Source organism: Rana temporaria, chromosome 4 (assembly GCF_905171775.1).
Source record: "Rana temporaria chromosome 4, aRanTem1.1, whole genome shotgun sequence".
Lineage (NCBI taxonomy): Eukaryota > Metazoa > Chordata > Amphibia > Anura > Ranidae > Rana > Rana temporaria.
Window position 1 is genome coordinate 36,842,158 of NC_053492.1, and position 144,179 is coordinate 36,986,336.

At 44.0% G+C, this 144,179-nt stretch overlaps 26 non-coding genes across 26 annotated transcripts; 23 read left to right on the top strand and 3 right to left on the bottom strand.

Annotated features, from left to right (window-relative positions):
* Positions 1–16,731: 16,731 nt before the first annotated feature.
* TRNAY-GUA lies at positions 16,732–16,821 on the bottom strand. Its single transcript is given in 2 exon segments — positions 16,732–16,767; positions 16,785–16,821. It is a non-coding gene; the product is annotated as a tRNA-Tyr (tRNA).
* Positions 16,822–24,211: 7,390 nt separating this feature from the next.
* Positions 24,212–24,283, bottom strand: TRNAQ-CUG. Its single transcript has one exon. It is a non-coding gene; the product is annotated as a tRNA-Gln (tRNA).
* Positions 24,284–26,010: 1,727 nt separating this feature from the next.
* Positions 26,011–26,082, bottom strand: TRNAQ-UUG. The gene has a single exon. It is a non-coding gene; the product is annotated as a tRNA-Gln (tRNA).
* A 6,584-nt stretch (positions 26,083–32,666) lies between these two features.
* On the top strand, positions 32,667–32,738 carry TRNAQ-CUG. The gene has a single exon. It is a non-coding gene; the product is annotated as a tRNA-Gln (tRNA).
* A 3,062-nt stretch (positions 32,739–35,800) lies between these two features.
* Positions 35,801–35,889, top strand: TRNAY-GUA. The gene is given in 2 exon segments: positions 35,801–35,837; positions 35,854–35,889. It is a non-coding gene; the product is annotated as a tRNA-Tyr (tRNA).
* A 2,873-nt stretch (positions 35,890–38,762) lies between these two features.
* On the top strand, positions 38,763–38,834 carry TRNAG-UCC. The gene has a single exon. It is a non-coding gene; the product is annotated as a tRNA-Gly (tRNA).
* Positions 38,835–45,575: 6,741 nt separating this feature from the next.
* TRNAD-GUC lies at positions 45,576–45,647 on the top strand. Its single transcript has one exon. It is a non-coding gene; the product is annotated as a tRNA-Asp (tRNA).
* Positions 45,648–47,216: 1,569 nt separating this feature from the next.
* On the top strand, positions 47,217–47,288 carry TRNAD-GUC. Its single transcript has one exon. It is a non-coding gene; the product is annotated as a tRNA-Asp (tRNA).
* A 1,674-nt stretch (positions 47,289–48,962) lies between these two features.
* On the top strand, positions 48,963–49,034 carry TRNAD-GUC. Its single transcript has one exon. It is a non-coding gene; the product is annotated as a tRNA-Asp (tRNA).
* Positions 49,035–51,002: 1,968 nt separating this feature from the next.
* TRNAQ-CUG lies at positions 51,003–51,074 on the top strand. The gene has a single exon. It is a non-coding gene; the product is annotated as a tRNA-Gln (tRNA).
* Positions 51,075–55,176: 4,102 nt separating this feature from the next.
* TRNAG-UCC lies at positions 55,177–55,248 on the top strand. The gene has a single exon. It is a non-coding gene; the product is annotated as a tRNA-Gly (tRNA).
* Positions 55,249–56,197: 949 nt separating this feature from the next.
* TRNAY-GUA lies at positions 56,198–56,287 on the top strand. Its single transcript is given in 2 exon segments — positions 56,198–56,234; positions 56,252–56,287. It is a non-coding gene; the product is annotated as a tRNA-Tyr (tRNA).
* Positions 56,288–59,061: 2,774 nt separating this feature from the next.
* Positions 59,062–59,133, top strand: TRNAQ-CUG. The gene has a single exon. It is a non-coding gene; the product is annotated as a tRNA-Gln (tRNA).
* A 13,849-nt stretch (positions 59,134–72,982) lies between these two features.
* On the top strand, positions 72,983–73,054 carry TRNAG-UCC. Its single transcript has one exon. It is a non-coding gene; the product is annotated as a tRNA-Gly (tRNA).
* A 2,688-nt stretch (positions 73,055–75,742) lies between these two features.
* Positions 75,743–75,832, top strand: TRNAY-GUA. Its single transcript is given in 2 exon segments — positions 75,743–75,779; positions 75,797–75,832. It is a non-coding gene; the product is annotated as a tRNA-Tyr (tRNA).
* A 9,556-nt stretch (positions 75,833–85,388) lies between these two features.
* Positions 85,389–85,460, top strand: TRNAG-UCC. Its single transcript has one exon. It is a non-coding gene; the product is annotated as a tRNA-Gly (tRNA).
* A 155-nt stretch (positions 85,461–85,615) lies between these two features.
* Positions 85,616–85,706, top strand: TRNAY-GUA. The gene is given in 2 exon segments: positions 85,616–85,652; positions 85,671–85,706. It is a non-coding gene; the product is annotated as a tRNA-Tyr (tRNA).
* Positions 85,707–90,581: 4,875 nt separating this feature from the next.
* On the top strand, positions 90,582–90,671 carry TRNAY-GUA. The gene is given in 2 exon segments: positions 90,582–90,618; positions 90,636–90,671. It is a non-coding gene; the product is annotated as a tRNA-Tyr (tRNA).
* An 11,301-nt stretch (positions 90,672–101,972) lies between these two features.
* On the top strand, positions 101,973–102,044 carry TRNAG-UCC. The gene has a single exon. It is a non-coding gene; the product is annotated as a tRNA-Gly (tRNA).
* Positions 102,045–102,199: 155 nt separating this feature from the next.
* Positions 102,200–102,290, top strand: TRNAY-GUA. The gene is given in 2 exon segments: positions 102,200–102,236; positions 102,255–102,290. It is a non-coding gene; the product is annotated as a tRNA-Tyr (tRNA).
* A 3,061-nt stretch (positions 102,291–105,351) lies between these two features.
* TRNAQ-CUG lies at positions 105,352–105,423 on the top strand. Its single transcript has one exon. It is a non-coding gene; the product is annotated as a tRNA-Gln (tRNA).
* Positions 105,424–109,580: 4,157 nt separating this feature from the next.
* TRNAQ-CUG lies at positions 109,581–109,652 on the top strand. The gene has a single exon. It is a non-coding gene; the product is annotated as a tRNA-Gln (tRNA).
* A 7,546-nt stretch (positions 109,653–117,198) lies between these two features.
* Positions 117,199–117,288, top strand: TRNAY-GUA. Its single transcript is given in 2 exon segments — positions 117,199–117,235; positions 117,253–117,288. It is a non-coding gene; the product is annotated as a tRNA-Tyr (tRNA).
* Positions 117,289–119,540: 2,252 nt separating this feature from the next.
* On the top strand, positions 119,541–119,612 carry TRNAG-UCC. The gene has a single exon. It is a non-coding gene; the product is annotated as a tRNA-Gly (tRNA).
* A 5,201-nt stretch (positions 119,613–124,813) lies between these two features.
* Positions 124,814–124,902, top strand: TRNAY-GUA. The gene is given in 2 exon segments: positions 124,814–124,850; positions 124,867–124,902. It is a non-coding gene; the product is annotated as a tRNA-Tyr (tRNA).
* Positions 124,903–128,318: 3,416 nt separating this feature from the next.
* Positions 128,319–128,390, top strand: TRNAG-UCC. The gene has a single exon. It is a non-coding gene; the product is annotated as a tRNA-Gly (tRNA).
* Positions 128,391–144,179: the final 15,789 nt, after the last annotated feature.

Genomic DNA, 144,179 nt, shown 5'->3' on the forward strand with positions numbered 1-144,179 from the left:
TCTTCAGCTCTGTGTATACAATGGAGCATGGGGGAGCTCATGTCCAAAATGGGGGTGGGAGTGACACAGCCCCAAATCCACAATGGCTCAAAAGTGATATGGTCCAGAAATATTTAGACAGAATAAAGGTGGATAAAGCACCTGGACCAGATGGCATCCACCCACGGATCCTAGGTGAGTTGAGCTCTGTCATTTCAAAGCCACTGTATCTAATATTTAGGGACTCATTAATGACAGGAATAGTACCACTGGATTGGCGTAGAGCCAATGTGGTGCCTATATTTAAAAAGGGAACAAAGTCTTTACCAAGTAACTATAGACCTGTTAGTCTAACTTCTATAGTTGGGAAGATACTGGAACGTTTAATAAAAGACCACATGGATGAGTTCTTGCAGGAAAAAAACTATTTAAGCAGCAGACAACATGGATTCATGAAAGACAGAAGTTGTCAGACAAACCTGATTTCCTTTTATGAAGAGGTAAGTAAAACCCTGGACAGAGGCGTGGCTGTGGACGTGATATATTTGGATTTTGCAAAAGCGTTCGATACAGTTCCGCACACACGGCTCATGTGTAAGGTAAGGTCTACAGGATTGGATATATCAGTTTGTAAATGGATAGAAAACTGGCTGAAAGACAGAATTCAGAGAGTCGTGGTTAATGATTCTTACTCCGAATGGTCCAATGTTATCAGTGGTGTACCCCAAGGTTCAGTGCTGGGACCCTTACTTTTCAATATATTTATAAATGATATTGGATCTGGGATCAAAAGTAACATTTCTGTCTTTGCAGATGACACCAAGCTATGCAGTGGAATAACGTCCTTGCAGGATGTCTCCAATTTACAAGCCGACCTCAATGCTCTGTCTAATTGGGCGACTGAGTGGCAGACGAGGTTTAATGTTGATAAATGTAAAGTTATGCACTTGGGGGCTAAGAATATGCATGCATCATACATACTAGGGGGAGTACAACTGGGGGGATCTGTAGTGGAGAAGGATCTGGGGGTTTTAGTTGATCATAAGCTCAATAATGGCATGCAATGCCAAGCTGCGGTTTCCAAAGCGAGCAAAGTCCTTTCTTGTATTAAGAGAGGTATGGACTCCAGAGACAGAGATATAATTTTGCCCCTGTACAAATCATTAGTAAGACCTCATCTGGAATATGCAGTTCAGTTTTGGGCACCAGTTCTCAAAAAGGATATCGGAGAACTGGAGAAAGTGCAGAGAAGAGCAACCAAACTGATAAGAGGCATGGAGGAGCTCAGCTATGAGGAAAGATTAGAAGAACTAAATCTATTCACTCTTGAGAAGAGGAGAATTAGGGGGGATATGATCAACATGTACAAATATATAAGAGGTCCATACAGTGTACTTGGTGTTGAGTTATTCACTTTACGGTCAACACTGAGGACAAGGGGGCACTCTTTACGTCTAGAGGAAAAGAGATTTCACCTCCAAATACGGAAAGGTTTTTTCACAGTAAGAGCTGTGAAAATGTGGAACAGACTCCCTCCAGAGGTGGTTCTGGCCAGCTCAGTAGATTGCTTTAAGAAAGGCCTGGATTCTTTCCTAAATGTACATAAAATAACTGAGTACTAAGATTTGTAGGTAAAGTTGATCCAGGGTAAATCCGATTGCCTCTCGGGGATCAGGAAGGAATTTTTTTCCCCTGCTGTAGCAAATTGGATCATGCTCTGCTGGGGTTTTTTGCCTTCCTCTGGATCAACTGTGGGTATGGAGTTGGGTGTATGGGATTGTATTGTGTTTTTTATTTTGTTTGTTTATTTTTTTTGAGGTTGAACTGGATGGACTTGTGTCTTTTTTCAACCTGACTAACTATGTAACTATGTAACTATGTAACTATATCGGTCGACTTCTACATTTAGACAGCCTAGGTGACTCAGAGACATGACCTTTAGGACAGACAGCAAGGGCCAGATTCAGAGAGAATTATGTTACGCTGCGGCGGCGTAACGTATCCCATTTACGTTACACCGCCGCAGGTTTACAGCGTAAGTGCCTGATTCACAAAGCTCTTACCTGTAAACTTGCGGCGGTGTAACGTAAATCCGCTCGCGCAAGCCCGCCTAATTCAAATGGGGCGTTCCCCAGCCGAACGTTCTGCGCATGCTCCGTTAGGAAATTTCCCGACGTGCTTTGCGCGAAATTACGGCGCCCCAATGTTTTTTTTTGAACGGCGACGTGCGTTACAGCGTTTCGTATTCCCGGACGTCTTACGCAAAAAAAAAAAATTTGAAATTCGACGCGGGAACGACAGCCATACTTTAACATGGCTGTTCTAAAGATAAGACATGTTAAAGCAGGCCTAACTTTGCGACGGGAAAAAACGACTAGCGACGACATAAGAGATTGCGACGAACGCGCGTATCTTCGTGGATCGCCGTAAGTAGTCATTTGCATATTCTACGCCGACCGCAATGGAATCGCCACCTAGCGGCCGGCCTAGAATTGCATCCTAAGATCCGACGGTGTAAGTCAATTACACCTGTCGGATCTTAGGGCTATCTATGCGTAACTGATTCTATGAATCAGCCGCATAGTTAGGACGGGCGGATCACAGAGATACGACGGCGTATCAGGAGATACGCCGTCGTATCTCTTTTGTGAATCTGACCCCAAGTCTTTTAGCTCAGAAGACACAATCTACATTGTCATAAATAGAAACACAGAAAACCTTCACACAATAGCAGAGTTAATTAACACAAACAACAATGGTTGAAATACTCTTAGATCCCACACTGGCCTTATTTACAATAAACACATTATAGCAGACAACAGGCAGACGGGCCCAACATTATGAAGCAGTCGCTATTTATAATATGGCATATACAGGGTTCCCAGAGTTTTGTGTTTTGGGGGGACGTGGACTGGAATCCAAAGTAACATTACTTCAAGGTCCCCAGGCATCAGTGGCGTCTCCAGCTTTCATATTTAGGGGGGGGCACATGGGGGGACAGGGACAAAAGTAGGGGGGCCAACTATAAAATGCTATTATATATATATATGTATATATATATATATATATATATATATCCTGGGGGCCTTTACTACGATCCCACTATGGGCCCTTTCACATGTTCTGCAGTGAGCTCCCTTCCTACTATACTAGGGCCCCCCAGGGTGGCAGAAAACAAGAGATATATGTCACCAGCACACCAAGAAAATATAAGGGTACAAAGCAGTGGGAGAACTATCAGGGTTGCAAAGGTTGTCTTGCCACCGGGCCCTGGTGTTCTGCCACTCTAGGGTTCCCCAGCTGTCCTGTCCCTGCTATTTACAGCGCTGGTCTGGCGTCTGTCTCCTTGGCAGCGGCGGCAGTCTATTAGGACCTAGTGCTGGTGACATTATGGGTGCATGCAGGGGAAGGCTGGCACTATTAGTTATAGAGTGCCGAGCCCCCAGCTGGTCACCTAGCAGCAGTAATGCTGTATAACCTTCTCTGTTGACATGCTGATCGGCATGTGATCCAGGTGATGCTCCCAGTCAGATCTAATAAACACAGTATTTATTAGCATCAAGAGTACAACCACGTAAATATAATCAACTGTATGATCAGCAGCCATGTGGGCTCTATGCCTGTAAAGTGTGGGCTTTGATCAATAAGATCTCTGATATTTATGACTAGGATTTGACTAAGAGCATCACCTGGATTGCATCCCGATCAGCTTGTCAGAGAAGGGTCCACTGCTGCTAAGCAACCTGCAGGGAGCTCAACTGTCTACAACCAATAGAGATGGGCTCGGATGTGTTTGAAATCCCACATGCCCGATCACGCCAGGAAGCCGACACTCCACAGTGCTAATCAATGTATGGGCTGCCTAAGAGCTAAGACCAGCCATAGACAGTTTAAATCTCAGCTGGTTCAGCAGAAACTGGCTGAGATTTGAACCATTAATGAGCAGATTCTCTTATAATTATCACTAGTGGTTGCTGTATAGTCACTAGTGATAATCACTGTTTGTCGGGAGAATACAATTGCTGGGCAGGAGGGATATTCCCGTCAGCAGTGTCTGTGTTGATGGGGGAATCGTGCAAGTTTCTTTCCTGCAATCTGTGGATGCAGGAAAGAAATTTGCACCATATGTTACCTGCCTAACTGAAAGTGAAAGTAAATTGTGAATGTTTTGAAAGAACAGGAGAGGGGGAGGGAGACAGATGGGGGAGAGAAGGGATGGAGATAATGTAGTTCAGTGATTACAGTGTACTGCAGTCTGCAGTGCACACACTTAAACACGGCCCAGGCTAGAATATCTGGTTGTGTGAGCGCTCGCATTATGCAGTGTCGGCGAGCACAGGGAGGGGGAGGAATCCCCCGCAGAGCTGACTGGGGACGCTCTCCCTCTCGGGGAGCAAAATACAAAAATTGCAAAAAATTTTTTTTTTTTGGGGGGGGCACATGGTGGGGCACAGCATGATGTTGGGGGGGTCAGGGCCCCCTCTGGCCCCCCCTAGGGACGCCTCTGCCAGGCATACACCTTGCAAAGAGTATTGGGGGTTATCCACAAAAGGGATACGCCGGCGTATCTACTGATACGCCGTCGTATCCCTGTTTCTATCTATGGAACTGATAGATAGGCAGAAGATCCGACATGTGTAATTGAATTACACTGTCGGATCTTAAGGATGCAATTCTAGGCTGGCCGCTAGGTGGCGAGGCCATTGCGGCCGGCCTAGAATATGCAAATGAACACTTACGGCGATCCACGAACGTTCCGACGGGCCCGTTGCGCTAAATCTACGTCGTTTACGTCGAGTTACGCCACGTAAAAATAGGGCTGAGTCCTATTTGACTAAGCCCTATTAAGTATGGCCGTCGTTCCCACGTCGAAATTTTCAACTCTACGTCGTTTGCGTAAGACGTTCGTGAATGGCGCTGGACGCCATTTACGTTAACGTCTAAGCAAATGACGTCGGAGCGACGTCAGTTAGCGCAATGCACGTCGGGTAAGTTACCCGACGGAGCATGCGCAGTACGTCCGGCGCGAGAGCGCGCCTAATTTAAATGGGAATCGCCCATTTGTATTAGGAACGCCTTGCGCCGGACGGAGTTAAGTTACACCGCCGCAAATTTCCCGGTAAGTGCTTTGTGGATCGGCACCTAACTTGGGAGATTTGCGGCAGTGTAACTTAACTCTGAAAAGTTAAGTTGCGCTCGGCGGCTGTGGATCTGGCCCATTGTTCCCTTAAAATCCAGGGCCCATAATCAGAAGCCAAGAGGCTAGCATTGAGAACTCTCCAAAAGCCTCTGTCCCAGCTACGTCTGTCACAGTTGGTCTTAACCATAACATGTTAGATACTGAATTCAATAGACTCAATTGTTACCCATAAAGGAATTTCTTTGTAAGCAGAAATATTTGGGAGGCCTAAACCTCTGCAGCATTGTGGGAGACAGAGAGTGGATTTATAGGTTTGAGGTTTCGATTTACAACAGATGGGAGATAATTCTGCACTGTATAAGCTGTAAAAATTAGATGGAACTGGGATGGGCAAGACTCTAAAAAGATAAAAAAAAACTTGGTCAATATAGCCATCTTAACCACTTAAGGACCGGACCTATATGCTGCTAAATGACCCAAGGGGTTTTTACAATTCGGCACTGCGTCGCTTTAACAGACAATTGCGCGGTCGTGCGACGTGGCACCCAAACAAAATTGACGTCCTTTTTTCCCCACAAATAGAGCTTTCTTTTGGTGGTATTTGATCACCTCTGTGTTTTTTTTTTTGCGCTATAAACAAAAATAGAGCGCCAATTTTGAAAAAAATGCAATATTTTTTACTTTTTGCTATAATAAATATCCCCCAAAAACATATATAAAAATTTTTTTTTTTTCCTCAGTTTAGGCCGATACGTATTCTTCTACCTATTTTTGGTAAAAAAAACGCAATAAGCGTTTATCGATTGGTTTGCGCAAAATTTATAGCGTTTACAAAATAGGGGATAGTTTTATTATTTTATTTTTTTTACTACTAATGGCGGCGATCAGCGATTTTTTTCGTGACTGCGACATTATGGCGGACACTTCGGACAATTTTGACACATTTTTGGGACCATTGTCATTTTAACAGCAAAAAATGCATTTAAATTGCATTGTTTATTGTGAAAATTACAGTTGCCGTTTGGGAGTTAACCACAGGGGGCGCTGTAGGAGTTAGGGTTCACCTAGTGTGTGTTTACAACTGTAGGGGGGTGTGGCTGTAGGTCTGACGTCATCGATCGAGTTTCTCTATAAAAGGGATCACTCGATCGATGCAGCCGCCACAGAGAAGCATGGGGAAGCCGTGTTTACATACGGCTCTCCCCGTTCTTCATCTCCGGGGAGTGATCGCGAGGGGGCGGCTATAAACGAATAGCCGTGCCGTCGTCCCGGATTGCTCCCCGCGGGAATCCGACCGCCGCATGTAGTGGGGGGGGTCCCGATCGGACCCCCGACCCACGTCTAGGCAGGGACGTACAGGTACGCCAATGTGCCTGTACGTGCCATTCTGCTGACGTAAATGTACATGCGGCGGTCGGGAAGTGGTTAATTACAATACTTTTGCCTATCAAGGATAGAGGGATAGAGGAGCATTGTAATAATAATTCAGTAACCTGTTTTAGTAATGGAGGGAATGGAGCTGAGTATAAGTCAGTTATTTTAGGAGTGAGTTGTATTCCTAGGTATGGAGGTGTCCAAGAGAAGGGAAGTGATTCCTTAGCAAGTTGAAGGTCTGAAGGAGACAAGAAAATGTTGAGTGCAGTTGATTTTTTATAGTTAACTGTTAAGCCCGAAATGTGTGAAAAATGGTTTAGGACAGAGGAGATTAGGTGCTGTGATATGGGGAGATTGCATGAAGAGTAAGATGTCATCTGCAAAAAGACATACTTTATGATAACACACATCTAATTCAATACCTTTTATGTTTGGATCAGATCTAATTAAATGGGCCAAGGGTTCAATGAGGAGTGCAAATAGGAGGGGGGAGAGAGGACATCATTGACGGGTGCTTCCTCCAATAGGGAAAGGGTCTGATTTAAAACCAGCATATTTGATAACTGCATTCGGTTTGTTGTATAAGGATAAAATTCACTTAAAAAAATGCGGTGCAAACCCCCATTTTTGAAGAATATATTGTAAGTATTGCCATGAGACAGTGTCAAATGCTTTTTTTATATTGGTCGATAAAAAACATGCAGGTAGACGTCTGGATTTAACGACATGGATGATTAAAGAAGCTCTACAAATATTATCACTTGCTTGGCGCGAGGGGATAAACCCAACTTGATCGCGATGAACAAGTTCGCCTATTACTTGATTCAAGTGGGTTGCAAGTATTTTAGCTAAAAGTTCAATGTCAATATAAAGAAATAGGACGGTAATTTGTCCAAGAGGTTGTATCAGATTTAGATTTGGGAAGCATGGAAATGATGTCCATTGAGGATTCTGAATCAAAAGATATTGAAGGCCTCAGTTAGCATAGGAGATTATATATCAGAACAATTATTGTAGTAGGAAGCAGAAAATCCCTCTAGGCCGGGATGTTAAGTTTTAAAGCCTTAATAGCCGCGATGACTTCTGTTGCAGAGATGGGACACTCGCGTCGTTCACGGTGGGCTTGTGAGAGTGTTGGAAAGGTAATTTGTGAAAAAAGGCAATCAGCAGCAGCATGGTCAAAATTATGGTTGGGCGAATATAATTTAGCAAGATTTAAGCGGAATGTGTTTAACATTTTGACAGGGTTACTTGTGTATGAATCAGGGTTTGTTTGAGTCGCACAGATGTCGTAGGTGAACGTAAGGTTCGAGCTAAGAGGGTATCTGGCTTGTTTGCTTTGAGGTAATAAAGGTGTTGTGATTTACATATTAATTTATCTGAGTCAGTGAGAAACAGGTCGAATTCTAAGCAGGCATTATCAAGCTCAGCTTTAGTAGAAGGGGAGGGAGAATTTTGTACCTTGAATTACAGGTTTATGGGCTTCCCAAAGAGTGAGAAGGGAAATACCTGCAGAAGTGTTATTAATGAGATAGTCATTGAGGGCATGTTTAATATCTGAACAATGGGACGGGTGAGTTAGAATGGAATCATTATGCACCAAGATGAATCCTCTGATCTCGGGAGAGGGGAGGAGATGGTAGTACAAACTGCACTATGATCGGACCAAGTAAAGGGTGTAATAACTGATGATAGGATCTCTGGGGCCATGCCAACACTTAGGAAGATATGATCAATCTTAAAAACTTATTTGTGTGGACGGGAGTAATATGTAAAGCATTTATGAGCTGGTCTGAGCTTACACCAAGAGTCTAAAGCCTCGTACACATGATCAGTCCATCCAATGAGAACGGTCTGAAGGTCAATTGTCATAGGTTAACCGATGAAGCTGACTGATGGTCCGTCGCGCCTACACACCATCGATTAAAAAAGCTTTCGTGTCAGAACGCGGTGACGTAAAACACAACGACGTGCTGAAAAAAACAAAGTTCAATGCTTCCAAGCATGCGTTGACTTGATTCTGAGCATGCGTGGATTTTTAACCGATGGTTGTGCCTACTAACGATCGGTTTTGACCTATCTGTTACCAATCCATAGGTTAAATTTTAAAGCAAGTTAGGTTATTTAATCATAGGTTAAAAAAAAGCAATGGGGCCCACACACGATTGGTTTTTACCGATGAAAACGGTCCTTCAGACCGTTGTCCTCTGGTTAATCAATCGTGTGTACGAGGCCTAACATGTTATGCTTAGAGAAAAGTTGCTGAAATGAAAGTGTAGGGCAGGGGTAGGCAACCTCGGCCATCAAGCTGTGGTGAAATTACAAATCCCATTATGCCTCTGTGTCTGGGAGTCATGTTTATTATTGTCAGGGTCTTGCAATGTCTCATGGGACTTGTAGTTTCAAAACAGCTGGAGGGCCGAGGTTGCCTACCCCTGGCTTAGGGGAACAGGAGGAGGGAGAAGGGGGAGATCCATCCAAGAAGGTAAAAAGAACTTGGTTTGAGTCTCCACATAATTTCAATGTACCTAACTTGTGTGAATCAATTACATGAAAAAGATGGGAAAGAAATAATAATGGATGTTTATTAGGAGCATAATATGATACAATGGTTACCGCAACATCGAAAATGTGCCCAATAAGAATGAGGTAGCGGCCTTCAGAATCTTTAATATCAGATGAAAGCACAAAAGGGGCTGTACTGTGAATAGCTATACTGCAGGGATATGCAATTAGCGGACCTCCAACTGTTGCAAAACTACAAATCCCATCATGCCTCTGCCTCTGGGTGTCACATGCTTGCGGCTGTCAGAGTCTTGCTATGCCTCATGGGACTTGTAGTTCTGCAACAGCTGGAGGTCCGCTAATTGCATACCCCTGAGCTATAGGAACACTTAGTTGTTTAGTAGCCGTCGAGGCTATATATACATGTGGATAAGAGGAGCTTAGGAGTAGATTGTTTCCGTAAAATGGGTCTCCTGCAGGCAAAGAATGTGGATTTAGCTGTGGCAAATGAACGGAATGCTTTAGTGCAGGCGTCTCAAACTGGCGGCCCTCCAGCTGTTGCAAAACTACAAGTCCAATGAGGCATTGCAAGAATGACAGTTACCATCATGACTCCGACAGGCAGAGGCATGATGGGACTTGTAGTTTTACAACAGCTGGAGGGCCACCAGTTTGAGACCCTTGCTTTAGTGCATTATTGTGGTGTATTAAAGGGGTTGTAAAGGTTCATGTTCTTTCACCTTAATGCATCATATGCATTAAGGTAAAAAAAATCCAATGATTGGCAGCCCCCCAGCCCCCTGGTTTACTGACCTGAGCCCTTGAAAGTCCCGCATCGAGAATGCGCTAGATCTCGGCCTGGTCTTCTTGGCTTTTCAGTGGATAGATTGATAGCAGGGCAGCCATTGGCTTGCGCTGCTGTCAATAAACTCCAATGACACGAGGGCCGGGGGTGAGTCCTGTACCCAGCAGCTATGGACGCCAACTACAGGACATGGAAGCGCACCCACAAGGTAACCCCCTTGGGAGAGCGCTTCCCAGGAGGGGGGTTATTAGAAGTGTGGGGGAGCCGAGACAGCCGCCGAGCGACCCCAGAAGATGAGCATCGGGGCCACTCTGTGCAAAATGAGTTGCACAGTGAAGTTAAGTATGACATGTTTATTATTTTAAAAAAAATATATATATATACTTGTCTTGGAAATGTGGTGCCACAGCTCCATGGTTTCCTTCCACTTCTTGGGATGCAGGCTCCAGACAAGAGGATTACTTCTGAGGAAAATAGTCCTGGCTGCACTGCTGAATGTGGGGCTAGTTAGCATCAAAAATGTCACCCCAAAAGATCCACAGAAGGGGTTCCCTGCCTTATTTGAGCCTTTAGCATTCCAAGGCAAGGGCTGCGCTGCAGGCGAGTCTGAACCTGGGTGTAAAACCACCAAAAGTGTCAGGTAAGGGTTTCTTCTCTTTGAGTTCTATGAAGACAAAAAAGGAATGGGCTGTTGTGTGGGTGTTAACACTTTATAGCTTTGCACTGGACCTATGGGTGAAAGCAGACGGGGCTACTACCACATGTATGTTGGCAGCAGGAAAAATAATTATGGATTGTATAATGAACCTTTTTTATTACTCCATTTTAAGATCAAAAACAACAGATACATTGTATGACTAGCCAGTTTGTATTTTTGTTTTACTTAGCCTGTCTCAAAGCCTCTCCTGTCAGCAGGTGTTTCTTTTAGCTATCCACTCCTAAAGGTGACACGTATGTGCTCTCCAGGCCGAGGCTGTGTACATCTACTGAAACACACAGCACCTTGTAAGCCATGCCCCTGCTTCCTCCTCCCTCATTCTGACAGACAGCTGCTGGAGCCAATCAATCCCTTCCCACATAGAAAGCTATTGGGCTGAAAGTTTGAAAATGACTTGCTAAGCTACAGTAGGGCTAGACTTGCCAGACTTCCCAAATTTCATGTACAATTGCTGGAAGTCCACATTGCATGACTTGAGATCAACTTTCTTTGTAAACATTCTGCAAGTGTGCTGCAAGTTCAGGTTCAGTCATGTTGTGCAATAGTCATCCCACCACAGGGGTCACTGTGGCTGAATTTAGAAAAGTGACTGTCAACTAGAACTTGTGCTTCAAGTGTTCTGCAAGTGTACAACTTGTCAGTGAAAATGTGCAGCAAATTAACAAGACTTACAATTCAACACTGCCACAAATTTGTGCCAAGTTTTCCTTGCTATCTGGGTTATACTTACCTCCTATCTGCAAGCAGGAAGGTCAGGAATGGATTAGAGAGTGGAGGACCCAGTGGAAGTGGCAAGGACAGCAGGTAAGCTTTTGGGTACAGGGGGTGATGCATGTACTGGCGGTGTTTTTGCCTTAATGCTTTGAATTCATTAAGCTTACCGATGTATAGCCATTAGCCCTTGTTCACACTGAACACAGCTTTGAAATTTCATCTGAAGCCGCATTTCAGTGCGACTTCGTGGGGACTTGAAAGACATCTGTGCGGGTTCATGCACAGATGTCTATTGAAATCACCCCCAAAGTTTCCAAAAGTAATGCAGGAACTATTTTTGGAAATCGGTGCAGCGCTGCACCAATTGGGGCGCTTATATTGCCGGCAATAGGCTCCGATTTGACACATGATTTGACCTGTCAGCAAGTGGTTTAAAATGCTTTCCCCCCTTCCTAAAACCCACATGGAAACCTGTGTAAAATATATGTGTAGCGCCTGGTTACTTTCCAGTACCGGTGCTATGTTAAATTTAGAGGGGGTCAGAGAGTTAGTCCACTCTGACCATGTTGATTTGTTTACATTTGGGTCTCTGTCTCAGCTTTGGCTGTGCTGTGGGTCCATTCTGTTGTTTCTGGGGTACTGATCACACCCCAGGTCGGCAGATGGCAGCAGTGGAGTCAAGGATTGGGTGCTCTTGCCCAGCAGCCTATCAGGAGGGTTTGGCCTCGCTGTGCATGCTGGGAGAGAGTATTTATGAGGCAGACGCCATCTTCCTGGGTCTCTCCTTGTGTGGCGCCCACCTTTAGGGTAGCCACTTCATGCTTCTCTGGCGAATGGCCTTCCGGTCCGGGTTGCGCGTGCAACGCAAGGATCCTGGCTTTGGGACCACGTTGGCCCGGAGCAATTGATCTGCCGCTTGGGGTCTCAGTAATCGACTGAGTCCCACCTAAGAAGGTCCTGGGTCGTCCGTCCAGTTGGAGGAGGTCGTAAGGTGGAGAGTCTGCCTAAGGAGTACCATGAGAGGCTGGTGTTCCAATAGGGGCTTGACTATCCATTGGGAACCAGGGGAACCGGACACTGAAAGTCTGGATGTTAGCCGCCTGTCAGTCGGTACCCTAATTCAAATCTACCTGAAGGAGATCCAGGTGCCAAGTCTGCTAAGGAGGATTATCTCCGCTGTTCAATTACCAGGAGGGTCTGTGGCAGAGACTTTTTCCTGAGGTTCGAGTGACATTCTGGCTGCCAGGCTAGTGAGAGAGGCCTTTCCAGGTGCACTATGCCCACTCAGGCTGGAGTGGTGAAAGAGACATTACATGTGGGAGCAGGACTGTTATCCTATTTCTGACATCTGGATCTGCTCTTCATTTCTTCTGAACCTCTACTCTTCACCAAGTTTATTGTTTTTACCCGGCTGGGTAATAAAGAGCACAGAAAATGACACCTGTCATGGACATTCCATTACTACAACTTTCACCAAACACCCCTAGACATCAGAGAAACATGAGGTAACATGCCGCCCAAAACAAACCAGCTCCTTCAGGGGTAGTGCTACATATGTATTTACTTTGGTCCAGTCACATGATTAAGCCTTGTGTCAGCCAGTGGCAGCTGCAGGGGGGAGGAGGAAGCACCAACAACAAAAACAAACAGTCCTGAACAGCCTTTGGGTGGAATCACTCCAGGTTTTTACTGGCTGTTGTTGGGTGCTCTCTCTTCTCACTTGCAGCCACTTTTGGTTGACACAGGTGATCATGTGACCTGACCAAGGCAGGCTGAAAATAGGCAATTTATATACATAGTTTAGCCAGCATAGTTATTAGGGGGGGTTGACACTAGACAGATTTATGTTGGAATTCTACATTAACCACTTAAGGACCCCTTTGCGCTGATATACGTCAGCAGAATGGCATGGCTGGGCACTATCACGTACATGTACGTGTCTCCTTAAGCCCACCCGGTCCGAAGCTCCGTGACTGCGCCCGCGGGACCCGCGGACCCGATCGCGGACCCGATCGCAGGTCACCGGAGCTGAAGAACGGGGAGAGGTGTGTGTAAACACACCTTCCCCGTTCTTCATTGTGGCAGTGGCAGTGATCGTCTGTTCCCTGATATAGGGAAAGACAATCACTGATGTCACACATCCAGCCCTGCCCCCCTACAGTTAGAAACACATATGAGGTCACACTTAAACCCTACAGTGCCCCCTAGTGGTTAACTCCTAAACTGCAATTGTCATTTTCACAGTAAACGGTGCATTTTTATAGCACTTTTTGCTATGAAAATGACAATGGTCCCAAAAATGTGTCAAAATTGTCCGATGTGTCCACCATAATGTCGCAGTCACGAAAAAAATCGCTGATCGCCGTCATTAAAAATAAAAATGCAATAAAACTATCCCCTTTTTTGTACGCTTAAATTGCGATTTTTTTTTTTTTTTTTAGCAAAAATAGGTAGAAGAATACGTATCGGCCCTAAACTGAGGAAATAAAAAAGATTTTTTTATATATTTTTGGGGGATATTTATTATAACAAAAAGTAAAAAATATTGCATTTTGTTTTCAAAATTGTCGCTCTATTTTTGTTTATAGCGCAAAAAATAAAAACCGCAGAGATGATCAAATACCACCAAAAGAAAGCTCTATTTGTGGGAAAAAAAGGACGCCAATTTTGTTTGGAAGCCACGTTGCACGACCGCGCAATTGTCAGTTAAAGCGACGCAGTGCCGAATCGCAAAAAGGGTTTAAGGTCCTTAACCTGCATAATGGTCCGGGTCTTATGTGGTTAAGACATAAAAACATTTTTGACCTTAATGCATTTTGTAGCGCCCTGCTACTTTTATAGCTGGTGCTGCCTTAAATTTAGAGGGTGGTCAGAGATTTAGTTGCCTCTGACCTTGTTATTTTTGCCAAATTCGGGCCTCTGTTCCAGCCATGGCTGTGCTGTGAGTGACCACTATTGTTGCCTGGGGTGCCTGTACCACCCAGGCCAAGGGTGGCAGCAGTCAAGTCAAGGTGCATTGGGTGTTTTTCCTCAGCAGCCAATCAGTGGGGGTTGGTCGTCTCGCTGGGCATGCTGGGGGAGAGTACTTAAGGGACAGACATCATTAGTTCTGGGTCGAGGTCGTTGTGAGGCCGTCCCTGGCTGTCGTCCCACCACCCCCGTGTGTGGCCCTCATGGCTGGGGGTGCGTGTTCAAGTGTTCCTGACTCCGGGACCATGTTGGTCCGGGGTTGTGATCTACTATGTAGGCCTGGTAGTCAGACTGGGTCTACGCTTGTAGAGTGGTCCTGTGCTGTCCATCCTGAGGGAGGAAGCCACCCGATGAAGAACCTGTCTGGGGGAGTACCGAACATGAGGCTGGTATCTCAGGAGAGGCCTTGAACTTCATCGAAGGACGCACAATTACTGAAGGGCTGAATGATGGTCGCCTGTCAGTTTTGAATTACCAAACTGTATTCAAGAGAGATCCGGGTGCTTAATCCTGTGTTGAGAAGGATTCTGGACGGAATACGTCTCCATCTTTGGGAAGGTCTGTGGCAGAGACTTTGCTAAAGTTCAGTGTGACACTCTGGCTGCTAGGTTGGTGAGAGAGGCCTATCCAGGTGCACAATACCCGCTCTGGCTAGAGTGGCGACGAAAGTTTATTGCTGGAAGCAGGAGTGTTTCCGAACAAAGTTATACACCTGAACCTGTTACCTATTATCCCTTCTACCTCTTCAACTACTATTACTTCTACTATTTTACCCCGTTGGGTAATAAAGCACAGGAAAAGACATCTAAAGTGTGGACATTGCAGTTCTTCTCAGCTCTCATCGTGTACCCTAGACGGAGGAGGAATAGAGGTAACATGTCACCCAAAACAAACCAGCAGCTCCTTCGGGGGTAGTGCTACAATTGTTTGCATTAAGGTAAAAAACATTTTGAAGAATTTTTCTGTGCCCCCTTCCCCTGTATGAAGAGTAAGAGAGGGGAGAAGAGATCAGTGCTGTTCACGGCTGCATCTATTCTCCCCTTACTTCCTCTTCACGCAGCATTCGAGCAGCGGCAGGAGCCATTGGCTCTTTCTGCTGTCAATCAAATGCAGTGAAGAGGAAGTGGGGGGCGGGCCTAAGTCTCGCTGTGAAAGTCTATGGAGCGCGGCTCCATAGACACACAGGTCGGGAGCGCGCAGACCGTGTTTCTCCCCATAGCAAGCACCTGGCTATGGTGGACATGAAAAAAGAGCAGGAGCCAAGATTTCCACTGGGGACCCCAGAAGAGGAGGATCGGGGCCACTTTGTGCAATACCACTGCAGAGAGCAGGTAAGTATAACATGTTTGTTATTTTAATTAAAAAAATATGACTTGAGTAACACTTTAACCACTTAAGCCCCGGACCTTTAGGCAGCTAAATGCCCAGGCCAGGTTTTGCGATTTGGCACTGCGTCGCTTTAACAGACAATTGCGTGGTCGTGCGACGTGGCTCCCAAACAAAATTGGGGTCCTTTTTTCCCCACAAATAGAGCTTTCTTTTGGTGGTATTTGATCACCTCTGCGGTTTTTATTTTTTGCGCTATAAACAAAAATAAAGCGACAATTTTGAAAAAAATTCAATATTTTTTACTTTTTGCTATAATAAATATCCCCCAAAAAATATATATATAAAAAAATTCCTCAGTTTAGGCCGATACGTATTCTTCTACTTATTTTTGGTAAAAAAAATCGCAATAAGCGTTTATCGATTGGTTTGCGCAAAATTTATACCGTTTACAAAATAGGGGATAGTTTTATTTTTTTTTACTACTAATGGCGGCGATCAGTGATTTTTTTCGTGACTGCGACATTATGGCGGACACTTCGGACAATTTTGACACATTTTTGGGACCATATTTTTGGCAAAAAATGCATTTAAATGGCATTGTTTATTGTGAAAATGACAGTTGCAGTTTGGGAGTTAACCACAGGGGGCGCTGTAGGAGTTATGTTTCACCTAGTGTGTGTTTACAACTGTAGGGGGGTGTGGCTGTAGGACTGACGTCATCGATCGAGTCTCCCTATAAAAGGGATCACTTGATCGATGCAGCCGCCACAGTGAAGCACAGGGAAGCCGTGTTTACATACGGCTCTCTCCGTTCTTCAGCTCCGGGGAGCGATCGCGAGGGGGCGGCTAGAAACGAATAGCCGCGCCCTCGTCCCCGATCGCTCCCCGCGGGTTACCGACCACCGCATGTACCGGGGGGGGTCCCGATCGGACCCCCGACCCGCGGAAAGGCGGGGACGTACATGTACGCCCATATGCCTGTACGTGCCATTCTGTGGACGTATATGTACATGCGGCGGGCGTTAACCGGTTAAGCAAACAAGTTTACAGGTATGAAAAATCCCATTATAGTGCCCGTGTTTTTGTGAGCTTTTTCTTTCACGTGTTTACTTACGATTAAAAAAGCAATAGAACAAAATGTAACAAGTAAACATGTTTAAATTGTACTGGTTTCTAGTTATGTTGATAAAAATAATGTCCTTCGAGCCGGAATTGAACCAGCGACCTAAGGATTCCTGTGTGATTTTCCTCTACAGTCCTCCGCTCTACCAACTGAGCTATCGAAGGAGGTGAATGGTTGCCAGGTAATACTGCTTACACACCTAAATTAATATAAATAAATGTATTAACTGCTTATGGACCGCCCCACGCAGATGTACTGCGGTGGGGCAGCCCTCCTTGGCGAAATCACAAACAGGTATGTGATTCCATGCAGAGGGCCGCTGGCGACCTCCCGCTTGGACACAGCGGAAGCCAATCGTCGGGTATGGCGGACGCGATTTTTTTTCTTGGATGTGTTTTATAGCATAAGGTAAAAAATACTGTTTGTTTTTTTTTAAAAAGTATTTTTTCATTTATAGTGCAAAAAATAAAAACTGCAGAGGTGACCAAATATCCCCAAAGAAAGCCCTGCTTGTGGGAAAAAAGGACATTCATTTTATTTGTGTACAGTGTCGCGCGACTACGCAATTGTCAGTTAAAGTTTGGAAGGGCCGTATTTCAAAAAATAGCCTGGTCATAAAGGGGGGTAAACCTTCCCAGACTGAAGTGGTTAAAGTGTATTGTTAGATAAGGATAACTTTCATAGATTTAATCATTTGAAAATAAACCATAAAACGTTATCAATAAAGGAAAAATCATATTTTGCATTGGCCTGGGAATCAAACATTAGAGGAATTGTAAACCCTCAAGGTTTTTCACCTTAATGCATGTAGTGCAGCAGCCCCCCAGGGCCCTCTTGTACTTACCTGAACCCAATCTATCCAGCGACGGGGACGAGCACAGCAGCACAGTTCACCTGCCCCTGTCTATCCATTAAAATGCATGTGCCTCCACTGTGGGGACGCTCATTGTTTAGTGTTAGGACCACAGATATTACAGGGTGCCTTGGCGCGGCTCTGTGGCTCACGCATGCGTTTGCAAATGCGTGCGGACTGAACCCCTGTTTTTAACACATACTGTAGACAGGTTAATTGGTTTTCTGCAAGCTGGTCGGTAAGTAGGCTTGGTTTTTTCCCTGGGCATTCCCCAGGTTTTTGTTGTTATCTGCTTTAGCCTTACAATGCTACTTACTGTTATGGCCAGCTATAGACGGGGGCAGTGGACATGTTTATGCTTCACCTGTGGTGTTTATATTGGTCCATTAGTGCACCAACACCTTTGCAGCCATTGTGCTATATGCTGGGTGCTTGGTGTGCTCTTGTACCTTTAAAGGAGGGGTGGCTTCCCTTCAGTTCACCTGCCCCTGTCTATCCATTAAAATGCATGTGCCTCCACTGTGGGGACGCTCATTGTTTAGTGTTAGGACCACAGATATTACAGGGTGCCTTGGCGCGGCTCTGTGGCTCACGCATGCGTTTGCAAATGCGTGCGGACTGAACCCCTGTTTTTAACGCATACTGTAGACAGGTTAATTGGTTTTCTGCAAGCTGGTCGGTAAGTAGGCTTGGTTTCTCCCTGGGCATTCCCCAGGTTTTTGTTGTTATCAGGTCCTCATTGGATAGATTGATAGCAGCAGGAGCCATTGGTTCTCTGTGGGGCACTTGAGAAGAGGAGGAGCCAGGAGGTAAGTATAACATGTTTGTTGTTTAATATAAAAAAAATAAAAAAGGGGGGGTTGCCATCTGGGCCCCTGGGGACCTCCGGGCCCCTTACAGGTGTACTGCCTGTACCCCCCTGATGGCGGCCCTGCCCAAGGATATTTCAACTCACCATCTGATTATACAGAGAAAGTAGTCCACTCTCTGCTCTTCACTCAGATGACTCTGGTTCTCGGCACCCCCAAACTCAGTTCTCTCTTTATGTCGCTGTTATGCAGCATTGGTGGCGAACACTGCAGAGTGATGTTAAAGCGGTTCTCCACCCTAAAGTGGAGTCCCGCTGATCGGAACCCTCCCCCCCTCCGGTGTCACATTTGACACCTTTCAGGGGGGAGGGGGGTGCAGATACCTGTCTAAAGACAGGTATTTGCACCCACTTCCGGCCAGACGCTACGGGCAAAAGACGGGCATTCCGTCACATCCCGTCTGTCGCCCGTTGTGTGCTGGGAACACTCGGCTCCCAGCACACAGCGGGAGCCAATTGGCTGGCGCGGCGCGACTCGCGCATGCGCCGGAGGGAACCGGGCAGTGAAGCCGCAGCGCTTCACTTCCTGGTTCCCTGAGTGTGGATGGCGGGGGGAGCAGCAGAGAGACGAGCGATCGCTCGTGCTCTGCTGCGATCGGCGCTGGACTCCAGGACAGGTAAGTGTCCTAATATTAAAAGTCAGCAGCTGCAGTATTTGTAGCTGCTGGCTTTTAATATTATTTTCCCGTGGCACATCCGCTTTAACTCTTCAGGCTCCCTTATGATAAGAGAGATGTGTCCTGTACAGACTAGGAAAATGCAGCTCTTTACCCTCTTAATTCAACAGGGTCTGGTGGTTAGGTCGAATTACTTTCAGGGAGCAGCACTCCCAAGGGGACTATATATCCCATGATCCTCTTCCAGCCTTTTCTGATTGGTCCCTCTGCTCTTTGCCTGGAGGGGGAGGGAAGAAGTGGGTGATAACTAGGGTTGCCACCTGTCCAGTTTTGACCCGGACAGTCTGAGTTTTGACACATGTGCCTGGGTTTCCACCCGCCGGAAACCCGGGCACACATTCCACTGTCATGTGGCCAGTGGCAGTGGATCTCTGGCCCCAGCCGCAACATCTGGAGGGGCGTGCGCATCCTGTGCCTGCTATCACTGTCACACAGTGCCGGAACATTGGTGCACTCTGAGCTCAGCAGGTGTCCTGTGATTGGCTGAATGGGTCATGACATGAGGGTCTGTGATTGGCCCGGCGGAGGCTGCTGGTCACATGCGGAAGCGGGGCTGGACTGTGGATAATCGCGCCTGCTTGTTCCCGGAGTCCTGCATCATGCTGTGTGTCTGCACGAGGTCGCTCTCATCTGCTCTGTCAGATCCCCTCTATCAGCACCCCCTCCTCTCTGTCAGCACCCCCTTCTCTCTGTCAGCACCCCCTTCTCTCTGTCAGCACCCCCTCCTCTCTATCAGCACCCCCTCCTCTCTATCAGCACCCCCTTCTCTCTGTCAGCACCCCCTCCTCTCTGTCAGCACCCCCTCCTCTCTATCAGCACCCCCTCCTCTCTGTCAGCACCCCCTTCTCTCTGTCAGCACCCCCTTCTCTCTGTCAGCACCCCCTCCTCTCTATCAGCACCCCCTCCTCTCTATCAGCACCCCCTTCTCTCTGTCAGCACCCCCTTCTCTCGCTCACTCTCTCCTGCCTCCTCCCCCCTTTATCTCACCCCCTCACCTCACCACCGCCTCTCTCACCTCACACCCCCACCTCTTTCTCTCCTCAGGGGGTGGGGGCCCTATGAGGTAGGCTGTATGGAGCCCCAATAATTGCCAACAGCTGCCCTGTGAGTGAGTGCACTAGTTCGGATGTGTCTTACCGACACACTTCTCCCCAAGGCCCCCCACACAACGGAAGGAAGGAAAATAGCACTACAGTAGAGGAGCTCCACCCCCAAACTCTGGCTCCCATACTTCCTGGCTCAAAGCGGCTCTTGGTAAGGCAGTCTAATGGGGGACTTTCTGGGCAGGGGACACTGAGGGGTGGGTTCCCTGATCGAATCAAGGGAAGGACCGATGTAAAGGAAGGGATAGTCTGTGGGGAGGGGGTGCTGACTGCTGGTGACCAATTCGATCAGCAGTCAGCACCCCCTTAGAGACCCCCCCCCCCCATTGTATTAAACCCCCCCCCCCCCCAGTTAAAGACCTCTATTTGATATGGGGAACTCTCCTTATTTCAGGACCCCCTTAGAGGCAAAAGGCTGGTCTCTAAAGATAATCAGATATAGGGGACTCTGATCTAAAAATATATATATATATATAAAAATTCAGTGCAACCTCCCCTATAATTATATTAATTCAAGTGTGAAAAACTAATTGTGAATGATGGTGGAAAAACAAAGGATAATCCAAGTATTAATATACTCCAATCTTATTTAAAAATACAGTATATACTGTGCAATCTCCATACGCATATAATACTGTATGAATAGTGGTGTAAATCCATTCTAAAATGTGTTGTGCTAATATCCAACGTATCTAACTCAAAAGGAATTTATAAATTAGATATTGGCACAACACATTTTGGAGTGGATTTATACCACTATTCATACAGAATTATATGTGTGTGGAGATTGAACAGTATATATGTTTAAATAAGATTGGAGTGTATAATTTCTTGGATTATCCTTGGGGGTTTCCACCATCATTCACAATTATTTTTTCACATCTGAATTAATATAATTATAGCGGGAGGTTGTGCTGCATTTGTTTATTTTTTATTTGTTGGGTCTCTAAGTGAAAGCACTAATATAAAGGGGATTCTGATCTAATGGGGGGGGGGGGGGTCCTCTATTGGGGCCCCTGTATTATGGAGGGCCTAACGCTAACCCCTATATTATGAAGGGGGGTGACACTAACCCCTGTGTTATGGGGGGTAACACTGACCCCGACCCTGTATTACAAATGGGAGTGACACTGACCCCTGTATTATGACACCTAGGATTGCCACCTGTCTGGATTCACCTGAACAGCTCGGGTTTTGAATCATGTGTCCGGGTTTCAGTCTGCCTAAAACCCAGACACATTATTCAGACCGGACTGTGGCTCCCCAAGTAACCGATAGTCACACAAATCTGTTGCCACCTGTTAACGCAAATTGACCACACCCACTGTTTGCCACCGCTCGCTAAGCGTGATCTATTATTGCTCTCGTCCAGGTCTTTAAAATCCTATAGTGTATAGCACATTTTTTTGCATGCGCTGCTAAAGTGTTTGTGTTTGGCTTGAAGAAATGGTGGCAACCCTAGTGATAACTCACAGAAGTGCTCTGAAGCTGCACAGCAGGTAAGCTCAGGGTGAGAGGAGGGCGCTGCCCACACAGCCTGTTGCTTACACAGATTCCAGCAGCAGGGGGGAGCGGTGGAATTAACACAGCCAGCAAGGCACCTGGCTACACAAGTAACAGACTTTACAACAGGTTCACAAAAAATGATTTGTTTGAGAAAACTGTATGCAGTAAGGCATGATCCCAAACATACCAAAAAAATGATTTAGGGTTTACTTACATATTATCCATAGCAACCAGAATGTTGGTACAAGTCTTGTTTTTTATCTATTTTCTTTGTTTCTTCTTTTGTCTTTCACATCAATGAACTGCTGTCTTTAAAGCGGAGTTCCACCCAAAAGTGGAACTTCCGCTTTAAGCTCTCTTTGCCCCCTTACATGCCACATTTGGCATGTAATTTTTTGGGGGGGTAGTGGGGGCTTCGGTAGGAGTGGGACTTGCTGTCCTACTTCCACCCAGGGACCGCCTAGGCAGCTCCTCCTCTCGCCTTAGGTGGCCCCTCCCTCTAGAGCGCAGCGTGATTTGCGCATTTGCATTGAGTGCCGGGCCGTGAAGCCGAAAGCTGTCATGGCCGGGTGCCCACACTGTGAATGGAGGCATCGGCGGAGAGGGGGAGAGGAGCGGAGCTCCGGATGGCCGTGTGTCGCTGGACCGTGGAGCAGGTAAGTGTCTGTTTATTAAAAGTCAGCAGCTATACTTTTTGTAGCTGCTGACTTTTTTTTTTTTTTTTTTGACAGAAATTATGAACTCTTTAATAGCCATATGATACAAAAAAAAAGGAAAAGCACAGGCAAAGAAATGAATCTGATCTGGAAGATAATATTCTGGTACGTTCGGTGGAAGCTTTAGCGATATAACTGATAATTATACAACATTGAAATGTATCCCAAAAATGATTATATCTTCTGGGCCTCTCCACATTGTGCGGTCACTGCTGGTTGGAGTTGAGTTGAGTTGGGTTGGGAGTTGAGTTGGGTTGGGAGTTGAGTTGGGTTGGGAGTTGAGTTGGGTTGGGAGTTGAGTTGGGTTGGGAGTTGAGTTGGGTTGGGTTGGAGGTTGAGTTGGGTTGGAGGTTGAGTTGGGTTGGAGGTTGAGTTGGGTTGGAAGTTGAGTTGGGTTGGAAGTTGAGTTGGGTTAGGTTGGGTTGGAAGTTGAGTTGGGTTGGGTTGGGAGTTGGGTTGGGAATTGGAGGAAGCTCTATTGTCCTTCTGCCGGACGCTCATCCTGGGACCCCAACTCCAAAAGGGGCTTACAGAGGATTCTGGATGACCCCAGTCGTATCGTTGACGTTTTTTTATTCCAGCTCCATAGAAAAAAAAGAGCAGACCGCCAGAATGTACACCAAAGCCATACAAGGGAGGACAATCTTCAGAATTTCCGGACGGTAAGCAGAATTTCTAGATTGGTCACAATGATCAAGCACAGGGCCTGGTGATTGCCTTCTTTGGCGCATGGAGGGGGATATTAACAGAACTGATTCTACTGAGGTGAAAAGTATAATCAGTATAATATAATGAGGAACAATTAGTAAGGTCGGACACCCAGTGATGGGGAAGGGAAGTGGGGAATAGTGGGGATGGGGTGTGGTGGAGTGAGGATTGGGAGTGGGGGAGGGGTGAGGAAGAGAGCAAAAGTGATAGGAAGAGGTGTGTGTATGGTGTGGCAGCTGCTGACTTTTAATAAACTGTAAAAGGCTGGAACTCCGCTTTAAGCGGAACTTTACTCTCTCAATCAACATTGACTATTTTTAATCTTCATGCTGCAAGCATTGGCAAATAGATAAGAAAGTAAATCATATTAAGGGCTCTTTCACACGGAGCGGACCGTTTCTGGGTCCGCTCCGTGTGTCTCCGTCGGCTCAGCGGGGATCCCTGCTCAGCTGTCGGCGGATAGGGCGGTCCCCGCACACAGTGCAGGGACCGCCCTGTCTCAGCTCCGCTCTGCCCTATGGGGAACCGGATGCAGACGGACCGTCTGTCCGTCTGCATCAGTTCCGTTCCGCCAGACGGAAGAAAAATAGGGTTTTCTTCCGTCCGAAAACCGGATCCCGACGGACGCAGACGCTAGCGGATGCTCCATCCGCTAACGGCGCGATCCCATAGGGATGTATTACAAGTCCGTTAACGGACTTGTAATAACGGACAGGCGGAGCGGACGTCTGAAAGGGGCCTAATTTGCTTAGAATATTTTTTTACATTTCTTTTGTTATTTCCTGGTTTTAATGCCTAGGCAAATGGTATCATACATCCCAAGATTCCAGTCTTCAGGAAGAGAGGATGGGTTTTCTGAGATAAGCACACCTTCCAGCCTGCATGGCTGAACTAAGGGCAGATGGATTCCAGGAAGTAAATGTTACTTGAACCATCTGCCCTTACTTGAGATGGCCATGGCCAAAAATTCTACGGGTTGTTTTTCAAAGTGATTTTCCAGCAAAATAAAGCATGGAGACCTGGATGGATGGGGAAGGGGGGGGGGGGTGGGTTTGTTTTGAATATTAAAAATTTATTAAAAATAGTGTTTTTAGTTAAAAAAAAAATAAAAACATGAATAGGAAGGTCCCACCGAGATTTGAACTCGGATCGCTGGATTCAGAGTCCAGAGTGCTAACCATTACACCATGGAACCGCTTAGTTTTTTCTTTTCTGGTGGACTATATAGACTTCTATGAGGTTGTGGAGAGAGTGTAAGTAAGTCAACATTGTTCTAGTAGATTTTATAGAACAGTTTGAGATTCCTAAAAAACAAAACAAAAGGTGGCAGCTATTTGGTGAATATACAGGATTAACTGCAGAGTATACCAACTCCAGTGATGGTCACTTCTGTTACATACTTAAACCTTTCATCTGATTCCTAAATTAGCGCATTTGTAAATTCCAAAAGCCAATATAAAGAAAAAGTAGTGGTAAAAAAAAGCACTTGTGGGTTTTACCAATCTTGTTTTCTGTACAATTCTCCTTTAAGGGGGCGTGGTGAGGGGTGTGTCCTATGCCTGCATACTTTTTCTGATAGGTGTCCCTCATTCCCATCTCAAAAAGTTGGGAGGTATGTGCCAGTTCTATTAAAAGACTGCATCATATATGGAACTTTTTATTTTGTATATATAGGGGCAGATCCACATACATACACATACATACACTGCGCCTGGCGCAGATGTGAGATACGCTACGCCGCTGTGACTTACTTGGCTTTGGTTTGAATCCTCAACGAATTTGCGCTGTAAGCGTAGTGTATCTCTCGCGGCGTAAGGGCGCGGAATTCAAATTGGGCTGGTAGGGGGCGTGTTTCATTTAAATGAAGCGCGTCCCCGCGCCGAACAAACTGCGCATGCGCCGTCCCTAAAATTTCCCGCCGTGCATTGCGCTAAATGACGTCGCAAGGACGTCATTGGTTTTGACGTGAACGTAAATGGCGTCCAGCCCCATTCACGGACGAGTTACGCAAACGACGTAAAATTTTCAAAATTATCCGCGGGAACGACGGCCATACTTAACATTGAGTTAAGTATGGCAGCTTTAACTATACGCCGGAAAAAGCCGAAACGGAAACGACGTAAAAAAATGCGACGGCCGCTCGTACGTTCGTGGATCGTCGGAAATAGCTAATTTGCATACTCGACGCGGATTACGATGGGAACGCCACCTAGCGGACGCCGAAAAATTGCATCTAAGATCCGACGGCGTACAAAGACGTACGCCTGTCGGATCTAACACAGATGCCGTCGTAGCTTGTTTTGGGATACCAAAACAAAGATATGACGCGCAAAATTTTTAATTACGCGGTGTATCAAGTGATACGCCGGCGTAATTTCTTTGAGGATCTGCCCCATAGTAGATACACTTTAAGACTTAAAAGGTTAGTTCATTTTTTTTTGCAAAACAGCTGCATGGACTTTATATGTCTCTCATCCTCTGCCACCCTCTCCAGCCAGTATAACAGTCAGACACTTTAAAATATCACTACAAAGCACCGGGGGCATGGAAATTAGTGTTAGATGCCAGTCCAACAACCAAATGAAGGATCATAAACAGCAGCCTGACAACTCTGTTATTTCTGAGACAGTATTTTATTGTTGTCAGACTGCAACATGAAGTGTTGTTACTGGCAGGATCTTTAAGTAATTGACTTTGCAACATTACCACCAAAAACAAGTATTTGCTTTAGAAAGCTGTATGCTGTGAGTCATGATCCCAAACATACTGAAAAACAGCTTTAGGGTTTACTTACACATCAACAACTCAGCCATAGCAATCAGAGAGTTTATGCATGCCTTTTCTTGTTCTTTTGGTTTTTACAACACAAAACTGCTCTCTTTAGTAGTATGTGCAGAGCTTTAGCATAAAAAGTAAGACAACAGGTTCCACCGAGATTTGAACTCGGATCGCTGGATTCAAAGTCCAGAGTGCTAACCATTACACCATGGAACCCTTACATTGCGTTGCATTGCATTACATTACAAAGTTTTTTTTGCATTGGTACATGTCCCCCCGGAGCAATTTTTTTTCTCACATATGGTAAAATAATGATTTGTTTCTTAGAACATTATTCAAAATCCCCAAATATTTTATATTTTACTCATCAAATTAGTTTATAATTTTTTTAAATATAACATAGATTGACAAATTGAGTACATACAAGGATGGTGGTACAATATTTAAATAGCAATAAAGCAAAACATATACATTTCTAAACAGGATGAGTACATAACAATGTAAAAAATGTAACGAGTAGTGCAATGAATAACCCAATAAAATATTAAAACGAAAGCATTAGAAAATTCCATCAGAAGGAAAAAAGTAAGCCAGTGACTATTGGTACATTTTGCAAGAGCAGTAATAAGGAGTATAATAATAGGTATATATTAACAACAGAAGAGATTGTGGCCCGGATTCACAAAACACTTACGCCGACGTATCTACAGATACGCTGCGTAAGTGTAAATGTGTGCCGTCGTATCTATGCGCCGTGCCCATAGAACTGAAAATAGGCTTCCTCCAACCGACGTAACTTTCCTACGCCGGCGTATCTTGGGTGCATATTTACGTTGGCCGCAAGGGGCGCTCCCATTGATTTACGCGTCGAATATGTAAATGACTGAGATATGCCGATTCACGAACGTACTTGCGCCTGTCGCAGTAATATACGCCGTTTACGTAAGGCGTACGTCCGGCGTAAAGTTATTCCACATATAGGAGGCGCATCCCGTGCAAAGGTATGGACCACAGAACAGCCGTCGTATTTTACGTCGTTTACGTAGTACTACGTGAATAGGGCTGGGCGTAGGGTACGTTCAGTGATTCGACGTGTCTTAGGCGTTCGTTCCGACGTGATTCTGAGCATGCGCACTGGAAAGCGTCTACATTCCATTCGTTTGGCCCATCATTTGCATGGGGTCACGGTTCATTTTATTGTATCACGCCCACTTCCACCTACTTTGAATTAGGCCGGCTTACGCCTAGGAATTTACGTTACGCCGGCGCAACGTTGGGAGCAAGTGCTTTGTGAATACTGGCCTTGCCTCTCTGTGTTACGTCGGTGTATCGCATATGAGATGCGCTACGCCGGCATAAAGATGCGCTCAGGTATGTGAATCCGGGCCAATTTGTTTATTACTACCACACAATAGTAAAAGAAAAGTAGAAAACAAAAAATAGGAGTAGATAGAGAGAAGAGAGGAAAAGGGAATGAGAAGGGGGTTTACAAGTGGTGACGTGATCCCAAATAAATAGAAAGTATAGTCAATGCAAATAGAGTAAAATTACCAAGGCAATAATAGCGTGTCATCAAAGTCCGGAGGCAAACAATGCTTAACCCAAGGAAACCAGAGTTTCTCAAATTGACTGAATCTCTTTCGATTGCTTTCATTTTAGCATTAATAGGAGCTTTATATGTTCTGTGCATGGTTTCAGCTAGAATTAAATATTGAGTTTTCCATGCCCTAGCAATGGTTTGTTTTGCGGTTTTTAGGAGCTGTAAAAAAAGGCGAAAATTGGTTCTGTGTGACCCCATCAGGTTTCAGGTTTAATAAGGCTGTAGCAGGATTGGGCTGTATAGGTGTAGCAAAGATTTTGGAGGCCAAGTCAAAAACTACCTTCAAGAATTTTTGGGCAATTGGGCAATCCCACCACATATGAAGTTGTTGGCAATGACACTGTCCTAATCGGTGCGACGCCGCACCGATTTCAAAAAGTAGTTCCTGTACTACTTTTTGCGATTTCTGGCCGCGATTTACATTGACATCTGTGCAGAAACCTGCACAGATGTCTCTTAAATCGTGGCTGAAATCGGGACTGCCGGCGGGAGTGAAATCGCGTGAGTTCAGCTGAACTCGCACAGCTTCACTCCCACAGCCCAGTGTGAACCAGGGCTCAAGGTCTAGTTGCCATTTGGAGACATATGAGAGGGGATAAGTTTTAGTACTAGCTAAAATTTGCTTATTGAGAAAGTAAACAAGCATAAGGGGCAGAAATACATATGCATTCAAAAATGTGACATCTGGGATAGTTGGGAGTTGGAATTGAGATAAAGTTGGAAAAAGTTATTGATTTGCAAATATCTGCAAATATCGGAACAGTTACAATTGAGGAAGTCCAAATGTAACACATAAAGTAGGAAAATAATGTATGGAGGAGGCAGATACCAAATTATATAAATGGGATAAATTAGCTGTATTCCATGCTTTGAAAAAATTAGACATCCAGACAGGCTAAAAAGTGGTATTTTTAACAAAAGAAATGAGCGGTAAATGAGGAGATTGAAGGCCAAGTGAAGTTTTGAATCTGTCCCAGTTGGATAAAGAATGTTTTGTGATAGGATTGCGAATAAGAGTACAATCAGTTGGTCTTAACCATATCATGTTAGATACTGAAATAGGGTCACAGTCAATAGACTCAATTGTTACCCATAAAGGAATTTCTTTGATCGTATGATAATGTGCAAGGTGTGCAGCATGATAGTAAGCAGAAATATGTGGGAGACATAGAGTGGATTTAGAGGTTTGAGATTTCGATTTTCAACAGATAGGAGATAATTCTGCACTGTATAAGCTGTAAAAATTAGATGGAACTGGGATGGGCAAGACTTGGTCAATATAGCCATCTTAATTACAATAATTTTGCCTATCAAGGATAGAGCGATAGAAGAGCATTGTGATAATAATTCAGCAACCTGTTTTAGTAATGGAGGGAATGGAGCTGAGTATAAGTTAGTTATTTTAGGAGTGAGTTGTATTCCTAGGTATGGAAGTCTATGAGGTATCCAAGAGAAGGGAAGTGAATCTTTAGCAAACTGACGGTCTGAAGGAGGCAAGGAAATGCAGTTTTTTTTATAGTTAACTGTTATGCCCCGAAATGTATGCAAAATGGTTTAGGACAGAGGAGATTAGGTGCTGTGATATGGGGAGATGGCATGAAGTCATCTGCAAAAAGACATAGGCCCAGATTCAGGTAGGAGATACGACGGCGTATCTCCAGATACGTCGTCGTATCTCTGAGTTTGAGGCGTCGTATTTTGGCGCCTGATTCAAAGAATCAGATACGCCAGAATTTGTCTAAGATACGACCAGCGTAAGTCACCTACGCCGTCGTATCTTAACTGCATATTTACCCTGGCCGCTAGGGGCGTGTACGCTGATTTTCGCCTAGAATATGTAAATCAGCTAGATACGTAAAAAGCGTAATTTACGTGGGGTCACAATAAATTAACATAAAACACGCCCACATGTTCCACATTTGAATTAGGCGGGCTTACGCTGGCCTATTTACGCTACGCCGCCGCAACTTTGCTTTGTGAAAACTGCACTTGCCTGTCAAAGTTGCGGAGCCGTAGCGTAAATAGGATACGTTACGCCTGCTCACAAATACGCGCTCCCTACGTGAATCTGGGCCATACTTTATGATCACATCCATCTAATTCAATACATTTTATGTTTGGATCAGATCTAATTAAATGGGCCAAGGGTTCAATGAGGAGTGCAAATAGGTGGGGGGAGAGAGGACATCCTTGGCGGGTGCTTCTTCCAATAGGGAAAGAATCTGATTTAAAACCAGCATATTTGATAAATGCATTCAGTTTGTTATATAAGGATACAATCTACTTAAAAAAATGCGGTCTAAACCCCCATTTTTGAAGAATATATTGTAAGTATTGCCATGAGACAGTGTCAAATGCTTTTCTTATATTGGTCGATAAAAAACATGCAGGTAGACGTCTGGATTTAGCGACATGGATGATTAAAGAAGCTCTACAAATATTATCACTTGCTTGGCGTGAGGGGATAAACCCAATGTGATCTCGATGAACAAGTTTGCCTATTACTTGATTCAAGTGGGTTGCAAGTATTTTAGCTAAAAGTTCAATGTCAATATTAGAGCGGGGGTTCTGCGGGAAATCGTTTTTTTTTTAACATGTGCATCTACTGCTTTTAAGGTTGTTAAGCGTGTATCCACTTGTCTGCATTTTCTATGCATCCGCAATGACATTCGGCTGAAATAATGATTTATAAAATTTAGTGGAGGAAAGTTCCATCTTGCTTGTAGGCATTCTGTGTTATGAATCGTCTCCTTGGAAGCGTGACACTGTGCACCCAGGAGACATTGCGAACTAGTCCCATCAAACACTGGGGCGCTGAGACATGGAAGAGACACGCCAACTCCCACTGGAGGGATACCAGGAAGTGCCTGCTATTGTCTCCAGATTCAAGGTATTTCAAAGCTATAAAAAATGATGCATAGCAAAATGTCTATGTACATACTGAGCTTGTCTGAATAAGCTGTAGTTTAGATTTAGGGTGAACCTCCGCTTTAAAGATCCTGCCAGTAACTTCCTGTTGCAGTCTGTCAACAATAAACCACTGTCTCAGAAATAACAGAGTTGTCAGGCTGCTGTTTATGATCCTTCATTTGGTTGTTGGACTGGCATCTAACACTAATTTCCATGCCCCCATTGCTTTGTAGTGATATTTTAAGGTGCCAGATTGTTATACTGGCTGGAGGGTGAGAAACATATAAAGTCCATGCAGCTGGAACCAGAGGGGTGCTGTAAGTTTGTTCTCCTAATGTTTTGGAAAAAAATGGACTAACCTTTTAGTTCTTAACCACTTCCAGACCTTAGGTGTTTTTTTTAGATTTGGTGTTTGCAAGACTAAAACATTTTTTTCTGCTAGAAAATTACTTAAAACCCCCAAACATTATATATATTTTTTTCTAACACCCTAGAGAATAAAATAGTGGTCATTCCAATACTTTTTGTCACACAGTATTTGCGCAGCGGTCTTACAAGTGCACTTTTTTTGGAAAAAATTCACTTTTTTTAATTAAAAAATAAGACAACAATAAATTTGGCCCAATTTTTTTATATATTGTGAAAGATAATGTTACGCCGAGTAAAATGATACCCAACATGTCACGCTTAAAAATTGCGCCCGCTCGTGGCATGGCGTCAAACTTTTACCCTTAAAAATCTCGATAGGCGATGTTTAAAAAATTCTAGAGATTGCATTTTTTGAGCTACAGAGTAGGCCTAGAGCTAGAATTATTGCTCTCGCTCTAACGATCGCGGCGATACCTCACTTGTGTGATTTGAACACCATTTTCATATGTGGGCGCTACTCGCGTATGCGTTCACTTCTGCGCGCAAGCTCGTCGGGACGGGGCGCTTTAAAAAATTTTTTTTTTGTTTTCTTATTTATTTTTATTTATTTTATTACTTTTTACACTGAAAAAAAAAATTAATCACTTTTATTCCTATTATAAGGAATGTAAACATCCCTTGTAATAGAAAAAAGCATGACAGGTCCTCTTAAATATGAGATCTGGGGTCAAAAAGACCTCAGATCTCATATTTAGACTAAAATGCAAAAATAAAATTTGAAACTGTAATTTTTTCAAATGACAAAAAAAAAAATTGTCTCTTTAAGAGGCTGGGCCGGACTGACGTTTTGACGTCACTTCCACCCAGCAGAGCTATGGGGACGGGCGAAGGAGATTTTTCCTTCAGTCTCGTCCCCGTTCAGCTGCCGAACAGTCCCAATCTCCTCCGCCGCTACCGACGGCTCCAGTAAGCGGCGGAGGGCGCGGGAGAGCGGCGGGAGGGGGGGGGCCCCTCTCCCGCCACCGATAACGGCGATCTCGCGGTGAATCCGCCGCGGAGACCGCCGTTATCGTGTACCAGACCACGCACACTAAAGATCGATACCTCGGTTGTGGCAGCAGCTGCTGCCGTTACCGAGATATCAATCTTTAAAAAAAGGACGTACATCGTCGTGCGCAGGTCTGGAAGTGGTTAAAGTGTATCTACTATATATACAAAATAAAAAGTTCCATATATGATGCAGTTTTTCAATAGAACTGGCACAGTTTTACATACCTCCCAACTTTTTGAGATGGGAATTAGGGACACCTATCAGCAAAAGTATGCATGCATAGGACACAGCCCTTGCCACGCCTCCTTAAAGGAGAATTGTACAAAAAACAAGATTGGTTAAACCCACAAGTGCTTTTCTTACCACAACTATTCCTTTATATTGGCTTTTGGAATTTACAAATGCAGCAATTTAGAAATCAGATGAAAGGTTAAGGGCTGGAAAACACTTTATGATAGCTAAAAAGTGCATTTTATATACAACTCAAATGAGCGACAAATGAGGAGGAAAGAGGGACAGAGGGACATTGCTTGAAATCAGGGACAGTCCCTCGAAAATCAGGGACAGTTGGGAGCAATTGTTTTATTACCTGTTGATTCTGCCAGTAGGTGCTTAATTTTTCCTCTTCCTGTAACAGAAATGACCATCACTGGAGTTGGTATAGTCCGCAGTTAACCCTGTATATACACCAAATAGCTGCCACCATTTGTTTTTTTTTAAGGAATCTCGCACTGTTCTATATAATCTACTAGAACAATGTTGACTTACTTACACTCCCTCCACAACCTCATAGAAGTCTCTATAGTCCTCCAGTCCTCCTGTCCTCCTGTCCTCCTGTCCTCCTGTCCTTCAGAGACTAGAAGAGTAAGAGGTTCCATGGTGTAATGGTTAGCACTCTGGACTCTGAATCCAGCGATCCGAGTTCAAATCTCGGTGGGACCTTCCTATTCATGAACTCTCATGTTTTAATTTTTTTAACTGAAATCTTTGTGCAGATTACAAAAGTGGAACTACACTGTATCTGAGCACCACAAACTAAAAACACTATTTAATTAATTTGTAATATTGAAAGCTAACTCCCCCATCCATCCAGTTCTCTATGCTTTATTTTGTTGGGAAATTCACTTTGAAAAAAAAACCTAGAATTTCTGGTCATGGCCATCTCAAGTGAGGGCGTAGATGGTTCATGTAACATTTACTTCCTGGAATCCTTCCTCCCTTAGCTCAGCCATGCAGGCAGAAAGGCGTGCTTAGCTGAGAAAACTCATCCTCTCCTCCTGAAGACTCTTGGAATGTATGATACCATTTGCCTAGGCATTAAAACTAGGAAATAACTAAAGAAATGTAAAAAAAAGTTCTAAGCAAATAAATACGATTTACTTTCTTATCTATTTGTCAATGCTTGAAGCATGAAGTTTAAAAATACTCAATGTTGATTGAGAGGGTGAAGTTTCGCTCTACCACTTCAGCCCCGGAGGATTTTGGCTGCCCAATGACCGGGCCATTTTTTGCGATTCGGCACTGCGTTGCTTTAACTGACAATTGCGTGGTCATGCAACGTTGCACCCAAACAAAATTGACGTCATTTTTTCCCCCACGAATAAAGTATTTGATCATCTCTGAGGTTTTTATTTTTTGCACTATAAACAAAAATTTGAAAAAAGCTATATTTTTTACTTTTTGCTATAAAATTATGCCCAAAAAATGTATATAAAAAAATAATTTCTCTCTCAGTTTAGGCCGATATGTATTCTTCTACATATTTTTGGTAAAAAATTGCAATAAGCGTAGATTGATAAAGTTTTAGCGTCCACAAAATAGGGGATAGATTTATGGCATTTTTTTTTTACTAGTAATGGTGGCGATCTGCGATTTTTGGCATGATTGCGACATTATGGCAGACACATCGGACACTTTTGATGCTATTTTGGGACCATTGTCATTTCTACAGCGATCAGTGCTATAAAAATGCACTGATTACTGTGTAAATGACACTGGAAGGAAAGGGGTTAACCACTAGGGGGCAAGGAAGGGGTTAAGTGTGTCCTAGGGAGTGATTCTAACTGTGGGGGGGAGGCTGGGCTACGAGTGACATGACAGCAATCACTGCTCCCGATGTCAGTAGATCAGTGTCGTGTCAAGGAAATTCCTTGTTTACATAGGCATCTCCCTGTTCTGCAGCTCTGTGACACGATCGTGGGACACTGGCGGACATTGAGTTTGTTGGTAATCGGCACATGTCATTGCTTCAGTGAGTGTGCCATTACCGGTGGCTTCCACACGCATGCACAGGAGTGACGTCATTGCGGCTCTGGCCAATCACAGCGCCAGAGCTGTGATACCCAGAAGTAACTCCGGGAGCGATGTCGCCGGTAGGGTGACCATATTTCTAAACTACCATCCCTTCCCAAAAGTCAGCTTGTGCTGTAATGAATCACAGCACAGTGGTTGGACACAAGAGGCAGGATTTATGATTTCTCCAATCACAAGCAGGGGGTGGGGATTGTGCTCCTCCAGGCATTCCCAGCCAGGACAAGTACTGTCAGTGAGTAAAGCAGTGATGTGGCGGCCTTTTTTGGGGGCATCAGATTGGCCCGGGGGGTGACTGTCAGTTTCATTCCGGGAGACTGTATTATCCTGGAATGAATGTGCCCGGGACAGACCTGCAAAATGCGGGACTGTCCCGCGCAATCCAGGACATGTGGTCACCCTAGTCGCCGGCTGGTGCTGTGTACAAGCCCCGCAGCGGGGGCTTCGATCTCAGGTGAGTATTATATAATCAGCTAGTATGTTATGCTCAGTATGCCTTTGTCTTTCAGGTCTTTGTTTTTCCGATGTGGGTTTACAACCACTTTAAAAACAGCAGTTCATTGATGTGAAAGCCAAAGGAAGAAATAAAAAAAAAATTAAAAAAACACATGTACCGAATTCAGCATGCAATGTAATAAGAACTCTACATGTCCGCCAACTTCAGGTGGGAGTAGTTGGGAAAATAGGATCTTAATTTTAGAAATGCATGAAGCTTACATTTGGAGAGTGTGAACTGATCACTGCACTATCCATCTATATAAAATTGAAGAAATCGTTTTTAAAAGGCGCAGAGAGATTGTTTTGTATGATAGAAGACAGTGAACTAGAGGCAGTGTTACATATTTTTTAAATCTAGATCATGCTGTACAGCATAAAACACTAGTCTGAACTCCCTTCTATGCTTCTGGATAGGCTGATTATACTTATCTTGAAAATGAGAAATTCCTTGGGATGAAGGAAAACCGGATGGAGGCAATATAGACAATCATCATGATTATTCATCTCAATCATCATCATCATTCATCTCAATCACCATCCATCATGATAAGGTAGGCTGGGTTCACACTACGGTTTTCCCGTCCGTCAGCCGCATACGATTTATATGAAAAACCGTATGCGGCTGAAACGGACGGGAACGTATGGAACCGCACACATGTGCGTTTTCCATTGACATTAATGTTAAAGGAAAACGTATGCGTTTGCCATACTGTTTTAAAAACGACCGCAAAACCGTGGTTGAACACGGTTTTGCGTACGTTTAAAAAACGTTTTGCCAGCAAATCGTACACACCCGGATGCATCTGAGTGCATACGATTTGCAATGCATTCTCTATCTATACGTTTTCCCGTCCGGGCCCGTACGTTTTCAATACTGAAATCGTATGCGGCTGACGGACGGGAAAACCGTAGTGTGAACCCAGCCGTATATATACAATGAATCTGATACAGCATTGGTGGTATAATGGTGAGCACAATATGTATGGTAGTGGCTATAGCTGTCCTTCCAAGTAGTTGACCGGGGTTCGATTCCCAGCCAATGCAACAAATGATTTTTCCTTTATTGATAATGTTTTATAGCTTCTTTTCAAATGATTAAATCTATTAAAGTTATCCTTATTATCCAAGAATACACTATATTGGTTATTTAGAACAATTTAGGTGTGTAAACAGTGACACCTACTTGTTAATCAGCTCCTTCGATAGCTCAGTTGGTAGAGCGGAGGACTGTAGAGGAAATTACTCAGGAATCCTTAGGTCGCTGGTTCAATTCCGGCTCGAAGGACATTTTCTTTTTTAATCTTCTTAACTAGAAACCAGTCAAATTGTATCCATGTTCACTTGTTTAGTATTTAGTATTTTTTTTTTCCTTTTTTAATGGTATTAAAAGTTATAAAAAAAAATTATGAATTTATGAACAAAGATTATTTTCTTGCAAAATTTTGTAACAGAAACTAAGAAAAATGTGGGATTTTGTTTCAAACTTTTTGGTATTTTTGGTTACATAGCAAAAAAAAGTGGTGATTAAATACCACCAACAGAAAGCTCTGATGATATAAATTGCATTTGGGCATAGTGTTGCATGATCAAACAATTGTCATTTAAAGCGGGGGTTCACCCTAAAAAAAAATTCTAACATTACATCCAGCATACTAACGACATTTACAATACAGTATACAGGTCTTTTTTTTTTTCTGCCGTACATACAGATAAAGTGTGATTTTTCTCTCCGGGTTCTGATTCCCGCGGGACTGGGCGTTCCTATCCCTGGGTTAGATGATTGACGTCTGGTGAAAACGTTCCCATGTCGCACAAGGCGCGTCACCAGTTTTCCGTAAATAGCCGAGCTGCGAGTCGGCGCTATACATCGCCTGCGCAGTCAGCTCTACACGGCAGGCGCCGTATAGCGCCGACTCGCAGCTCGGCTATTTACGGAAAACTGGTGACGTGCCTTGTGCGACATGGGAACTTTTTCACAACACGTCAATCATCTAACCCAGGGATAGGAGCGCCCAGTCCCGCTGGAATCAGAACCCGGAAGCCGGGGAGAAAATCACACTATATCGGTATGTACGGCGAAAAAAAAAAAAGACCTGCATACTGTAAATGTCGTTCGTATGCTGGATGTAATGTTAGAATTTTTTTTTAGGGTGAACCCCCGCTTTTTAAGTAGCGCCATGCTAACCAGGCTCCGCTTGCCCATCGGCGGGCCCGGGACAGTAATGGCGGGTATAGGGGAATGAGAAGAGCGGATACACGTCCGCTTTCCTCCCCTTCTTGCAGTGACCTGGAAAGCGACGTCTCTGAAGTCACTTCCAGGTCACGTTCTCGGTGTCCCCGTCTCGTTTTACAGAAAAGGATGCTCTGCAGTGCAATCTGCATTGCAAAACATTCAGTGAAATACAGGGGAGACATGCAGGGTCTTTTAGACCTCGCATATCTAAAAAAAAATCACCTAAAAATCATCACATAGGGGACGGTTTTCTATGTTGGTTATAAAATTATGCAAACAGGTAATCTTTCTCCTTTATTGATGTGCGCTCATGAGGCAGCACTGATGGGCACTGATAGGTTGCACTGATGAGGCTGCATTCAGCTTTCAGTGCTGTCCCACTTTGAATGACAATTGCACGGTCATGCTACACTGTACCCATATATGTGATTAATGTATACATCACCACCATACTAAAGTGAGTATGACTTTTTTTCTTGTTCTTGTTCTATTTTATTAAATATTATCAGAAAACATTGAAGAGAACATTTTTACATCATAACATTAAGATAATCTTATTACAGGAAAGTGTATCTCTAGTCGCATATGACATCATATACCGGTAATTGTTTAAATTAAGGCAGTTCAATGCAGTAAATTAATAGTTATCTATCTAAACAAGAATCTACCATTATATACACTACAGACCAAAAGTTTGGACACACCTTCTCAATCAAAGAGTTTTCTTTATTTTCATGACTATGAAAATTGTAGATTCACACGGAAGGCATCAAAACTATGAATTAACACATGTGGAATTATACATAACAAAAAAGTGTGAAACAACTGAAAATATATTTCATATTCTAGGTTCTTCCACCTTTTGCAGCAGACACATCTCTAGGACTGGTAAGAGGAGACTGTGTGAATCAGGCCTTCATGGTAGAATATCTGCTAGGAAACCACTGCTAAAGAAAGGCAACAAGCAGAAGAGACTTGTTTGGGCTAAAGAACACAAGGGATGGACATTAGACCAGTGGAAATCTGTGCTTTGGTCTGATGAGTCCAAACTTGAGATCTTTGGTTTCAACCCCCGTGTCTTTGTGCGACGCAGAAAAGGTGAACGGATGGACTCTACATGCCTGGTTCCCACCGTGAAGCATGGAGGAAGAGGTGTGATGGTGTGGGGGTGCTTTGCTGGTGACACTGTTGGGGATTTAATCAAAATTGAAGGCATACTGAACTAGCATGGCTACCACAGCATCTTGCAGCGGCATGCTATTCCATCCGGTTTGCGTTTAGTTGGACCATCATTTATTTTTCAACAGGACAATGACCCCAAACACACCTCCAGGCTGTGTAAGGGCTATTTGACCAAGAAGGAGAGTGATGGGGTGCTGTGCCAGGTGACTACCTCTTGAGAATGCCAAGAGTGTGCCAAGCAGTAATCAAAGCAAAAGGTGGCTACTATGAAGAACCTAGAATATGAAATATATTTTCAGTTGTTTCACACTTTTTTGTTATGTATAATTCCACATGTGTTACTTCATAGTTTTGATGCCTTCAGTGTGAATCTACAATTTTCATAGTCATGAAAATAAAGAAAACTCTTTGAATGAGAAGGTGTGTCCAAACTTTTGGTCTGTACTGTACTGTGTGTGTGTGTGTGTGTGTGTGTGTGTGTATGTATGTATATATATATATTTTTTATATATATATATATATATATATATATATATATATATATATATACACACACATTTATGTAGAGTCGCTAGTCTTTTCAATAGTGGAACATTATGGTTAATCTACAGCTGATTTGGGGCCTAACATCAGCATAATATTATGGTATGTCAACCAACTATAGTGGAGTTTACCTGAGTTAAAAAGGTAATATAACAAATAAGTAGGGAAAGGTGTTCACAAAAACACAGCACTAATATCTAGCGTTGGTGGTATAGTGGTGAGCATAGCTGCCTTCCAAGCAGTTGACCCGGGTTCGATTCCCGGCCAACGCAATTACATTTTTTTTCTTTATTGATGACATTTATATTCAAATGATGAAATCTATTACCCTTTCACACTGTGGTGTTTTTCAGGTGCTTTAGCTCTAAAATAGCGCTTGAAAAATTCCTCATCTGCAGTCCCAGTGTGAAAGCCCAAGTGCTTTCATATTGGGGCAGTGTGCTTGCAAGATGTTCGAAAATAATATTTGGGGTGGTTTGTGAGCGGTGTAAGCACCGCTCCTACAATGCCCCTGCCCATTGGAATTCAGCGGCACTATACGGGCGCTTCTGACCCTTTTTAACCCCTTCTAGGGTGTTAAAAGCGCCCACTTAAGCCCGACTAGCAGTACAACACCGCTAACAATAGTGGCGCTTTACCGCTGATGCCCCAGTGTGAAAGGGCTCTTAACCACTTGTCGACCACTTTACGAACTTATACGTCGTCAGAATGGCACATGTGGGCAAAGCAACGTACCTGTACGTTGCTTTGAAAATCCAGCCGCGCAGGCACGCGCGCAAGCTCCGTGACCGTGCCTGTGGACCCAATGTCTGCCGGTGTCCAGCGATTGTGTCATGGAGCTGCAGAAAGGGGGATGCCTATGTAAACAAGGCATTTCCCTGTTCTGCCTTGTGACAGGACACTGATCTATTGCTCCCTGTCATCAGGAGCAGTGATTAATGTTGTGTCACTGGTAGCCCAGCCCCCTTGCAGTTAGAACCACTCCCTAGGACACACTTAACCCCTTCCTCGCCCCCTAATGGTTAACCCCTTTCCCTGCCAGTGTCATTCATATAGTAATCAGTGAATTTTATAGCACTGATCGCTGTATAAATGACAATGTTCCCAAAATAGTGTCAAAAGTGTCCGATGTGTCCGCCATAATGTCGCAGTCACGATAAAAAAATAAATTGCAGATCGCCGCCATTACTAGTAAAAAAAAATATTAGTAAAAATGCCATAAAACTATTCCCTATTTTGTAGACGCTATAACCAGGGGCTTCAGGAGGGGGTGGCTAGGGGGGGCTGAAGCACCAATGTGACCTGAAAAGCCCAGAGTCTATGGAATGTTGCATTTCATTGTTAGCCCTGATCGCCGGCCGCCAGCTCCAATCTGGTCACGAGTGAGGCCGAAAGTGGCCGAGTACCATAGCGGCCAAAAGTGGCCGAGTGCACCCGAAATTGTCCGAGTGCGGCCGAGTGCCACAGGTCCCGCCTTCTGGAGCCTGCAGCACCAAAGCTAGGACCGCAGGACGTGTGATGTGACGACGGTGACGTCCATCTTAGCCTGCAGGCTCCAGAGGGTGGGAAAGGCTAAATCCCCACTCGGATGGGCAGCTCTCCTCTCCTCCTCAGCTCGGCTCCTCTCCAATGCTGACGATTGATTGACTGACTACCTGCACACCATGGCTGACTGAGGTAGGTCAGACACACATTGTATGTATGTCATTGTCAGTAGGTCACAGTGTGTGTAGGTCAGGCAGGTCACTGGTCAGTGTGTGTAGGTCAGGCAGGTCACTGGTCAGTGTGTGTAGGTCAGGCAGGTCACTGGTCAGTGTGTGTAGGTAAGGAAGGTCAGTGGTCAGTGTACGTAGGTCAGTGGTCAGTGTATGTAGGTCAGGCAGGTCACTGTACGTAGGCCAGGCAGGTCAGTGTGTGTAGGTCAGGCAGGTCAGTGGTCAGTGTATGTAGGTCAGGCAGGTCAGTTTACGTAGGTCAGGCAGGTCACTGGTCAGTGTACATAGGTCGGGCAGGTCACTGGTCAGTGTATGTAGGTCAGGCAGGTCAGCGTGTGTAGGTCAGGCAGGTCAGTGTACATAGTTCTAGCAGGTCAGTGGTCTGTGTAAGTAGGTCAGGTAGGTCACTGGTCAGTGTGTGTAGGTCAGGCAGGTCACTGGTTAGTGTGTGTAGGTCAGGCAGGTCACTGGTCAGTGTATGTAGGTCAGTGGTCAGTGTACGTAGGTCAGGCAGGTCAGTGTATGTAGGTCAGGCAGGTCACTGGTCAGTGTACATTGGTCAGGCAGGTCACTGGTCAGTGTGTAAACAAGAAGCTGGTTCCAGATTAAAAAACGCCGCCGCGCCAACCCAGAACCCGGAACTTTAAGAAGGCACCAGGTGACCCTGCCCTCTCCCACTGTTCTTGCCGCGGAAATGACGCACGCCGACCCGGAAATTCTGCCACTTCCTGCATGCACAGGACACGGCCGAGGGCTCTCCTTGGCCACCAGAGTAATGGCAGCTACCCGGTCCCACCATCACCGTGCGATGCGGAAGTCCAGCGGTACACACAGCACTCCGCCCTCTGCAAAGACAAAAACCGGACCGCATTTCCAAGCCGTACAGGCTCTCCCCGAGCACAGAAGGGGGAGAAGGAGGCCACGGGACCATTCCACTAGGAGGCAAGTGGGAGAATCACACTCCTTTAGAAAAAAATGTGAGAACCTTTCGTCTCCCAGGATAAGCCCTGAGAGATCATGGCTCCCACCAGAGGTGTTCCTCTGGCTGGAGGAAACACAAAAAACTGATGGAAGCAAAGTGGAGGCCTCCTATTAAAGACTTAATTGATGAGGTGTTTCCTGTGGGAGGAGGAGCCATGATCTCTCAGGTGCTGTCCTGAAAGCTGTTTTGGAAATATAGCTTTTTTAAAAAATTGGCGCTGTTTTTTTGTTTATAGCGCAAAAAATAAAAACCGCAGAGGTCAATTTTTTTTGGGAGCCACGTCGCACAACCGCGCAATTGTCAGTTAAAGTAACGCAGTGTGCTCTGGTCTTTGGCCAGCCAAATGGTCTGGGGCTTTAATGGTTAAGATAAAAAACAAAATATAGAAGAAATAGTGCAGCGCAAAATATAAATTCAAATGCAGAAATTCCAAAATAAATAATGCTGAATATTAAATAATAAACCAACATAAGTCCAAAATTGTGTAACAACAAATTCCAGAAATCTTCACCGGTGACTTTTAACTTCAAAATATAAGTGATCCCTCCACCATTAAGAATGGCTACTCTCACCTTAAGGTATGGACTCCTGTGTTACCAGGCAGTCATACGAGCAAAGATCAAAACGTAAGATGCACCAATTGACAAGATGTATTAAATTCCTCAGGGGTCAGCAACATAAGGACCATGAATGAGAAAAAAAGATCTAAGTGCTCTCTGTATGGTAAAGCTAAAATGTATTAAAAAGGTAATACATGCTACTCACATTAGCCATAAAGAAAACAGCAGCATATACAGACAAACAGCGTGTGTTTGTTTCCAAAGGATGGCAGCGAGCGACGTCCAAACAGGCTCCTCCCCATACGCGTTACGTTATCACGGACTTCCTCAGTGGGGCGGGGAAGATAAAGATAAAAAACACCAGTACATTCACATCCCACAAATTCTTAGTTTTCTATCCATGTACTAGATTAGGGGTGGGCGCATTGATTAGGGGGGCAGCGCCCCTGTGCCCCATATGGATGAGTCGCCACTGGCAATATGAACATAACCATGACTATGCATTACATTATATTCTCATACAAAGGGTGTAACAGCACATTTATTACCTGTTGATTCTGCCAGTAGGTCCTTTATTCTTCCTCTTTCTGTAACAGAAGTGACAATCACTGGGCTCGGTTTACTCCACAGTTAACCTTGTCTACACACCAAATAGCTGCTACCATTTGTTTTTTTTAAAAGGAAACACACACTGTTCTGAATATCTGCTATAACAATTTTGACTGCTAAGAGACATCTGTAAAACACTGTATATTTATTTAATTGATCTAGACCAGTGGTTCTCAACCTAGGGGTCGAATGATGATTTGCCAGGGGTCACCAAATCCTGGGCTGTCTCCCAGACTTTTTGCAGCTGCCCAGCAGAGCTGAACCTGGAGCCTGTGGCTGCCCAGCTGGGGTGTTCCTGCAGCCAGGCGCCCACTCAGCCTCTTTGCAGCCGCCCATTCAGTTCACGGCATGACCGGGGGACAGAGACTAGAGGTTAGCTCACTGGTGAGGAATCTGAAGTGGGAGGGGCTGGAGGAGACCCTATCTCCTGATTTCGACATAGGTGTCACTGCTATGAGACACCACAAAGCCAGAGACTCAGAGAAGCCGGAGACACAGTGAGTAACACTACCTGTGATTATAGTTGCCATTAAAAGTCCCCACTACGGTTCTCAGATCAGCAGATGACTTTGATCAAGAGCACCTAAGTTGGCTGATCAGAACTCCCCACAGCATTGCCACGAATCCCAACTCCCCGCCAGCTTTGCCACTCATCCCATTCCCCCCACTCCCCACCAAGGAGTAAGAGAAGGAATACAATAGAGGATACATTGAAGGGAGAGGAAAAGAGGGGGAGGAACAAAGAAAAAAGGAAAGAAAGAATAAGAGAAAGAACAAGAATAAGGGCTAGAGAGAGGGATGGGGGGAAAAACTAAAAATTAGGATAGAGAAAGAAAGGAAAACAAAGAGAAAGAGCGGTACATCCTACAATTTACCATAAGGGGTTTCATTACTGTATGAGTGGAAGGGACTCGGGGAGCGCTAAATGTCCATTAGGGGTGCAAATTTCTTGTCTTGCCTTGGGTGCTGACAACCCACGCTACGAAAATATTTTTACTGTTAGGGGTCCCCACAACTTAGGTAATTTTATCAAGGGATCAAGGCACTAGCAAGGCTGAGAACCACTGATCTAGACCCTGTTCATAATCTTATAGAAGTTTCCATAGTCCCCCTAAGCCAGTGGTTCTCAACCTATTAGTGCCGTGACCCCTGGATAAAATTTCCCAAGTTGTGGGGACCCCTAACAGTAAAATTATTTTCATAGCGTGGGTTGTTAGCACCCACGGTAAGACAAGAAATTTGCGCCCCTAACCCACGGAAATTTAGCGCTCCCGGAGTCCCCTCCACTCGTACCGTATTAAAACCCCTTATGGTCAGGGCTGGACTGGGACAAAAATTTGGCCCTGGACTTCATCCAGACTGGCCCACTTTGACAGGTCTCTCCCATGGCGGCCAGACAACTCCTGCCCCCCCCCCCCCCCCCTTCGGCCACCCAAGCCCCCTCTCCTCCTTCACTAGCCATTCTACTTTATTAGAGTAGAATGGCTGGTACTGGTACTCTTATAGGCAGTACCAGTGGGGAAGCTAGACATTATTTCACACGGGACAAAGAATCAGTTCGGTGCCCACCCCTTATGGGACAAGATTAGGCAGAAGTGAGAAACTCACCCAGGCCATAGCTGTTGAGTCAGCTGTCTGTCCCCTCCCCCATACTCCTCTGTTGTCCCCCCTGCTCCTCCTCCTGCTTCTCTGCTCCCCCAGTTGAGCGCTGCGGGGAGGGACAGAAGGTGAGCGCTGCGGGAAGGGAGTGACAGAGGAGCGGAGGGGGGCGGCGGTCTGCTATCACTGAAGCCGGCCCACTGAGCCATCGGCCCACCGGGAAACTCCCTGTGATCCCAATGGTCAGTCCATCCCTGCTTATGGTACATTTTAGGATGTACCACTCTTTCTCTTTGTTCTCCTCTTTTTCCCTTTTATCTCTCTCTATCCTAATTTCTTTTGAATAGAGAGAGCAGACTGCGCAAAGGACAAAACAATAACAAAGCTGCTGAACACTGAGGGTCAATAAGTCCTTGGTCAGAGTATGTAAAAAAAGCAGTGCAGCGCTACTAACAAAATGATGAAAGTCCAAAAAACAAAAATGGAAGCCCCCCGCACGCGTATCGTCCCAAGGTACAGGACTGCTGACGAAGTCCTGTACCTTGGGACGATACGCGTGCGGGGGGCTTCCATTTTTGATGTCAGGACAGCCACCTACTTGGTATTTTATCGATATATGCTCATATTCTATGCACTAGGATATAGTGCCTCTTTTGTGAGTACTTTTATTTTAAATAAATTTATTGCATTTTGGTTACTATACAGAGATCACTATGTGTCTACTTTATACTTTTTCATGCCATTCAACTACATGAGAATATACCAGATGACCATCCGCCACTGAAAGTCGGTTTGGAGAAAAGGATCGACCGAGGAGGCACCGTTATCATCTTATAATACCCCCTTATTAGAGGGACAGCGCATTTGACCTGCTGCTCACCCACAGGTCCATCTGCTAAGGTGAGCGGTTTGTACTTCCATCTAAGGATACTTGACTGTTTTATAAGGAGTCTTCATCCGATCACCTTATTGAGGTTCCAGAAGTCACCCTTATCCTCTCTTGATTTTGATTAATTATTTGTTTTTTGGACTTTCATCATTTTGTTAGTAGCGCTGCACTGCTTTTTTTACATATCCTAATTTCTTGTTTTTTTTTCCCCATCCTTCTCTCTAGCCGTCTTTCTTGTTTTTTCTCTTTTTTGTTTCTCTCCCTTTTTCTTTCTTCCGTCCCCTCTTTTCCAACTACTATTACAATGTTGAATATCGTTGAAACTCCCAACGATTGCACCAAAAGACTGTACATTGGGACATGGCCCTAGGCCCAGTTTAGCGTACAATGGCTAAAAGAAGTAATGCAAAGTGAACCTAGGTAGCCAGTTATTCAGTCACTATTGCTACTGTATACATTGTTAGGATGACTGAAATAAGTGACTTTTGCAATGTACAATGACTATGTTTGTTTGTTAAAGAGTTTCTTCTCCTTGTAACTTGTTCTCTTCACTATGCTTGTACAATTCTTTATCAACTCAATAAAGATACTTTGACAAGGAAATATAACACTGTTCTCTTAAAGAGACGGAGCAGGAGCACACAAAACTTTTTATGTGGTCCTCGTTAGTATAGTGGTCAGTATCCCCGCCTGTCACGCGGGAGACCGGGCTTCAATTCCCCGACGGGGAGGCTATTTTTTTTTTGCACAGGCTGCCTTCTTGAGTTACAGACCTGGAAAAAGGATTAGCAATTCAAAGTCGTAGAAAGCAGAAACGTCAAGGGTCTGTGGCTAAAATTATAAGGCAATATAGTTGCTGGTTGGGGTGCTATAGGGCAGGTTGGGGTGGTATAGGACAGGTTAGGATGGCATGTGGAAGGTTAGGTTGGTATATGGAAGCTTAGGGTGGTATAGAATCAGGTTAGGGTGATATAGGAGCAGGTTGGGGTGGTATAGGGAAGGTAGAGGCAGGTTGGGCTGGTGTAGGGGCAGGTTGGGGTGGGGGCAGGTTGGAATGGTATATAGAGGTAGGTTGGGGTGGTATATAGAGGCAGGTTGGGATGGTAAATAATCTTCCATCTTTGAATTTTTACCTATAGTTATTGTACATATCTCCTAAACATGCACCATTTAGGAGATATTTACTGTACATGCAGGCAGTGACAAAACTGGCGCATGCATAGAAAGGAAAAAAAAGGTCAAAGGTTTACAACCGCTCTAAGAAAGCTTCATTGTCATTTTCTTTCAACAATCAATATTATTTTGATCCTTTGTCGTGGGCCCTTTAAACTGCCTTGGGCCAATGCCTACCCTGCTTATTTGGTAATCCAGCACTGGGCTTGACATGTTTGGTATGTATTTACTCGATGTAAGCCAAGCTTAAACGTTTTACAAAAAAAATGGTTGGTTTGAGCTAAGATTCATTTTAGAAGGCTCTGGCAGATTTGCCTTTCCAGGGCGGGAGGCTATTTGGTGCCTCCTTGGACGACATCATAAAGAATACCACAGGGGTAAGAGTATGCTCCTCCCCCAGTCCAGAAAAGGAAAAGAGCCACGCTACAGGCCGGGACCCTCTTTTCCCACGCAAAAGCGGTATTTTCGTCTGTCAGGTCCCACAGGTAGGCATCCTCAGACCGACAAAGGGCCTGCTGGGGGACAGTTTGCCCTTTGCCCCGCCCAACTCTCGGGTGGGGGGACGTCTGCATGAGTTTGCGGCTCGGTGGACCTCCCTGATTTCTGACCAGTGGGTCTGCGAAATGTTTTCATCAGACAGTTTATTTCTCATCCACCAAACAGATTCTTTCCCTCAAGCCTTCCTCTCCTTCCAGCTCGTCGGGATGCCCTATTTGGGGGCAGTGGGTGGGGGGGTGGGGGGGTCGGAGCCTGTACCCAGCTGTGCTGACATGGAGCCGTCAGGAAAGTAAACTTACACCTTTAAATTTTTACCTATAGGTAATAAAATATGGCTTACCTATTGGTAGTGTAAATATCTCCTAAATTACAAAAAAACTGTGTAATATATTGTTGGTATGAGCTAAGATTCATTTTAGTGTATATTTCCTAAAAATATGTGTTTGATAAATAGCTGTGCAGATATTGTGCGAAATAAAAAATTGAAACTGCTACCACTTTATTCTCTAGGGTCTCTGCTTTCAGAAAATAGATGATATTTTTTTGAAAATTAACTGTAATTTCTTGAAATATAACACTGTTCTCTTAACGAGATGGAGTGGGAGGAGCACACAAAACTGTTTATGTGTTCCTCGTTAGTATAGTGGTCAGTATCCCCGCCTGTCACGCGGGAGACCGGGGTTCAATTCCCCGACGGGGAGGCTAATTTTTTTTCCACAGGCTGCCTTCTTGAGTTACAGACTTGGAAAAGGGATTAGAAATTCAAAGTCGTAGAAAGCAGAAATGTCAAGGGTCTGTGGCTAAAATTATAAGGCAATATAGTTGCTGGTTGGGGTGCTATAGGACAGGTTAGGGTGGTATAGGGCAGGTTGGGGTGGTATAGGACAGGTTAGGATGGCATGTGGAAGGTTAGGTTGGTATATGGAAGCTTAGGGTGGTATAGAATCAGGTTAGGATGGTATAGGGCAGGTTAGGGTGATATAGGAGCAGGTTGGGGTGGTATAGGGAAGGTAGAGGGAGGTTGGGGTGGTAGAGGAGCAGGTTGGGCTGATATATAATGGCAGGTTGGGGTGGTATATAGAGGTAGGTTGGGGTGGTATATAGAGGCAGGTTGGGATGGTAAATAATCTTCCATCTTTGAATTTTTACCTATAGTTATTGTACATATCTCCTAAACATGCACCATTTAGGAGATATTTACTGTACATGCAGGCAGTGACAAAACTGGCGCATGCATAGAAAGGAAAAAAAAAGGTCAAAGGTTGACAACCGCCCTAAGAAAGCTTCATTGTCATTTTCTTTCAACAATCAATATTATTTTGATCCTTTGTCGTGGGCCCTTTAAACTGCCTTGGGCCAATTTCTACCCTGCTTATTTGGTAATCCAGCACTGGGCTTGACATGTTTGGTATGTATTCACTCGATGTAAGCCAAGCTTAAACATTTTACCAAAAAAAATGGTTGGTTTGAGCTAAGATTCATTTTAGAAGGCTCTGGCAGATTTGCCTTTCCAGGGCGGGAGGCTATTTGGTGCCTCCTTGGACGACATCATAAAGGATGCCACGGGGGTAAGAGCATGCTCCTCCCCCAGTCCAGAAAAGGAAAAGAGCCACGCTAAAGGCCGGGACCCTCTTTTCCCACGCAAAAGCGGTATTTTCGTCTGTCAGGTCCCACAGGCATCCTCAGACCGACAAAGGGCCTGCTGGGGAACAAAAACGTCCCTGGGTTCGCAAGCCAAACAAGCCTGCGAACAAATCTGTGACAGCATGAAGGTTTGCCCCGCCCAACTCTCGGGTGGGGGGACGTCTGCATGAGTTTGCGGCTCGGTGGACCTCCCTGATTTCTGACCAGTGGGTCTGCGAAATGGTTTCATCAGGGTACAAGACAGTTTATTTCTCGTCCACCAAACAGATCCTTTCCCTCAAGCCTTCCTCTCCTTCCAGCTCGTCGGGATGCCCTATTTGGGGGCAGTGGGTGGGGGGGGGGGTTTGGGGGTCGGAGCCTATACCCAGCTGTGCTGACATGGAGCCGTCAGGAAAGTAAACTTACACCTTTAAATTTTTACCTATAGGTAATAAAATATGGCTTACCTATTGGTAGTGTAAATATCTCCTAAATTACAAAAAAATTGTGTAATATATTGTTGGTATGAGCTAAGATTCATTTTAGTGTATATTTCCTAAAAATATGTGTTTGATAAATAGCTGTGCGGATATTGTGCGAAATAAAAAATTGAAACTGCTCCACTTTATTCTCTAGGGTCTCTGCTTTCAGAAAATAGATGATATTTTTTTGAAAATCAACTGTAATTTCTTGAAATATAACACTGTTTTCTTAAAGAGACGGAGCAGGAGCACACAAAACTGTTTATGTGATCCTCGTTAGTATAGTGGTCAGTATCCCCGCCTGTCACGCGGGAGACCGGGGTTCAATTCCCCGACGGGGAGGCTATTTTTTTTTTGCACAGGCTGCCTTCTTGAGTTACACACCTGGAAAAGGGATTAGAAATTCCAAGTCGTATAAAGCAGAAACGTCAAGGGTCTGTGGCTAAAATTATAAGGCAATATAGTTGCTGGTTGGGGTGCTATAGGGCAGGTTGGGGTGGTATAGGACAGGTTAGGATGGCATGTGGAAGGTTAGGTTGGTATATGGAAGCTTAGGGTGGTATAGAATCAGGTTAGGATGGTATAGGGCAGGTTAGGGTGATATAGGAGCAGGTTGGGGTGGTATAGGGAAGGTAGAGGGAGGTTGGGGTGGTAGAGGAGCAGGTTGGGCTGATATATAATGGCAGGTTGGGGTGGTATATAGAGGTAGGTTGGGGTGGTATATAGAGGAAGGTTGGGATGGTAAATAATCTTCCATCTTTGAATTTTTACCTATAGTTATTGTACATATCTCCTAAACATGCACCATTTAGGAGATATTTACTGTACATGCAGGCAGTGACAAAACTGGCGCATGCATAGAAAGAAAAAAAAAAGGTCAAAGGTTGACAACCGCTCTAAGAAAGCTTCATTGTCATTTTCTTTCAACAATCAATATTATTTTGATCCTTTGTCGTGGGCCCTTTAAACTGCCTTGGGCCAATGCCTACCCTGCTTATTTGGTAATCCAGCACTGGGCTTGACATGTTTGGTATGTATTTACTCGATGTAAGCTAAGCTTAAACATTTTACAAAAAAAATGGTTGGTTTGAGCTAAGATTCATTTTAGAAGGCTATACCCAGCTGTGCTGACATGGAGCCGTCAGGAAAGTAAACTTCCACCTTTAAATTTTTACCTATAGGTAATAAAATATGGCTTACCTATTGGTAGTGTAAATATCTCCTAAATTACAAAAGAATGGTGTAATATATTGTTGGTATGAGCTAAGATTCATTTTAGTGTATATTTCCTAAAAATATGTATTTGATAAATAGCTGTGCAGATATTGTGCGAAATGAAAAATTGAAACTGCTACCACTTTATTCTCTAGGGCAGTGGTTCTCAACCTATTAGTGCCGTGACCCCTGGATAAAATTTCCCAAGTTGTGGGGACCCCTAACAGTAAAATTATTTTCGTAGTGTGGGTTGTCAGCACCCACGGCAAGACAAGTAATTTGCGCCCCTAACCCACGGAAATTTAGCGCTCCCTGAGTCCCCTCCTCTTGTACCGTACTAAAACCCCTTATGGTACATTTTAGGATGTACCACTCTTTCTCTTTGTTCTCCTCTTTTTCCCTTTTATCTCTTGCTATCCTAATTTCTTGTTTTATTCCCCCATCCTTCTCTCTAGCCGTCTTTCTTGTTTTTTCTCTTTTTTTTTTCTCTCCCTTTTTCTTTCTTCCGCCCTCTCTTTTCCTCTTCCTTCCATGTATTCTCTATTTTAATTCCTTCTCTTACTCCTTGGTGGAGGGGGAATGGGATGAGTGGCAATGCTGAGGGGAGTTCTGATCAGCCAACTTGGGTGCTCTTGATTAAGGTCATCTGCTGATCTGAGAACTGTAGTGGGGACTTTTAATGGCAACTATAATCACAGGTAGTGTTACTCATTGTATCTCTGACTTTGTGGTGTCTCATAGCAGTGACACCTATGCTGAAATCAGGAGATAGGGTCTCCTCCAGCCCCTCCCACCTCACAATCCTCGCCAGTCAGCGGACCTCTACTCTAGTCTCCGCCCCCCAGCTATGCCGTGAACTGAATGGGCGGCTGCGAAGAGGCTGAGTGGGCGGCCGTGTGCTCCAGGAACAGCCCAGCTGGGTGGTCACCGGCTCCAGAGACAGCCCTGCTGAGGAGCCGCAAGGAGGCTGGGAGAGCAGTGCGGGCTTCAGGAACAGCCCAGCATTTGGTGACCCCTGGCAAATCATCATTTGACCCCCAAGGGGGTCCCGACCCCCAGGTTGAGAACCACTGCCCTAAGCACATAAGAGCAAGAGGTTCCATGGTGTAATGGTTAGCACTCTGGACTCTGAATCCAGCGATCCGAGTTCAAATCTCGGTGGGACCTTATTTTTATTTAATTTTTTATAAATCTTTTTATTTTTTTGTAATTAAACAAACAACACAGCACAGCCAAAACCTGGCTTTAGTACCACAGAGAGGGTCCACGCAGGGGTCCCTAAGAAGTAGTAAATCACATAGGAATGTCAGACATGTTAGATGTACAATAAGCAACCAACATCAAATAGCCAGTAGGGCCTATACTTCAGGGTTGAACCAACACGAAGATCGCTCAGGAAACCTTATACTATGAAGAGCTAATTACTTGGATCTGCAAGGGAGGACGTCAAGTGTCCGAGGAGCAACTTAGTCAGCCGCAGCTGTAGAGGTTTCAGCCAACCACACTCTGTCATACTTTTTTGGGCAACCTCTATGTATATAGGTGTCTTTGTATAAGGGTATCACAATATTTACAAGCGTTTTCCATAAATCAATAGACGGGGAGCATATCGCTTCCAGCATAGAACGATGGATTTCCTGGCATAGAATAGTAAGAGACCCAACAAGGTCCTCTCAGCCACCCTGGGCACCAGTTCCTCCACCAACCCAAGCAGGCACACTCTTGAGAGATTAACCACTTGCTTACTTGGCACTTAAACCCCCCTCCTGCCCAGACCAATTTTCAGCTTTCAGTGCTGATGCATTTTGAATGACAATTGCGCGGTCATACAACACTGTACCCAAATGTACCCTCTGCGGTTTAAAATTTTTGTTAAAAAATTAAAAAGACAGAATTTTTTAACAAAATCATTATTTTTTTATATTTTGTTATAAAATTTTGCAAACAGGTAATTTGTCTCTAATGAGGCTGCACTGATGGGCTGTACTGATGTTCATCGATGGGCTGCACTAATGAGCACCGATAAGGCGGCACTGGTGGACACTGATAGGCATCACTGGTGGGCACTGATAAGCGGCACTGGTGGGCACTGAGAGGTGACACTGAGAGGTGGCACTGAAGGGCATTGATAGGTGGCACTGGTGGGCACTGAGAAGTGGCACTAATAGGTGGCACTGATAGGTGGCAGTGATGGGCACTGATAGGTGGCAGTGATGGGCACTGATGGGTGGCAGTGATGGGCACTGATCGGCACTGGCAGGTTACACTGATAGGCAGCACTGCTAGGTGGCACTGATGAGGCACTGATAGGTGGCACTTGTGGCCATTGATAGGTGGCATTGTGGACACTGGCAGTGGCACCGGCAGGGGGTACAGATTGGCACAGATGAGGCAGATGTGTCTCCTTCCTCTTCGGGACAGATGTCCCTTGCACATGAGCGGGTGATCGCCTTTTTTTTCTCCTCACACTGTCAGCGTGAGGAGAAGAAAACGATTACCGATCTTTGTTTATATCACGTAATCAGCTGTCATTGGCTGACAGCTGATTACGTGGTAAGGGGCCGGGATCTGTGATCACCCGTGTCTCAGTGAGTGAGTGAGAAATTATATAGCGTAACACATGCGAACTGAATCGCCTCAGTGACTCGGGTGATCACAGCGCGAAGGGGAAGAAGTCTATTGACGGCCTCCCGGCAATTGGGGTCCACGATGTGGCCGTCATTTGGCATTAGCGCGGACCCCTGGTGGTTAAGTAGTTTATTCAATTTAACAACAACACTCTCTTGTTTTTATTTTTCCATTGAAAGCTTTGTGCATATTACTGAAGACAACGGTTTTCTGATGTGGAATCCAAAGAAAAACAAAAAGTAAGACATGTAGGTTGCTGTGGTTGAGTGGAAAATATTTTTTAGTATGTTTGGGATCACGCCTCACCGTCTTTTTTGTGAACCTCTTGCAAAATTTGTTACACGGACATCCTGTCTGTAATAACAGAAGCCATGGCTGTGAAGGTTCCAAATTTAGCGTGCAATTTATAACTCTGAATGTCTGACAGCTTCTGGTGGAATAGTTAGGAAAATACGACTCTAATTTTAGAAATGCATGCAGCTTGCATTTGGAGAGTGTTAACGGACCACTGCACTATGCCTAAATGTAAAATAGAGGAAAAGGTTTGAAAGATTAATCTATTGATCTCTCAAAAAATGAAATGGTGTACTTACTCACAACACCCTCCCCACCCTTCTGGGCCCGGTCCCTGGGATCTTATATGATACTCATCTTCTGACCCTCTTTCCAGTTGGTATAATGGTCTGGCAATTTAAAGTGGTTGTAAACCCTTACAGACCACTCAGATCTACCTGTAGGTGCAAAAAATATCTCCTAAACCTACACAGTTTAGGAGATATTTGCAAAAGAAATGCGCCTTAGACAATGGCGCGCAGGCGCACTGAGCGTGACGTTATTAATGGCGATCATGCCATTAGTGGCGGCACCAGCGCACATGCGCGGGAGTGATGTCATCACAGCTCCAGTCAGTCACAGTGCCAGAGCCGCGATACGAGGAAGACACTCGGGGAATGGATTCAGAGAGAAACCTCTGCCACAGGCCCTCCTGATTGTGGTTACGGAAATAAACCTCCTTGATAGAATTACGCCTGGATCACCTTCAATTTACTTTCAAGTACCGAATGACAGGTGACCAGCCTCCCAGTGTCCAGATACCTCGATCCCCTGTGGTTTGTCGAGACCCTATTGGATCGCCAGCCTCTCATTGGCTCTCCTCAGATGGACTCCCCACCGAACAGCTATACCGCTTGCGATCTTCAGGAATGGGAACCCAGTCAACCACTGGGCTCCCTGCCACAGCTCAATTGTTCCGGACCAACATGGTCCCGGAAACAGGAACACCGCGTGGCATGCCCCCCCCCAGGAGGCCATAACGTCGGGGTGCGGTGGTGCAGACACCCTAAAGGTGGATGCCACATTCCGAGAAGAAGACCCAGAACTAATGGCATCTGCCCCATAAATACCCTCCCCCAGCATGCACAGCGAGGCCCAACCCTCCTGATTGGCTGCTGGGGAAGAGCACCCAAGCCTTGACTCCACTGCTGCCACCTACTGTCCTTGGGTGGGAAGAGCACCCCAATAAGCCCACAGCACAGTCAAGCTGAGACAGAGACCCAAGTTTGAACACATTAACTAGATTAGAGTTCAATTAACACTCTGATCTCCCTCTAAATTTAAATAGCACCAGTACTTTGAAGTAACCAAGCGCTACATAACATTTAAAGACATATCACAAAACATGTGAAACATGACAGTCCCACTGTGAGCTCAATCAGTACTGTATACATAGAAAGAGGTGATGAGAGCACTGGCAGGTAGAAGGTCTTGGAAGGTGTGGAGAGGGTATTTAGAGTAACAGAACACAGTGGACTAGGAGCTGGGTTACATATGTTATCCAGATCATGCTGCAAGACAAAACGTAGCGAGGCGACGCTCTGACGTCACCGCGCTTTGTGATCTGACCCGGAAGATACGGGCTGTTTGTTTTGAGAGCCGGCCGGCTTATTTTTACTGGATGCTTTATATCTGCTGATTTGATGTAAGTGCAACTCCTTTTATTATCGATTAAGCCTGAGGATTTTACACTATGTAAGTCCCTTCTTCCTTTCCATATACAATTTGTGTTGGCATACTGAGTGAGACCATCCATTACCCCGATCGTCCTGGGCTGGAAACACGTTCCGAGGATACTATTGTGCACACTGTATTTGATCTCCTATAATTTAGAGATCATTTAATTTCGGTAAGAGGCGGTGTGTGATCTTTGTGGAAGTGCCTTTCTCATGACTTGTTTCCCTTGGATGTTTTGGTGACCATTCACACTGGGGAGGCCATTTTTTATCAACTTTCTTTCCTATTTGGTGGACTTTTTATTGGATCACGGTTCAGTCGTGATTGTACACTGATTCTTTACATATTCACTGTTTATGAATTTTTTATATGTACTCAATGCACTATATTTTGATTCTTAATACTGTTTAGTTTATTTACTCACAGTCACTATATTAATTTGTTCAACTTTTTGGTGTGGTTTTAGCACATAGCGCCAACAGGCTAAATTAGCGCAACTTTTTTCTGTTCATTACAGCATAAGACGTGCTTGATCTCACTTACATACTTCTGGCAAGGTGGATACGTATCTTGAAAATTATGAACAACTTAGGATAAAAAAAAGTGTGTGTGTGTGCCTTTAAGACATGTAGCGTTGGTGGTATAGTGGTGAGCATAGCTGCCTTCCAAGCAGTTGACCCGGGTTCGATTCCCGGCCAACGCAAAGTATTTTTTTTTCTTTCTTTACTGATAACATTTTATAGTACATTTTCAAACAGTTAAATCTCTATGGGCTCTTTCGGACTGTTCAGGTCCGCCTGTAAAACCTGAATGGACACTCCATGTACCTCTATGGAGCGACGGATGTCAGTGCTGACATGTCCACTGACATCCGATCTGTTCCAATCCGCTAAATCCAGACAGATTGAAGCCATGTTTTCCATCCGTCGGATCGCATGAAAATGGACAAGCGGATTCGTTTTCATCCAATCCCCCATAGAGGAGAGTGGGGCACTGACAGGTCCGTCCCTGCACAGTGAGCAAAGATGGACCTGTCATCTGCCAGCTCAGCAGGGATCAACAGATCAATCCCTGCTGAGCAAAACATACATCAATGTGTCAAAGGGGCCTAAAAGTTATCAATATTTTGCAACAGTGTCGTTTAATACATAGATATTTATAATAACTTAAAGATGGAGGTCCAGCTGTAATTTTTTTTTTAAAAGTCAGCAGCTACAAACACTGTAGCTGCTGACTTTTAAGAAAAGCACACTTACCTGTCCAGGGTGCCCGCGATGTCGGCCGCCCGAGGCCGATTCATTGATAGGATCGGGTCCCGGCACCGCCATTCGAAGTAAGGGAAACAGGCAGTGGAGCCTTGCGCAAGTTACGCGTCGTTTTGTGAATGGTCGGCTGTCTTCTGGGACACACACAGGTCCCTGAAGATAGAGCGCCCAAATGTCCCAGAAGACAAACCAAGGAGAAGAATGAAGACTGCCGTGGAATAGGAAGTGGCAGATTAGGACGATCTGCCTAGTAACAGCCATTTCTGATAAGTATAAAAGTATTTTATTCACATTTTTTGGAGCCTTTTTTCTCAAAAAATATTTTTCTTTTTAGGGTGGACCTCCGCTTTAACTGTGTAAGCAGTGACATCTAGCAACCATTCAGCTCCTTCGATAGCTCAGTTGGTAGAGCGGAGGACTGTAGAGGAAAATCACACAGGAATCCTTAGGTCGCTGGTTCAATTCCGGCTCGAAGGACATTTTCATTATCCCAACTGGAAACCAGTATGATTTTCTCCATGTTCACTTGTTGCATTTTGATACATAATATTGGTAAACCATGATTACCTGAATAAATAAATATCAAGCAAAAAACTAGTGAAAGAAATAGTATTATTCTGCCACCCAACTAGTGTATGACACTACATGAAAAAATGGAATATAGAGGATGCTGATAATAAAGATTTTAATCCGCTTTAATATAGGCTTACCCATAGGTAAAAGGTACATGGTTTACAACCACTTTAAGGTAAAAAAACACTGAGACTTTACAACCCCTGTAAACATTCAATTACCAATGCAACAAATATAAGCAATGTAGTGACACCACACCAATAAGTCCATAAAATATCCACGCCACCTAAAAGTCCATAAGCCACTTTCAGTTTGTGGATTCACTCCACACCATATAGTGACACCCAGTGAGCCATGAAGATGCTAAACACCCACCAGACCACCAGTGACACTTTGTTTAAAGGGGTCAATAAGCTCTTGATAATCATTTCTCAGCCAAGAACACCCAACTTAGGCTGGTGGAACACTTCTCTTTCAATTGATTACTCACATATAGCAAAGGCAGCACAAAGAGAAAATGATACTCATAGTATCAGCAGTAAGTTTATTTCATAATTAGGGACTAAACCAATAAAACAAGTGATTGGCCTCTTACATAAAAAGTGCCGATCGGCACCAATATAGCCTGCAATTGTAAAGGGAACTTACACTGCCACTCCGCCATAACCAGGAGCCAGCATGCGTTCCAATTACTGAAAGTCACATGGCTGGAAATTGCATGTCGGAAGCTCTGCCTTATGCGTTTCGTCACAATTACATGTTCTGCTTCCTGTAGACGTCATTGTGTGCCAGCCAATGAGTGTCCACCAGCACCCGCTGATAGGCGAGGAGAGACACAGAGCAGAGCTCTGTTTATCCACTTGACCACTGGGCCTATTTTGGCACTTCTCTCCTTCATGTAAAAATCACACTTTTTTTGCTAGAAAATGAATCAGAACCCCCAAACATTATATATATATTTTTTAGCAGACACCCTAGGGAATAAAATGGCAGTCATTTCAACTTTTTTTCTCACACGGAATTTGCGCAATCATTTTTCAAACGCCTTTTTTTGGGGGGGAAAAAAACGGTTTCATGAATTAAAAAAAATAACAAAACAGTGAAGTTTGGCCTTTTTTTTTAATAATGTGAAAGATGATGTTACGCCGAGTAAATAGATACCTAACATGTCACGCTTTAAAATTGCGCACACATGGAATGGCGCCAAACTTCGGTACTTAAAATTCTCTATAGGCAACGCTTAATTTTTTTTTTACAGGTTACTATTTTTGAGTTACAGAGGAGGTCTAGAGCTAGAATTGTTGCACACGATCGAACACACGCGACGATACCTCACAGGTGGGGTTCGAACGGCGTTTACATATATGGGCGGGACTTGCATGCGTGTTCGCTTCTGCGCGCGAGCTACTGAGGACAGGGGCGTTTTAAAAAAAAAATTTAGATTTATTTTATTTTTATTTTAGTTCATTTTTTATTTTTTTTACACTTTTTTTTTTTATCACTTTTATTTCTTTTACAAGGAATGTAAACATCCCTTGTAATAGGAAATAGTGTGACAGGTCCTCTTTATGGAGAGATGTGGGGTCAATAAGACCCCACATCTCTCCTCCAGGCTTACAAGCATGAGATTGTGAAAAAAAATTCACCGATCTCATGCTGACAGCCGCGATTGCGGCTTTGTTTACTTCCGGGTACCGGGCGTGACGTCATAACGTCGCGCCCGGGCCTCCGACGGTCATAGAGATGACTGGTGACCATCTGGTCACCAGTCATCTCTATGCTTCCCAGCAAGCGCCGGCCGATTCGCTCTCTGGGCCCCGATGGCACGGGAGAGCCCGGAGAAGCACCGGATGGCGGTGAGAGGGGGGACGTCCCCTCCCGCTGCCTATAAGAACGATCAAGTGGTGGAACTGCCGCTTTGATCATTCTTATCGTGCAGAGAATCGGTGGCTGAAGACTGATATCTGAATGATGCCTGTAGCTGCAGGTATCATTCAGATATCACCGCACAATGTCGAGGATGTCATCCTCGGTTGTTAAGTGGTTAAGTAAACAAAGCAGTTCTCTGTTCTGTCAGCGGGGATGTGTTTAATTTTGTTTCCCTGAAAAGCAATAATAAAATCTACCACATCCATTAGTAAAAACAGCACACAGTAAACACACAAACACTGGTTAGGCACACAGTTAACCCTTTGATCACCCTGGGTGTTTAACCCCTTCCCAGCCAATGTCATTAGTACAGTGCATATTTTTAGCAATGATCACTGTATTAGCGTCACTGGTTCGCACAAAGTGTGAAAAGTGTCAGACTGTTCACCTCAATATCACAGTCCCACTGATCGCCGCCATTACAGTTACATTATTGCAGTCTGTCAATAGTGTTAACACAGTTTTATTACCTGTTAATTGTGCCAATAGGTCCTTTATTATTCCTCTTTCTGTAACAGAAATGACCATCATTGGGGTCGGTTTACACCACAGTTAAACCTGTATAAACACCAAATAGTTGTCAACATTTATTTTTTCTAAATGAAACTAGCTCTGTTCTGAATATCTGCTGTTATATTGTGAACACTAAGAAACACCTGTAATACACCATATAATTACGTTATTTGCATACAGTCCCTCCGCAACCTCATAGAAGTCCCCATAGTCCCCCTGACTGCTAACAAGTGAAGGGTTCCATGGTGTAATGGTTAGCACTCTGGACTCTGAATCCAGCGATCCGAGTTCAAATCTCGGTGGGACCTTATTTTACATCAACTCTCTTGTTATTCTTACGTTAAAAGCTTTGCGCTTATTACTAAAGATATTCTAATGTGAAATCCAAAGTAAGACATGCACCAACTTGTTTGGTTGCTGTGGCCGAGTGGATAATATGTAAGTAAACCCTAAATATGTTTTTGGGGTATATACACAAAGTGAGTACACCCCTCACATTTTTGAAAATATTTTATCCTATCTTTTCATGTGACAACACTGAAAAAACGACACTTTGCTGCAATGTAAAGTAGTGAGTGTACAGCTTGTATAACAGTGTACATTTGCTGTCCCCTCAAAATAACTCAACACACAGCCAATAATGTCTAAACCGCTGGTAACAAGAGTGAGTACACCCCTAGTGAAAATGTCCAAATTGGGCCCAAAGTGTCAATATTTTGTGTGGCCACCTTTATTTTCCAGCACTGCCTTAACCCTCTTGGGCATGGAGTTCACCAGAGCTTCACAGGTTGCCACTGGAGTCCTCTTCCCCTCCTCCATTATGACATCACAGAGCTGGTGGATGTTGGAGACCTTGCGCTCCTCCACCTTCTGTTTGAGGATGTCCCACAGATGCTCAATGGGGTTTAGGTCTGGAGACATGCTTGGCCAGTCCATCACCTTTACCCTCAGCTTCTTTAGATGAGGGTTTATTGATATCCCTATTGTAAGTAAATCCAACCAATATTCGAAGAATTGTTTTTTTGTTTATTTGTGAGTTGTAAGAGCTAAAGGCATTTTAGTTTGGTTTGTTGCTCAGTGCAGTGTTGGAACGTTAGTACTAATAGAGTTGTGTATTGTGTGGATTGTATGGTTGTGAAATGGAACTTGTGTATACATATATTAAAAAATACGCCTCTGCCAGTTATCATTCATGTGCAGATGAACCTCTTACTCTTAGAAGCCAATGTAATGTACTATTGTCTCAGTGTCAGTAACATAATAGCAGATTGTTGAGTAAACTGCTACAAAAGAAAGAGAACAAAGAGAGGTGGGCAAATTAAATTTTAGTGTTGCTCAGAATTAACCACTTAAGACCCGGACCAATATGCAGGTAAAGGACCAGGCCCTTTTTTGCGTTTCGGTACTGCGTTGCTTTAACTGACAATTGCGCGGTCGTGCGGCATGGCTCCCAAACAAAATTGGTGTCCTTTTTCTCCCACAAATAGAGCTTTCTTTTGGTGGTATTTAATCACCTCTGCGGTTTTTATTTTTTGCGCTATAAACAAAAATAGAGCGACCATTTTGAAAAAAATTCAATATTTTTTACTTTTTGCTAAAATAAATATCCCCCAAAAATATATACCAAAAACTTTTTTTTCCTTAGTTTAGGCCGATACGAATTCTTCGACCTATTTTTGGTAAAAAAAAAATCGCAATAAGCGTTTATCGATTGGTTTGCGCAAAATTTATAGCGTTTACAAAATAGGGGATAGTTTTATTGCATTTTTATTAATAATTTTTTTTTACTACTAATGGCGGTGATCAGCGATTTTTTTCGTGACTGCGACATTATGGCGGACACTTCGGACAATTTTGACACATTTTTGGGACCATTGTCATTTTCACAGCAAAAAGTGCTATAAAAATGCATTGTTTACTGTGAAAATGACAATTGCAGTTTAGGAGTTAACCACTAGGGGGCGCTGAAGGGGTTAAGTGTGACCTAACTGTAGGGGGGCGGGGCTGGACGTGTGAGATCATTGATCGCCTTTCCCTATATCAGGGAACAGATGATCAATAACAGCGCCACTGTGAAGAACGGGGAAGGTGTGTTTACACACACCTCTCCCTGTTCTTCAGCTCCTATGTCACAAAGTACTTGTGCAGCGGTCTTTCAAATGCAATTTTTGGGGAATTTTTTTTTGAGGAAAAAAATGTAAAATTAGCCCAATTTGTTTGTACAATGTGAAAGATGATATTACGCTGAGTAATTAGATACCAAACATGTCACACTTTGAAATTGTGCACACTAGTGGAATGGCGACAAAATACGGTACATAAAAATCTCCATAGGCGATGCTTTAAAAAATGTTTACGGTTACCAGGTTAGAGTTACAGAGAAGAATTATTGCTCTCGCTCTGACGATCGCGGTGATACCTCACATGTGTGATTTGAACACCGTTTACATATGCAAGCGTGACTTTCGTATGCATTTTCTTTGTTGCGCAAGCTCCCGGGGAAAGGGGCTCTTTAATTTTTATTTTACATTGTGTTTTTACAAAAAAAAAAAATGTGATCACTTTTATTGCTGTAACAAGGAATGTAAACACAATTTATGGAGGGATTGAAGGTCTAAAAGACCTCCGCAGCCTCCTTTGAATTTCATTGAATTTCATTTCAATTGAAAGTATTCAGATCGCTAAAAACTGTGATTCTGAATACTGTATTTTTTTTGTTGTGATGTCGCTTCCGTGTTTATATGCAAGAGAATGAAACAAAGCTGTTTCCAGCTTTGTGCCAGTCTGTCTCCAGGCGTCAGAAGTGGCGCATCGTGGATCGGGTCTCCCGGTGGGACGGGAGGCCTGGTAAGAGTGGAGGAAGGGAGCGGGAGATGCATATATGTGTACGCTTGGCGCCAAAGGAATATTGAGATGGATGAATTGCGGGCTACTACATGCAATTTGTCAGAAAGAAACAGTGAGCTCCAAGAACAGCTTCAGAGGTGCAGCATTGCCTGTGACATGAAGAGCAAACTTTTAGGCCCCATACACACGGGAGGATTTATCCGCGGATACGGTCCAGCGGACCGTTTCCACGGATAAATCCTCTCGAGGATTTCCGCGGATTTCCATCCGATGGAGTGTACTCACCATCGAATTGAAATCCGTGCCGAAATCCTCTGGCGATGACGTGTCGCGCCGTCACCGCGATTATGACGCGGCGACGTGCGCGACGCTGTCATATAAGGAATTCCACGCATGCGTCGAATCATTACGACGCATGCGGGGGATCCCTTCGGACGGATGGATCCGGTGAGTCTGTACAGACCAGCGGATCCATCCGTTGGGATGGATTCCAGCGGATAGATTTGATAGCATGTCATCAAATATTTATCCGCTGGAAATCCATCCCAGGGGATAAATATCAGCGGAAACAGATCCGCTGGAGTGTACACACCATAGGATCTATCCGCTGAAACCCATTCGCTGGGATTTTTCACCGGATGGATTCTATCGTGTGTATGGGGCCTAAGAGTCATCGCGAATAAAGTTGTCAGAGATGGAAGAGTTGGTTATGTCTTTAGAAAGAAAATGAACAAATGCAGACTCCCAGCTTCTTACTAAAGAGCAATGTATCGCTCAATGAGCACAATGGAACATGTCAATTGGCCAATATCTGCAGTCAATGAGGGGGAGGGCCGTGATGAAAGAAAGTCACCTATAGCTTCGAATCAGAATAACAGTTTGATTACAATCCAAGAGAGACTTATTTTGTGCCAGATTCTGGGTGAATATAATACCCTGGAATCACCAGTGAGTATGTCCAATAAATGTGAGGCTCTGTCTAGTGCTTAAAGTGGAGTTTCCATCCCAATTTTTTTTTCCATTATTGTGCTTATTAGACCTAAAAAATAAAAAAATAAAAAAAATGTACTCATCCGGAAATACCTGTTGCTATGCAGTCCCACGAAATCTGCCTTTGGAATCACCTAGGATTCTGACATCATATCCCTCTAATGCTCCTGGGAAATGTGTGTCATCATCTCCCAGGATGCAGTGCGCTACCCAATTATCACTCCCCATCCAAGACTTCCAGGAAGTAAGTGCTTGTGGGCTTCACAATGCCCACAAGCAAAATGACAACGGTGTGGACATAGTTTTATAAATCGTTTTTGAATAACTATGCGGAGCGGCGGCGAATTGTAAGATAGTAAGTGACTAGATTTATATTATAAAAACGCATGATGAAAGGACATACTTGAAAAAAAAATGCTAATTGTGGTTGGAACCCCGCTTTAAGTTCCATTTGAGTAATGGGGATGCATGCTCTCTTCTAAAAGCATGGTTACCGGGACATTTAGCAGGCCAGTTATCTGCACAGGTTAATGATAACTTAGCAGATGCAGAGGTGCGGAGGAAAGAGTTCAGCGTATTGTGGACAGTCGTGATAGCGGTATGAGTGATTTACAACAAATTACATTTAGGAGAGGAGATGATCCAATATTGTTCTGCAGTGAGTATCTTGCATTGTATAAGAACGTGTTCAACTGTCCTGACTTATTGGAGGATCATGCAAGTTTCATACTCATTCAATGGCCAATGAGTGTTATGTAAGCTATACCAATAGAATAACTCTGAGGAATGCTAGATCCTACCAAAATGTTGTCAATATCCTGCAAGACTTCTGTCTAGAGTCCAGTGATGGGGAGTACGGGTCAAAGGCAGATGTATCTGTAATAAGCCAAGGTACAGGAAGACAGAGGCCTAGATTCACGTAGGGCGGCTTTACGTTGTGCGGGCGTAGCGTATCTTATTTACGCTATGTAGCGCTGACATTCTTGTATATTGATGTGTGTTTGCATACTTTAATACAACGTCTATGGACATTGCTATATTTAAGTATTTGGAGCCATCTAGTGACCAAATACTGGTAATGCAGAGAGATGTTTTGTTTAGTATTTTGGTTGCCTTGGAGACGAGGAGAGACCCAAATACTGGTAATGCAGAGAGATGTTTTGGGTTGAGGATTTTGGTTGCCTTGGAGACTAGGGGAGACAGGAGTGTAAACAAAAGCATTCTGGAGGTGGATGCCGAGCTGCTGGGGAGCGAAAGGCTGAGCTCGGAGAGCTAGAGGACAGTGGCCGGATTGCAGAGACCGAGAGACACTCATCCGAGCATCAGAGAACCGGATCCATCCAGCGGAGCTAAACAGAGCTGACGGAGAAGCAAGTTGCAGTCACAGGACCCTGAACAAAAGTTACTACCCGGAGCTCCGATCCAGTGGGTGAGCGGGTCACGACCCACAGTTTGCTAAGTTTACACACAGTTAGACTCATATACAGGCCTCACTGAGATTTATAGTTCCACAGAGGAGCAGAGGAACTGAAACGGAGAAAGCTTGAGGCCTATTTAATTTGACATTTCAAGCGATTTTAAAATAGTTGTTGCAGTTACACCAGGAGCATTTTCACTTCAATTTGACTCATCAAAACTGTGGATTACAAATCACTTTAGCTAGCGAAGAAAAGAAGATCCAAGACCAAGTACTTTAAGTGAGATCTCACGCATAGCTAATAAAGTAGGGGGAGCTCCCAGGTATAAAATGTTTATGTATACTGTTTTCAAATAGCTTATGTTTAAATCAATTGTGCTGTCGTCTTATGTTGGGATGACAGCACAATTACTGTAATCACTTATTTGCATATTTCACAGTAAAATATATCTCTGGTTAAGTATCCAGTTGTTGTAGCGTACTGTTTTTCTCACTCCAAATGCAGTCAGTGGATCCTGGGGTTATAATACAGGTATTTTGTATTGTCTTACATTGTATTGTATTGCATTGCATCACAGCTGTGCCAAGGGGATTGAGCCAAGTTAGTGGGGTTTATTAGTAGAGTGCAGGCCCAAATTAAACCAGCAGCTCCTTCAGGGGTCAGTGCTACACGTGGGGGCTCGTCCGGGATTCCTGTCACTCTACAAGCAAGCCCGCCCCTTCACGCTATCATGGACCCCATCAAAGTAGTCCAATGGTGCGAAGCAGAAGGGACACGCTCAGAAGTGAGCGTGGTCATTGAACTTCCAGGGAGCGACTGGGGAAAGAAACAAATTAAAGAGGTGGTCCCCGGACAGAAAGGCTTACGTGGTCGCAGTGAAACCCGATCCTGGGACCGACTGCACCTATGCACTGATAGAGTGGGAACGGGATGTCCCTGAAAACTTCCACTGTGCCAGTATAAAATTGTCCGAAAAGACAGAGTTCCATCTGACACACCCCAGCAAACATGAAGGGCGCTCTCCCAGTCAAAAGCAGTTAGAACCTTTAGACAGGAAAGCAGAGGCTGCTGTTAAATCACTGGCAGAACGACAGCTGGCTGATCTGAAGCGACAGTACTGTAACATACAGGAGAGGTTTCAGGAGACCTCCAGTATGATAGCTGAACGCATTAATGGGTTACGTGTCGTTTTGGAGGACCAGAAAGATGGCCAGATAACGCCCAACACTGGGAAGGTACTGAAGAAACGCACCCAGGGCCGCTTGCAGGAAGTAACCATCCGGAAGGATTTCCACATTGACGGCCAGATAGGAGAAAGAGGGCAGAAGGACAAACTGTCCTACACCAGCCTCCTACACCAAATAGAGTTGGGGCTACAGAAAGGATATCTGGAATTGGAAATTAGAGAGGCTGTAATCCATGCCATCAGCCCAGGTTCAAGTGTTAGGAGCATGTTGGAGAGGAAGAGTGGATTGACCTTGAACCAGCTAAAGAGGATACTGAAAAGCTATTATGAGGAGGAAGATGCCACTGAGCTGTTTCATCGACTGATAAATATGACACAGGATAATAGAGAGACTCCTCAGAACTTCCTATTTCGGGCTATTGAGCTCAAGGACCGCCTGCTGTTCACATCAAAGGAAGAAGGAAATGGAGAGCATTTTGGAGCCGAGCTAGTTAAGAGGAAATTTAGGAGATCTGTGACTACGGGATTGAGGAGTGACTATATCAAGCTACAACTGAAGCAGTATTTGGAAGATCCCTCAACTCCGGATGAGGTCCTCATTGAGAAAGTGAATGAAGCGGATAAAATGGAGATTGAGAGGGACCAAAAACAGGGGAAACTTCAACCTCCTAGCACCACAAGTGCTAAAATACAGCAGATAGGTGTCCCCTCAGACACTCAGGAACTTAATGTATTGGCAACAAGCGCTGAACAGGGATCATGGCTTTCACCTATTCACCACCTACCCGTAGGTCAGACTGAACTGGAGAAGCTGTTCCAAACCCAGAAAGAAATACTGGAGATGATGACCATGTTGATGATTCGTCTGGTGAAACCCCAGACAGAAGAAGTCCTGCCACTCAAGGCTCCAGAGACTCCTACCATTAATCATCCTATGAAACAAACACAGAGAGTCTGCTTCAAATGTGGAGGAGTAGGACATCTCAGGCGAGTGTGCCCAAGCCCAGTAACTGAAACAAAATCCAAACAACTGGGGGAAAAACTTCAGAGGGCCCCAGTGAAGGAGTCAACTGGGCGCCCGGTCGCAATAGCGAACTCCACACCGACTCATATACCCCTGACCACTGAGGTCACCAACAAGCCAGGAGGGAAAAGAGAGAGACCCCCAAAACCAAAGGCGAAGGTGCAAGCCACCAGGCAGGTCAAAGGTACTGCAATCAGTGGATTTCCCCCCAAGCTAGTGGGACCCTCCCCAATTGTTCCCATCCAAGTAGAGGAGATTTATACGAAAGCCCTGCTGGACACTGGAGCCCAAGTAACCTTGCTCTACAGGGATTTCTATGACAGACATCTCAAGCACCTGCCGTTACAGAAATTGGAGGAACTAGAGATATGGGGATTAGGCACCCAGAACTTCCCATATGATGGTTACCTGCCGGTCAGACTCACCTTCGACCCAAGTACAGCAGGAGAGGCTGAGACTTTTGACACCTTGGCCATAGTGTGCCCTCGTCCCCCAGGGGCTGACAAAAATTCCCTCATCATTGGGACGAACACTGACTTGGTGAGGAGGCTACTTGCACCGCTTGTGCTGCAGAAGGGGACCCTCCCCACTAAAATACATCCAATGTTGGCCCAGACATACCGAGACCTTAGACAGGAGGAAGAGGCTCCTGAAGAGGGAGTGGGAAAAATCTGGCTCCTGGATAGGGAAAAGAGGTTAGTCCAGCCAGGTGAAGTAGTCTGCCTGAGAGCCTCCGTCAAGTTTAGCTGGAAAAAAACAGGTCCTTTCATTGTCCTTGAAAATACAAGCCAGGAAGAAAAAAAGGGGTTAGAACTTATCCCTGAAGTATTGCCCACCAGGGCATTGAAGAGGACTCACGGCAAAGTTCCAGTCAGTGTCCGCAACACAGCAGCTGTGCCAGTTAGGGTGCCAGCCAGACTACTGTTAGGACAGGTCAGCCCAGCAACTCCAGTCGCAGCATGTGGTTCGACGGAAGGACCAGCAGCAGAAATCCCTGTAGAAGAATTCTGCCCAAAGAATACGCCTCTTACTCCTGCATGGAGAGAAAGAGCTAAAGCCCAACTTCTGAGATGGAGGGCAGCTTTCTCAAAAAGTGAATTTGATGTGGGTTTGGCAAAGAGTGCCACCCACCGAATTCGACTGGAGGAAGACAAGCCGTTTCGTGAAAGGGTTAGGCGAATCCCATTGGGAGATCTGGAAGATTTGAGGGAACAACTGGCTGAACTCAAGAGGACTGGCATTATCCGGGAGTCCAGGAGTCCTTATGCCTCCCCAATAGTGGTGGTCAGGAAGAAGAACGGGTCCCTACGCCTATGTATCGATTACAGGACCCTGAACCGGAGGACCATTGCTGACCAGTACACCACACCTCGGATAGAGGATGCTCTGCAGAGCCTGTCGGGAGCAAAGTGGTTCAGTGTGCTGGACTTAAAGAGTGGGTATTATCAGATCCCCATGTGCCCTGAAGACAAAGAGAAGACCGCTTTTATCACCCCAGTCGGATTCTTTGAGTTCAACCGAATGCCGCAAGGCCTGTCTGGGGCCCCAGCAACGTTCCAGAGGTTGATGGAAAAAACAGTGGGTGACATGAACCTACTTGAAGTACTAGTTTACCTGGATGACGTCATAGTATTTGGAAGAACATTGGAAGAGCACGAAGAACGCCTGGAGAAGGTCCTGAAGAGACTTCATGATGAAGGTCTGAAGCTCTCTATGGAAAAATGCCAGTTCTACCAGCCCTCAGTGAATTACCTGGGACACATTGTGTCTGAAGAGGGAGTGGCAACCGATCCCAAGAAGTTAGAAGCTGTCACTTCTTGGCCAAGGCCCACCAACGTGACTGAACTCAGGTCATTCTTAGGTTTCTGTTCGTACTACAGAAGGTTCGTGGAGGGGTTCGCTAAAATAGCCCACCCACTCACTGAGCTCCTGAAGAAACAGGAAGAAGTTAGTGTAAGCCCAGATCAGTCAAGGAAGCCAAAAGAAGGGCCCAGAAGGAAGAAAGAGTCCATCCAGGACCAGTGGACTCCAGGATGTGAGGAAGCCTTCAGACAATTGAAGTGGAGCCTTACCACTGCTCCGGTTTTGGCCTATGCAGACCCTGCCAAACCATACGAGTTGCATGTGGATGCCAGCCATGACGGACTGGGAGGAGTGCTCTATCAAGAGCATGAAGGGCATCTGCAGCCGATCGCCTATGTGAGCAGAAGTTTGATTCCTGCCGAAAGAAACTATCCGACTCACAAGCTTGAATTTCTGGCTCTGAAGTGGGCAGTGGTAGACAAGTTGAAGGATTACCTTTATGGGGCTGAATTTGTGGTAAAGACGGACAACAACCCCCTCACATACCTGCTCACCACTGCAAAGCTGGACGCCACCGGTCACAGGTGGCTAGCTGCTCTCTTGGCATTTACCTTCAGCCTGAAGTACAGACCAGGGGTTGGTAATCGAGATGCGGATGCTCTATCAAGAAGGCCTCATGACTCCCGAAATCCATCAGAAGACTGGACTCAACTTACTCCAGAGGGGGTAAGAGCCCTTTGTGAAGGGACAAGTCTACATGGTAGAGGTGGGGCCAGAGCTGAAGAAGTGGGAGTATCCTCAGCGGGAGTACCCAGGTGCTATTGCAATGTCTCCCAGGTTGTACAAGAGGGTCTCCCCAAGCTATCCAGAAAGGATCTCAGGAGAGATCAGGAGGAAGATCCACTGTGTGGGCTGGTGCTGAAGGCATTGGAACATCAACAGTCTGATGTGCTGCAGAAGAGCCCCAAGAAGGAAGCCCAGCTGATACTGAAAGAATGGGATCGGTTGCAGTTGCAACAAGGGGTGGTCTACCGAAGGGGCCCCTCTGATGATCCAGAAGCAAAGTGGCAGCTGCTCCTGCCGGAAAAGCACAGAGAGAGGGTACTGATTGCTTTACACGATCATCATGGTCATTTGGGAGCCGAGAGGACTTTCCAACTAGTAAGGGACAGGTTCTACTGGCCTCACATGAGGAAAGAAGTGGAGAGTTACTGTCATTCCTGCCTCAGGTGTATACAACGAAAGACATTTCCCCAGAGGGCTGCCCCAATGGGCCATTTGGAGAGCCAGGGACCAATGGACCTGGTCTGCATAGACTTTCTTTGTTTGGAATCCGATCTGAGTGGGCAGGGGGACATCTTGGTGGTAACAGATCACTTTACCCGTTATGCCCAAGCATTTCCTACTAGAGACCAGCAAGCAACCACAGTAGCAAAGACTCTCGTGGAAAAGTTCTTCGTCCATTATGGCTTACCTCAATGGATACATTCGGACCAAGGAAGGGACTTTGAGAGCAAATTAATAAAAAGACTGTTGGATCTACTAGGCATACAAAAGTCCAGGACTACTCCTTATCACCCACAAGGAGACCCTCAACCGGAAAGGTTCAACAGGACTCTCCTGAATATGTTGGGGACGTTGACTGCGGAACAGAAACCCCATTGGAGTAAACACATTACTGCACTGGTTCATGCCTACAACAGTACCAAAAGTGACGCCACTGGGTATTCACCTTACAGATTGATGTTCGGCAGTGAAGCCCGATTACCAGTCGACCTGGCTTTTGGTTCCTCCTTGGATCACACATCAGAGACCTCCCATAGAGGGTATGTGGATAGGCTGCGGAGGAGCCTGAAGATAGCTTACGAGCAGGCTCAAGCCACCTCGAACTCCAGAGTCAACAGGAACAAGAAAAACTTTGACCTGAAAGTAAGAGTTCAGGATCTTCAACCAGGTGACCGGGTTTTGCTGAGGAATCTAGGCATCCCAGGCAAGCATAAGTTGGCTGATCGTTGGAGATCACAGCCTTATGTTGTGTGTAGGAAGCTTCCAGGGCTCCCAGTGTATGAAATCAAGCCAGAAGGAAACACTGGGCCAATAAAAACCTGGCATCGGAATCACCTTTTACCTCTCACTGAGGCAGTCAGGATAAGCACAGAGGAGGAATTCCCATCCACATCCACCGATGTGTGTAGGCCAATAACCAGATCTCAGCCTGCACCCTCTACAGATGAAGATGAGGAAGTGGAGATGAGTTGGCTGTGGCCTCCGGAAACTTCAGAAACAGATGCTGATATCTCTTCAGAAGTAGAGGAGGATAATAACGGAACTCTCAGGGCAGAGGCCCCAGAATTTGTGCTGGCAACTCATCTTGCAGAAGAGCCCAGTACTCTTATTTACTCTCCATTTTTAGTCACTGAGAGGAGGGATGACGACATTTGTCAAAAAGGAATGGATACCCCGAAAGTGCAAAGAGCAAAGAGAGACATTCGCCCACCACGCAGACTGACTTATGATACATTGGGCGAATGCTCTGAAGCATCTCAGTTTGTCAGCAAAAGAAACCTTGAACTGTCTGGTCCCTCTACTTTTGATTCAGTAAGGGACAACCCCACCTCACCCCTTGGCACATCTGTACCAGACACAGTAGTATCAGCTGTGAGTGCACAGGATAGCTCCCCATCATATGACAATTGGTGGGAAGCTCCTCTGTCTGTATTGTATAACCGTATAGAGGCTAAAATGCAGAATAGAGTTAGCAATTTGAACCTCTTTGGAGGACCAAAGAGATAAAGTAGGGGGAGTGTGTAGCGCTGACATTCTTGTATATTGATGTGTGTTTGCATACTTTAATACAACGTCTATGGACATTGCTATATTTAAGTATTTGGAGCCATCTAGTGACCAAATACTGGTAATGCAGAGAGATGTTTTGTTTAGTATTTTGGTTGCCTTGGAGACGAGGAGAGACCCAAATACTGGTAATGCAGAGAGATGTTTTGGGTTGAGGATTTTGGTTGCCTTGGAGACTAGGGGAGACAGGAGTGTAAACAAAAGCATTCTGGAGGTGGATGCCGAGCTGCTGGGGAGCGAAAGGCTGAGCTTGGAGAGCTAGAGGACAGTGGCCGGATTGCAGAGACCGAGAGACACTCATCCGAGCATCAGAGAACCGGATCCATCCAGCGGAGCTAAACAGAGCTGACGGAGAAGCAAGTTGCAGTCACAGGACCCTGAACAAAAGTTACTACCCGGAGCTCCGATCCAGTGGGTGAGCGGGTCACGACCCACAGTTTGCTAAGTTTACACACAGTTAGACTCATATACAGGCCTCACTGAGATTTATAGTTCCACAGAGGAGCAGAGGAACTGAAACGGAGAAAGCTTGAGGCCTATTTAATTTGACATTTCAAGCGATTTTAAAATAGTTGTTGCAGTTACACCAGGAGCATTTTCACTTCAATTTGACTCATCAAAACTGTGGATTACAAATCACTTTAGCTAGCGAAGAAAAGAAGATCCAAGACCAAGTACTTTAAGTGAGATCTCACGCATAGCTAATAAAGTAGGGGGAGCTCCCAGGTATAAAATGTTTATGTATACTGTTTTCAAATAGCTTATGTTTAAATCAATTGTGCTGTCGTCTTACGTTGGGATGACAGCACAATTACTGTAATCACTTATTTGCATATTTCACAGTAAAATATATCTCTGGTTAAGTATCCAGTTGTTGTGGCGTACTGTTTTTCTCACTCCAAATGCAGTCAGTGGATCCTGGGGTTATAATACAGGTATTTTGTATTGTATTGTATTGCATTGCATCACAGCTGTGCCAAGGGGATTGAGCCAAGTTAGTGGGGTTTATTAGTAGAGTGCAGGCCCAAATTAAACCAGCAGCTCCTTCGGGGGTCAGTGCTACAGCTACGCCGTCGCAACTTTGAGAGGCAAGTGCTGTATTCACAAAGCACTTGCGTCCTAAGTTACGGCGGCGTAGCGTAAATGGGCCGGCATAATCGCGCGTATTTCAAAGTAGGCCGGTCGTGGGCGTGTTCTATTTAAATGAGGCTTGACCCCATGTAGATGCATGGCCGAACGAACGGCGCATGCGCGTGCATGCTCAGTATCACGTCGTATATACACCCCAAAGATACGCCGGCTCAATGCCTGTGACGTGAACGTGAACGTAACTTACGCACAGCCCTATTCGCGTACGACTTACGCAAACGACGTAAAAAGATACGTTTGTTCCGACGTCCATACTTTGCATGGGCTGCGCCACCTAGAGACCTACTTTATCTTTACGCCGGCGTAACTAATTGCGACGGGCGTACGTACGTTTGTGAATCGGCGTATCTTGCTCATTTACATATTCAACGCGGAAAACAATGGAAGCGCCACCTAGCGGCCAGCGTAAATATGCACCCCAAGATACGACGGCATAGGAGACTTACGCCGCTCGTATCTTGGCCAAATCTATGCGTAACTGATTCTATGAATCAGGCGTATAGATAAGAGGGCGGCCATTCGGACTTACGACGCCGTATCTGGAGATACGCCGTCGTAAGTCTTTAAGAATCTGGCCCAGAGAGTTCAGACATTATAAATGGAATAGACATCAAGAGGGATTTTGTAAAGCTCCTAACATTGCTAGCAAAGTCAATTGTTGTGATAATTATGTGTAATAACCGTCCTTGTGTTCTTTTTCCAGGGACAATTGAAGAAGTTAAACTAGTTTAGATACACATTTTTGTGTTTTGTTTGCAGGTCCTTCAAAGTGAGAACAACAGTGGCAACATTTAAGTTAATATGAACGGCATCTTGAAAAGTATGAACAATTTAGGATGAAAAAACTCTACAAACAAATTGTGGTGTGTGTTCCTTTAAGTTACATAGCGTTGGTGGTATAGTGGTGAGCATAGCTGCCTTCCAAGCAGTTGACCCGGGTTCGATTCCCGGCCAACGCAAAGAATATTTTATAGTATATTTTCAAGCGGTTAAAGCGGAGGTTCACCCTAAAAACATGTATATACCATTACATTCAGCTTACTTCCGACATGTACAGTATGCTGTTTTTTTTATCTGTACATACCGTATTATTGTTCTTTTCCACCCGGCTTCCAGGTTCTCACTCCTGCGGGAGTAGGCGTTCCTATGCAGTGGCACAATGCCACCTGGGACTTAGCCTAGATGATTGACGTGCTTGATAAAAACTTTCCCCCGGTGGATAAGGCGCGTCACGAGTTTCCGAAAATAGCCGAACTGGGAGTCAGCTCTATACGGCGCTATACGGCACCTGCGCATAGACTAGGAGCCGTGTAGAGCTGACTACGCAGGCGCCGTATAGAGCCGACTCTCCCAGTTCGGCTATTTTCGGAACTCGTGACGTGCCTTATCCGCCGGGGGAACGTTTTTATCAAGCACGTCAATCATCTAGGCTAAGTCCCAGGTGACATTGCGCCGCTGCATAGAAACGCCTACACCCGCGGGAGCGAGTACCCGAAAACCGGGTGGAAAAGAACAATAATACGGTATGTACAGGGTTGGACTGGGACAAAAATTTGGCCCTGGACTTCATCCAGACCGGCCCACTTTAATTTTGCAAACACGCACAAAAACATTATTTCATCAGTGACCATGACCAGCAGTGGCAGTACATAAATTAATTCATGCTTGTGCTCTCCTTTATTGCAGAAATACTACAGGAGAGGGTCAGAGACTGCAAAACGTACTACAGGCAAGGGTCAGAGACTGCAGACATAGTACAGGAGAGGGTCAGAGACTGCAAAACGTACTACAGGCAAGGGTTAGAGACTGCAAAACGTACTACAGGCAAGGGTCAGAGACTGCAAAACGTACTACAAGCAAGGGTCAGAGACTGCAAAACGTACTACAGGCAAGGGTCAGAGACTGCAAAACGTACTACAGGCAAGGGTCAGAGACTGCAGACATAGTACAGGAGAGGGTCAGAGACTGCAAAATGTACTACAGGCAAGGGTCAGAGACTGCAAAACATACTACAGGCAAGGGTCAGAGATTGCAAAACGTACTACAGGTGAGGGTCAAAGACTGCAAAACGTACTACAGGCAAGGGTCAGAGACTGCAGACATAGTACAGGAGAGGGTCAGAGACTGCAAAATGTACTACAGGCAAGGGTCAGAGACTGCAAAACATACTACAGGCAAGGGTCAGAGATTGCAAAACGTACTACAGGTGAGGGTCAGAGACTGCAAAACATACTACAGGCAAGGGTCAGAGACTGCAGACACAGTACAGGAGAAGGTCAGAGACTGCAAAACATACTACAGGCGAGGGTCAGAGACTGCAAAACATACTACAGGCAAGGGTCAGAGACTGCAGACATGCTACAGGAGATGGTCAGAGACTGCAGACATGCTGCAGGAGATGGTCAGAGACTGCAGACATGCTGCAGGAGATGGTCAGAGACTGCAGACATGCTACAGGAGAGGGTCAGAGACTGAAAACATACTATAGGAGAGGGTCAGAGACTGCAAACATACTATAGGAGAGGGTCAGAGACTGCAAACATACTACAGGAGAGGGTCAGAGACTGCAAACATGCTACAGGAGAGGGTCAGAGACTGCAAACATGCTACAGGAGAGGGTCAGAGACTGCAAACATACTACAGAAGAGGGTCAGAGAGTGTGCGGACATAATTGGGCTGAAATTGCACCCGGGTTGCATGTGCATTGCACAGATCGCACAACGTGTTCCTGTGTTTTTCACTTTGCTGCACTAACTTGGCTGGAAGGGGGGCATTAGTTTGGGCACCTGGAGCATTTGTGCACATCACTTGTGGGGTGCCAAGGTCCACCCCCCTCTGTGGCAGACAGTATCTCTTTGATTTGAGGGGGGAAGGAGAGGATATGTGCTAAGGGGAGTGGATTTCATATACAAGCCCCCTTTTAGCACAAGTCCTAAAGTGCCCTAAAACATATCCTCTCCCCCCAAATCACTCAAAGTGAACTGTAGGCTTGTTCTCCCCACCTCTGGAAAACTTACTTTGCAGTTGTTCAGGCAGTCTCAGACGAGCAGCTTTGACTCGGCAGCGTGGTGAGCCTCCTCCTCCTCCTCTGTGTACACAGGAAACATCACACAACAGGAGAAGGAGGGGGCGGGCGCCGGGCTCAGTTCTCTCCACTGCACTCTGCAATGTGTGTGTATCAGGACCAGGCAGCCGGGGACTGCAGGGAGAGATTGTCGGCTGACTCGGCTCTCTCTGCAGTAAAAAGTGTAGCTTGTGGCAGCGTGCGGGAACGAAAATAGCCCGCACAAGCTGCGGCTCAGCAAGCCCTCGCTTATACAGTACTCTGACTCTGATAAGCAGCGGTCAGCAGAGTGCAGAGACTCGGAGCTGTCACTGAAAATTGGCCCACTGAGGGACCAGCCCACCGGGAATCTCCCGGTCCTCCCGATGGCCAGTCCATCCCTGGGTATGTACAGCGAAAAAAACAAACAGCATACTGTACATGTCGGAAGTATGCTAAATGTAATGGTATATACATGTTTTTAGGGTGAACCTCCGCTTTAAACCTCTAAAACGTATCAATACTATTCAAAAATGTTGTTTAATACATAGATATTTATAATAACTTAACTGTGTAAGCAGTGACATCTGGTGGTCACTCAGCTCCTTCGATAGCTCAGTTGGTAGAGCGGAGGACTGTAGAGGAAAATAACACAGGAATCCTTAGGTCGCTGGTTCAATTCCGGCTCGAAGGACATTTTCATCATCTTAACTAGAAACCAGTACCATTTTCTCCATGTTGTTCACTTGTTAAATTTTGATATACAATATTGATAAACCTATGCGCCACAACATCTGAATAAATAAATAGCAAGCAAAAAAATTGTAAAAGAAATAGTAGTATGCTGCCACCCAACTAGTGTATGACACTAAATAAAAAAATTGAATATAGAGGATGCTGATAATAAGCCTAAAACATCCAACCAATACAGGTTAAAAATATGTGTAAAATCAATTGATAGTCCGACCCTTAACCAAATACAGAAATATGTATAAAATGTCATAAATAATAGTGAATACATTCATTCAAAATAGTGACAATTCATATACCATGTGGTATAAATAAATAAACATGTGCCAAAAAATGAAACATCTAATGGCAAAAATGAATGATCAATAACATATTAATGATTAAAGTGATACTAAAGTTTTTTTTGTTTTTTTTAAACTAACATGTTATACTTACCTCCTCTGTGCAAGGGTTTTGCACAGAGCGGCCCTGATCCTCCTCTTCTGGGGTCCTCCAGCAGCGCTCCTGGCTCCTCCGCCCATTGAGTGCTCCCACAGAGAGCCACATTCCCTGGGGGCACTTGAGCGGGCACGCAACAGAGACCTGCTGCTGCGTCCATTGACACAGACTGCAAGACTCCGCCCCCCCCGTCTCCCGTGCCAATGGCTCCTGCTGCTACCAATCTATCCAATGAGGACCCAAGACAGCGGCTGAAAAGATCGGGTTCAGGTAAGTAAAAGGGGGGCTCTGTGGGGTTGCTGCAGCACAAAAGGTTTTTCACCTTAATGCATTGAATGCATTAAGGTGAAAAACACTGAGACTTAACAACCCTTGTAAACAACAACAACAACCAATGCAACAAATATAAGCAATTAGACGTGTATGTAATGACACCACACCAATAAGTCCATAAAATATCCATGCCACCTAAAAGTCCATAAGCCACTTTCAGTTTGAAGATTCACTCCACACCATATAGTGACACCCAGTGAGCCGTGAAGATGCTAAACACCCACCAGACCACCAGTGACACTTTGTTTAAAGTGGTCAATAAGCGCTTGATAATCATTCCTCATATAGCCAGGAACACCCAACTTAGGCTGGTGGAACACTTCTCTTTCAATTGATTTTTCTCATATAGCAAAGGCAGCATAAAGAGAAAATGATACTCATAGTATCAGCAGTAGATTTATTTCATAATTAGGGACTAAACCAATAAAACAAGTGATTGGCCTCTTACATTAATCTTTGGCCAATTAGTGGTGGGAACAATAATCAACTCCAGACTCGACTGTGCAAATGCCCTTTACCTCGGACTCCCAAAACACCAAATTGCTCGTCTACAAGTCGTCCAGAATACGGCGGCACGACTTGTAACAGGGAAAAAACCCTGGGAATCAATCTCTCCCTCCCTGAGATCCCTTCACTGGTTGCCTGTAAAGGACCGAATTACCTTTAAGGCACTATGCCTGACGCACAAATGTGTACAAGGAAGTGCGCCCCAATATCTATGTGAAAAAATAAAAAGTCACCACCCCAATTGCGTTCTCCGCTCTACTAACCAAAATCTACTCCAGATACCCAAGGCCAGATACAAGTCCAAAGGAGAACGAAGATTTGCAGTTCAAGGACCTAGACCAGTGATGGCGAACCTCGGCACCCCAGATGTTTTGGAACTACATTTCCCATGATGCTTCACTACACTGCAGAGTGCATAAGCATCATGGGAAATGTAGTTCAAAAACATCTGGGGTGCCGAGGTTCGCCATCACTGACCTAGACTGTGGAACGATTTACCAACCAGCATCAGAAAGTAAGTGAATCACCAGGCCTTCAGAATTTTTTTTAAAACCCATCTATTCTGAAGGCAAAATATAGTAGGAAATGGATACCAAGCGCCCCGAGGCGATTCAGTTCGCATGTGTCGCGCTATACAAGTTTCTCACTCACTCAACCCCTATTCTAAGAATTGGTCATCCTTTTATTGGAAGCCAGACAGTCCAAATAGAGCACATTTTACATTTGGCATCCCAGAAAGTGTGTGGTAATCCTAAAAGCCGCATAGAACCTACAGGACAGAAGTGCTCAGATTCACGGTTCCATAAGAACAAACAGGACTTCTAGGAATCTCTCATTGTAAAGTCAGCTGATAACGCCACTGAAACCAGAAGGGCTGCAAGTGTGGTGAGTCTTTTCTATGGATATGCAAAAGTTTTAATTGTTTTAAATGATATCTGGTAAAAGTGGTTATGAATGAAGAATATTGAAGGCTAGAAGAGTGATGACTGTAGATTTATTGGTTATTTGTGAGAGCTAAAAACAATTGAATTTGGTTTGTTGCTCAGTGCAGTGTTGGAACAGTACTAATAGAGTTGTGTACTGTGTGGATCGTATGGTTGTGAAACGGAACTTGTGTATACATATGTTAAAATTACGACTCTGCCAGTTATCATTCATGTGCAGATGAACCTCTTAAAACCTCTTAAAAGGCAATGTAATGAGACTATTGTCTCAGTGTCAGCAACATAATAGTAGATTGTTGGGTAAACAGCTAACAAAGAAAGAGAACAAATAGTGGTTGGCAAATTACATTTTAGTGTTGCTCAGAATTAAGGTTAAATCTGAGCAAATGGGGGGGGGGGGGGGTGGAAAAGCAGAGAGGAGACATCTCTGGGAGGACATAGAGAAAATTAGTGAAAACCTTCTAAAGGTTGCAACAGCCTCCAATATCCCTTTCATGACTATGCCTATTTCTGACATTGTTGCTTACAAGTTAAAATCTGTATTTTTTTGCTATAAAATTACTTAGAACCCCAAACATTATATATTGTATTTTAGCAGAGAATCTAGAAAATAAAATGGTGATTGTTGCAATATATGTCACTCAGTATTTGTGCAGCTGTCTTTTAAATGCAATTTTTTGGGGAAAAATACACTTTCATGAATTAAAAAAAAAAGAAACCGTTTTGATAAAATGTGAAAGATAATGTTAAGCCGAGTAGATAGATACCAAACATGTCAAACTTTGAAATTGTGCACACTCGTGGAATGGCGAAAAACGACGGTACCTAAAAATCTCCATAAAAAACATTACCAGGTTAGAGTTACAGAGGAAGTCTAGTACTAGAATTGTTGGTCTTGGCTCTGACGATTGCGGAAATACCTCACATGTGTGATTTGAACACCATTTACATATGCGAGTGTGACTTGCGTATGTGTTTTCTTTGCTTCGCAAGCTCACAGGGACAGGGGCGCTTAATTTTTTTTTTTACATTGTGTTTTAAAAAAAATTGATCACTTTTATTGCTGTCACAAGGAATGTAAACATCCCTTGTGACAGTAACAGGTGGTGACAGGTACTCTTTATGGAGGGATCCCATCTGTGGACGTCATTTGACTATGAGTAAGCACTGATTGTAGTGCGAAACGTCAGCTGTATGCCCCTGTCTTTGCTGTGATGTATGGTGTTTGATAACTTTTATCAATAAAAGGCAACCGAGAAGGTTTTTCCAGAGTGCAGCTGTCCAAACATTTCTTTCTACAGTCATTTGACTATGGCTGGATATTGAAGTGGTTAAGGTAGATATTAAGGTAAAAAAACATATTTTTGTTATTTTCTATATAATAAGGGCACATTATTTAGTCACATCACCCCCTGCCTCCACCCCCCTCTGCCACCAACACCCCCTGCCTTTACCTCCCTCTGCAGTGCCACAATCTCCCCCTGCCTCCAATCTCCCCCAGGCTCCCTGCCTCCAATCACCCCCTGCCTCCATCATCCCCTGCCTCCACCCCCCTCTGCAGTGCTACCAACAACCCCTGTCTCCATCCTCACCCTCTGCAATGCCACAATCCCCCTCTGCGGTGCCACCAACAATCCCTGTCTCCATCCCCACCCTCTACGGTGCCTTCAATCACCCCCTGCCACTAACACCCCCTGCCTCCATCGTCCCCTGCCTCCATCCCCCTCAGCGATGCCACCAACAACCCATGTCTCCATCCCCCACCCTCTGCGGTGCCACCATCCCCCTCTGCGGTGCCTCCAATCACCCCCTGCGACTAACACTAGGGTGACCAGACATCCCTGGTTTCAGGGGACAGTCCCCAGATTGAGGACACTGTCCCCGGACCAAGTCTATCCCTGATTTTGTCCCTGGATTGGATTTGAACATGAGCTGGGGCAATTTCAAAGGCAGTCATTGCAGAAAATAAAAATAAAAAATTCTGAATTACAGGGCATGGGGTGTATTTTTTTCCATTATTTGTGCCCCTTTCTGATGATCATGTGCTGGTCAGAGTGGAGGAAATATTTCTCAGTTTCGGGTGCATGCTCATTCTGCACCGCTCGCATGTTCTTCTGCCTTGGCTCAAGTCCCGGCCAGCCGCCTGCCTATCGCCTTGCCTTCCCTGGAGTGATCTTCCTCCGCTCCCCACCCAGTAGTAGCCGGGGGCCTGGAGAGTTGACAGGCTGTGAGGGGGGCGGCGACGGGCAGAGAGTCGCTGATTGTGGCCATTACTAATAAAAATAAATATGTCCCCAGATTTTACTGGCACATTCCCGCAACCACGGACATTTACGAACGGGGGAAAAAAGTGCCCATTTTTACGGACTGTAAAAATACGGACGATTGGCAACACTGGATGAAAGATAGTCATCTATAGCTTTGAATCAGAATAACAGTTTGATTACAATCCAAGAGAGACTTACCTTTTGCCAGATTCTGGGTGAATATAATACCCTGGAATCACCAGTGAGTCTGTCCATTTGAGGAATGGGGATGCATGCTCTCTTCTAAAAGCATGGTTACCAGGACATTTAGCAGGCCAGTTATCTGCACAGGTTAATGATAACTTAGCAGATGCAGAGGTGTGGAGGAAAGAGTTCAGCGTATTGTGGACAGTCGTGATAGCGGTATGAGTGATTTACAACAAATTACATTTAGGAGAGGAGATAAACCAATATTGTTCTGCAGTATCTTGCATTTTATAAGAATGTGTTCAACAGTCCTGACTTATTGGAGGATCATGCAAGTTTCATACTCATTCAATGGCCAATGAGTGTTATGTAAGCTATCCCAATAGAATGAAGAAGAGGGGGTGTAGTGGCACTTGCCAATAGGAGATTAATAAATGGTCAAAGTATATAAACACACATAATGAAATCCAAAATAAGTAAATGACTAGAAATAATTTTTCATTCATCAAAAATAGTTACAATAATAAATATAAAATGTGGAAAAAAAAAACTATGACTAAGTGGCGGCGATCTGCCACGCAACGCGTCAGGAGGAGAAGAGCCATCAGTGACGTCATCTCCACTCGCGGCCGAGAGCAGAGAAATGCTGAAAACATAATCTTGATACTGTCATCATCTGCATGCTGATCACAGCTACGGTATTTTAAATGTGAGTGCTATATTATTTTTCTATTAAAACGTATTTGCCTACTACACTATGGGGATTCCATTGTGCTTTCATCTGCACAAATCTGCGGTCGGATGATTGGAGCAAGCTGGGCTGACCTGGAGAAACAGATCCGCAGTTGAACCTGCTGGGCATCATTATAGGCTCAATTTAGCCTTATTTAAAGTGGAGTTCCGGCCACAATTTCACTCTTTTTTTTTCAAATAACTTTTTTTTTTATTGAAGACAAAACAAAAAGAAGGAGTACATTTCTTACAGAATACAAAGCCACAAGGTACACCATTAGGAGGTATAAAGAGACAAGGCACAAATCCGCTTTCTGTTTGTTTTCCTGCTGCATTAGTGCAGATAGTAACAAGTATGGACCGTCTAAACGATCCTATTCAATAACAGGCTCATAACTTGGGTCAAGAAGGTGACAGCACATCGACATATGTTAACATGTTGTAAAACTTTGAACACAAAAGAGTCAAGAAGGTACCCCCAATAGAAGGGAAAGAAAAAATATAAAATGGTTAAAGAAAGTAAGAAAAGGAAAAGAAAAGAGAGAGAAAGAGAAAAAGCAGAGAGGGAGAGGGAAGAGAGGGGGGGGATCATCGGATTAGTCCAGCTCACAATTTCACTTTTTAAATATAAATACCCCTGTAATACACAAGCTTAATGTATTCTAGTAAAGTAAGTCTGTAAACTAAGGTCCGTTTTGTTAGGTTGTTACAGCATTTAGACACTTTATAAAATAGAAATTGACTGGGGCCATCTTAAGTGTGGGCATCATGAAGCCAGACTGTATGACTTCCTGGATTTAAGCCTTGCAGATCTCGCACATGCTCAGTGCTGCACAAGCAGTGTAATAGGTTTCAGATCAGGTTTCAGCACCTGTACTGTCCAAGTCACATGATTCTTCGAGACTGGGGAGTGCACAGACTCCTGGAAAGTTACACCCACTACATTCCCAGTCTGTGCGGTGTAGGTTAGGGAGCTTAATCACCTAGGTGCAGGAAGAGGGAAGATTAACTATTCTGCCTAGCAACAACACTTTGAAGGCATCTAAAAAAAAATGTGTTTTTCTTAAAGGACTAATGACATTTTTTTAAAACTACTGATGTAATGATATATTTATGGGTGGAACTCCACTTTAAGGTGAGAGGCTAGTATTACCTTTTAATAAGGCTTGATCTGCACAACTACGCTGAATGATCGTGCAGTGGATTGCAGCATCATTTTTAAAGGCACTATTGCACTTTGGGGATTATTCAATCAAGCACTTGATTACCGGACTATAGTATATAGTATATATTTTTTTGAACACTATTTATTTATTTTAGCACGTTATTGTGTACATATAGACTCTTTTGCAATTATTTATTATTTAAAGTCATTTTATTATTGATTATATATTCTGGACTTTACCTTTTCACTATTTATTATATTTATATATAATATTTTTTTGCACTGGACTTTTCACCTATTAAGGAGTTTTTTTTTCACATTTTATATTTATTGAAGAAAATTTATCAGAAAAAACCTGCGGATTATTCTGATCCCAGCGCTCAATGGAAAGTGCGTTAAATATATAAATGTTTTATGCAGTGGAAAAGCAGCTATTATAAAAATATTGACATGAAAACGATGTATTATTAAAAAAATATTAACAAAACATTAACAGCGCTAAAAATGGCCTAAAAAAGGCTGATGAGCCTAATACTCATATACTGCAATGGTGCATTAAGAAAAAGGATTTCTGAGATTATGTATATATCACATAAACAATATTATGAAACATATGTGCCCACTCTTTGTGAGTCCATTGCTAATGATCCTTGTAATTTCTCAAATGTACAGTTCTTTGTTTAGGAGTAATCTTCACAGTATAGCTATTTGTCTGCTCAAATGCTGGTGGTGATTCTCTTTGATTTCCCCTATGGTTTTGTACTCACCAAAATGTAGTACTTTAAAAGCATTGGATATATCCACTTATACGCATCGGTTCTCCTCCTCTGGTGTGTGGTGATGATCCGTTTGCTCTTCCGTCTGTAAAGCTTGGCAGTCATGCAGGGAGGCAAAAGAGACTTTCCATAGTGTAAATCTTTTTTATTTAAACAATAAAAACCCCTGCTACCCGCTCATGCTTACAGAAAGTTAAAATAAGTAGCGCTTGTCATAAAGGCTGCTGCCTCTGCTCACTCAGGAATATGGCTCCAAATTACTCAGGCTCAAAAATCCCTTCGTAAGTCCCGGGTAAGGCAGTCTAGCTTCTACCCGGGACTTACGAAGGGATTTTTGAGCCTGAGTAATTTGGAGCCATATTCCTGAGTGAGCAGAGGCAGCAGCCTTTATGACAAGCGCTACTTATTTTAACTTTCTGTAAGCATGAGCGGGTAGCAGGGGTTTTTATTGTTTAAATAAAAAAGATTTACACTATGGAAAGTCTCTTTTGCCTCCCTGCATGACTGCCAAGCTTTACAGACGGAAGAGCAAACGGATCATCACCACACACCAGAGGAGGAGAACCGATGCGTATAAGTGGATATATCCAATGCTTTTAAAGTACTACATTTTGGTGAGTACAAAACCATAGGGGAAATCAAAGAGAATCACCACCAGCATTTGAGCAGACAAATAGCTATACTGTGAAGATTACTCCTAAACAAAGAACTGTACATTTGAGAAATTACAAGGATCATTAGCAATGGACTCACAAAGAGTGGGCACATATGTTTCATAATATTGTTTATGTGATATATACATAATCTCAGAAATCCTTTTTCTTAATGCACCATTGCAGTATATGAGTATTAGGCTCATCAGCCTTTTTTAGGCCATTTTTAGCGCTGTTAATGTTTTGTTAATATTTTTTTAATAATACATCGTTTTCATTTTATATTTATTATTGCAACTATTTTTGATGACTGAAAAATTATTTCTAGTCATTTACTTATTTTGGATTTCATTATCTTCACGTCATTTATCCCTCGCATCATGGTTGTTGATGTATGGTGGGATATAAGGAAATAGGAGTGGAACACGTATAAATTGGATACACTGGTCAGGCATTTACGTTGATGTGCGTTTACGTTTATGTGTGTTTATATACATTGACCATTTATTAATTTCCTATTGGCAAGCGCCACTACACCCCCTCTTCTTCATATGATCTTCGGTGTGTGAGCAACTTTTAGTAGTGGCTGCTGCTTGTAATTTTAATTTTATCACGTTTTAATATTCAGATTTATTGCCCTTGGTTAGAGTGGTTTTGCGCATTAGTTCCCCCCCCTTTTACATATCCCAATAGAATAACTCTGAGGAAAGCTAGATCCTACCAAAATGTTGTCAATATCCTGAAAGACTTCTGTCTAGAGTCCAGTGATGGGGAGTACGGGTCAAAGGCAGATGTATCTGTAATAAGCAAAGGTATAGGAAGACAGAGAGTTCAGACGTTATAAATGGAATAGACATCAAGAGAAATTTTGTAAAGCTCCTAACATTGCTAGCATAGAGCAAGAAAACACAGAAATACAGGTATCTAAAATTAACCCCCCCCCCCAGGACAGGGACAGCATAGCACATGGGCCTGATATGAAAGATAGCAACCAGGACAGATCACACAGTTCTGAAAAAGATAATAAATGACAACCCACACCCTAAACACAGCCAGCAACAAGACTGCATGAACATTCCATTATTTGCCCGCTGGGCTGATCTACCATTCTGGCTTGTATGTAGTTGGACGCAAATTGCATTGGCAGTTTTCCTAAATAATATGGCAAAGTTTACCAATACTGCCTGCTTATGGCAATTGTTCCCCTAGCAATACAATTAATGGGAAAAGACTTGGGCGGACTTAAAAAGTAAATTGTTCTGATAATTGTGTGTAATAACGATCTTTTTGTTCTTTTTCCAGGGACAATGGAAGAAGTTAAACTAGTTTGGATACTAATGTTTGTGTTTTGTTTGCAGGTCCTTCAAAGTGAGAACAACAGTGGCCAAATTTAGGTTATTGTAAACGCAGTGGGTGAACGGCGTCTTGAAAATTATGAACACCTTGGAATGAAAAAACTCTACAAACAAATTGTGGTGTGTGTTCCTTTAAGATGCATAGCGTTGGTGGTATAGTGGTGAGCATAGCTGCCTTCCAAGCAGTTGACCCGGGTTCGATTCCCGGCCAACGCAAAGAATGTTTTTTCTTTACTGACAACATTTTAGAGTATATTTTCAAGTGGTTAAACCTCTAAAACTTATCAATACTATTCAAAAATGTTGTTTAATACATAGATATTTATAATAACTGAACTGTGTAAGCAGTGACATCTGGTGGTCACTCGGCTCCTTCGATAGCTCAGTTGGTAGAGCGGAGGACTGTAGAGGAAAAATCACACAGGAATCCTTAGGTCGCTGGTTCAATTCCGGCTCGAAGGACATTTTCATTATCTTAACTAGAAACCAGTATGATTTTATCCACGTTCTCTTGTTAAATTTTGATATATAATATTGATAAACCTATGCGACACGACATCTGAATAGATAAATATCAAGAAAGATGTATATAGAGCCTGCACTTAAACAATAAATAGTAGCCAAATGCATTACCGTCCCTGGTAGAAAAATGTATATAAATTCCTAGTAACGGGATGTGGCGTGGGAGTTTACAAATGCATATTGGATGTTTCAAGGTATATAGATTCAACTAAAAGTCATGTTGATAACTTTGAAACCACAAAAATCATTCAAAAATCGTGATATTATAAAAATATATATAAATGTTTAATATTGCAATCTAATTAATACAAAAGAACATGATCACAAAAGGGAGACTAATGACATAGTTACATAGTTACATAGTTACATAGTTAGTCAGGTTGAAAAAAGACACAAGTCCATCCAGTTCAACCACAAAAAAATAAACAAACAAAATAAAAAACACAATACAATCCCATACACCCAACTCCATACCCACAGTTGATCCAGAGGAAGGCAAAAACCCCAGCAGAGCATGATCCAATTTGCTACAGCAGGGGAAAAAATTCCTTCCTGATCCCCCGAGAGGCAATCGGATTTACCCTGGATCAACTTTACCTACAAATCTTAGTACTCAGTTATTTTATGTACATTTAGGAAAGAATCCAGGCCTTTCTTAAAGCAATCTACTGATCTGACCAGAACCACCTCTGGAGGGAGTCTGTTCCACATTTTCACAGCTCTTACTGTGAAAAAACCTTTCCGTATTTGGAGGTGAAATCTCTTTTCCTCTAGACGTAAAGAGTGCCCCCTTGTCCTCAGTGTTGACCGTAAAGTGAATAACTCAACACCAAGTACACTGTATGGACCTCTTATATATTTGTACATGTTGATCATATCCCCCCTAATTCTCCTCTTCTCAAGAGTGAATAGATTTAGTTCTTCTAATCTTTCCTCATAGCTGAGCTCCTCCATGCCTCTTATCAGTTTGGTTGCTCTTCTCTGCACTTTCTCCAGTTCTCCGATATCCTTTTTGAGAACTGGTGCCCAAAACTGAACTGCATGTTCCAGATGAGGTCTTACTAATGATTTGTACAGGGGCAAAATGATATCTCTGTCTCTGGAGTCCATACCTCTCTTAATACAAGAAAGGACTTTGCTCGCTTTGGAAACCGCAGCTTGGCATTGCATGCCATTATTGAGCTTATGATCAACTAAAACCCCCAGATCCTTCTCCACTACAGATCCCCCCAGTTGTACTCCCCCCTAGTATGTATGATGCATGCATATTCTTAGCCCCCAAGTGCATAACTTTACATTTATCAACATTAAACCTCATCTGCCACTCAGTCGCCCAATTAGACAGAGCATTGAGGTCGGCTTGTAAATTGGAGACATCCTGCAAGGACGTTATTCCACTGCATAGCTTGGTGTCATCTGCAAAGACAGAAATGTTACTTTTGATCCCAGACCCAATATCATTTATAAATATATTGAAAAGTAAGGGTCCCAGCACTGAACCTTGGGGTACACCACTGATAACATTGGACCATTCAGAGTAAGAATCATTAACCACGACTCTCTGAATTCTGTCTTTCAGCCAATTTTCTATCCATTTACAAACTGATATATCCAATCCTGTAGACCTTACCTTACACATGAGCCGTGTGTGCGGAACTGTATCGAACGCTTTTGCAAAATCCAAATATATCACGTCCACAGCCACGCCTCTGTCCAGGGTTTTACTTACCTCTTCATAAAAGGAAATCAGGTTTGTCTGACAACTTCTGTCTTTCATGAATCCATGTTGTCTGCTGCTTAAATAGTTTTTTTCCTGCAAGAACTCATCCATGTGGTCTTTTATTAAACGTTCCAGTATCTTCCCAACTATAGAAGTTAGACTAACAGGTCTATATTTACTTGGTAAAGACTTTGTTCCCTTTTTAAATATAGGCACCACATTGGCCCTGCGCCAATCCAGTGGTACTATTCCTGTCATTAATGAGTCCCTAAATATTAGATACAGTGGCTTTGAAATGACAGAGCTCAACTCACCTAGGATCCGTGGGTGGATGCCATCAGGTCCAGGTGCTTTATCCACCTTTATTCTGTCTAAATATTTCTGGACCATATCACTTTTGAGCTATTGTGGATTTGGGGCTGTGTCACTCCCACCCCCATTTTGGACATGAGCTCCCCCATGCTCCATTGTATACACAGAGCTGAAGAGAGCATTTAATAAATTTGCCTTCTCTTTGTCCCCAGTCACCCACTCTAGATTATTTTGTAAGGGGCCTACATGCTCAGACTTCACCTTTTTACTATTAATATATTTAAAGAATTTTTTGGGGTTTGTCCTACTATCTTTTGCAATCTGTCGTTCATTTTGAATTTTTGCATCCTTGATTTCCTTTTTACATATCCTGTTATATTCTTTGTAACATTTAAACAACACTAGTGTTCCTTCATTTTTATATTTTTTAAAAGCTACTTTCTTATTGTTTATAGCTTTTTTAACTTTGCCCGTGAGCCACATAGGTTTTATTTTTAGCCTTTTAAACTTATTGCCCATGGGAACATACTTTGCAGTGAGGTTCCACACAGTCTTTTTGAAAAATTCCCATTTCTGTTCTGTGTTCATCTGTGCCAATAGTCCCTCCCAGTCCAAGTCCTGGAGAGCAGCCCTCATCCTTGGAAAATTTGCTCTCTTAAAATGTAGTGTTTTTTAATATTTCCTGTATGTATTTCTTGCTTATAGTTAACATTAAATGAAATCATGTTATGATCACTGCTACCCAGGTGTTCCTTTATCTGAACATTAGTAATAAGCTCTGCATGGTTTGAGATTATCAGGTCCAACAGAGCATCATTCCTAGTTGGGGCCTCAATAAACTGCACCATAAAATTGTCCTGCAATAGGTTTTTAAATTTTTGTCCTTTAACTGTCCCAGAAGTGCCATTAATCCAGTCAATTTCTGGGTAGTTAAAATCCCCCATTATTATCACCGTCCCAGCCCTTGCAGCCCTTTCCATCTGTGCAAGGAGCTGAGTCTCCACCTCCTCATTAACATTGGGTGGTTTATAACAAACTCCAATGATTAATTTTGAACTACGCACATCTGTATGCAGTTCCACCCATAATGCTTCAACCTCATCACACTCTCCATCATAAAGAAACTTATATACGTGTCCCATGCTATTGGTCCTACATGTTTCGCCCAGTGGGGCTTCTTCAGGGACACATGAGTATATAAAATAATCTAGAATGAATGAGAATTTCATGAAAAAACATGTAAAACTGTACCATGATACATACGTCTTTAAACAGTCGTTAGACAATCATTATACAAGCAAATAAAGTAACAGAAGAACAGAAGAAAAACAATATAAATTAGATAAGCATGTATGCAAATAAACAAAAAAAAAATTTAAATTTAAAATTACAATTAACGTCATTGGCATAGACTTTGCATCGTCATGGAACATATAAGTGTAGCGCTACCCCCGAAGGAGCCGCTGATTGATTTGAGATCAGCGTATTAAGTTACCTCTATGTAGTGTCTAGGGGTGATGGTAGTGAGTAGAGCAGTAATCGAATGTTCAATCTGTAGATAAAGATTTTCTGAATGCTTTATTTCCTGGTCCAACACGACCAACACATCAACTTAAGGTAGACAGGATAGGTTGATGAAAATAGAGGAACTTCGCAGTATCAGGCTTTGGATAAGGAAAGCAGTCCTGCCTTCTGTAATTGTGTCAGTACGTCGCCACTCCAGCCAGAGTGGGTGAAGTGTCCCCGGACAGACCTCTGCCACAGGCCTGGCATCCAGAGCGTCACTTTAGGTTGCTGGGAGGAACAAGTCTCTGCCACAGACGTGGCTCTGATTGGTTGTTTGAGGCCTCTGCCACAGGCCTAGTGAAAGTTTAGATTGAATGACAGAGCGATTCCTCCCAATAAATCTTGTTAGGGTCACCGGTTGACAGCATAAGTGTACCTGTCAATGTCCGGTCACTAGATCCCCGATGGTTCGTTCAAGCCCTTTTGGATCACCTGCCTCCGGGCTCTCCTCAAGCCGATCCCCCACCAAACGGCATACAGCCTGAGATCTCCTCAGTGGAAGTGGGGACCCAGTAAGTCACTGGGGCCCCTTAGTGGCATCAGTTGCTCCAGGCCAGGAGGACCCAGAATCAGGAACTCCGCGTAGCATGTGACCCCAGGCCAGGTAGGCCATAGTGGCGGGGCCCATGATGTGCGCACACCCTAAAGGTGGGTGCCACACCCGGAACCAGGAACCCGCGAAGAACGCAGAACAACGGCCTCAGCCACAGAAATACCCCTGCCCAGCATGCACAGCGAGGTCCAACTCCTCTCATTGGCTACTGGGAAGAAGTGGCTCCGCCAGGATCCCTCTGGCGCCACCTGCCGTCCAGAGATGAAACCGTATCTCTGGACGCACGGACTGACCCACAGGACAATCCAGGATTTGGCGACAGCCAAATTTACCAAATCAAGAATGAGAGCAACTTATCTCTCTCGTTCTCCCACTAAATTTAACATAGCGTCATTTCTGAAGGTAAAGGGGCGCTACACAAGTACATCCAAGGTGATCACAGATCCTCCACAAATGGCGAGGTGTGTACGGGTCAACTACAGCAGATGGAGTGCTGTGTTAAGGTACAGCACATGTTGCAACCCAAGTGACTCATATGAACCAAAGTCAGCCTGTGAACCTATTGTGAGGAATATACAGAGAGTGGGTCATGGGGAAAATTCCTAAAAAAAATATTTATAATAATTTAATTGTGTAAGCAGTGACATCTGATGGTCATTCAGCTCCTTCGATAGCTCAGTTGGTAGAGCGGAGGACTGTAGAGGAAAATCACACAGGAATCCTTAGGTCGCTGGTTCAATTCCGGCTCGAAGGACATTTTCATTATCTTAACTAGAAACCAGTACCATTTTCTTCATGTTCTCTTGTTAAATTTTGATATATAATATTGATAAACCTGTGCGCCACGACATCTGAATAAATAAATATCAAGCAAAAACCAGTGAAAGAAATTGTATTATTCTGCCACCCAACTAGTGTATGACACTAAATAAAAAAATGGAATATAGAGGATGCTGAAAATAAGCCTAAAACATCCAACCAATACAGGTTAAAAAATATGTGTAAAATCAATTGCTAGTCCGACCCTTAACCAAATACAGAAATATGTATAAAATGTCATAAATAATAGTGAATAAATTCATTCAAAATAGTGACAATTCATATACCATGTGGTATAAATGAATAAACATGTGCCAAAAAATAAACATCTAATGGCAAAAATTAATGATAAATAAATATTAATGATTAAAGTGATACTAAAATGTTATTTTATTTTTGTTAATCAGTGGGGATCGAAAGTTTGGGCACCCCAGATAAAAATTTGTATTAATGTGCATAACGAAGCCAAGGAAAGATGGAAAACATCTCCAAAAGGCATCAAATTACAGATTAGACATTCTTATATGTCAAAAAAGTTAGATTTTATTTCCATCATTTACACTTTCAAAATTACAGAAAACAAAAAAATGCCGTCTGCAAAAGTTTGGGCACCCTGCAGAATTTATAGCATGCACTGCCCCCTTTGCAAAGCTGAGACCTGCCAGTGTCATGGATTGTTCTCCATCATCTGGGAAGACCAGGTGATGTCAATCTCAAAGGTTTTAAATGCCCAGACTCACCTGACCATGCCCCAACAATCAGCACCATGGGTTCTTCTAAGCAGTTGTCTAGAAAACTGAAACTGAAAATAGTTGACGCTCACAAAGCTGGAGAAGGCTATAAGAAGATAGCAAAGCGTTTTCAGATGTCAATATCCTCTGTTCGGAATGTAATTAAGAAATGGCAGTCATCAGGAACAGTGGAAGATAAAGCAAGATCTGGAAGACCAAGAAAAATATCAGACAGAACAGCTCACAGGATTGTGAGAAAAGCAATTCAAAACCCACGTTTGACTGCACGATCCCTCCAGAAAGATCTGGCAGACACTGGAGTTGTGGTACACTATTCCACTATAAAGAGATACTTGTACAAATATGGTCTTCATGGAAGAGTTATCAGAAAAAAACCTCTTCTACGTCCTCACCACAAAAATCAGTGTTTGAACTTTGCAAATGAACATATAGACAAGCCTGATGCATTTTGGAAACAAGTTCTGTGGACCGATGAGGTTAAAATATAACTTTTTGGCCGGAATGAGCAAAGGTACGTTTGGAGAAGAAAGGGCACAGAATTTAATGAAAAGAACCTCTGTCCAACTGTTAAGCATGGGGGTGGATCAATCATGCTTTGGGGTTGTATTGCAGCCAGTGGCACAGGGAACATTTCACGAGTAGAAGGAAAAATTGATTCAATAAAATGTCAGCAAATTTTGGATGGTAACTTGATGCCATCTGTGAAAAAGCTAAAGTTAAAGAGAGAATGGCTTCTACAAATGGATAATGATCCTAAACACACCTCAAAATCCACGGGGGATTACATCAAGAGGCGTAAACTGAAGGTTTTGCCATGGCCTTCACAGGCTCCTGACCTCAACATAATTGAAAATCTATGGATAGACCTTAAAAGAGCAGTGCGTGACAGACAGCCCAGAGGTCTCAAAGAACTGGTAAGAATTTTGTAAGGAAGAATGGGCAAAGATACCTCAAACAAGGATTGAAAGACTCTTGGCTGGCTACAAAAAGCGTTTACAAGCTGTGATACTTGCCAAAGGGGGCAGTACAATATATTAACTCTGCAGGGTACCCAAACTTTTGCAAACACCATTTTTTTTGTTTTCTGTCATTTTGAAAGTGTAAATGATGGAAATAAAATCTTACTTTTTTGACATATTATAAGAATGTCTAATCTGTAATTTGATGCCTTTTGGAGATTTTTCCATCTTTCCTTGGCTTCGTTATGCACATTAATACAATTTTTTACCTGAGGTGCCCAAACTTTCGATCCCCACTGTACTTACCTCCTCTGTGCAAGGGTTTTGCACAGAGCGGCCCTGATCCTCCTCTTCTGGGGTCCTCCAGCAGCGCTCCTGGCTCCTCCGCCCATCGAGTGCTCCCACAGAGAGCCGCATTCCCTGGGGGCACTTGAGCGGGCACGCTCCTGAGTCCTGCTGCTGCGTCCATTGACACAGACAGCAAGACTCCGCCCCCCCCGGCTCCCGTGTCACTAGATTTGATTGAGAGCAGCAGGAGCCAATGGCTCCTGCTGCTACCAATCTATCCAATGAGGACCCAAGACAGCGGCTGGAAAGATCGGGTTCAGGTAAGTAAAAGGGGGGCTCTGGGGGCTGCTGCAGCACAAAAGGTTTTTCACCTTAATGCATTGAATGCATTAAGGTGAAAAACACTGAGGCCCGGATTCACAAAGAAGTTACGACGGCGTATCTCCAGATACGCCATCGTAACTCTGAGTGCGGGCTGTCGCAACTCGGCGCCTGATTCATAGAATCAGATACGCCTCACAGTTGCCTAGAAACGAGCGGCGTAAGTCTTGTACGCCGTTGTATCTTAGGGTGCATATTTACGCTGGCCGCTAGGTGGCGCTTCCGTATATTTCTGCGTCTAATATGCTAATTAGCTAGATACGCCGTTCGTTCGAAATGTCATTTACGTGGGGTCATGATTAGTTTGCAAAAAACAAGCCCACCTCTTCCTCATTTGATTTAGGAGCGCTTACGCCGGCACATTTACACTACGCCGCCGTAACTTTGGACGCAAGTGCTTTGTGAATACTGCACTTGCCTCTCTAAGTTGCGGTGGCGTAGCGTAAATACGATACGCTACGCCCGCTTAAAATTACGCCGCCCTACGTGAATCTGGGCCTGAGACTTTACAACCCCTGTAAACATTCAATTACTAATGCAACAAATATAAGCAATTAGACGTGTATGTAGTGACACCACACCAATAAGTCCATAAAATATCCATGCCACCTAAAAGTCCATAAGCCACTTTCAGTTTGAAGATTCACTCCACACCATATAGTGACACCCAGTGAGCCGTGAAGAAGATGCTAAACACCCACCAGACCACCAGTGACACTTTGTTCAAAGTGGTCAAAAAGTTCTTGATATCATTCCTCACAAAGCCAGGAACACCCAACTTAGGCTGGTGGAACACGTCTCTTTCAATTGATTACTCACATATAGCAAAGGCAGCACAAAGAGAAAATGATACTCATAGTATCAGCAGTAAGTTAATTTCATAATTAGGGACTAAACCAATAAAACAAGATATTGGCCTCTTACATAAAAAGTGCCCGATCGGCACCAATATAGCCTGCAGTTGTCTAGGGAACTTGCACTGCTACTCTGCCATAACCAGGATCCAGCATGCGTTCCAATTACTGAAAGTCACATGGCTGAAAATTGCATGTCGGAAGCTCCGTCTTATGCGTTTCGTCACAATTACATGTTCTGCTTCCTGTAGACATCATTGTGTGCCAGCCAATGAGTGTCCACCAGCACCCGCTGTTAGGCAAGGAGAGATACAGAACAGAGCTCTGTTTATGTAAACAAAGCAGTTCTCTGTTCTGTCAGCGGGGATGTGCTTCATTTTGTTTCCCTGAAAAGCAATAATAAAATCTACCACATCCATTAGTAAAAACAGCACACAGTAAACACACAAACACTGGTTAGGCACAAAGTTAACCCTTTGATCACCCTGGATGTTTAACCCTTTCCCAGCCAATGTCATTAATACAGTGACAGTGCACATTTTTAGCAATGATCACTGTATTAGCGTCACTGGTTCCCACAAAGTGAGAAAAGTGTCCAACTGTTCACCGCAATATATCGCAGTCCCACTGATCGCTGCCATTTGTTATATTATTGCAGTCTGTCAATAGCGTTAACACAGTTTATTTCCTGTCCATTCTGCTAGTAGGTCCTTTATTCGTCTTCTTTTTTCTGTAACAGAAATTACCATCATTGGGGTCGGTTTACTCCACAGTTAAACCTGTATACACACCAAATAGCTGTCAGCATTTATTTTTTTTAAATTAAACTTGTTCTGTTTTGAATATCTGCTATAACAATTTTGAACACTAAGAAACACCAGTAATACACCGTATAATTATGTAATTTGTGAGAAAATAAAGGCCTAATTTAATGTGCATCAATCGTAGGGTGATACTACGGATGCACCAGTAATAAGTGTGCCAACGCCCCGATAATGTGGAATTGGACTGAGAACAAGTAAGTTGGGCTTTAAAGGCACACGGTACAAATAGTATGAAAAACTAGAAAAGGTTTTTATTATTGATATAGAAATATCAATATATAGGTATATATAGGTATATTATATATATTATTATATTATATTATTATATATATATTATATATATATATATATTATATATCATTATAGGTATAAAATCACAAATGAAATTAAATTAATAACTGGTTCTACACACAAGGTTCGCATTCATTGTATGATTCTAACATAAAGAGCTTCAAAAATAGAAAGCAAAATCATAAAGTGGGTTATATCACAAGTGACCAGGTGTGTGGAACCAGTTATTAATTTAATTTGTGATTTTATACCTATAACTGCTTTTATGATATTTCTATATCAATAATAAAAACCTTTTCTAGTTTTTCATACTATTTGTACCGTGTGCCTTTAAAGCCCAACTTACTACCGTGTTTCCCCGAAAATAAGACGTACTCCGAAAATAAGCCGTAGCGAGATTTCGACGCAAGATCGAAATATAAGACATCCCCCCGAAAATAAGACGTAGCGATGGCGTGTCTTTTTCCTGAAAATAAGACGTAGCGATGGCGTGTCGTATGCGTAGCAGGGCAGGCGGGAAAACAAGACGTGATAGGCGTACTGTACTGGTGCGGAGCTCAGGAGCTGTAAAGAAGTCGTGCAGCCCTTCTTATCTGCTCCACGGTATCTCTAAGTGACCGGAGAGGTGTCAGCAGCCCCATAAATACGGTAAGGTCGGCTCCATACTGTTGTACCATACTTGCTGGTAAAAAAAATAAGACGTCCCCCGAAAATAAGCCATAGTGTGATTTCTGGAGGAAAAATAAATATAAGACGGTGTCTTATTTTCGGGGAAACACGGTAGTTCTCAGTTCAATTATGTGATTTGCATACACTCCCTCCACAACCTCATAGAAGTCCCCATAGTCCCCCTGGCTGGTCACAAGTGAAGGGTTCCATGGTGTAATGGTTAGCACCAGGGCAGGACTTAGGGTGGTGGGGGCCCCTGGGCTTGAGTGTTGAAGGGGCCCCCTGGAGCCGAGAATTGGGGGGGATCGAAGTTGTTGAGCGGGGGGGGGGCGAATTGAAGTTGTTGAGCGGGGGGGAGCGCATTAAAGTTGTTGAGCGGGGGGGGATTTTGCAGTTGTTGAGGGGGGGAGTGCCTCTCACCTGTGCCAACAGCCGGGGCCACAGACTGTCATTAGCCCGGCTGTCGGCTTTCTTCCCTTCAGCAGCCACAGTCCTCCACACACCACTCCGGTTCCTCCTGCTTCCGTGCTGCCTCCTCCTCTTGCAGTGCGGGAAAATTAACCCTTTTGCGGGACTGCGGGAAGAAGCTGTCTGTGCGGGAAAGTCCCACAGAATCCGTGCGTGTTGGGAGGTATGCGCCATCAGGAACTTTGGGGCCCCTTGCACAGCTTAAGGCATGGGCCCCCTGAAGCAGAGAACCTGGGGGGGGGGGGGGGGGCTGCCGCCTGAAATTGAGAAGCGTGGGGGCCTTTACAAAAAAAAGAAGAAATAAAGAAGAAAACAAATATATATAAATATATGTAGCCATCCGGGGCCCTGGGGACCTCTGGGCCTTTTAATAAAAAGAAAAAATAAACCTCTGGGCCCTTTAATAATAATAAAAAAAAACATTTATAAAAAAATACATAAAAAAAGGGAGGTTGCCAAACCCGGGGGCCCTGGGGACCTCTGGGCCCCTGGGAACCTCTGGGCCTTTTAATAAAAAATAAAAAAATTAAAAAAAATTAAAAAATAAACATTTATAAAAAAAAAAAAAAAAATAAACATTTATAAAAAAAATAAAAAAAGGGGGGGTTGCCACATGGGGCCCTGGGGACCTCTGAGCCCTTTAATAAAAAAAAAAAAAAAATATATATATATATATATATATATATATATATATATATATATATATATATATATATATATATATATATATATATATATATATATATATATATATAAAAATGTATTTTTTTTTATAAAAAAATAAAAAAGGTGGGTTGCCATCCGGGGGCCCTGGAGACCCCTGGGCCCTTTAATAATAATAATAAAAAAAAATAATATATATATATATATATATATATATATATATATATATATATATATATATATATATATATATATATATTATATTATATATATAAAAATAAAAAATATATAAAAAAAACATTTTTTTACAAAAAATAAATAAAAAAAAGGGGGGTTGCCATCCGGGGCCCTGGGGGCCTCCGGACCCCTAAAAAAAAAAAAAAAAAAAAAAAAAAAAATTTTTTTTTTTTTTTTTTTAAAGGGGGCCCCCTATTGGGTGGGGCCCCTGGGCTTGAGCCCAGTCAAGGCCAATGGTAAGTCCGGCCCTGGTTAGCACTCTGGACTCTGAATCCAGCGATCCGAGTTCAAATCTCGGTGGGACCTTCTTTTACATCAACTCTCTTGTTTTTATTCTTACGTTGAAAGCTTTGCGCTTATTACTAAAGATATTCTAATGTTAAATCCAAAGGAAGACATAAAAAAAAGTAAGACATGTACCAACCTCTGGTTGCTGTGGCTGAGTGGATAATATGTAAGTAAACCCTAAATATGTTTTTGGGGTATATACACAAAAATATGTACAGTATCTCACGAAAGTGAGTACACCCCTCACATTTTTGTAAATATTTTATTATATCTTTTCATGTGACAACACTGAAGAAATGACACTTTGCTACAATGTAAAGTAGTGAGTGTACAGCTTGTATAACAGTGTAAATTTGCTGTCCCCTCAAAATAACTCAACACACAGCCATTAATGTCTAAACCGCTGGCAACAAAAGTGAGTACACCCCTAGTGAAAATTTCCAAATTGGGCCCAAAGTTTCAATATTTTGTGTGGCCACCATTATTTTCCAGCACTGCCTTAACCCTCTTGGGCATGGAGTTCACCAGAGCTTCACAGGTTGCCATTGGAGTCCTCTTCCCCTCCTCCATGATGACATCACAGAGCTGGTGGATGTTGGAGACCTTGCGCTCCTCCACCTTCTGTTTGAGGATGTCCCACAGATGCTCAATGGGGTTTAGGTCTGGAGACATACTTAGCCAGTCCATCACCTTTACCCTCAGCTTCATTAGCATGGCAGTGGTCATCTTGGAGGGGTGTTTGGGGTCATTATCATGTTAGAATACTGCCCTACGGCCCAGTCTCCAATGGGAGGAGATCATGTTCTGCTTCAGTATGTCACAGTACATGTTGGCATTCATGATTCCCTCAATGAACTGTAGCTCCCCAGTTTTGGCAGCACTTTTGGAGCCCCAGACCATGACACTCCCACCACCATGCTTGACTGTAGGCAAGACACACTTGTCTTTGTATTCCTCACCTGGTTGCCGCCACACACGCTTGACATCATCTGAAGCAAATAAGTTTATCTTGGTCTCATCAGACCACAGGGCATGGTTCCAGTAACCCATGTCCTTAGTCTCATTGTCTTCAGCAAACTGATTGCAGGCTTTCTTGTGCATCATCTTTAGAAGAGGCTTCCTTCTGGGACGACAGCCATGCAGACCAATTTGATGCAGTGTGTGGCATATTGTCTGAGCACTGACAGGCTTGCCCCCCCCCACCCCTTCAACCTCTGCAGCAATGATGGCAGCACTCATACGTCTATTTCCCAAAGACAACCTCTGGATATGATACTGAGAACGTGCACTCAACCTCTTTGGTCTACCATGGCGAGGCCTGTTCTGAGTGGAACCTGTCTTGTTAAGCCGTTGTATGGTCTTGGCCACTGTAGCATTGTATATGTGAGGCAAATGACAGTAAACAGGGATAGAAGAATGTACAAGGTTGTTGTCTGCCTAATGAGACTCCTGAGGCCATTCAACTGCCGCCTCACACCTGGCCAGCATGGGGCCTGAGAGGTGATGAATTGGATGGACATGCATGTTTATCTGCTCAAGAAGAACCTGGGAGAGGAATGAACTTCTTATGAATTTTGGTTCAAATGTCTTTAAAGACTGTGATTACCAACCCCCCCCCCCCCCCCAGCCAGGGTGTGGGTCTCAAGTCTGGATAAAAAGGACTGTGGCCTTGAGAGATTCAGAGAGAATTTGTGTGTGTGTGTGTGAGTGTTAGACCTGTAAGGCCTCGTACACACCAGCGGATCTGTCCGATGAAAACGGTCCGTGGACCGTTTTCATCGGACATGTCCGCTGCCGGATTTTGGTCTGATGGCTGTACACACCATTAGACCAAAATCCCCACGGAAAACAAAAGCGGTGACGTGTCGCGACGATGACGCGGCGACGTGCGCGACCCTGGAAGGTCAATGCTTCCACGCATGCGTCGAATCACTTCGACACATGCGAGGGCTTTTGGCCGAGCGGACATTTCTGGTGAGTCGTACAGACGACCGAACATGTCCGACGAACAGGCTTCCAGCGGACATGTTTCTTAGCATGCTAAGAAACATTTGTCCGCTGGAAACCTGTCCGATCCGCCGGACATTTGTCCGATCAGCCGTACACACGACCGAACATGTCTGCTGAAACTGGTCCGCGGACTAGTTTCAGCAGACATGTTCGGTCGTGTGTACGAGGCCTAAGACCCCTTTCTTCACCTGTTACCCCATCTTCCCTATCCTTCCTTATCTATAACTGTAATGTATTGATATCCCTATTGTAAGTAAATCCAACCCCTATTCTAAGAATTGGTCATCCTTTTATTGGAAGCCAGACAGCCCAAACAGAGCACATTTTACATTTGGCATCCCAGAAAGTGTGTGGTAATCCTAAAAGCCGCATAGAAACTAGTGTGGTGAGTCTTTTCTATGGATATGCAAAAGTTTCAATTGTTTTGAATGATATCAGGTAAAAGTGGTAACGAATTAAGAATATTGAAGGCTAGAAGAGCGATTCGTTTTTTGTTTATTTGTGAGTTGTAAGAGCTAAAGGCAATTGAGTTTGGTTGCAGTGTTGGAACAGTACTAATAGAGATGTGTATTGTGTGGATCGTATGGTTGTGAAATGGAACTTGTGTATACATATGTTAAAAATACGCCTCTGCCAGGTATCATTCATGTGCAGATGAACCTCTTGGAAGCCCATGTAATGTACTATTGTCTCAGTGTCAGTAACATAATAGCAGATTGTTGGGTAAACAGCTAACAAAGAAAGAGAACAAAGAGGTTGGCAAATGGCATTGAAGTGTTGTTTGGAATTAAGGTTAAATCTGAGCAAATGGAGGGGGGAGGGCAGTGGGAAGCAGAGAGGAGACATCTCTGGGAGGACATAGAGAAAATTTGTGAAAACCTTCTAAAGATTGCAACAGCCTCCAATATCCCTTTCATGACTAAGCCTATTTCTGACATGTTGTTTACAAGTTAAAATCCATGTTTTTTTGCTAGAAAATTACTTAAACATTATATATATATTTTTTTAGCAGAGAATCTAGAGAATAAAAAGGCGATTGTTGCAATATTTTGTCACACAGTATTTGTGCAGCGGTCTTTCAAATGCAAACTTTTGGGGAGAAATGCACTTTAATAAAAAAAAAAACGAAACAGTAAAATTAGCCCAATTTTTTTGTATAATGTGAAAGATGATGTTACGCCGAGGAAATAGATACCAAACATGTCACACTTTGAAATTGTGCACACTCATGGAATGGCGACAAACAGGTCCGTAATTTTAATCCGGAAACACTCCTGCTTCCAGCAATACAGCTTTCGTCTCCACTCTAGCCAGAGTGGGTTTTGCGCACCCGGATAGGTCCCTCTCACCGGACTAGCAGCCAGAGTGGCGCACGGAAAAAAAGTACAGTCTCTGCCACAGACCTTCCCTCAAATGGAGACACTTTCGGTCCAGAATCCCCTAACACCGGATTCAGCATCCGGATCTCTCCAGATTAACTTCTGTAGAACTCAAGTCTGACAGGCGATCATCATCAAGCCTCTCAGAATATGGTGCATCCTCCAATGACATTTCCAGGCCTCTCCCGAGATACCAGCCTCTTGCTTGGTCCTCTCCAAAATCGGTCCTTCATCAAGGGGCTTCCTCCCTCCAGGACGGACAGCACAGGATCACCTTGACGGCGCAGACCCAGTCTGACTACTGGGCCTATTCAACAGATCACAACCCGGACCAATGTGGTCCCGGAGCCAGGATTTCAGGAACACGCACCCCCGGCCAGGAGGGCCACAAGGTGGTGTGATGACAGACCAATGACCGACGACCTCGGTCCAACTACGTCTGTTCCTTAAGTACCCCTCCCCAGCATGCACAGCGGGACGATCAACCCCCACTGATTGACTGCTGAGTAGGACACCCAATATCACCCTGACTGAGCTGCTGCCACCCTTTGGCCTGGAGTGATAACAACACCCCCAGGTGAACAACAGTGTTTACTCCCAGCTCAGCCATGGCTGAAACAGAGACCAAATTTAGTCAAAATGATATGTGTCTGAGTCAACTAACACTCAGACTCCCCTCTAAATTTAGTGCCTGCCCAACAGGAGCAGTCCGCTACACTAGCAATGTTAGGAGCTTTACAAAATCTCTCTTGATGTCTATTCCATTTATAACGGCTGAACTCTCTGCCTTCCTGTACTTTTGCTTATTACAGATACATCTGAAGTCCCCTTCACTGGACTCTTGACAGAAGTCTTTCAGGATATTGACAAAATGTTGCCTGCTTAGTAAAGGAAAATTTGGCATTTGTTCCCCTAGTAGTACAATTAATGGCAAAAGACTTGGGGGGGACTTAAAAAGTAAATTGTTGTGATAATTGTGTGTAATAACCGTCTTTGTGTTCTTTTTCCAGAGACAATGGAGGAAGTTAAACTAGTTTGGATACAGCCGTTTGTGTTTTGTTTGCAGATCCTTCAAAGTGAGAACATCAGTGGCCAAATTTAGGTTAATGTAAATGCAATACAAGACATCAACTCTGCAAACAAATTGTGGTGTGTGTTCCTTTAAGACATGTAGCGTTGGTGGTATAGTGGTGAGCATAGCTGCCTTCCAAGCAGTTGACCCGGGTTCGATTCCCGGCCAACGCAAAGAATGTTTTTTCTTTACTGACAACATTTTAGAGTATATTTTCAAGTGGTTAAACCTCTAAAACGTATCAATACTATTCAAAAATGTTGTTTAATACATAGATATTTATAATAACTGAACTGTGTAAGCAGTGACATCTGCTGGTTACTCAGCTCCTTCGATAGCTCAGTTGGTAGAGCGGAGGACTGTAGAGGAAAAATCACACAGGAATCCTTAGGTCGCTGGTTCAATTCCGGCTCGAAGGACATTTTCATTATCTTAACTAGAAACCAGTATGATTTTCTCCATGTTCACCTGTTAAATTTTGATATATAATATTGACAAACCTATGCGACACGACATCTGAATAAATAAATATCAAGCAAAAAACAGTGAAAGAAATAGTATTATTCTGCCACCCAACTACTGTATGACACTAAATGAAAACATTTAATATAGAGGATGCTGATAATAAGCCTAAAACATCCAACCAATACAGGTTAAAAATATGTGTAAAATCAATTGATATTCCGACCCTTAACCAAATACAGAAATATGTATAAAATGTCATAAATAATAGTGAATAAATTAATTCAAAATAGTGACAATTCATATACCATGTATACCATCTAAAAGAAAAAATTAATGATCAATAAATACTAATGATTAAAGTGATACTAAAGGTTTTTTAATTAACAAACATGTTATACTTACCTCCTGCGTGCAAGGCTTTTGCACAGCGCTCCTGGATCCTCCCTGCATCGAGGGCCACCATCGAGAGCTGCATTCCCCGGGGGCAATTGCGCAGGCTTTCACATTGGAGTGAGAGAAGAGGCTATTTACAGACGCTATTTTTAGCACTATAGCGCCTGTAAAGCACCTCGGTGTGAAAGCAGTCAAACACCTGTGATGGAGGTTGCTAAAATTCCTATTTTGTGTTATGAATAGAACCACTGAAAGGTTGTTTTTTCTTTTATATTCTTATATATTGTTTTTATTTCTTTATCTATATAAGATATAATACATATGCATGTGTGAAAATATATATATATTACAATAGTGTTATATTCCTTAAATGATATGCCAGATTATAATGTTTTAAAGATACAGTACAACTCAGCATTGGAGAGGAGACAAAGAGCTATTCAGCTGTCATCCCCCCTCGTTCCTCATTCCAACCCCCCCCCCTCCTTGTCCTTGTTTCACTGAAGGAACTCAAATATGGAAAAACCTTGGAAAATTGAGAATGGAACCCTGTTTATGGACATTCCATAAAGGAACTTTGCACGAGGCTGTTTGTGCCATGAGGGCTCCATACCATATATGGACTTGCAAGAAGGATGTGTGAAGTATGCCGAGAACAGATGTCACAGGGGCGTGTAATAAGGGACTGGACTATATGAACTGATCTGTATACTTATGTTTGTGATGTCATGTTGTTAATTAAAGGAGCTGCACAGGCTCCACCCCTCTGTCTCGTGCCAGAACGTTGGAAGGGTCAAGAATGTAGACTGTTTCTCTGGTCTCCGTGTTTTACTTTCATGATTTGGGTCAAACGGCAGAAATGGTGTTCGCCCTGAGGTTGTATCAGGCCTAGTACACACGAGAGGATTTATCCGCGGATACGGTCCACCGGACCGTTTCCGCGGGTAAATCCTCTCGAGGATTTCCGCGGATTTGGATCCGATGGATTGTACACACCAGGGGATCTATCCGCTGGAGCCGGTCCGCGGATCAATTCCAGCGGATGGATCCTCTCGTGTGTACGGGGCCTCAGGGGTCAATCCTTATCACACCCACCAGTCCACCAGTGACCATTTTGTTAAAAGTGGTCAAGAAGTGTTTGATATCATTCCTCACAAAGCCAGGAACACCCAACTTAGGCTGGTGGAACACTTCTCTAATCAATTGATTATTCTCATATAGCAAAGGCAGCACAAAAAGAAAATGATACTCATAGTATCAGCAGTAGGTTTATTTCATAATTAGGGACTAAACCAATAAAACAAGTGATTGGCCTCTTACATAAAAAGTGCCCGATCTGCACCAATATAGCCCGCAATTGTATAGGGAACTTGCACTGCCACTCCGCCATAACCAGGAGCCAGCATGCATTTCAATTATCGAAAGTCACATGGCATGAAATTGCATGTTTGAAGCTCCGCCTTATGCGTTTCGTCACAATTACATCTTATGCTTCCTGTAGATGTCCTTGTGTGCCAGCCAATGAATGTCCACTGGCACCCGCTGATGGGCGAGGAGAGACACAGAACAGAGCGCTGTCTATGTAAACAAGGCAGTTCTCTGTTTTGTCAGCAGGGATGTGCTTAATTTTGTTTTCCTGCAAAGCAATTAAAAAAATCTACCACATCCATTAGTAAAAACAGCACACAGTAAACAAACACTGGTTAGGCACACAGTTAACCCTTGGATCACCCTGGATGTTTAACCCCTTCCCAGCTAATGTCATTAGTACAGTGACAGTGCATATTTTTAGCACTGATCACTGTATTAGCGTCACTGGTTCCCACAAAGTGTGAAAAGTGTCAGACTGTTCACCTCAATATCACAGTCCCACTGATCGCCGCCATTACAGTTACGTTATTGCAGTCTGTCAATAGCTTTAACACAGTTTTATTACCTGTTGATTCTGCCAGTAGGTCATTTATTCTTCCTCTTTCTGTAACAGAAGTGACCATCACTGGGTTCGGGTTACTCCACAGTTAAACCTGTATAAACACCAAATAGCTTTCAGCATTTTTTTTTTTTGTTTTGTTAAACTCGCACTATTCTGAATATCTGCTATAACACTTTTGAACACTAATGCCCCATACACACACTCCAAATTTCCGACAAGAAAAGTCAGATGTGAGCTTTTGGTCAGAAATTCCAATCGTGTAGTAGGCTCCATCGGACTTTTCCTGTCGGAATTTCCGCCAACAAAAATTTGAGAGCTGGTTCTCAAATTTTCAGATGGAAAAAATTCCAATAAGAAATTCCGATCATCTGTAGCAATTCCGACACATGCTCACAAACAATTCAACGCATGCTTGGAAGCATTGAACTTAATTTTCTCGACTCATCATAGTGTTGTACATCACCACGTTCTTGATGGCCGAATGTTCAGAGAACTTTTGTGTGACCGTGTGTATGCAAGCCAAGCTTGAGCGGAATTCCATCGGAAAAACGATCCAAGGTTTTTCCGTTGGAATATCCGATCATGTGTACGCAGCATAAGAAACACTTGTATAATTATGTGATCAACTGACACTCCCTCCGCAACCTCATAGAAGTCCGAATAGTCCTCCTGACTGCTCACAAATGTAGGGTTCCATGGTGTAATGGTTAGCACTCTGGACTCTGAATCCAGCGATCCGAGTTCAAATCTCGGTGGGACCTTCTTTTACATCAACTCTGTTTTTTTTTTTTTTTATTCTTACAATGAAAGCTTTGCACTTATTACTAAAGATATTCTAATGTGAAATCCAAAGGAAGACTTAAAAAAAAGTAAGACTGTACCAACTCTTGTTTGGTTGCCGTGGATAATATGCAAGTAAACCCTAAATATGTTTTTGGGGTATATACACAAAATAATGTATATACTTACCCATTTTCAGCCTGCTCTGGTCATGTGATCCCCCGTGTCATCAAGCAGTGGCTTCAGGGGAGAGAAGAGAATGCTCAACAACACCTGGTAAAGCCAGCAGGGGCATGCATGTGCGTGTCCTAAACCCAGAAGCAAACAGCGACAAAGCAGCATTTCACAATGTACTGTGAACAGGTGGTCCTGATCTAATAGTGCACTTTAACCACTTGCCGACTCTGCTTTACCTGAATGATGGTTACAACATGGTTATCTAGTTCTGGGACCTCGTCATATGATGGCTTCCCATGATCGCAGGCCGACGTTCCCCCACTGCTGGACGCGGGAGGCGAGCTCTGTGATCATAGTGTTCTCCAGGCATCGCTTATCACTGATTGAGGTAAAGAGCCAATCGGCAGCTCTTTACCAGGTGATCAGCTTTCTCCAATCAAAGCTGATCACGGAGGTAAACAGAAGCTGGTTATCAGCATACCTTGAACACACAAAAAAAAAAGTGCTACTATCCATGCACAGAAATATCAACAGAGCTCATGGGTGCTTGATCCACAATCGTTTGTCTGTAAATATTAATCCTCCTTCCTCGGATGCTGCCACCGCCATCTTCGCTAAGGGAATCAGGAAATTGAGCTTTGCGGCTTTACTTCCTGGTTCCCTACTGCGCATGCGCGAGTCACGCTGCACAATCAAAATGGTCCCTCCTGTCTTCTATGTCCCAAAAGACAATGGCGGGACAGGAAGTGGCATAGATTATCCGCAGATTCTGCAGATATCTATTCCCAGAAGTAGGTGCAAATACCTGTATTATACAGGTATCTGCACCCCCCTGACCCTGAAAGGTGCCAAATGTGACACCGGAGGGGGGAGGGTTCCGAAAAGCAGAGGTTCACTTTTTGTGTGAACCTCCGCTTTAAGATGATCCGCACAACCAGGTGCTGCTCTTAAAAATCGTAATTTTTATTGAAAAACCTCAGTGTACAAAACGCAGATAAAACCAGTTGATGCATTTAAACCTGCAAGGCCTTAGTCATAACTACAATAAAACATAGAACTTTTTGAAATAAATAGTATAACTAAATGCCATAGACTCCACCTATCAACTGCCTTAATTGATTGCAAATAATTAGCAAGAAGGAATGCAGCCTTAGGCCGGGTTCACACTGGTGCGACACGACACTCTTCCTACTTTAGATCCGACTTTGCCCTGCGACTTGAAGTCTGACATATGTCCGACTTTCAATGAACGGGGATCCGACTTGGATCCCTGCCAATACCAGGCACTGTGTTTGATATGAATCTTGAGGGGGAACTCCACGCCAAATTTTAACAAAAAAAAACGGCATGGGTTCCCCCTCCAAGAGCATACCAGGCATTGATGGTGTGGAATGGGTGACAACTAGTCGCAAAAAGCTTTGTTGTACCCGAGCATAACTGCCCATATGGAGATAATACCTGTTGTAAGGTGAATTCCTGAAGCTCCCGAGAATAGGCTCTATAGTACTGAAGGCGATATCTAATGGTCTGCAGTCTCGTGCTGTGGGGTATTGAGGAATAAAGTGCCCTCACATCCAATGCAGCCCACACATCTAACAGACTTATATGTAGACGTCATTGCGTGTCGGCCAATGAATATCCACTGGCACCCACTGATGGGCGAGGAGAGACACAGAACAGAGCTCTGTTTATGTAAACAAGGCAGTTCTCAATTCTGTCAGCAGGGATGTGCTGGATTTTGTTTCCCTGCAAAGCAATGAATAAAATCCACCACATCCCTTAGTAAAAACAGCACACAGTAAACACACAAACACTGGATTTAACCCTTTGATCACCCCAGATGTTTAACCCCTTCCCAGCCAATGTCATTAGTACAGCGACATTGCATATTTTAAGCACTGATCACTGTATTAGCGTCACTGGTTGACACAAAGTGTGAAAAGTGTCAGACTGCTCACCGCAATATTGAAGTCCTACTAATCTCCGCCATTACAGTTACATTATTGCAGTCTGGCAATAGCATTAAGACAGTTTTATTAGCTGTTGATTCTGCCAGTAGGTCCTTTAGGCCCCTTTCAGACGGACGGCAGTTTTGCCGCAATTAACCACATCCATACCGCGTCATTGTAAAATGACGGCGGCATAAACCCCTCCTCGATCCGGGTGGACGTCATATGACGTCCTGTGTTTCCTGGCGATCTAGGGCGCGCATGCCCGTGAGGAGAACAATGTGTGTTCCCAGTTATAACACATCTTAGGGAACATATTAACCCCTTCCACGCCCCCTAGTGGTTAACCCCTTCCCTGCCAGTCACATTTACACAGTAATCAATGCATATTTATAGCATTAATCGCTGTATAAATATGTATGGTCCCAAAAACGTGTCAAAATGTCCGATGTGTTCGCCGCAATGTCACGGTGACAGTAAAAAAAAAAAATCGCAAATCGCCGCCAATACTAGTAAAAAAAATGCCATAGATCTATCACCTATTTTGTAGATGCTATAACTTTTGCGCAAACCAATCAATATATGATTATTGCATTTTTTTTTTACCAAAAATATGTAGAAGAATACGTATCGGCCTAAACTGAGGAAAAAAAAGTTTTTTTTTAAAAAAATTGTGATATTTATTAAATAAAAAAGTTAAAAAGTTTTTTTTTTTTAATTGTCGCTTTTCTTTTGTTTATAACGCAAAAAATAAAAACCGCAGAGATGATCAAATACCACCAAAAGAAAGCTCTATTTGTGGGAACAAAATTATAAAAAAATTGTTTGGGTACAGTGTAGCACAACCGCGCAATTGTCATTCAAAGTGCGACAGTGCTGAAAGCTGAAAATTGGCTTGGGCAGGAAGGTGCGTAAAGGTCCCGGTATGGAAGTGGTTAAAAGCATGTACATTTTCAGTGAAATTCAAAGCTCTGGGCACTGCGATTAGCTGCATTTGTACATTGCGATTATGTGTGGTTACATGCGGCTGCGTTTAGCTGCGGTAGTCATTTCCATAGCAACCCTTTTTATTTTTTTTGATTATGATGTGCTTCCTGTTATTTTTTTTTCCTCACGCTGCTATCCGCAGTTGACACAAAAGACTGCGATCACCTGCGGTTAAGTGCATATAGCTGCGCTAAATCGCACCTGGACGCATTCAATTCTATTTTTTCTATTCGCACCGAACCGCATGCAACGAGATCGCAGTGTGCTTTTAGCTGCTGTAGAAAACTAGAAAATCCGCAGCTAAAAGCACCATTCTATCCGTCCGTGTAAAAGGGACCTAATTCTTCCACTTTCTGTAACAGAAGTGACCATCATTGGGGTCGGTTTACTCCACAGTTAAACCTGTATACACACCAAATAGCTGTCAGCATTTGGTTTTTAAAAGCTAAACTCGCTCTGTTTTGAATATCTGCTATAACAATTGTGAACACTTATGCCCCATACACACGATCAGATTTTCCATCAGAAAAAAACTTGGATGGTTTTGTCCGATGGAATTTCGCTCAAGCTTGGCTTGCATACACACGGTCAGACAAAAGTTCTCTGAACTTTCAACCGCCAAGAACGCGCTGACTTAAAACACTACGATTAGCCGAGAAAATGAAGTTCAATGCTTCTGAGCATACGTCGAATTGTTTCCAAGCATGCGTCGAAATTTTGCGCATCGGACTTGCTACAGACAATCGGAATTTCCGATCGGATTTTTTTCCCCATCAGAAAAATTGAGAACCTGCTCTTAAACTTTTGCTGGCGGAAATTCCTCCAGCAAAAGTCCAATGGAGCATACACACGGTCGGAATATCCGACGAAAAGCTCACATGGGACTTTTGCTGGCGGAAATTCCGACCGTGTGTACATGGCATTAGAAACACCTGTAATACATTGTATAATTATGTGATTTTCCAACACTCCCTCCACAACCTCATAGAAGTCCCCATAGTCCCCCTGACTGCTCACAAGTGAAGGGTTCCATGGTGTAATGGTTAGCACTCTGGACTCTGAATCCAGCGATCCGAGTTCAAATCTCGGTGGGACCTTCTTTTACATCATTTCTCTTGTTTTTATTCTTACGTTGAAAGCTTTGCGCTTGTTACTAAAGATATTCGAATGTGAAATCCAAAAGAAAAACATAAATAAAGTAAGACATGTACCAACCTCTGTTTGGTTGCTGTGGCTGAGTGGATAATATGTAAGTAAACCCTAAATATGTTTTTTGGGGTATATATACAAAATGATATATATATATATATATATATATATACTTACCCATTTTCAGCCTGGTCATGTGATCCCTCATTGTTTTCAACTGCTCCTGAACTCTCCTCTATGTTATCTTATTAGTAGATGTACACAGGGTCGTTTATAGTTGTTTCTTGGCAGTTGAGTTTAGAGGAACCCAACAAAAATGCGTTCAGAAACTGTGTTTAGAGGCATTTCAAGTGCCAAATGCGGCAAAACATAGCTAAAGGCAGCAACTTGCGTTTAGCAGCGTTTCGTTTACAGACATTTTTTATTTTAACCCAAAACGCGGCATCTAAACGCAGCTACATGGACATTTTTAGACGCCGGTTTCTAGCTGTCACGTTAAATCGTTCAGGAGAGGTTGAACAACGTCCCATGTACATGAAGCCTAAGCCTTAATCTAGGCTTACCTGTAGGTAAAAGTGGTTGTACTGGGTGAACAAACACTTTAAAGCGAGTGTAAACCCTTAAAGACCACTTTAAAGAGAAAGTAAACTCTCCAACTCTGATGCTTCTTTTCATTTAGTCCATTATATTACGTAATTATCAATCTATAGCCACTGTAATCCAGCCCAAATTCCATATTACTTACGGTTTAAAGAAACTTGTTTCCAGAGGTAAGGCAGTGCCATCTTAAAGCGGGAGTTCACCCATTTGTAAAAAAAAAAAAATTCTTCCCTTAGCTTCCTGCTCGTTTTTACTAGGGGAATCGGCTATTTATTTTAAAATATGAGCAGTACTTACCCGTTTTCGAGCTGCATCTTCTTCCGTCGCTTCCGGGTATGGGTCTTCGGGAGCGGGCGTTCCTTCTTGATTGACAACCTTCCGAGAGGCTTCCGACGGTCGCATCCATCGCGTCACTCGTAGCCGAAAGAAGCCGAACGTCGGTGCGGCTCTATACTGCGCCTGCGCACCGACGTTCGGCTTCTTTCGGAAAATCGTGACGCGATGGATGCGACCGTCGGAAGCCTCTCGGAAGGTTGTCAATCAAGAAGGAACGCCCATTCCCGAAGCCCATACCCGGAAGCGACGGAGAGGATGCATCTCGTAAACGGGTAAGTACTGCACATATTTTAAAATAAATAGCCGATTCCCCTAGTAAAAACGAGCAGGAATCTAAGGGGGAAAAGTGCCCTCTAAGGGTGAACCCCCGCTTTAAGTATTGTTTTCTGAGTCCACATAGAGTGCATTTCCGCCCATACATTGAGTACTTCCTGTACTGTTAACCAAGCCTCCTTCTCAATCCAATGTTTTTATGGCAACCCTGCTTCCCTGCTCATAGCAACTTGTTTAATTTCATAGTATTTACTTGTGCTGATTATCTAGTGTTTGCCTATGTCAGTCTTATCAGCTTTAGCAGTAATGCAGTCTGATGCCCAGGTTTACGCTCCATGTGATGTCACATAGTCACATGGGGTGTAGGAGACAGCTCTGAGTGATTATGCAGTCTCATGGGATTTCACTGTTGTGCCTAGAAAGTCCTGATAACAGACAGACAAGCAAACAGAGTGTGCCGTAAATCAGGGGAGATCTGGGCATGCTCCAGTGATGTCATTCTAAAGGAAAAAAAAAGATTACAACAATACTAAGCAAGTAAGGATATTTCTACAAGCAGTGTTCATTAGTTTTTTTTAATGCCGATTTACATGGGATAAAGTTGTTAACATTAACCTTTTTTTGGTTAAATCTCCTTTAAGGGGGTGTGGCAGGGGGTGTGTGCTATGCCTACATACGTTTGCTAGTACCCTGTTTCCCTGAAAATAAAACCTACCCCTAAAATAAGACCTAGCATAATTTTCCAGGAGGACTGCAATATAAGCCCTACCCCGAAAATAAGCCCTAGTTTAAAATCCTATAACCCACTCTATTACAGTAGTACACAATGTACAATGTGTGAGTTTCTGCAACATAAATGCAGGGAAGAGAGCTCTGGCAGGTCACAAAAGCGCAGAGCGGTGCTATAATGAAGGTATTTGGCACAATTATATTACAGAAATACACACATTGTACATTATATACTACAGTAATAGAGTGGATTACAAGATTTTACAAGCATTTTAACTAAGTTCACACTGGGCATTCCTAACAGGCAGGTCGAGAGAGGGGAAGAGAAGACAGCACATTACATGGTAAGACCTACCCCAAAAATAAGCCCTACTGTGTCTTTTGTTGCCAAAATTAATATAAGACCCGGGCCTATTTTCGGGGAAACACAGTAGGTGTCCCTCACTGCCATCTCACAATGTTGGGAGGTATGATAAACTACAGAACTTGTACAACAGTAAATGTATTGTTTCATAGTGAATTCCTCTCCTTTCGCTGAGGAAACAAAAGTGTTACCCGACATGCTTAAATGGCAGTACCTACAGGTTTTAATATTGTAAGGGTAATTGCCAGCATTTGACAGCCAGGTGGGTTGTCATTTGCCGGTAGAGGTGAAAAGACTAGGTGATAGAACATTTCCTAATGTTGGTGCACGTCTGCTGGAAAAACGGCAACCTGCTTAAATTATCTTATATAAATGCCTCTGTCCCAGGTGGGATTACTTTTACCAGACCCCCGTTCAATTCCACTCCTGGAGCTATTCTCCATCTATGGCCCACTTTGTAAGTAACAAAGCAACTACCCTTATGTTTCATCTTCAGGGCAAAATATCTAGTTAAACAATTATTCAATATTTCATTATTTTAGAGTATAACGCACGCATCCAACTCCTGACGATTGGCAAATGGCCATGAAACGCGTTGAGGGTTCACCCAGGGATGCCAAGTCATGCTTGCTCCAACAATCCTAATCAATCAGGTTCTTTGTTTGTACTAATCATGCCAACTATGTTTACATTATTTATGTTTGAATTGTATATATTTCTTTTCTGCCATGAATTTTTCTGTTTGTCACAAATCATGTTTTAGTGATAATTATTTTTTTATTAATAAATGTATTATGATTATATCAACTTATGTTGAATTTTTATGATTGTATTTCTACATCATAAATGTCTTATTATATTGCTCAATTATGTTTACTAAGATCACTACCATGTACTACCCCTAGGGGTCTGTGACACTCAGGTTACCCTCATGCTATATATACAGTTGAACCTTGGATTACAAGCTTAATCCGTTCCAGGAGTATGCTCGTAATCCAAAGTACTCACATATCAAAGCATGCTTTCCCATCGAAGTCGATGAAAACGAAAAACATTTGTTCCGCATTTACTTCAATAGGGTGTAATACCGAATGCGGCCATAGGTGGGGGGGCGCCAGAGAAAACGTTCGAAAATACCCGAGGACACTTCAGCTCGGCTTCTGCGCCAAATGAGGTACTGCAGGCCAATGTTCAGCTCCTGTGCCCCCGAAACCTCAGTCCAAATGAGGTACTGCAGGCCTATTTAGCTTGAATTCTGCTCGTCTTGTGAGTCAGATTAAAAAAAAAAAAGTTGCTTGCAAATCAAAACGCTCTTAAACCAAGGTTTCACTGTATTATTGATTTACCTACCTAATTATGTGATTTACCTACACTCCCTCTGCAACCTTATAGAAGTCCCAATAGTCCTCTTGACTGCTCACAAGTGCCTCCTGACTGCTCACAAGTATAGGGTTCCATGGTGTAATGGTTAGCACTCTGGACTCTGAATCCAGCGATCCGAGTTCAAATCTCGGGACCTACTTTTACATCAACTCTCTTGTTTTTATTCTTACGTTGAAAGCTTTGAGATTGTTACTAAAGATATTCCAATGTGAAATCCAAAAGGAAGACATAAAAAAAGTAAGTCATGTGCCGTTTGGTTGCTGTGGCTGAGGTGACCGTACGCACGTTTGTGGCCTTGGCTTTAAGGGGTTATACCGGGATGATGCCTGCAGCTGCATCATCCCAGTACCATTTTTTAGAGCAGGCGGTCGGCTCTTCAGAGATAACAACCGATGTGGCAAAAAGCCGCTCGGCTGTTATCCTGAAGGAGGGAGAGGGTACGGCCCCCCCTACCTGCCGCACTCCTACGGGCCTCCAGTCCCACCGGGAGACCCGATCCGCGATCCGGCAATTCTGCAGGCTAGAGTGAGACTGGAAGAAAGCCGGAAATGGCTTTATTCCAGTCTTCTTTGTGTAAATGCGGAAGCGACGTCACAACATCACTTCCGGTTTACTCGGATGCCAATGGCGCCGTTTAAAAAAAAATACAGTATTCCGAATAGTAGTTTTTGGCGATCTGAATACTTTAACCCCCCGATCCCTCCATAAAGAGTACCTGTCACCACCTATTACTGTCACAAGTGATGTTTACAAAAGTGGTCAATGTAAAAAAAAAAAAAAAAGGAACCCCTCATCCCCGAGAGCTCGCGCAGCAAAGAAAACGCACATGTAAGTCGCGCCCGCATATGCAAACAGTGTTCAATTCATACATGTGAGGTATTGCTGCGATTGTCCGAGCTAGAGCAATAATTCTAGCACTAGAATTCCTCTGTAACTCTAACCTTGTAACCGTTAATTTTATTTAAAACACCGTCTATGGAGATTTTTAGGTACGTAAAACTGTCGCAATTCCACTAGTGTGCACAATTTCAAAGCATGACATGTTGGTTATCTATTTACTCGGCGTAACATCATTTTTCATGTTATACAGAAAAAATTGGGCTAACTTTACTGTTTATCTTTTTTAAAAACTATGTCAGGCACCAGGAAAGGGAAATGATGGAAAAGTATTCAATTTTACGTTTTCCTGGTGCCTTCCATGGCAGCATACATATGGTTAATAACTTGCTCACAGGGAGGGTAGCTGCCAAAATATTTTTACTTTCAATTATAGATCAGACAGCTATTAAAGGGGTTGTAAAGACAAAAATATTTTCCTCTTAAATTAAAGTCCTATAAAGTAAAAAGTAATGTTTTGCATTATAACTAGTTGGATACCTGTTGAAATCGAGCCGTTTTATTCACCTCCGCCACTCCCGAATCATTATTCTCACTGACTTCCTGGTTTGCGGTGCGCATTCATTCTTGCTACATCACGACCTAATGGGAACTACAGTTCCCATTAGGCTTAGCCTCCATGCCTGTGAGGGATAAGAGAGCGTCTTCACGCAGGGCTGTAGTCATAGGGAGGGCGTGAGCACATTCTGCTTTCCACCATGCAAAACGGCTCAGATGCTGGTGGAAAGCAAGAAGAGGAGAGACAGGAAATGGCATTTTCAAACCTGGATTTTGGAGGTCAAAAGGAAAAACGAGGTAAGTGATATTTAAATGCTCTAGCTTAAAGCAATCAATTGATCTAATAAAAAACGAACCTTTAGTGTTCCTTTAAGTCTTGGGGAGCAAGTGCAACCAGGACTAGACCATAGTAGGACATGAATGAGGTGAAAGACGACCACTTTGCTGCCCGACAGAGAGTTTCTGGGAAAAAATTGCGCTATATTTGCCTGGAAAAAAGCCATTCCCTGCGTAGAGTGAATACTCATTGATTTTGGAACCAGAGGACCACTAGCTTGATATGTCCACCGAATGAGATGAATGATCCAACTTGCCAAAGTTGTCCTTCGTGTTTATATTTTTTTATTTTGTTAGGGATCCAAGAGGAAGCCTGCTAATCTTTCCGAGATGTCTTGTGTCAGACTACTGTAATGTCTAAGAGACCTTGTCATATCCGGCTTGTGTAGCTTCGGAGCTGCCAAATCTTTCCCTAAAAGCTGGAAGCACCCATTCCTGGTCAAGGTGGTTTGTAGAATGTTGGAACTTTTAGCTCTCCGTACTGAACTGCCACCTGTCCAGGAACAGCCAATTTTCCGTAGTGGACACCTCAATCTTGTCCTTTGATGCAAGAGTGAACCAAAAGATGGAACCAAGCTGGCAGTGACTCCACAGGTTGTGAGGACTTGTCTTCCATCATAATCAGAGTTTTCTGAGATAAGAATTTCCTTTTCTCATAGAGAGAAAGTCCCCTGCTGAAAAATGCAGAGATATTACCACGCCCACTGCACTATTGAGATGCAGGAGAAGAATAACCCCAAAACCGATGGAAACCGACTGAAAGACCTTTTCATCGGTCCAAACCGACCGTGTGTGGGCCCTATCGGTCCGTTATCCTTCGGTCGAAAAATTTAGAACTTGCTTTAAAATTCAACCAATGGACGCCTAACTGATCGGTCTAAACCGATGGTTAGTACGCACGACCATCGGTTCAAAGTCCACTCATGCTCAGACTAAATTAGGGGACGGGAGCGCTCGGTCTCGTAAAACTAGCGTTCGTAATAGAGATGGCACATTCGTCACGCTGTAACGGACTCAAAAGCACGAATCGGCTCTAACCAAACTTTCACTAACACGCAGGAACACGGAATCAGCAAATGCAGAGACAATGGTGGCGCTAAAGGCTTTGGCCTTCCCCTTTATAGTGACGTCGTACTTGGTTTACGTGTCCGCGTTCTGAACCGAACGCTTCTTTAACCTATGGTGTGTAGGCACATCAGACCATCAGTCAGCTTCATTGGTAAACCGATGAAACGGTCCTTTAATCCGTTCTCATCGGATGGACTGATCGTGTGTACAGGGCTTTAGGGGTACCGAACAAAGCTCAGAGGAAAAAACATTTTCCGCTTGCAAAACTGACCCCCCTTTTTTTGGGGGGGTAGTTTACTGACCAACCGTAAATACTAAAGTGTACACCACCTTCTGTAGGTGAGTTTGGGATGCTTCATTGTGATGAGGCAGGAATAGTGTACCGTCTTAGGATACGTAACCTCCTGAAGCAAGCGAATATTGCCACTAGCCCCCTTGTAAAGGTTCTGGAGCTGATGATGTGCCGAAAAGTAAGCTGTGGATGAGGGTACCCAATTTTTTGGAGACGTGGAAAAAAAGGCTGAAAGACATGATGAGTAGGTAAGCGTTATTGAGGTCTATAAAGATCACCTAATCCTCTGGTCGAAAGGCACCAGGAAAGTTAAATGCAGTATTTTGAAATGTGTCTGACTGTTTAGATGTTGAATTTTAAAAGCAGCGGCAAGCCTGCTATTCTCACAGTCAGACGGATTTCAAAATACTGTACACTATATAAGCTGAAGTACTGTAAGTGTGAAATGCAAGACTTCGGTGGGTGTAACAAGATGTCTGCTTGCCGCCTTCTGACTGTATCCTTACTGCAGATGAGTGTGGGGTGTCCCAAGATGGCTGTGATGGAACGTCACTTCCCTTACAAATCGGACAGGTCACCTACTCTGATGGAACACAGGCAGTGGCATACTAGCATTTTGCAATGTACCGTGATCAGATAGTCTGCAAGTGGTTAATAGAGCACTTTAGTACTGAAATATTCAAAACAAATTGCAGTGCCACCTGCTGGAGACTTATCTCCTTCGATAGCTCAGTTGGTAGAGCGGAGGACTGTAGAGGAAAATCACACAGGAATCCTTAGGTCGCTGGTTCAATTCCGGCTCGAAGGACACTTTTATCAACATAACCAGAAATCGGCAAGATTTTTTTATTAATGTGCATTTGCTTATTTGAAATAAATGACATTTTTGTCATCATTAAAATGAGTTTATTTAAATATATTATTTTCAATTTTTTTTTTCAATTAAACTTATTTATTATTACAATTACATGTACTTCAGCCCTGGAAGATTGTACCCCCTTCCTGACCAGAGCTTTTTACAATTTGCGTTCTTTATTTTTTTGCCACAAATAGAGCTTTCTTTTGGTGGTATTTTATCACCACTGGCTGCGCTTTTTATTTTTTTCGCTATAAACAAAAAAAGTGCGACAATTTTGAAAAAAAATATATATTTTTTACTTTTTGCTATAATACATATCCCCAATTTTCTTTTAAAAAACCCAACATTTTTTATCAGTTTAGGCCGATATGTATTATTTTACATATTTTTGGTAAAAAAAAATGCAATAAGCATATATTGATTGGTTTGCACAAAAGTTATAGCGTCTACAAACTATGGGAAAGATTTATGGCATTTTTATAAAAACATTTTTTTTACTAGTAATGGCAGATTGGAGACTTTTGACTTTTTGGGATCATTGGCATTTATATTGCTATAAAAATGCACTGATTACTGTGTAAATGTCACTGGCAGAAAAGGGGTCAACACTAGGGGGTGATCAAGGGGTTAATAGTGTGTTCCCTCAGTGTGTTCTAACTGTATGGGAATAGGATTGACTAGGAGAGGAGACATATCGTTTTTCTTACTTAGTAGGCACAAACGACATGGCTCCTCTTCCCTGACAGCACAGGGATTTGTGTTTTTCTCCAAATCCCCACGCTCGTGCACGTGATTGCCCGTGGCCGTTGGCGATCGTGACCACCAGCCACACGCATTGGGTCCCCTCCCACCATCTGGTGGCCAAAAAAGGGAAGGACGTACTTGTACGGGATTTCGCCCAGGGGAGCCATTCTTCCACAGTATATCTGTGTGAGCTGGTCTGTAACCGATTAAGTAGCCTGTTCAATTATTTTCACATTTTAATGTGTTTTTAGAAAAGAAAAAGAAAAAGAAATTGCTCCCGAGGAGAGGGATAGTCTTCCCTCTTCTTGGGCTTCCCCAGTGACGTAGCAGAGGGTACGTCAGAGGGGGCGGGGTCACGTGACGGGTGGCCCTGCCTCCTCTATATAAGTAATGTCACAGCTCCAGCGGGTCATTCCGCTGGGCTGTGTCCGGCGATGAGGAGGTCGGGGATGCTGCGTTACGGATGGATCTTCTCAGCGCTGGATCGGAGAACACCCGGCCGTCGCAGGATCTTCTCATCGCGGGAGATCAGCCCTCGCAGGATCAGGACAACGCTGGAAGCCGGGAACGAGTGTTTTTTTTTTTTAATAAAGGACTTTATTCTAAGGTGTCAGTGTGTTTTTTTACAATACTTTACACTTCCTTCGTGAAATGGTAGAGGTACAGTGTACCCCATTACCATTTTACACAGGGGGGGGGTCAGGATCTGGGGGTCCCCTTTGTTAAAGGGGTCTTCCAGATTCTGATAAACCTCCCGCCCGCATACCCCCACAACCACCGGGCAAGGGTTGTGGGCATGAGACCCTTGTCCCCATCAACATGGGGACAAGGTGCTTTGGGGGGCACCCCAAAGCACCCTCCCAATGTTGAGGGCATGTGGTCTGGTGCGGTTCAGGAGAGGGGGGGCTGCACTCTGTCCCCCCCTCTTCTCTGCGGCCGGCCAGGTCAACGTGCTCGGATAATGGGTCTGGTTATGGATATTTAGGGGGAACCGCACGCCATTTTTGTTTTAAATTGACGGCGGGGTTCCCCTGAATATCCATACCAGACCTAAAGGGTCTGGTTATTGAATTTGCGGGGACCTCCGTTTGGGTTCGCTCAACCCCAGTAATAAAAAATCGGGTACGATTTATGGCACAGTCATCCGATTTAGTTTGACCACAATATAAAAAAAAACGGACACGATTTTAATACGATTTCAAATCCGGACCAAAAATCGTGGTCAAACACGATTTTTGATGTGATTTTAAATCGTATCAAATCTGATGCGGATCAAATCGGATGCACTTGGGGACCTAAATTAATGAATGGAAGTGAATGGATACGTTTTGCCATACAGATTTGTACGATTTTAAAGCTAAAATCGTGAGTAAAAGTAGGATGACAAAATCGTGGTGTGAATGCACCCTTACTCTCTCTGTAACAAGAGGGAGTGTGTAGAAGATGCTTGGTCTGTAGCGTTGGTGGTATAGTGGTGAGCATAGCTGCCTTCCAAGCAGTTGACCCGGGTTCGATTCCCGGCCAACGCAAAAAGCTTTTTTTACACAAATAGAGCATTATTTTTCTAGTATTCCATCACCACTGGGTTTTTTGTTATATGATCAAAAAAAGTCTGAATATTAAAAAATAAATAAAAATGTTTGACTTTCTGTCTTACAGCACAGCGAATAAAAAAATGTGATCAAATGTCTTCATCAATTTAGGCCACAATGTATTCTACTACTGTATATGTATTTGGTAAAAAAAAATCCCAATAAGTGCATATTGATTGGTTTGTGTGAAAGTTATGGCATTTACAAATGATAGTATATATATCTATATAGAAAGACGGTGGAGTTGGATTCCTTCTATCCCTACCAAGCACCTTCCAATCCCTCCCTCTCTTCTTTTTGGATGCACTGTATTCGTCTGTTCTCTCCTATTTCTCGGAGGATTGCAGCAATTTATCGACCTCCTGGACCGGTATCGTGCTTTTTTGATGACTTTGCTGCCAGGCTACCCTACTTTATCTCCTCTGAAATATCCACTATCACTCTTGGTGACTTCAACATTCATGTCAATGTAACAGCCCAACTACAGCTAAACTTCTCAACTTACCCTCATCTTTTGACCTAACCCAATGGACACTCACCCCGATGGTCAGGGGCAGACTTACCATTCGAGCATTAGGGCACTGCCCGAGGGCCCCATGCCACTAGGGGGCCCCATCAGGGTTGCCAGGCTCAGTAAAACCAGGGACAGTATGTAAAAAATCTGTCCCTGATATGTCCGATACGGACATGCTTTTGATATGAAAATACCGAGATTTTAGCTACCCCGCCACTGCACTGCCTCCTGGCGTGGTGGCCATCTGTAAGTCCGGGGGCCCCATAATCTTCTATTGCCCGGGGGCCCCATGAGTTGTCAGTCCGCCCCTGCCGATGGTAATACCCTTGACCTTGTATTCTTCCATCTCTGCAATCCAGGCAACCTCACGAACACACCCTTTCCTCTCTCTGATCACAACCTCATTAGTTTCACTGTATCCTTTCCTCCAACCACCCATCCCTCCAAGCAGCAAACCATTAATTGTAGGAACCTTTGCCACTTTAACCCTTCTTTCCTCTATTCTGCTACTGACCACCTATATTACATAATCTCTCCCCTGTCCTGTCCTGACCTGCCCACCTCTGTCTATAACAGTTCACTCTCATCCTCACTGGATGCACTTGCTCCTCTAACTACACACAGAATCAGGCCCCCGACCGTTACAACCCTGGCAAACTGACAACACTAGAAATCTCAAGAGCCATTGCCGTGCACGAATACCTCCTGACTTCACCCTATATAAATCTGCCCTTCTAAAATACAATTCCTGCCTCCATGTTGCCAAACTAGCCTACTTTGTCTCTCTTATTAATACCTTGTCATCCAGTCCCCGTTGGCTCTTCTCAACCTTTAAATCTCTGCTTCGTCCCCTATCCCCTCTACCCACTGGCTCAATCACTGCCCAAGAGATTGCCCATCACTTCAAAGACGAGACTGATGCAATTCGTGAGGACACCTCCACTGTGCATACATCGTCCCCACCCAACATACCTTGCCTAACAGCACACTCAACACTCTACTCTTTTGAACTGGCTACTTAAGAGGTTACAAATGGATGGATGAGTCAGGTGGATGGATGAGCCAGGTGGGGGGGTGAGCCAGGTGTAGGATGAGTCATGTAGAAGAATGAGTCAGGTGGGGGATGAGCCAGATGGATGGATGAGTCAGGTGGAGGATGAGCCATGTAGATGGATGAGCCAGGTGGAGGAATGAGTCAGGTGGGGGATGAGCCAGATGGGGGGGATAAGCCAGGTGGATGGATGCGCCAGGTGGATGGATGCGCCAGGTGGATGGATGCGCCAGGTGGATGGATGCGCCAGGTGGGGGGATATACCAGGTGGATAGATGGAGTCAGGTGGAAAGGAGAGGGAGGTGCAGCCAAGTGGAGGGGGTCACACACCAGTGACAAGGTCTGACTGGAAGCCCTCATCCCCTGCGCTTCCCCCCACCACCTGACAAGTTTTTACCTTGTGGCACTTCTTTCCTGCTCCCTCCACAAGTCAGGCAGTGAGCGTCAGTCATTGTCACCAGTCCCAGGATCACGAGAGACTTCTTACAGCTCCTTCCCTGTTCAGATCAGCTGATCATTCGGTTCCCCATCCCCCCGGGCTCCGGCTGCTGGCCGCGGAGATGCTGTTTAGCAGGGCGGGCTGCAGGAGCATCTTTACTTTGGACTCATCCAGCTCCAGGTTAAGTGGCCTGGCGGCCTCGGCCCAGTGTGTTTCCTATGTTCAGTCCGGACCAGGCTGGGTGGATCCCTCCCGCCTGTCTCTCTGTCTCTCTGTGCACAATGCCGCCAGCCCTGCTGCTCCAATGGCTGCACATCACCAAGGGAGGGAGGCGGGGCGGGCAGAGAGCTGACACCCACAGCTGCTGCTGGACATCGTCATGGTCGCCCCTGGCTCCGGGGAAGGTGGGGATCTGACTGCACATTCTCCCCGCCCAGCGACTCTGCAGATTGCCAGATGGAGCTGCCTCCCGCTACACTCCGCACGCACCATCCACCACCCATCAAGTCAACGGATCTACTGGAGGGGACCTAGCGGCTGTGGTTGCGCCGGCCCTGCTTACCTCAGTGAAAATAACTTTCTTGACCCCTTACACTCTGGCTTTCGCTGGCAGCACTCCATAGAAACTGCCTTACTAAAACTCACTAACGGGAACAACTCGAATAGAGACCGGGGGTCCCTATTGTATCAATATAGGCGCGTATGGGACATCGCCACTAAAACGTTGACGATCCCTAAACACAATGACTATACCCCTTTATGGCACAATAGATTACTCTCAGAGTTTCTCTCGATCCCTGACACAGAGATATGGTGCGAACATGGAATATATTATTTGCACCACATAATTTCTGATGGCGCACCTAAAAACTTTGAGGGCCTCCAAAATGAGTTCCTGCTGCCTGATTCTATGCTTTTTAGATTCTTTCAGGTGCGTCACGCAGCCCAAGCTCAGTTCCCCCAGCCTTTGCCACAATCTACACCAAATGTCATCATGGCAGTGGTTAAGGGTGTAGACCCATGAAAACTAATCTCAGATTTTTACGCCATGCTCCTCACCCCATTATCTACTGCGCTAGTTTACAGCCTTAAACCAAGATGGGAAAGAGAGGTGGGCCAGATGGAGGATGAGGAGTGGAGTGAAGCACTTGACGCATGCAAGACTGTATCCCCCCAAGATCTCCGACAGGTTGACCCAGTTATACGTGGTGCACCGGGCATATCTCACCCCCCTAAGAATCGCCCGTTTTCAAAAACTGTCTTCTGCCTCGTGCACAATGTGTAATCAAGCGACAGGCGCATTCTTCCATCTACTTTGGGCGTGCCCGTCTGTGGAAGCAGATTGTGGACTTCCTCCATGATGACATGGGATCCCCATTGTCCCTGGATCCCAAACAATGCTTACTGGGGATATTCCCTGATGCAGAAATGGACAAATTCACTAAAACATTTTTGCATGAAACATTGTTTTCTGCTAGAAAAATTATAGCCAGACAATGGATGAGACCCACTCCCCCCAGCTTCAAAGACTGGAAACTAGATATAAATAACACACTTCCCTACAAAAAGTTCATATACATTAACAGAGGTTGTCCAGATAAGTACAACAAAATCTGGGATAGATGGCTTGAGTCCACAGACACATGCACTGAGGGTCCGTAAACCTATATATTCTTCTAGCGTACAATCCCATGAATAGCGTAGGCACAAGGTTTTCCACTCATTTATAGTTACTGAGTCCATTGTTCGATCTGAAATCTTTTTTTGATCTACTGTACCTATATGGGTATAAGCCATATTTCTTTATTTTATGCATTTCTCCAGTATTGCCTTGTAACTTGCAGAAGTATGTTTCAAATGTAAATTGTTCAATAAAAACTTAAAAAAAAAAAAAAAAAACTCACTAACGATTTACTAACTGCTAAAACCAATGGGCACTACTCCATACTCCGACTACTTGACCTCTCTGCGGCCTTTGACACTGTTCATCACCCGATCCTTCTCAATTAACTCCATTCCCTTGGCCTCCAAGATTGCTTTCCTTGCCCGGCCTGTCAGTTTAGGTGGACGGCCATGTCTTGGTAGGTTTGCAGTTGTGCCATACTCTTTCCACTTTCGGATGATGGATTAAACACGTCCCGCCCGGCCTACAGTTAGCCTGACTGGGCGTCATATGACATCCAGCAGGATAACATGCCAGTGCGAGCCCACGGAGGAGCGTAGCTCAGTGATCCTGAGTGCGGCAAGTCAGTCTGAAAAAAAAGACTTTGACAGAGGCTTCTTACTACGTGATCAGCTATGACAAATCAAGCTCTCCCTGTCAGAGGGAGGGTCTGTGCACTTTGATCATCAGCACAGCCACAACAGATGTGCCCATCGGCTGCTAAAAAGTGCCCATAAGCTGCCAGTCTGTGCCCCATAAAAAAACGTGTGACAGTGCCCATCACAGTGCCCATATCAGTACTAATTAGTGCCCACCACAGTGCCAGTCAGTGCCCATCATATTGTCAATCAGTGTCCAGCAGTAAAACCATATTGCCAATCAGTGTCCAGCAGTAACTCATCATCTGTGCTGCCCATCTGTGCCACCTGTCAGTGCCAATCAGTAGCACCTATCAGTGCCACCTGTCATTGCCCATCACAGCTACCTGTCAGTGCCCATCACAGCTGCCTATCAGTGCTACCTATCAGTGCCCATCAATTCTACATATCAGTGCATCCTCCTCAGAGCCCATCAGTACCACCTTATCAGCGCCAACTCATCAGTGCCCATTAGTGCCGCCTCATCAGTGCCTGTCAGTGAAGGAGAAAACAAAATGTTATAACCAAAACGAAGAAAAACTTTATTTTTTGTTCTTTTTTGGTTTGTTTAGCAAAAAATAAAAATCGCAGAGGTGATCAAATACCACCCAAAGAAAGCTCTATTTGTGGGAACAAAATAATAACATTTTTATTTGGGTACAGTGTAGCATGACCGCGCAATTGTCATTCAAAGTGCGACAGAGCTGAAAATTGTCATGGGCGGGAAGGGGTGAAAGTGCCTGGTATTGAAGTGGTTAAACAGTGCTCCGTGAGATTTTCAAAGCTTGGGATATATCAAACAAATTGCAGTGACACCTACTGGTTACTCAACTCCTTCGATAGCTCAGTTGGTAGAGCGGAGGACTGTAGAGGAAATCACTCAGGAATCCTTAGGTCGCTGGTTCAATTCCGGCTCGAAGGACACTTTTATCAACATAACTAGAAATTAGCAAGATTTTTATTTATGTACATTTGCTAAATTTTGTTTTATTTCCTCTTTTTTAATCTGAAGTAATCGTGTAAAATAAAGGACTCACAAAAACACAGGCACCAGAATGTATTTCTACATAGTTATATTGGTTCAGCTTGGATCAATGTGACTATGTATATAGACCATAGCAATATATTATTTGCCGAATGGGCAAACATTTGGGCATTCGTCTGAATAGCCTTAGTTTGGTGAAAACTGTTGGCTCATTCCTGAAAGTACCTAATTAGTAGTATGAATTAATAATCTTCCAAATATCATTGTATTTAGAATTGTTTCTTCCATGTAGTGTTGGTGATGTAATGGTAAGCATAGCTGCCCTTTAGGCCGTTGACTTGCGTCAGTTTTCTGGAAAAACATTTTTGGCATCACTAAAATTTTCAATTAAAAAAAATTAGAATTTTTTCAATTCTTTATTATTACAGCTACATATTTAAGTAACCTCCGGTTTTGAGTATATATATATATATATATATATATATATATATATATATATATATACACATACATACAGTGACTCGATAACCAATCAGGTTCCCCTGATGAAGCCACGAAGTGCGTGACGTAACGACGTAGGGATCGAGATCACGTGAGACTGTCGTAAGCCGGAGGCTATCAGAGGTGACGTAAGACAGCGCTGTGGACGCCGCATCTTGTTTTATTTATGCACATTTCTATTTTACTTATGTAAGAGTCCAATTTTAGCCAGCCAATAAAGATCACCCTATTTTTACTATATTTCACTATTGGAGGCATCCTTCTCTCTTTTTTCCCCCCCTCTCCCCCTTCAAATATACGGAGCACTGAGCACTTTACAGGTACATCATCTATTGAGACCAGTGCCATAACTAGGTGAATGAGAGGAGAGAAATCGGGAAAGGATTGAGCCACGCATCCCAGGATACGCTTACACTCATGTTACACGCACTACTCAGTAGCAACAAGGTGAGAGTTTTGGGAGACTAGTCACGGATGTCCATTGCTATATTCAGATGCACTATTAGGAATTCCAGGGAAGATTGAGGCATTATTTAATCACCTCACCCTTTTGAAGAGGACCGTTCATATTTATTTAACCACTTGTCCACGGGAGGATGTCATATGGTGTCCTACACTTTGTGCGGTGATATCTGAATGATGCCTGCAGCTACAGGCATCATTCAGATATCGCTGTCTTTAGCCGCCGATTCTGTGCACGATAAGAATGATCAAAGCGGCGGTTCAGCCGCTTGATCGTTCTTATAGGCAGCGGGAGGGGACGTCCCCCCTCCCGCCGCCATCCGGTGCTTCTCCGGGCTCTCCCTTACCATCGTGGGCCCGGAGAGCGAATCGGTCAGCGCTGCTAGAAAGCATAGCGTCGGAGGCCCGGGCGCGACGTTATGATGTCACGCCCGGTACCTGGAAGTAAACAAAGCCGCAATCGCGGCTGTCAGCATATGATCTGTGATTTATTTTCCATCGATCTCATGCTTGCAAGCCTGGAGGAGAGATGTGGGGTCTTATTGACCCCACATCTCTCCATAAAGAGGACCTGTCACACTGATTCCTATTACAAGGGATGTTTACATTCCTTGTAATAGGAATAAAAGTGATAAAAAAAAAAGTGTAAAAATAAAAAAATTAAGTAAAATGTTGTAATTTTTTTTTCAAAAGGCCCCTGTCCCCGTTGTCTCTCGCACAGAAGCGAACACGCATGCAAGTCCAGCCCACATATGTAAATGCCATTCAAACCCCACATATGAGGTATTGTCGCGTGCGTTATAGCGTGTGCAACAATTCTAGACCTCCTCTGTAACTCGAAAATAGTAACCTGTAAAAAAAGTTAAAGCATCACCTATGGAGATTTTTAAGTACCGAAGTTTGGCGCCATTCCATGAGTGTACGCAATTTTAAAGCTTGACATTTACTCGGCGTAACATCATCTTTCACATTATACAAAAAATTGGGCTAACTTTACTGTTTTGTTTTGCAATGACCGCCATTTTATTCCCTAGGGTGTCTGCTAAAAAAAAATATAATGTTTGGGGTTTCTGATTAATTTTCTAGCAAAAAATTGTGATTTTTACATGAAGGAGAGAAGTGTCAAAATAGGCCCGGTGGACAAGTGGTTAAAGAACACTATTTTCCTTCCATTTTGTCTTCTAGAACTCACTGGAGATTTTTTGTCAGGATTTTTTTGTCACTATTTATATATCACCATTTATTTATTATTGATGTATTTTTTGTGGAGATTTTTTGTGGACACCTACCTCAGTAGTTCTTTCAACTACGGTTTGGAGCGCTTATCACATTTTTTATTGCATATAAATTAAGTAGCCTGTTAAATTATTTTCACATTTTAATGTGTTTGAGAAAAGAAAAAAAATGCTCTGGAGAAGTTGTTAAAACATCACAAAACAGTCCTGCAGTATATTTCTCATAATGGTGAGAGCTCATTTATATAGCACCAACAGTATATACAATGCTTTATTAACCGCTTCAATACAGGACATTTTCACCGCCTTTTTAGTTTTCATCGCTGTCGCACTTTGAATGACAATATTTTTTACTTTTTGATTTAATAAATATCAAAAAAAAATAAAAAAACATGTTTTTTCCCCAGTTTAGACCAATACGTATTCTACATATTTTTGGTAAAGAAAAAAATCGCAATAAGCGTTTATTGGTTTGCGCAAATTTTATAGCATCTACAAAATAAGGGATAGATTTATGGCATTTTTATTTTTTTACTAGTAATGGCGGCGATCTGCGATTTTTATTGTGACAGTGACATTGCGACTTACACATCGGGCACGTTTTTGGGACCATTCACATTTATAGAGTGATTAGTGCTATAAAATTGCACTGATTACTGTGTAAATGTGACTGGCAGGGAAGGTGTTAACACTAGGGGGCGGTCAAGGGGTTAATATGTTCCCTAGTAAGGCATTCTAACTGTAGGGGGAGGGGAGTAAGGCATTCTAACTGTAGGGGGAGGGGACTCACAAGGGGAGGAGACCGATTGGTGTTCCTCTGTACTGGGAACACACCATCGGTTTCCTCTCCTCTAACAGGACATGGATCTGTGTGTTTACACACACAGATCCATGGTCCTGCCATGATTGTGGGCAATCGCGGCCACCGGGCACGCGCAACGGGTCCCGAGCGATGCCGTGGGCGCGCGTACCCCCTAGCCACCCGGGAAGCCCAGGACGTCATATGACGTCCACCCAGAGGGAGGGTTCCCGCTGACGTCATTTTACAATGACTCGGTAAGGAAAGGGATATATAAAGGGACAGAACAAGTATAACATGATTCAACTTACTCTCTCTGTAACAAGAGGGAGTGTGCAGAAAGAGCTTAACCTGTAGCGTTGGTGGTATAGTGGTGAGCATAGCTGCCTTCCAAGCAGTTGACCCGGGTTCGATTCCTGGCCAACGCAAGACATCTTTTTACACAAATAGAGCATTCTTTTGCTAGTATTTCATCACCACTGGATTTTTTGTTATATGAACGAAAAAAGTCTAATTTTTGAAAAAATATAAATGTCTTCATAAATTTAAGCCACAATGTATTCTGCTATATGTCTTTGGTAAAAAATAAATCTCAATAAGTGTATATTGATTGGTTTGCATGAAAATGATAGCATCTACAAATAATAGTTATATATACTGTAATTTTTTTTATGCTAGTAACGGTGGTGATGAGTGACTTATAGTGGGACTGTGATAGTGCAGCAGAAAATCTGACACTAACTGACACTGGGTGGGAACTGACACCAACTTCACCAGTGACACTAATACAGTGATCATTGCTAATACTATACACCAGGGGTCTCCATACTGCAGTCCGGGGGCCAGATGCAGACTTTTGCTTGCTTTTAGCCGGCCCTTGGACCACTATTTTACCCACCGATACCAACAATGGGGCATAATTCCCCCCACACTGGGAATAGTAAAAGGGCACAATTCCCCCCGACCCCAAAGATGGGGCATAATCCCTCCCAACGATACCAAGAATTGGGCCCCATGACACCAACGATGGGGAACAATTCCTCCCACTGACATCAAAGATAGGGTATTGTTTTTTTTCCCCCATCGACGTCTGGACCTTCTCTGCTCCCAATGTCCATAGTCTGCCCCCCTAAAGTCTGAAGGACAGTGAACTGGCCCCCTGTTTAGAAAGTTTGGAGACCCCTGCCATACACTGTCACTGTACTCATCCTAGAAATAGGGCTACAGGTAAATTTAGTTTTGCTGGGTGGTAGCCAACCTGGCCAATTTGTAGTGTTTAGGGGTCAAATTACTTCCAGTTGTGGCTTCTCCCTTTTGTCAGTAGGTGGCACTGTTGCCTTTTACATTAGTATGATGTGTTACAGTATATTCAAGTTATGGATAAACATACTTTTCTCAGCCAATCAGATTCACTGCTATAAATGCTGGGAGAAGCTATTTATTGGCAAGAAGTCAGGTGATCTTAGTCTTCCCACCCAGGGCTGCGACCTGGGTGGATGGTGTGAAAAAGCTCATGTCTGCTAGGCCTGAAGCCTGAGGCCTATTCTAGGCTTATCGAGGTGTTCAAGATTATGCTGAGAAAAGCCTGCTAAACATCCAGAAACAATTCTAAGAGGGATGGAGACCTGAGAGGAAGTACCAGAAGTGACTCTTACATGGACCGGGACCCATGAAGAGCTTGGAATCATCCATAAAATTCCTACACCCTCCGTGAGTTAATTTCAGTTACCATAGGAGTCCTATCCTATCCTATAAACATCAGTACAGCTGTGCTGGTTCAGCTTAGAGGCTCGTTTCCCTGTACTGCTGTCTACCTTATCTCACCTATTTTTGTCTAAGGAGTCTGTCAATCTGCCTATTTTCTGATCGTTACCAGTGCTTTAAGTGGGCCAAAAGAGGTGCCGGTACTCTATTAGGCACCGGTGCCCCCCCCCCCCCCCCCAATACTGAACATGAAAATATATATATTTTACAAACCCTCTCTTAGGCCTGGTACACACCAGAGGATTTATCCGCGGATACGGTCCATCAATGTCCCCATCAGCCATCAATGTCCCCATCAGCCATTAATGTCCCCATCAGCGTTGTGCAGCACATTTACCTCCTGCCTCCGCACTAGACGACTTCAGCTCTTCTGTAACTCCTGACTCCCGCCTGCTGCTACACACGCAAAGGATCATTATTTCAAACAGCGGGCGGGAAGAGGGGAGTGATGTCACTGGTTGCCGGGACATCGGCGGTGACAGTCCCAGCAGCCAATCCAAAAGCACGGCCTGGCAGCATGGGCGGGTGTGCGGCTTTGTTTGCAGGACCTGTCAGCTGTGTGCGGGCGGGCGGATAAAGCACACGAGCGGGCCGGGGGTTTGGAGACCCCTGCCATAGACTAGTCCTCCTGCGTCCAGGCTGCTCTCCCCCAGACACTGCCACACTCCTACCGACCGGGCAAGCTACATGACTCGTCTCCAGGGGAGGGCTGGCAGCCTTAGGCCTGGGGGGCAAGTCCAGTCAAGTGGCCCATTGAACCATCAATGCAGCCTGATCAGTGCCCATTAACGCCTCACCAGTGCCCATTAGTGAAGCCTCTTCATTGCCCATTAACGCAGCCTGATTAGTGCCCACCAGTGCAGACAGTGCCCAACAGTGCACCCTGATCAGTGCCCATGGGACGTGGGGGGGTCAGCTGGGGGGTGTCAGGGTCTATCTCACCTCGGTGGGTTCTTGCACCGTGCACGGCCTCTTCGAGGAGGTTATGACAACTTCCAAGCTGCCTCTCTGCTTGTCTCTTGTCCAAAGACTCTGGGAGTGTAGTGGAGAGAGGTAAGCTCAGGTGCCTGCTCATCTCACTCAAAGTAGTGAGATAAGCAGGCAGTGCTGCTCTCAGACATGTCTTCTCTCTCATTTAAGAGGGTAAATTATATTTTCTAAAGAGAAAAATTAAAATGGAAAATGTTGGCCCATGTAGCCCAATACAACTAAACACCCTCTGTGTGTGGGTGCTACTGGAGGTCCAGAATTATTTTTCAATTGCCCATCAGTGCAACCTGATCAGTGCCCATCAATGCAGCCTGATCAGTGCCCATCAATGCAGCCTGATCAGTGCCCATCAATGCAGACTCACCAGTGCAGAGTGCGCCCATCAGTGCAGCCTCACCAGTGCCTATCAGTGCAGCCTGATCAGTACCACCTCACCAGTGCAGCCTGATCAGTGTAGCCTTATCAGAACCCATCAATGCAGCCTCGGTGAGGCAGCGCCGCCAGCAAAGTGGGCAGCACCGCCAGCAAAGTGCCACTGCAGCGGGTGGTTTTAACCCTTTTTTGGCTGCTAGCGGCCGAATAGCGCCGTAAAAACGACAGTAAAGCATCGCTAAAAATAGCGGCACTTTACCGCTGATGCCTCAGTGTGAAAGTAGCCTTAGAGTGCCGCCTAATCAGCGGCAATGAGTGCAGCCTCACCCTCTTTAATGAGTTTGCATTGATTTCAGCATGCATTGCATGGAACACTTTGCACATGCTGAAATCAATGCAAACTCATTAAACAGACCACATTCATTGAAAGTGTATTAATATATACAGATCATGATTTTGCAATAAATTGATCCATGCTGCAAACTCATTAAACAGTCTACACCTTCAGTGAAAGTTCATGTACTGCAAAGTTTGCAAAACATAAACTTTCGCTGAAGGGAGAATGTTGAGTTTGCAGCATGGATCAATTTATTGCAAAATCATGATCTGTAAATCATGATAAGAGTATTTTATTAAATTGTACCTGCTGTCCTTAGCAGGGGGTTCCCCTCGTGCTTCTCTCTTTCCTCCTCCTGTCATCAGACAGCCTCCCCCTCCCAAGAGAGGACCCAGTGAACAACAGCCGCACGGAGGGGGTGGGCGGAGCTTTAGGCTCCGCCTCCGCCAGTCATGTTTGTAATCTATCAGTCATCAGCCGCTCCGTACTATCCCCCGCCCACCTCTCCAGCCCTCTACATTGCCGCTCTCTCCTACTATCCTCAGCATTCGTGAGTATAGCGGCAAAGAAGAGGGCTGGAGAGGCGGGGCGGTATTAGCATTCGCGAGGAGAATAGTAGGAGGGGGCGACAATGTAGAGGGCTGGGCTGCTGCGCTGCACAGACAAGACAAAAAAAAAGGTAGGCGGCCTGGGGGGAAATCTCCTCCCCCTCCCCCGGCCCAGTCCGCCCCTGCTCGTCTCACCTGCTCTTCCTCCTGCACACGATATACGCTGCTTGGGTGAAGTGCGTTCCGGTACGGGAAACCCACGTACTGGGCGCACGGAGAGGTGCTGGTACTCTCCAGGGCCATTTTTGGAAGTGGCGGTACTGAGTACCGCCGCGTTCCGGCCCAGTTAAAGCACTGATCGTTACTAAGGGTGTCCTCTCTCTCCCACATTTTTCCAGTTGTGAGAAATAAACTTCTCTTATGTTTAACCGCTTGAGGACCGCCGCACGACGATATACGCCGACAAAATGGCACGGCTGGGCACAAGAGCGTACATGTACATCCCCTTTAAGATCCCAGCCATGGGTCACGAGCGCGCCGGCGGTGGCACGCTCGCGACCCGGTCCTCTGCTCTGTGACCGTCCCCCGATCGGGTCACAGAGAGGAAGAATGGGGAGAGGTAAGTGTAAACAAACCTCTCCCCGTGCTTCCTTGTCAGACTGTCACTGATCGTCTGTTCCCTGTCATAGGGGACAACGATCAGTGATGTCACGCCCCCACAGTAAGAATTACACATTTGGGCACACTTAACCCCCTACAGCGCCTCCTCCTGGTTAACCCCTTCACTGCCAGTGTAATTTTTACAGCAAACAGTGCATTTTTATAACACTGTTCGCTGTAAAAATGGTACCAAAATAGTGTCAAAAGTGTCCGATTTGTCCGTCATTATGTCGCAGTCACGATAAAAAAATCGCAGATCATCGCTATTATTTAAAAAAATATATTAATAAAAATGCAATAAAACTATCCCCTATTTGGTAGACGCTATAACTTTTGAGCAAACCAATCAATAAATGCTTATTGCGATTTTTTTTTTTCTTTTACCAGAAATATGTAGAAGAATACGTATCGGCCTAAACTGAGAATTTTTTTTTTTATATATATATATATATATATATATATTTTGGGGGATATTTATTATAGCAAAAAGTAAAAAATATTGCATTTTTTTCAAAATTTACGCTCTATTTTTGTTTATAGCGCAAAAAATAAAAACCACAGTGGTGATCAAATACCACCAAAAGAAAGCTCTATTTGGAGAAAAAAAAAGACGCCAATTTTGTTTGGGAGCCACGTCGCACGACCGCGCAATTGTCAGTTAAAGCGATATAGTGCCGAAACGCAAAAAGTGCCCTGGTCTTTAAGCTGCATAATGGTCCGGGGCTTAATTAAATTACTAGGCATCGTGGGTGATGAACAAGAAAGAAAGTAGGGCGCCAGTCACTTTTATGCTTAACCACTTAAAGTGGATGTAAACCCCAAAAATCTTTTGTTTTTAATGTCACAATGTAGAGAATAAGATTTCCTATCATCTGTGCCCAGTCTTGCCACACAGAGTTAATCCAGCGCTGAGCAATCCTCTTTTATTTTTCAGTGAAAATTAACAGACTTCCGGATAAAAACCTGTCTAAATAAAAGGTCCTTTCTGTCCCCTTGCTTCGAGTGACATACACTACCTCTCACAATGAACTGTGGATCACCCCCCATATTATGATAAACATCCAGGAATGTGCATGTGTCCAAGCTAGTGCACAAGATATGTAAAAACCCTGTCACTCGAAGCAAGGGGACGGAAAGGACTTTTTATTTAGACAGGTTTTTATCTGAAAGTCTGTTAATTTTCACTGAACAATAAAAGTGGATTGCTCAGAGCTGGATTAACTCTTAGACTTAGTTTGGTCTGAATAATGTGTCCGGGTCTCAGATAGTCTGAAACCCGGACGCACTATTCCAAACTCAAACTGTCCGGGTGAATCCCGAACAGGTGGCAACCCTATCCTAGGCAGTCAAAATCTTTCACAGGTTTCTGGAGGTTTCGCTTGCCTGTTCTCTGGTGGGATAACATTGAACTAAGTAGTGTGCACGTTGGCTGCTAGATGCAGATGACTATCACTACTATACATTATATGTATGTAGGTTGCACTAATTTTTTTTACAAACTGACAGATGAAAGAAGATGAGCGTTTAAGAAACAAACTGTGAACCTGATGTCTATGGTTTATGGACTTAAAGTGTTACTAAACCCACAAGAGTAAAATCTGTCTGTATATGCAGTAAAGCATGCCTGTTATATGCACTAAGGGGATAATCCTGCGAATTGTGTTAAAAGGCCGTTTGATCCTGCCTTCTCGCATCCTCGTCTTCTTCCACAGTCCCCACTCCATCTGCTGATAGTACGGAGCCGCTGGGGCACTCTGCACATGCTCAGTTTGATGTGTATTGCTATAGAGCAGGGGTCTCAAACTCAAATTACAGGGTACATGGGGGCACAATCGGGGTACATGGGGGCACAATCGGGGTACATGGGGGCACAATCGGGGTACATGGGGGCACAATCGGGGTACATGGGGGCACAATCGGGGTACATGGGGCACAATCGGGGTACATGGGGCACAATCAGAGTACATGGGGCACAATCAGAGTACATGGGGCACAATCAGAGTACATGGGGCACAATCAGAGTACATGGGGCACAATCAGAGTACATGGGGCACAATCGGGGTACATGGGGCACAATCGGGGTACATGGGGCACATGGAGGCACAATCGGGGTACATGGGGCACATGGGGGCACAATCAGGGTACATGGGGGCACAATCAGGGTACATGGGGCACAATCAGGGCACATTCAGGGTAAAGGGGGCACATTCAGGGTACAGGGGGCACATTCAGGGTACATGGGGCACATTCAGGGTACATGGGGCACAATCACGGCACATGTCAGCGTTTACATGTGTTTTTTTCTTCACATGCAGAGCAGCGCAGGAAGCGTCTGTCATAAGTTCACTTCTCAGTCTCACGCTGCGGCTGCTCCTCGCCCCCCCCCCTCTCTTCTCGTCCATCCCAGGTGATATCACAAGCAAATGTGATTGGACGAGAAGAGAGGGGGGGGGGGGCGGGGAGCAGCCGCAGCGTGAGACTGAGAAGTGAACTTATGACAGAGACGCTTCCTGCGCTACTCTGCATGTGAACGAAATCTACTCCCCCCACTTCCGCGGCACCCCCCCGCCCTGCCTGCGGCCCATTTTCAACCAGTCCGCGGGCCGCAAATGGCCCACGGGCCGGTACTTTGAGAGCACTGCTATAGAGGTTTTTTTTTATTTATACTTTTATAATTTATAATCTATACTATTTATAACTTATAAAAATACTTTTTGAGGGGAGGGTGCATGTGATTGGCACAGGGCCAATCAACACTATCCAAACAGAGGGTCAGTCATGTCATGCAGCCTCATAGGACAGTCAGAGGAGAATGGAAACTCTTCTTACAAGCTTTACATTACAGTATTTTCTCTCTCTCTCAATTTAAAGCAGAGCTCCAGTCTTTGAAGTGAAAATTAAAGGTCAGCAGCTACAAAAACTGTAGCTGCTGACTTTTAACCACATCACCCCCGGAAGATTTGACTACTCAATGACCAGGCCATTTTTTGCGATACGGCACTGCGTCGCTTTAACTGACAATTGCGCAGTCATGCGACGCTGTACCCAAACAAAATTGATGTCCTTTTTTTGGTGGTATTTGATCACCTCTGCGGTCTTATTTTTTTGCGCTATAAACAAAAGAAGTGCGACAATTTTGAAAAAACAAACAATATTTTTCACTTTTTGCTATAATAAATATCCCCCAAAAAATATATAAAAAACTAATTTCTTTCTCATTTTAAGCCGATATGTATTCTTCTACATGTTTTTGGTAAACAAAATTGCAATAAGCATATATTGATTGGTTTGCATAAAAGTTATGCCATACTTCAATATTTTGACTGACAAATCAGACACTTTTGACACATTTTTTGGATCATTGACAACTATACAGCGATCAGTGCTATAAACATGCACTGATTACTTTATAAATGTCACTGGCAGGGAAGGGGTTAACACTAGGGGGCGATCAAGGGTTTCCCTATGTGTGTTCTAACTGTGGGAGGATGGGACTGACTAGGGGAGAGAGATCGGTGTTTATACTTAGTATGTACACACAATCAGTCTCCTCTCCCCTGAGAGAACTGGGATCTGTGTGTCAACACACAGATCCCGGTTCTCGCTCTGTTACGAGCGATCGTGGGTGCCCGGTGGTAATCACACCGCGCGCACCTCCTACATCGTCTTAAAGGGCCAACATACCGTTACGGCGGCTTGCCCAGGGGAGCCATTCTGCCACAGTAAAACTCCAGGCGGCAAACGGTTACCCACAACTTTGTTCTCTGGGTCTCTGCTTTCAGAAAATATATGATTTTTTTGAGAATTTACTGTAATTTCTTGAAAAATACCAGTGTTCTCTTAAAGAGACAGAGCAGGAGCACACAGTTCTTTTCATGTATTCTTCGTTAGTATAGTGGTAAGTATCCCCGCCTGTCACGCGGGAGACCGGGTTTGATTCCCCGACGGGGAGGCACAAATTATTTTTGCAGTGGCTGCCTTCTTCAGTTACAGACCTCGAAAAGGGATAAGAAATTCTGAGTCATATAAAGCAGTGGTCATCAACCCTGTCCTCACTAACAGGCCAGGTTTTAAGTATTACCTTGGGGACATGCAGACTAGAATACGGCAATCACTGAGCAGCAAATGATATCACCTGTCATGTATTTCAGTTATCTTGCAAACCTGGCCTGTTGAGCCCTGAGGACAGCGTTGATGACCACTGACTGATATAAAGCAAAAACGTGAAGGGTCTGTGGCAGGTTAGGGTAGTATATTGGCAGGTTGGGGTGGTATAGGGAAGGTCAGGACCAGTTAAGCCGCACAGTACAGTATACAGCACAGCCTTGTGCACTGTATGTGGCCAGAGGAAGACTCACAGCACTTCCTGGAGACACTTAGACACACCCAGCAGGAGGGGGGGGGGGGGGTTACCCGGAAGTGATGTCAACAGTTAAAATTCTCCAGGAAGTGCTGTGAGCTGATATAAAGCCAATATAAAGGAATAGTAGTGGTAAAAAAGCACTTGTGGGTTTAACCAATCGTATTTTTTTGCAAAATTCTCCTTGTAAGGGGGGTGTCCTATGCCTGCATACTTTTGCCGATAGGTGTCCCTCATTCCCATCTCAGAAAGTTGGGAGGTATGTAGGGGTGCCATTAATTCTTAATGGTGCCCCATCCATGGGTTGCTTTTGTTGTGGCACAATTTAAAAAAAATTGTCGGGGACTTATTTTCCCGCAATACTGCGGGTAGGGAAATGAATGGACTGCCCTACACGCAGCACGCATCCACACAGAACCAAGAGCTTGTTCACATGTCAGGCTGGAGGGGCAGTAAAACCACATGGTTGAGCTGTTTTTACCACCCCCAACTTTTGCCCCTTTAGCTGCAGAGGCAACAGCTGGGGGTGTAAACATGCTGTGGCTAGGGTTGCCACCTGTACGGGATTCACCCGGACAGTACGGGTTTTGAATCATGTGTCCGGGTCTCCTTCCGCCTTCTACCCGGACACATGATTCAAACTGTACTGTGGCTTAGCTGGTGGAGGAACACGAGTAGTTAATGTTGTTAGGGGAAAGTTCTTATCCTTATACAGCAGTCCCAACAATCTAATCTGAGTCCCAATGTCCTCTTCTATACAGATATACTGAGTAATGTAATTGTCGGGATCAGCAGCACAAGGATTACTCTGCAGGGACTATTTGATGGTTTTCGGGCTCAGGCGGAGTAATCCTTGTGCTGTGGTTCTTGGCAATTACATTACTCAGTGTATCTGTATAGAAGAGGATGTGGGGAGATTAGATTGTCCAAACTGCTGAATAAAGATAAGAACTTTCCCCTAATGACATTAACTCCTCGTGTTCCTCCCCCAGCAGAGCAGATCACAGAGAATACAGTCTGGATCACCACAGGAGGTAAGCACTTCTTGAGCCCCCAGGGAGTTAATTAGATTTCCTTCCCCTGGCCCCCCCAGCAGACGTTTTTTGGAATTTGTGCATACAAGAGGTGACTCCACCGTGAATATACAGGCATGGCTGAACAGCTTCACCCCGGGTTCACACTTGTGCAAAAACAGACAATGCATGTGATTTGCACCCGCATGCAATGTCTGGCAATCAATGCGAGTTAAGCCATACAGCTGTATACAGTTCTATGGCTGAACTCACATTAGATTTGCAGGAAATAGTGCAGGGACTCCCCCCCCCCCGCACTGGAATCGGATCGCATAGGTGTTCCCACCTATGCGTTCCGATTCCTGTGCGAGTTCACAGTTCGCACTGCGATCTGCAAACCGATCTGTGGGTGTCATTTGCAGAGGGCAGTGTGAACTGCTTGCAGGAGAAATGTGGCGCTGGAATTGCGCTGGTTCCCACATTGCATATGTGTGAACCTAGGCTCAGGGCATGTTTACACATGTGGTGTCCTCTGAAGAGCACTCCATGTTTGGATTGCTCTTCAGAGGGAATTTGACAGGCAGTGAGGAGGTGTTATATCACCTTCTCACCACTTGTTTAAACCCTACAGCAGCACCCTGCAACTGAATGCATTGCACAGCGATGCAGGAAACCCCCATTCACTTGGATGGGCCGTATTCAGCCGGCATTACAGCTCAATTTTTGCCACACTGTGATGCAAAGAATTTTGACTGCTGCGTGTGCCCCCCTCCCCCTCTGCTGTCTTTGCAGCTTAAGAGGAACAGTTGAGTAGAAGTAAAAACACGGCTCAATCTCTATTTTTTACTGTCCCCCAACCACAAGTGTAAAGAAAGTCGCAGAGCACTCTGAAGAGTAATCCACAGTGGATTATTTCTTATAAGTATTTGACAGGTGGTGAAGAAGCATTATGTTTTTTCCTCACCATCTCTTTTTAACCCCTAAAATCCCATACCACTGTGCTGTAGCCATTGTGCACTGCACACAGTTGTTGCACAGCCCCATTGAGTTAAATGGGTTGAGTTAAAGCGGAGGTCCACACAAAAAGTAAACCTCTGCTTTTCGGAACCCTGAAACCTGAAAAAGTTGGTCCGACGGAGCGTACACACGATCGGACAAAATTGAAAACTTGCAGATTTTGAAGTTTGTTGGCCGAAGGTCCGACCGTGTGTACGGGCCTTTAGAAAGCTTCATTGTAATTTTCTTTCAACAATCAATATTATTTTGATCCTTTGTCATGGGCCCTTTAAACTGCCAAGGGCTCATAGCCCGATCACTACCCTGCCTATTTGGTAATCCAGCATTGTTTGTATTTACTCGAAGTAAGACATTTTTTACAAAAACATTTAGGTAGATTCAAAGAGATGGGACTAACTTTAGGGCGGCCTAGCCTGTTTAGGCTACACCGCTGTAAATTAACTAGGCTAGTAGTGATTCTCAATCTACTTACCTACTAATCTACAGCGGCGTAGCCTCAAATTGGTTGGAGGGGGGCGTGTTGTATGGAAATGAGGCTTGACCTCACGTTTTTTTAAATTTTCTGCTACTGCGCATTTCCCCTGGGCGCCTACATTCCCCAGTGCGCATTGCGGCTAAGGACGCCGTACGGGCCTTTTGATTTCTACGTGTACGTAAACGACGTAACTCCCGATTCGCGGACGACTTGCGCAAACGACATAAAAAATTCGAACCTCGCGGCAGGAACGGCTGCCATACTTAACATTGGCTAGGCCACTAGAGCATAGCTCTAACTTTAGGCCGCCTAAGGCCTTACGGAAACAACGTTAATCGACTGTGGCGGGCTCGCGTACGTTCGGGAAGCGTCGTAAAAGCTCATTTACATAATCTACTCCGGCCACAATGGAAGCGCCACCTAGCAGTCAGCCAAAACATTGCAATCTAAGATAGGACGGCGCAAGCCGTCCTATCTTAGATATGTTTAAGTGTATCTCTGTTAGAGAATACACTTAAACATGGGTCGGTGCAGATTCAGAGTTAGGTCGGCTTATCTGTAGATAAGCCGGCCTAACTCTTTCTGAATCTACCTAATTGTGTAATATATAGTTGGTATGAGCTAAGATTCATTTTAGTGTATCTTTCCTAGAAATATGTGTTTGATAAATAGCTTTGCAGATATTGTGCAACATAAAAAATTTGTTCACAAGTAACCATAGGTGTGCGCAGCCTTTGGCATTAGGGTGTGCACCCCAAAGCTCAAACACACTCTACCGATCACTCACGATGTTTATTCAGAAAGGGAAGGGGCCAGTAAATGTCATATTTACTGGCCCCTTCCCCGACTCATCCTAAAACATCCACAGTAACAACCGGTGGGAGAGGAGGGAAGCTGGCAGTGCTGTGGGGGGAAGGAGGGAGAGCCAGGTCAGTAGGGGGGATCTGTTCTGCACAGGGAGATTAGGGTGTGCCTGGGCACACCTGACACACCCTGTGCGCACGCCTATGCAAGTAACGTAGTTTACGAGCGCTTTGAAAGACGAGCAACTTTTTTTCAGCATTTTTTCTTTGGTTTGCGAGTGCAAAGCGTTTATTTGTTAAAAAAATAAAAAGAATTACACTCACATTTGAAGGATTCCGCTGGCCATCCATGAAAAACGCTGTGTATATGACCAGTTAAGCCACATAGTACAGTATACAGCACAGCTTTGTGCACTGTATGTGGCCAGAGGACGACTCACAGCACTTCCTGGAGACACTTAGACACACCCAGCAGGGGAGAGCTTACCCGGAAGTGATGTCAACAGTTCAGAGTTCTCCAGGAAGTGCTGTGAGCTGATGCTGTGGACACATACAGTGTACTGTACACCAGCTCTACTAAATACAGTACCCTGTACAGTAAAAGTATAAGCACCAACCCCTCTGGCCAGCTTCTCCACATACAGTACAGTATACAAAGCAGGTGAGCACCAGACATCTTAACCCTGTGCACATTCTTTTACTGTACTTTTGCAACACAGAGCAACTGCAAGTTCAGTTTATTTTGTTTTTTGTTTACAGTACATTTTTTACTGTATTTTTGTTTTTCTGTATTCATTTTTATAGGAATAAATGGTTGTGGAACGAACTATCTGAGTTTCCATTATTTCCTATAGGAAAATTCACTTTGATATATGAGTGGTTTGGTTTAAGAGCATGCTTCCGGAACGAATTATGCTCTTAAACCAAGGTTCCACTGTATATGATTTTTTTTTCCGTAATTTCTTGAAATATAACAGTGTTCTCCCAACCACTTCAATACTGGGCACTTTTGCCCCCTTCCTTCCCAGACCAATTTTCAGCGCTCTCGCATTTTCAATGACAATTGCGCGGTCATGCTAAACTGTAGCCAAATGAAATTTTTATCATTTTGTTCACACAAATAGAGCTTTCTTTTGGTGGTATTTATTCACGACTCCAATTTTTATTTTTTTTCTATATAATCGAAAAAAGAGCGGAAATTTAGAAAAGAATTAATATTTTTGTTTTTTTATTTTTTTAAAAATCCAATAAAATCTAATTTTGTCATGAATTTAAGCCAAAATGTATTCTACTACGGTACATGTTTTTGGTATAAAAAAAAATCTGTTAAGTGTATAATAATTGGTTTGTGTGATCACGGACATATGTACGCAAATAATCATGTACAGATGTGCGCAGGTGATCACGGACATATGTGTGCATATGATCATTGGGACATGTGATTTTACTGTTACATATGTGAGGGGCAGGTGTTTTTACTATGTGGGGACATGTGTTTACTTTGTGTTTTACACTATGTGTGGGACACTAGACTGGTGATTAACCACTTAAGGACCCCCCACTGTATATATACGTCCTCTTTTTAAACATGGATATCTCAGTAACGGCAGCAGCTGCTGCCACAACTGAGATATCCATGTTTTCAGCTGGCGGCCATGTAAACGATAACGGCGGTCTCCGCGGCGGATTCGCAGCGAGATCGCCGTTATCGGTGGCGGGAGAGGGGCCCCCCCCCCCTCCCGCCACTTTTCCGCGCCCTCCGCCGCTTACCGGAGCCGTCGGTAGCGGCGGAGGAGATCCGATGCTGCCGCCTGGAGAGTGAGGACTTGAGTGAGGGCAAGATGGCCCCCACCCGTCCTCATAGCTCTGCTGGGCGGAAGTGACGTCAAAACATCAGTCCCGCCCAGCCTCTTAAAGAGACAATTTTTTTTCTGTCATTTTTTTAAATGACAAATTTTCCTTTTTTTTTTTTTTTTTTTGCATTTAAGCCTAAATATGAGATCTGAGGTCTTTTTGACCCCAGATCTCATATTTAAGAGGACCTGTCATGCTTTTTTCTATTACAAGGGATGTTTACATTCCTTGTAATAGGAATAAAAGTGATCATTTTTTTTTTTTTATATTTTAGTGTAAAAAATAATAAAATCAATAAAATTAAATAAGAAAACAAAAAAAAATTTTTTTAAAGCGCCCCGTCCTGACGAGCTCGCGCGCAGAAGCGAACGCATACGCGAGTAGCGCCCGCATATGAAAACGGTGTTCAAATCACACAAGTGAGGTATCGCCGCGATCGTTAGAGCGAGAGCAATAATTATAGCCCTAGAGCTACTCTGTAGCTCAAAAAATGCAACTTATAGAATTTTTTAAACGTCGCCTATCTAGATTTTTAAGGGTAAAAGTTTGACGCCATGCCACGAGCGGGCGCAATTTTAAAGCGTGACATGTTGGGTATCATTTTACTCGGCGTAACATTATCTTTCACAATATATAAAAAAATTGGGCCAAATTTATTGTTGTCTTATTTTTTAATTCAAAAAAGTGCATTTTTTCCAAAAAAAGTGCGCTTGTAAGACTGCTGCGCAAATACGGTGTGACAAAAAGTATTGCAATGACCGCCATTTTATTCTCTAGGGTGTTAGAAAAAAAAATATAATGTTTGGGGGTTTTAAGTAATTTTCTAGCAGAAAAAAATGTTTTAGTCTTGCAAACACCAAATCTGAAAAACACCTGAGGTCTTTAAGTGGTTAAGGATGAGCTCTGGCGTGTTTGCATAGTACACGTGCAGAGCCCGCCAGGAAGTGTGCACGGCGCTGCGCTAATCATAGCCAGGGAGACATTTCCCGATCTCTGCAGCCGAGCATCGGGACAATGTCTTCCTGGCTGTGATTAGCGCAGGGCCGTGCACACTTCCTGGTGGGCTCTGCGTGTGTACTATGCAAACACGCCAGAGCTCATCCTTACTGGTGATCAGTGAGTAAAAAGCTGAAAAAAACAGCTCATACTCACTGATCACCCGCCAGCTGCAGTGATCCACCCTCCTCTCCTCACCGACAACTTCTGTGTGAGGAGAGGAGAGCCGATCACCTAACAACCGGCTGTTTGTTTACATCACATGACGGCTGTGATTGGACACGGCCGTCATGTGATCAGGCCAATCACAGAGCCCTCCTGCCGATCTATGATGCTTCGTATCCGGGTGACGCGAGTGCATCAGGATCTCGCCGATGCACGGGAACGCACGCGCACAGTCCCCCTCCTTCTGAGGGATGTTCTTGAACGTCCACTCAGGAGGAGAGAGAGCCCATCCGGCCGTATATGTGCAGTGACCGGGTGGGAAGTAGTTAAAGAGATGGAGCAGGGGAATACACAGTTATTCATTAGGCCATAGTGTAAATATCTCCTAAATGTGCACCATTTTACTGTACATGAGGGCCACATTTTACTGGCGCATGTGGCCCTGTGCCATGAGTGGCGGCTCCTGTGCGCATACACAGGAGTGACGTTACTGTGACTCCAGCCAATCACAGAGCTGGAGTCCGTGAACCCGGAAGCAAGATGCGTAAAGATGGAAGCAGCCTCTAGCTAGAATGCTTTGTTTTCAGGTAAGTTTTACATAATATGCTAGTATGCAATGCATACTAGCACATTATGGCTTTACCTTGCAGGTAATGCATCTAAAGAAAAAAAAAGGTCCCGCAGTTTACAACCACTCTAAGAAAGCTTCACTGTAGTTTTCTTTCAACAATGCATATGATGTATGTCTAATCTGTGGAGCACTTCCTCATCCTCTGACTCAGATGATAATGTATATCTTCCCACCATATATGTCTTTGTCTTGGGGGTTCAGAGGTTATTTATCTTGCACCTTCTTGCTACAG